At 48.4% G+C, this 143,500-nt stretch overlaps 4 protein-coding genes across 7 annotated transcripts; 2 read left to right on the forward strand and 2 right to left on the reverse strand.

The window, feature by feature from the left end:
* The first annotated feature begins 6,139 nt into the window (after positions 1-6,139).
* xrra1 (X-ray radiation resistance associated 1) lies at positions 6,140-52,252 on the forward strand. The gene is given in 11 exon segments (XM_055631487.1): positions 6,140-6,553; positions 6,555-6,786; positions 10,660-10,721; positions 13,462-13,572; positions 20,295-20,385; positions 23,452-23,573; positions 26,333-26,626; positions 36,953-37,106; positions 44,683-44,798; positions 46,797-46,902; positions 49,602-52,252. Coding segments are annotated over 11 exon segments (1,914 nt in total). The 5' UTR covers positions 6,140-6,154; the 3' UTR covers positions 49,829-52,252.
* Positions 52,253-55,837: 3,585 nt separating this feature from the next.
* rnf169 (ring finger protein 169) lies at positions 55,838-82,985 on the reverse strand. The gene is made up of 6 exons (XM_055631480.1): positions 82,670-82,985; positions 78,205-78,281; positions 72,835-72,990; positions 69,973-70,091; positions 67,024-67,123; positions 55,838-63,285 (listed from the first exon to the last, which is right to left on the reverse strand). The coding sequence occupies exons 1-6, from the start codon at positions 82,983-82,985 to the stop codon at positions 62,323-62,325; spliced, it is 1,731 nt and encodes a 576-aa protein (XP_055487455.1). The 3' UTR covers positions 55,838-62,322.
* Positions 82,986-90,434: 7,449 nt separating this feature from the next.
* Positions 90,435-124,420, reverse strand: pold3 (polymerase (DNA-directed), delta 3, accessory subunit). Of its 2 annotated transcripts, none has more exons than XM_055631489.1 (12): positions 124,266-124,420; positions 122,008-122,063; positions 120,478-120,580; positions 118,799-118,838; positions 115,298-115,430; positions 113,540-113,813; positions 106,679-106,742; positions 103,703-103,961; positions 101,851-101,960; positions 98,799-98,944; positions 94,957-95,032; positions 90,435-91,633 (listed from the first exon to the last, which is right to left on the reverse strand). In XM_055631489.1, the coding sequence occupies exons 1-12, from the start codon at positions 124,335-124,337 to the stop codon at positions 91,428-91,430; spliced, it is 1,539 nt and encodes a 512-aa protein (XP_055487464.1). In that variant the 5' UTR covers positions 124,338-124,420; the 3' UTR covers positions 90,435-91,427. The 2 variants fall into 2 exon arrangements, with proteins under 2 accessions (XP_055487464.1, XP_055487463.1); XM_055631488.1 differs by having other exon boundaries at positions 94,957-95,035.
* A 60-nt stretch (positions 124,421-124,480) lies between these two features.
* lipt2 (lipoyl(octanoyl) transferase 2) lies at positions 124,481-139,382 on the forward strand. Of its 3 annotated transcripts, none has more exons than XM_055631492.1 (4): positions 124,481-124,618; positions 127,065-127,648; positions 134,869-135,405; positions 138,312-139,382. In XM_055631492.1, exons 3-4 carry the CDS (start codon positions 134,943-134,945, stop codon positions 138,524-138,526), a joined length of 678 nt encoding a protein of 225 aa, XP_055487467.1. In that variant the 5' UTR covers positions 124,481-124,618; positions 127,065-127,648; positions 134,869-134,942; the 3' UTR covers positions 138,527-139,382. The 3 variants fall into 3 exon arrangements, with proteins under 3 accessions (XP_055487467.1, XP_055487466.1, XP_055487465.1); XM_055631491.1 differs by having other exon boundaries at positions 127,065-127,340; XM_055631490.1 differs by lacking the exon at positions 127,065-127,648 and having other exon boundaries at positions 124,483-124,618.
* The last annotated feature ends 4,118 nt before the right edge of the window (positions 139,383-143,500 follow it).

The raw sequence follows: 143,500 nt of genomic DNA on the forward strand, positions 1-143,500 counted from the left end.
CTGGAGAGAAAGAATAGGTTACGTTTTGGGTCGAGACCCTTCATCAGACTGTCTGAAGAAGGGTCTCGACTGGAAACGTCACCCATTCATTTTCTCCCGCAATGTTGCCTGACCCGCTGAGTTACTCCAGCATTTTGTGTCTATCTTTATTTGTTATTTCCACACTGTTGTCCTCAATGTTTTATATTCACCAGACTCTCCACGGCTCCACGTCGATGGTTTGTGTGTTCCAGGTACTGAATCTGTCCTACAACAATGTGAACAAGGACGATGTTCTGGCACTGGGCCTCCTCCCTCACCTCAAAGTCCTCCACCTGACAGGGAACGATCTGGACTCCCTTACTCCAAACCTGGCAGCACTCTACAGTCCCCTGGACAGGTAAGCTTCTAGATACAAGGAACCGTTCTAAATGGAATAACTTACCCCTAGGTTGAGGATCCGGGGAGATGCCATAGAGGAGTTCAAAGTCCAGCGGATTCAGAACCACAAAAATGGAAACATCGAATCATGAATTGGTCGCCCAGTCCCATGAGATTGTTACGCCGTTGGTTAAGACTAACCTGATCTCAGCCTTGGCTTCACTTTCCTCCTCCTCCTCCTTGTGACCTTGACTTCCCCCCCTGCAGACTAAACACAGAAACATAGTAAATAGGTGCAGGAATAGGCCATTCGGCCCTTCGAGACCGCACCATGGCTGATCATCTAAAATCAGTACCCCGTTCCTGATTTTTCCCCAAAGCCCTTGATTCCGTTAGCCCTAAGAGCTCTATCTAACTCTCTCTTAAAAACATCCAGTGAATTGGCCTCCACTGCCTTCTCTGGCAGAGAATTCCACAGATTCACAACTCTCTGGGTGAAAATGTTTTTCCTCATCTCAGTCCTAAATGGCCGACCCCTTATTCTTAAACTGTGACCCCTAGTTCTTGACTCCTCCAACATTGGGAACATTTTTCCTGCATCTAGCCTGTCCAATCCTTTAAGAATTGTATATGTTTCTATAAGATCCCCTCACATCCTTTTAAATTCCAGTGAATAAAAGCCCCAGTCGACCCATTCTTTCATGATATGTTAGTCCCATTAGTTGGTCGACATGGATGAGATGAGCTACGAAAAATGTGAATGGTCTACAGAAGCTGCTCGTGATAGATCACGATTTTTAACTTAGGGGTAAGTTATTCCATTTAGAATGGTTCCTTGTATCTATAAAAAAAAAACCCATAAGGTATAACTCCAGGGCCAAAGGGACACAAAGTACTGGAGTCACTCAGCAGGTCAGGCAGCAACTTTGGAGAACATGAGGAAGAATTTCTTTTATCAGAAGGTGGCGAATCTGTGGATTTCGTTGCCACAGACGGCAGTGGAGGCCATCAGTGGATATTTTTAAGACAGAGATAGATAGATTCTTGATTATTACAGAGGCTATGGGGAGAAGGCAGGAGAATGAGGTTAGGAGGGAGAGATAGATCAGCCCTGATTGAATGGCGGAGTAAACGTGATGCGCCGAATGGCTTCATTCTGCTCCTATCACTTATGACCTTTTGAGCATGGACAGGTGGCATCTTGGGTCGGGACCCTTGCACCCCCACCCCCTCTAGAGCCAAGGCCGGTGAGAAAGGGCCTGTTTCTGTGCTGCATCTTTTTATGACACACCCAGTTCACTAAGGATTCCTAAATACCACCGTGTGTATCCACGCAGCCTGGACCCACCGCTTCTGAGGTTTCCAGTCCTCGAGGTCCTGATGTTGGATGAGAACAGATTCTCCGACCCCTGTGTGTTGTCAAGCCTGGCCGGCCTGCACAGGTGAGCTGTTAGATCAGCTATTCCCACTCTGTTTCACTGTGACATGTTCCACACATGCAAATGGATGGGTCGCTCGACTGACCGACCGATTGATTGATTGATTGATTGACTAACTAACTGAATAACTAACTAACTAACTAACTAATCAAAGATTGACACAACCAATGATTGATTGATTGATTGATACCGTAGTGTTTTTTGTTTTGTTTTGACCACATAAAGAGCGCCGACAGAGGGTGGTGGGTGGATGGAACGAGCTGCCAGAGGAGGTAGTTGAGGCTGGGACTATCCCACCGTTTAAGGAACAGTTAGACAGCTACATGGATAGGACAGGTTGGAGGGATATGGACCAAGCGCAGGCAGGTGGGACTAGTGTAGCTGGGACATGTTGGCCGGTGTGGGCGAGTTGGGCCGATGGGCCTGTTTCCACACTGTATCCTATGACTATTCTATGACTATGATAAAAATTACAAAGTAACCCGCGCCAGGTCCTCCATTGTCCTCCCCCCTCTCCTCCCCCTCCCCCCCTCCTCCCCCTGCCCCTCCCCCCTCCCTGGTGATCCCACCACCCCCCCCCCCCATAGATTTCATTCAGTCACGCCACAGGTTCGCAGGCTCACAAGTTATAGAAGTAGAATTAGGCCATTCGGCCCATCGAGTCCACTCCGCCATTCAACCATGGCTGATCTCTGCCTCCTCATCCCATTTTCCTGCCTTCTCCCCATAACCCTTGACACCCGTTCAATGGTTATGCTGCAGGCTGGGCGTTGAGTTTCTCCATCATTCAAGATTTTGTGTCACTGGTTCCATCTACTCATTATGCAGTTGAACAGAGGGATCTAGGAATAACTGTGCACAGTTCCCTGAAGGTGGAATCTCATGTAGATAGGGTGGTAAAGAAAGCTTTTGGTATGCTAGCCTTTATAAATCAGAGCATTGAGTATAGAAGTTGGGATGTAATGTTAAAATTGTACAAGGCATTGGTGAGGCCAATTCTGGAGTATGGGGTACAATTTTGGTCGCCCAATTATAGGAAGGATGTCAACAAAATAGAGAGAGTACAGAGGAGATTTACTAGAATGTTGCCTGGGATTCAGCAACTAAGTTACAGAGAAAGGTTGAATAAGTTAGGTCTTTATTCTCTGGAGCGCAGAAGGTTAAGGGGGGACTCGATAGAGGTCTTTAAAATGATGAGAGGGATAGACAGAGTTGACGTGGACAAGCTTTTCCCATTGAGAATAGGGAAGATTCAAACAAGAGGACATGACTTCAGAATTAAGGGACAGAAGTTTAGGGGTAACATGAGGGGGAACTTCTTTACTCAGAGAGTGGTAGCTGTGTGCAATGAGCTTCCAGTGGAAGTGGTGGAGACAGGTTCGATTTTATCATTTAAAAATAAATTGGATAGGTATATGGATGGAAAATGAATGGAGGGTTATGGTCTGAGTGCAGGTAGATGGGACTAGGGGAAAATAATTGTTCGGTGGACCTGTAGGGCGAGATGGCCTGTTTCCGTGCTGTAATTGTTATATGGTTATATGTTATATGGTTATTATCTGTATGTTCGACTCAGAACCACCTCTCTCATATGCTGTCATATGCTGAGAGAATGGAGTGGCTGGGCTTGTACACTCTGGAGTTTAGAAGGATGAGAGAGGATCTCATTGAAACATATAAGATTGTTAAGGGCTTGGACACGGTAGAGGCAGGAAACATGTTCCTGATGTTGGGGGAGTCCAGGCTCTTAAAGATAGTGGAGTCAGAGGATATGGGGAGAAGGCAGGAATGGGGTACTGATTGGGGATGATCAGCCATGATCACATTGAATGGCGGTGCTGGCTCGAAGGGCCGAATGGCCTACTCCTGCACCTATAGTCTATTGTCTCTCTTTCAAAACGCAACGTGCTGGAGTAACTCAGCGGGTCAGGCAACATCTCTGATGGGAATGGACAGGTGATGTTTTGGGTCGGGACAGAATATCCCTCCAGAGATGCTGCCTGACCCGCTGATACTCCAGCAAGATGTGTTTTAATGGGGATTCCGGCATCCGCAGTTTCTTGTGTCTCCACCTTCTCTCTCTTCCTGTCCCATCACGTTATTCTGCATTACTGCCAAAGATCTCTCTGTCTCTCTCTTCTGTTTTTCATTTACCTGTCTCCACTTATGCTGGAGCCACTGGGCTCGAATCCATGTTATCATCATCGGCGGTCACTCGAAACGAGTATGACTGCCCTCTTTTGGGAGGACGCCTGTGCGTGACTTTGTTTAACGTGGGGAGACTGGTGTACAGACAGACAGCCACCACAGGGCCCTTGACAGATCTGGGTCAGGATCCAGTGGCATGGAGTCCAAGACGACCGGAGACCCTTTACTGCTGCAGCCTTCATCCGCCTTCCCAGCCGTTGTGACGCTCCACTAAGGTCAGCCATCGTCCTCCGCCTGTTCCACCATTGAGGTCTTTGTTGGATCGCTCTTTGTCAGAGACCTCCCCCTCGACCCCACACCCATGGGTGGCCCTACCAGGAGCATAGCTCTAGACAGCATCGCTCTCAGGATCTCAGGTCCACACACATGTTAATCCATGTTAATGCTGACAATGCCACATTCTACCACGGCTCCAAATTACATTGTCTTGGGTGCATTATTTTTTACTTTGCTCTATTATTGTGTGTGTGTGTGTGTGTGTGTGTGTGTGTGTGTGTGTGTGTGTGTGTGTGTGTGTGTGTGTGTGTGTGTGTGTGTGTGTGTGTGTGTGTGTGTGTGTGTGTGTGTGTGTGTGTGTGTGTGTGTGTGTGTGTGTGTGTGTGTACGCAACATATTTACTCAACATTTAAAAGATATTTGGACAGGTAAGCGGATAGGAAATGTGAAGAGAGGTAGACAATAGGTGCAGGAGTAGGTCATTCGGCCCTTCAATGTGATCATGGCTGATCATCAGTACCCTCACTTCTCCCCATATCCCCCTATTTTTATGAGCCCTATCTAGCTCTCTCTTGAAAGCATCCAGAGAACCTGCCTCCACCGCCCTCTGAGGCAGAGAATTCCACAGACTCACCACTCTCTGTGAGAAAAAGTGTTTCCTCGTCTCCGTTCCAAATGGCTTACTCCTTATTCTTAAACTGTGGCCCCTGGTTCTGGACTCCCCCAACATCGGGAACATGTTTCCTGCCTCTAGCGTGTCTAAGCCCTTAACAATCTTATATGTTTCAATAAGATTTCCTCTCATCCTTCTAAACTCCAGAGTGTACAAGCCCAGCTGCTCCATTCTCTCAGCATTCCTTGTAAACCTACACTGCACTCCCTCAATAGCAAGAATGTCCTTCCTCAAATTAGGGGATCAAAACTGTACACAATACTCCAGGTGTGGTCTCATTATGGCCCTGTACAACTGCAGAAGGACCTCTTTGCTCCTATATTTGATTCTTCTTTTTGTGGGGTTGTGGGCCAGAGGCAGACAGATAGATGGCACTGTGGGCTGAAGGGCCTGTCGCCATGCTCTATTGGTCTATCTACCTACTCACCTGCCTTGGCCTCTGGAACTGCCCCACAATGAGGATTCTCAACATTGATTTTTGGTCCAATTCTAGCCCCTGCACTCTGTTATTCGCTCGAAGACAAAATATTTGTACCTTACCACTACTTGTTTTGCTTATTTGTGAACTAGGCTAAAGTACTTAAACCTGGATCACAATTACCTGACGGGCGTTCCCTACCTGCAGCAGATGGAGCTGTTTGAGCTGTCGGAGAAGGGTGGAGGTGCTGACTTGTGTTACAACCTCATCAGCCAGATCAAGGAGCCCATTGTATGTCCCACACTGACAATGCCGGATTCTCTCGGCTTCCGGTCCGACATCCGGATAATCAGGGAACAAAGGGAGCACGGGAAGGACATGGTGCTGGAGCAGAGCGAGAGGCTGGGGGGGGAGGAGGAGAGAATGGAGGAGTGGGGTGGGGGAGGGGGAGAGAGAGGGGAGGGGGAGAGGGGGAGAGAATGGAGGAAGACTGGAGGGTAGGAGAGGGGGAGAGAGTGGGGGAGGGGGAGAGAGGAAATGAGAGAGAGAGAGTGTGTGGGGAGAGATAGAAGGGGAGAGAGAGTGTGGGGAGGAGAGGGAGAAGGGGAGAGAGAGAGAGAAAGGGGAGAGAGAAGGAGGGAGAGAGAGTGGGGGGGGGGGGAGAGAGTGGGGGAGGAGGGGCGGGTTGAGGAGGAGGGGAGAATGGAGGCAGGAGTGGGGATGAAGGAAGGGGAGATGATGGAGGGGGAGGAGGGGAAAGTGGAGCAGGGACTCGGATTGGAGGAGAGAGTAGGGGAGGGGGAGAGGGGAGCGGAAGTGGAAACAGTGGAGCAAGGAGAGATGGTTGGTGTGGGAAAAGAGGGGGAAAGGGAGGTGGTGGAGCAGAGGGAAGAGGATGGCAAGAAGGGGGAGAAGGTGGAAGGGAAAGAAGAAAAGGAGAAGGAGGAGGAAGTTGCCAAGCAGGAAGTGGAGGAAGAGGAAACAGCCAAGCAGAAAGTGGCCAAGCAGGAAGTGGGGAAAGAAGAAACAGCCAAGCAGGAAATGGAGGAAGTGGAAACGGCCAAGCAGGAAATGGAGGAAGTGGAATCGGCCAAGCAGGAAGTGGAGGAAGAGGAAACAGCCAAGCAGGAAGTGGGGAAAGAGGAGACAGTCAAGCAGGAAATGGAGGAAGTGGAAACGGCCAAGCAGGAAGTGGAGCAAGAGGAAATGGCCAAGCAGGAAGTGGCCAAGCAGGAAGTGGCCAAGCAGGAAGTGGGGAAAAGAGGAAACAGTCAAGCAGGAAATGGAGGAAGTGGAAACGGCCAAGCAGGAAGTGGAAACAGCCAAACAGGAAGTGGAGGAAGAGGAAACGGCCGAGCAGGAAATGGAGGAGGTGGAAACGGCCAAGCAGGACAAGGAGGAAAATGAGGAAGAGGAAGTGGACAAGGATATGGATGGAAAGTATTTTGATGATGAGAGTGACGAGAGTTCCGGTGAGTGTAATTTCTGCTTTGCTTTCCCTTCCCTGCAGCCAATGATTTAGGACTGTACAGACCTTATGATACCTTACGATTACTGAATTTTGAATGTGGCTCGAGAGACTTTCAATAGGACACTTGGCCCTGGGAGGCAACAGAGCCAGCCTGCATGGCTCTACTTCTTCCAACCGTAGCCTGTAAATAGAGGGAAGTCGGGATTCTTTCCCAGTTCCGAACTAAACTCCCTGCACGTTCACAAATGTAGGCCCAAATTCGGCTTTGACTCCATCTACAGGTCTGCAGATGACACCATTGTGGAGGTGCTGGATCACCAACAAGAATGAGATGGAGGCGGAGATAAAGAACGTAGCTGATGTCAGGACAATAAACTCTCTCTCAATGTCAGCAAGACGAAGGAGCTCGTTATCGACTTTAGTTTATTTTGTACTTTTGAGATACAGCACAGAAACAGGCGCTTCGGCCTACCGGGTCCGCGCCGACTAGCGATCCTCGCTCATTAACACTTCCCTACACATTCGGCCCTTCGAGCCATGTCATCATGGCAGATCATCCACAATCAGATGCCCTGTAGAAAGCATACTATTGGAATGCATCACAGCTTGATCACAAGTGATAGGAGCAGAATTAGGCCATTCAGCCCATCAAGTCTACTCCGCCATTCAATCATGGCTCCCTCCTAACCCCATTCTCTTGCCTTCTCCCCATAACCCTTCACAACCAGCTTGGTTTGAGAACAGCTCTGTCCAAGACTGCAAGAAATTGCAGACAGTTATGGATGTAGCCCAGTCCATCACACAGACCACACTCCCCACCATTGTAGATGTAGCCCAGTCCATCACACAGACCACACTCCCCACCATTGTAGATGTAGCCCAGTCCATCATACGGACCAGACCTTTTCCACCATTGACTCCACCCACACTTCACGCTGCCTCGGGAAAGCAGCCAACCTAATCAAAGACATCCTCCCCCAGTCATTCCTTCTTCTCCCCGCTCCCGTCTGGCAGAAGGTACAGAAGCTTGAAAGCGCGTACCACCAGACGCAGGAACAGCTTCTTCCCCTCTGCTTGAAAGCGCGTACCACCAGACTCAGGAACAGCTTCTTCCCCTCTGTTATCAGGCTTCTGAACGGTCCTTCCATAAGCTAGGGTACTGTCCGATTCACCTCTACCCCATTGCGGATATTGGGCTTTGTCTGTGGAACTGATGTGCTACAATGCTTAGAACTATATTCTGCATTCTGTACCTTGCCCTTTGCTCCACCTATTGGACTTGAGTTGTATTTATGGACGATGTTATCTGATCAGCTTGGATAGCTTGCAGAACAAAGCTTTACAATGTACTTTGGTGCACGTGACAATGGTAAACCTAAGCCTAAACCTGAGATGGAGAGGATAGAGAGACAAGAGAAGCCATGCTGATACTGTGGGCTAAGGACCACAGTGTTTGCTGGAATCCTGAAATAACGATGGAAGTGACATGCTGATAATGTTAATTCCGTTTATCCAGGATACAGAGGGGAAACTTGCCGACATGTCCATGTGTGCAGGATGGGCTAGTCACATTTACCTACCGTTTAAACTTCCTTAAACCTCCTTGACTTTAGTTTAATTTGGTTTAGAGGTACAGCGCGGAAACAGGCCCTTCGGCCCACAGTGTCCACTCCGACCAGTGATCCACGTACACTAACTCTATCCGGCACACACTAGGGACACTTTACAATTTACAGAACAAAATTCACCTACAAACCTGTACGTCTTTGGAGTGTGGGAGGAAACCGGAGCACCCGCAGAAAATTCACGGGGAGAACGTACCAACTCCGTACCCATAGTCAGGATCGAACCTGGGTCTCTGGCACTGTAAGGTCATAAGTGATAGGAGTAGATTTAGCCCATTTGGCCCATCAAGTCTACTCCACCATTCAAACCTCTGACACCCATACTAATCAAGAATCTATCTACCTCTGCCTTAAAAATACCCACTGACTTGGCCTCCACACTTTGCAACACTATATTCCATCTGCCACTTCTCTGCCCACTCTCCCAACCAGTCCAAGTCATTCTGCAGAGTCCCTGCTTTCTCTACACGACCTGCCCTTCCACCTATTTTCGTATCTTCTGCAAACTAGGCCACGATACCTCCAATCCCCTCGTAATGGCAGCAGCTCTACCGCTAGGCCACCGTACCGCCCTTGAGTGCTTGTCGAGTGACTGCAGAGATTCCTGCGGTTGGCCAGTGAATGGGTAACTGACTCCCGACAATATTCCCATCCCACCGTGGTTGTCCCAGCTCTGATCTCTGCCTCCAATACACCCATTGATCCAACATCCACAACTCCCTGGATAGAGGTCTTCCTAAAATTCAAAACCTCCTGGGTGAAGACATTTAGCGACATCTTGGTTCTGAATGACCATACCACTGTACTGAACATACACCCACCACTGTAAACTCTCCAGTTCTCATTAGCTATTTCTCAATCCCTCTCAGAATCTTATATACTCTGTATATAAGATTGTATTCTCTGGAGTTTAGAAGGATGAGAGGGCATCTTATTAAAACATATAAGATTATCAAGGGTTTGGACACGCTAGAGGCAAGAAACATCGTTCCCGATGTTGGGGGAGTCCAGAACCCGGGACCACAGTTTAAGAATAAGGAGTAAGCCATTTAGAACGGAGACGAGGAAGCACTTTTTCTCACAGATAGTTGTGAGTCTGTGGAATTCTCTGCCTCAGTGGAGGTGGAGGCCGGTTCTCTGAAGACTTTCAAGAGAGAGCTAGATTGGGCTCTTAAGGATAGCGGAGTCAGGGGATATGGGGAGAAGGCAGGAACGGGGTACCGATTGTGGATGATCAGCCATGATCACATTGAAATGTGGTGGAAGGGCCGAGTGGCCTACTCCTGCGTCTAATGTACTGCGGTGAGATCAACACATTGCCATAGACAACAGCTTTAGACTCCAGTGAATAAAGATCCAACCTATGGAGGGATATGGATCAGGTGCAGGCAGGGGAGATTAGTTTAACTTGGCATCATGTTGGGCTGCGTGTAGAGTCGCCAACTGTCACGTATTAGCCGGGACATCCCGTATATTGGGCTAAATTGGTTTGTCCCGTATGGGACCGCCCTTGTCCCGTATTTGACTGCTAATACTCGGGTCGAGGGGACTGTCGGGTCGTCCAGCCCTGTCTCACCGATGTAGTGCAGTCCATGGAGTGCAGCAACAGCAGCGCCTCGCCCGTGGCCCCGTCGGTCTGTCGGCAGCCCCGGCGAGCTGTCCGACCTTCGGACTTTCACGTACCGCCGATACCACCACCACCCCTCTTTCTCACGGCCGACCATCGGTTCATCAGTTGGATGGGGAGCCGGACTTTGGGGCCCCTGGGCCAAAACTCCCCAGCTGGGCTTTGTGTGCAGTCCAGAGGGATAATGGCCAAGTTCACGCCGATGGGATTAGGCCGGGATTGTCCCATTGCCCCACAGCGGTAGAGTTGCTGCCTCACAGCGCCAGAGACCCGGGTTCAATCCTGACTACAGGTGCTGTCTGCACAGAGTTTGCACGTTCTCCCCGTGACCTCGCGGGTTTTTTCCAGGTGCTGCGATTTCCTCCCACGTTCCAAAGACGTGCAGGTCTGTTGTGAGGTTGGGTTGTGCAACGTTGTCCCTAGTGTGTAGGGTCGACCTATTGTTGGTCAGCGTGGCTTGTCTCCACACTGTGTCTCTAACCTCAACTAAACCAGACAAGGTGGGCTCCATACTGTCCAGCTCTATGTCTCTATTTGTCTTCTGGCAATAATATCATCCCGGGTTCCCACAATATGTGGCACATTCTTGCCCAGTCACTAACTTGCCTTCATCCCTTTACAGATATCCTGCATCATCCTGCCCTGTTAAAGGGTAAACTGGACACCACCATTCCTACAATAGAGGTACAGTGTGTGAAACTGTGTAGAGTGGGGGTACAGTGTGTGAAACTGTGTAGAGTGGGGGTACAGTGTGTGTGTAGAGTGGGGGTACAGTGTGTGTGTAGAGTGGGGGTACAGTGTGTGTGTGTAGAGAGTGGGGGTACAGTGTGTGTGTGTAGAGTGGGGGTACAGTGTGTGTGTAAAGTAGAGTGGGGGTACAGTGTGTGTGTGTGTAAAGTGGGGGTACAGTGTGTGTGTAGAGGTGGGGAGTGGGGGGTACAGTGTGTGTGTAGAGTGGGGGTACAGTACAGTGTGTGTAGAGTGGGGGTACAGTGTGTGTGTAGAGTACAGGGGGTAGACAGTGTGTGTGTAGAGTGTAGAGTGTGGGGGTGCAGTGTGGGGGTACAGTGTGTAGAGAGAGTGGGGTACAGTGTGTGTCGGGGGGTCACAGTGTGTGTGTGTGTGTAGAGTGGGGGTACAGCAGTGTGTGTAGAACTGTGTGTAGAGTGGGGGTACAGTGTGGGGGTGTGTGTAGAGTGGGGGTACAGTGTGTGTGTAGAGTGTGGGGTACAGAGTGGTGTGTGTGTGTAGAGTGTGGGGTACAGTGTGTGTGTAGAGTGGGGGTACAGTGTGTGTGTGTAGAGTGGGGGTACAGTATGTGTGTAGAGTGGGGGTACAGTGTGTGTGTGTGTACAGAGTGGGGGTACAGTGTGTGTGTGTGGGGGTACAGTGTGTGTAGAGTGGGGGTACAGTGTGTGTGTAGAGTGGGGGTACAGTGTGTGTGTGTAGAGTGGGGGGTACAGGGTGTGTAGAGTGTGTGTGTAGAGTGGGGGTACAGTGTGTGTAGAGTGGGGGTAGAGTGGGGGTGCAGTGTGTGTGTAGAGTGGGGGTACAGTGGGGGTGGGGCAGTGTGTGTGTGTAGAGTGGGGGTGCAGTGTGTGTGTAGAGTGGGGGTACAGTGTAGAGTGTACAGTGTGTGTAGAGTGGGTAGAGTGGTGCAGTGTGTGTGTAGAGTGGGGGTGCAGTGTGTGTGAAACTGTGTAGAGTGGGGGTACAGTGGGGGTACAGTGTGTGTGTAGAGTGGGGGTACAGTGTGTGTGTAGAGTGGGGGTACAGTGTGTGTGTAGAGTGGGGGTACAGTGTGTGTGTAGAGTAGGGGTACAGTGTGTGTGTAGAGTGGGGGTACAGTGTGTGAAACTGTAGAGTGGGGGTGCAGTGTGTGTGTAGAGTGGGGGTACAGTGTGTGAAACTGTAGAGTGGGGGTACAGTGTGTGTAATTGCTCATGGAGTGGGGGTACAGTGTGTTAAACTGCTCGTAGAATGTGGATACAGTCTGTTAAACTGTTATAAGAGTGGGGGTACAGTCTGTTGACCTGTAATAGAGTAGGGGTACAGTGTGTGAAACTGCTATAGAATGGGGGTACAGTCTGTTAAACTGTTATTAGAGTGGGGCTACAGTCTGTTGACCTGTTATAGAGTAGGGGTACAGTGTGTGAAACTGCTATAGAATGGGGGTACAGTCTGTTAAACTGCTCATAGAGTATGGATAGTCAGTTAAACTGCCTAGTTTAATTTAGTTTAGTTTAGAGATAGTCCAGAAACAGGCCCTTTGGCCCGCATAGTCCGTGCTGACCAACGATCCTTGCCCACTTACACTGTTCTACGCACACTGGGGACAATTTACAATAGTACCAAGCCATTTAAGCTACGATCCTATAGGTTTTTGGAGTGTGGGAGGACACTGGAGATCCCGGAGAAAACCCACGCAGGTCACGGGGAGAACGTACAAACTCCATTCAGACAGCACCCGTAGTCAGGATCGAACCTGGCCCTCTGGCGCTGTGAGGCAGCAACCCTACCCGCTGTACCACCATGCTGCCCTTGAGTGTTTGTAGAGTGACGGCAGTGAATGGAATTTGTTGGTTGCCATTTCCAGAGCTGAGCTCCCTCTCACCGCCAGCCCTGGTCCAGAACCATGTCCACTGGAGTCAGGGGATACGGGGAGAAGGCAGGAATCGGGGTACTGATTGAGGATGATCAGCCATGATCACATTGAATGGCGGTGCCGGCTCGAAGGGCCGAATGGCCTACTCCTGCACCTATTGTCTATTGTCTGTAGAGGGAGGAACATTTTTTTGCTACATGTTCAAGTGGTTTGTTGTATTCAGTTCTGAAGAGTCGCTGTCACGGTGGCGCAGCGCTAGAGTTGCTGCCTCACAGCGCCAGAGACACGGGTTCGATCCTGACTACGGGTGCTGTCCGAACGGAATTTGTACGTTCTCCCTGTGACTGTGTGGGTTTTCTCCGAGATCTTCAGTTTCCTCCCACACAACAAATACAAGAGTCAAGAGAGTTTTATTGTCATGTGTCCCAGATAGGACAATGAAACTCTTGCTTGCGGCAGCACAACAGAATATGTAAACATAATACAAGAACAGGAGTCACAACTTTCAGCATTTTTTTCCGCTCCTGGTGGTCCAAGTCCAACCCAAGCCACAATGCAACCAGTCAGCATGCTCTCTACTGTGCACCTGTAGAAGTTCGAGAGAGTCCTCCTTGACATACCGACTCTCCGTAATCTTCTCAGGAAATAGAGACGTACAGGTTTGTTGGATAATTGCCTTGGAATAAATATAAATTGTCCTCAGTGTGTGCAGGGTAGTGTTCGTGTGTGGGGTCGGCGTGGTCGAGGGGCCTGTTTCCGCGCTGTATCTCTAAATTAAACTAAACTACATCATGCCATTTTTCTCCTATATTTTTCCAGGGAGAAGATACGCTGAAAACCATTGAAGGCAAACGGTCGTGTTTCCCAAAACCATATGATTTCCTTCCTCCATTCTCTCAGTTGACACACCTCAGTCTCGCAAATAATAAGGTACTGGCTGGATTCTGAATCGGGCCCCTCTGCCGTAGGTTTGCAAGGTTAATTCCCGGGATGGCGGGACTGTCATATGCTGAGAGAATGGAGCGGCTGGGCTTGTACACTCTGGAGTTTAGGAGGATGACAGGATATCTCATTGAAACATATAACATGCCTAGTCATGTATCCAGCACTGTTCAATCTGCTTAAAGAAACTTGTACAGCCCTTTGGCTCAACCTGTCTATACCGACCACATATAAGATTATTAAGGGTTTGGACACGCTAGAGGCAGGAAACAAGTTCCCAATGAATAAATTGGAAGCCATTTAAGACTGAGGTGAGAAAATAAGTTTTCACCCAGAGAGTTGTGAATTTGTGTAATTCCCTACCACAGAGGGCAGTGGAGGCCAAGTCACTGGATGGATTTAAGAGAGAGTTAGATAGAGCTCTAGGGGCTAGTGGAGTCAAGGGATATGGGGAGAAGGCAGGCACGGATCGTTGATTGATCACAATGAATGGCAGTGCTGGCTCAAAGGGCCGAATGGCCTTCTCCTGCACCTATTTTCTGTTTCTATGATGTTGGGGCAGTCCAGAACCAGTGGCCACAGTTTAAGAATAAGGGGTAAGCCATTTTGAACGGAGATGAGAAAACACTTCTTCACACAGAGAGTTGTGTCTGTGGAAATCTCTGCCTCAGAGGGCAATGGAGGCCGGTCCTCTGGATACTTTCAAGAGAAAGTTAGATAGGGCTCTTAAAGATTGCGGAGTCAGGGGATATGGGGAGAAGGCAGGAACGGGGTACTGATTGTGGATGATCAGCCATGATCACATTGAATGGCGGTGCTGGCTTGAAGGGCCGAATGGCCTACTCCTGCACCTACTGTCTATTGCCCCCTCTTGCCTTTTATCTTTATGCTAACCCTCGAATAAAGTGTATCCTAAGACACACGCCCAAATCCCTGACCTTTACATAGAAACATAGAAAAGAGGTGCAGGAGTAGGCCATTCCGCCTTTCGAGCCAGCACTGCAATTCAATATGATCATGGCTGATCATCCAAGTTCCACTTTCTCCCCATATCCCTTGATTCCGTTAGCCTTAAGAGCTAAATCTAACTCTCGTGAAAACATCCAGTGATTTGGCCTCCACTGCCTTCTGTGGCAGAGAATTCCACAAATTCACAAGTCTCTGGGTGAAAAGCTTTTTCCTCACCTTAGTCCTAAAGGGCCGAGCCCTTATTATTAAACTGTGACCCCTTACCAACATGAAAGACAAGGCAGCAGGAGCAAGGCAAGATCACCACCACCATCAGGTTCCTCTCATGATGCACACCATCCAAACTTGGAATATGTTGCCCGTGCATCATCTTTATTGAACCCAATCATTGAACTCCCTGCCCAACAGACCTTCAACAGATCAAGAGCGCACACACAAGTGTATCCCAGGATGATGCTAGGAATTATCCCAGGAATGATTGGGTTAATGTACGATGAGCGTTCAACGGCACTGGGCCTGCATTCGCTGGAGTTTAGAAGGATGACGGGGAAACCTCATTGAAATGTACCGAATAGTGAAAGACTTGGATGGATTGGATGTGGAGAGGATGTTTCCACTAGTGGGAGAGTCTAGGACCAGAGGTCACAGCTTCAGAATGAAAATGGTGATGAAAGTGGTGGGGGTTTTTGACTGTGTATATGTGGGGGGCGGGGGGGGGAAGGGGGAAACTTTGTAAAAATCCCTTCCCTGTACGGGAGACCCGACCTTTTCCCTGTCGGGTCTCCGTTGTCGTTGGGGCCTAGCACCGGGGAGCGGCCTCCAGCCTGAACGACCTGGGGGCTCCAGTCACGGGCCTGCGGAGCTGCGGACCAACTTACCATCGTGAGGCTGGCCGGCATCGGAGCGTGGGGAGCGGCGGTGACTCGCTGCTGCGGCCCGACCACGTAGCTCGGAGGCTCCAGCTGCAGCCGCAGGTCCGGTGGACTGGGACATCGGGAGCTCGCGGGTCCGGGTGGAGAGACCGCTTTCCGGAGCTCCCGCAACGCGTCTTCTCTAGCCCGAGTCACGGGGTTTGAACGACCCGGAGCGGGGCCCGGCGCTACATCGCCCCCAACTTCGTGACATTTAGACCGGGAGCGGGGCCGTACAAGCCTAAAAATGGCCGTGGGACTTATCATCGCCCGCCTGGGGCTTGGACATCGGGAGAGAAATGGAAAACAGGGGAGAGAAAAGACTTTGCCTTCCATCACAGTGGGTTCACTGTGATGGATGTTTTTGTAAATTGAATTGTGTGCATGTCTGTATGATATTGTCTTTGTTTGTATGGCTGTGGAAACGCAGTTTCGTTTGAGCCTCAATGAGGTTCAAATGACATGTAATAAATATTGATTGAAAAGACGTTCCTTTAAGAATGAGATGAGGAGGAATTTCTTTAGACAGAGGGTGGTGAATCTTTGGAATGTTTTGCCATAGATGGCTGCGGAGGCCAAGTCAATGGATATATTTTTAAGGCAGAGATAGATAGATTCTTGATTAGTACGGGTGTCAGAGGTTATGGGGTGAAGGCAGGAGAATGGGGTTAGCATGTAGACATAGATCAGCCATGATTGAATGGCGGAATGGACTAGATGGGCCGAATGCTCCAAAGATATACAGATTTGTAGATCAATAGGAGCAAAGAGGTCCTCCTACAGTTGTACAGGGCCCTAGTGAGACCACACCTGGAGTATCGTGTGCAGTTTTGGTCTCCAAACTTGAGGAAGGACGTTCTTGCTATTGAGGGAGTGCAGTGTAGGTTCACGAGTTAATTTCTGGGATGGCGGGACTGTCATATGTTGATATATGGGCTTGTAACTCTGGAATTTAGAAGCATGAGAGGGGATCTTATTGAAACATATAAGATTATTAAGGGTTTGGACACACAAGAGGCAGGAAACATGTTCCCGATGTTGGGGGAGTTCAGAACCAGTGGCCATAGTTTAAGAATAAGTGGTAAGCCATTTAGAATGGAGATGAGGAAAAACCTTTTCACACAGATAGTTGTGAGTGTGTGGAAATCTCTGTCTCAGAGGGCAGTGGAGGCTGGTTCTCTGGATGCTTTCAAGAGAGAGTTATGCCCCTGTCCCACTTAGGAAACCTGAACGGAAACCTCTGGAGACTTTGCGCCCCACCCAAGGTTTTCGTGCGGTTCCCGGAGGTTGCAGGTGGTTGCTGGAGGTTGCAGGTAGTGGAAGCAAGTAGGGAGATTGACAAAAACCTCCAGGAACCTCCAGGAACCTCACGGATACCTTGGGTGGAGCGCAAAGTCTCAAGAGGTTTCCGTTCAGGTTTCCTAAGTGGGACAGGGGCATTAGATAGAGCTCCTAGGGATAGTGGAGTTAAGGGATATGGAGAGAAGGCAGGAACGGGGTACTGATTGTGGATGATCAGCCAAGATCATATTGAATAGCGGTGCTGGCTCGAAGGGCCGAATGGCCTGCTCCTGCACCTATTGCCTATTGTCTATTAATTGGCTTGGTATAAATGTAAAATTGTCCCTAGTGTGTGTAGGATAGTGTTTATGTGTAGGGATCATTAATTCTGCTCCTATTACTTATGACCTTATAACCTGATGACTTTGGGTTGTTTTAGGGCAGATTATAATGAGGGCTAATAACTAGTAGACAGGGTTGTGTAGTGTGACGGAATCGCAGACAAAGCGTAAAAGTAGAGACATGGAATGCAGCTGTGAGGCCACCCAGGTTTCAGACATCATTGTTACAGAAAATAGCATCTACTGTCAACCAATGGACTACTGACTCGTGACCTTTCTGTCCTGGGCCTCCTCCATGGCCAGTCCCACCGCAAACTGGAGGAGCAGCACCTCATATTTCGCTTGGGCAGTTTACACCCCAGCGGCATGAACATTGACTTCTCCAATTTCAGGTAGTCCCTGCTTTCTCCCTCCTTCCCCTCCCCTTCCCAGCTCTCCCACAGCCCACTGTCTCCGCCTCTTCCTTTCTTCTTCCCGCCCCCCCCCCCCACATCAGTCTGAACAAGGGTCTCGACCCAAAACGTCGCCTATTCCTTCGCTCCTTAGATGCTGCCTCACCCGCTGAGTTTCTCCAGCATTTTTGTCTACCACTGACTTGTGGATAATGGTTTTATTCTGTAATCAAGGCCTGATTTTACTGTTAATTAAGTTTCGGTGTAATCTTGTCAACTGAATGTAAAAGTTGTACCAGCCGCTTTGACGGGTCTCCTGGTGCGTACCCGTTTGAATAAATCACCCGTTACTTCGAACACCAACTCCCCGTGGCCTCTCCATTTGCTCCCCCAGGGTCGTACAGCACGGAAAAGGGCCCTTCAGCCCAACCGGTTTAGAGGTTTACGGGCCAAAAAGCAGCAAAATAGGACTTGCGCATATTTGGTATGTTGGTCATCAAGGAAGAGTCATAGAGGCATACAGCAGAGAAACAGGCCCTTCGGCCCAGCATGTCCATGCCCACCAACATGCCCCATCTACGCTGGTCTCACCCGCCCACATTTGGCCCCTATCCCTTTAAACTTTTCCTATCCATGTATTCAAGAGAGTTGGATATTCAGTAGCTCTTAGGGCTAACAAGGGATATGGGGAGAAAGCAGGAACGGGGTACTGATTTTAGATGATTAGCCATGATGATCAGCTGGCTCGAATGGTCGAATGGCCAACTCCTGCCATTTTCTTTTTTTAATGTTTCTATCCATGTAGCCGTCCAAATGTCTTTTTTAATGTTGTTATTGAATTGGGTTGAAGGTCCTGCCTGAATTAATTTCACTGCACTTTATTGTCTATGTGATGAATAAATTGATTGATTGATTGAGAGTTGTCCTGTCTGTTAAATGTTGTTATAGAGTTGGCTGAAGGTCATTGGTCTTGGTTCTGTGACACTCTGTGAGAGCATGACGGGTGAGCGGGTGTTGTAAAAACACTCTAGGAGACTGCACGGGCACATTGGCCCAAATGCCCTCCTCCTGTGGACCAGGGTTAGTTCCCCATTCCACCCGGCCCTCGTGTGAGCCAGTCAGGGGCTGCCCGGCGAGATGGTGATGCCTCACAGCCCGCAGCTCATGGTGAAAAACATTGCAAGCCAAGTCCCATCAATGTTTTCCTGAAGGCGATAGACAATAGACAATAGGTGCAGGAGTAGGCCATTCGGCCCTTTGAGCCAGGTCCGCCATTCAATGTGATTATGGCTGATCATCCACAATCAGTACCCCGTTCCTGCCTTCTCCCCATATCCCCTGACTCTGCTATCTTTAAGAGCGCTATCTAGCTCTCTCTTGAAAGCATCCAGAGAACCGGCCTCCACCGCCCTCTGAGGCAGAGAATTCCACAGACTCACCACTCTCTGTGAGAAAAAGTGTTTCCTCGTCTCCGTTCTAAATGGTTTACTCTTTATTCTTAAACTGTGGCCCCTGGTTCTGGACTCCCCCAACATCGGGAACATGTTTCCTGCCTCTAGTGTGACCAAGCCCTTAACAATCTTATATGTTTCAATGAGAGAGCCTCTCATCCTTCTAAACTCCAGAGTGTATAAGCCCAGCCGCTCCATTCTCTCAGCATATGACAGTCCCGCTATCCCGGGAATTAACCTTGTAAACCTACGCTGCACTCCCTCAATAGCAAGAATGTCCTTCCTCAAATTAGGCCCTTCAACCTAGCGTTTAGAGGTTTGCGGGCCAAAAAACAGCAAAATAACATAACAGCAAAACAGCGATGAGGGGGGGACCTGATTGAAATGTAATGAATCCAGAATAGGCCTGGATAGAATGGATGTGGAGAGGATGTTTCCACTAGTGGGAGAGTCTAGGACCAGAGGGCACAGTCTCAGAATAAAAGGATGTTCCTTTAGAAATTAGATGAGGGATGAGTGGGTGGTGAATCTGTGGGATTCATTGCCACAGACGGTGGTGGAGGCCAAGTCATTAGGTATTTTTAAAGCATAGTTTGGTTAATAAGGGTGTCAAAGGATGCGGAGAGAAGGCAGGTGAACGGGGTTGAGAGGGAAAGATAGACCAGGCATAATCGAATGGCAGAGCAGACTCAATGGATCAAATGACCTAATTCTGCTCCGATGTCATGCGTTCTAGGAGCAGAATTAGGCCAGTCGGCCCATCAAGTCCACCTCACCATTCAATCATGGCTGATCTATCTTGTCCACTCAACCCCATTCTCCTGCCTTTGCCCCGTAACCCCTGACACCCGTACTGATCAAGAGTTCAGTTTAGTTTATTGTCACGTGTTTCCAGGTGATGCAGAGGTTCACTTGCACCTCCTCCACAGTGAAATGCGTTGGTTGCATGCTACCTAGTCAGCAAAAAGACAATACATGATAACAATCAATGCATTTACAGTGTACAGATCCAAAAGGGAATAACGTTTGGTGCAAGGTAAAGCCAGCAAAGTCCAATCAAGGATAGTCCGGGGGTCACCAAGGAGGTAGATAGTAGTTCAGCACTGCTCTCGGGTTGTGGTAGGATGATTCAGTTGCCTGATCACAGCCGGGAAGAAACTGTCCCTGAATCTGGAAGAATCTGTCAATCTTGCCTTAAAAATATCCATTGACATGGCCTCCACAGCCGTCTGGGGGAATGAGGCCCATAGATATCATGGTCTTATGGAAGGTGTTAGCTGATAAAATGTTGCTTGCACTCTCCACAAATGAAGTGATTACAAATGCCCCCCTTGTCCTAACGTTCCCTTTCCCTGTGTGTTTCAGATATGTGACGACGAGGAGTTGTTGGCTGTCTGTCTCTTCCCGGCGTTGACCAAGCTGACCATCTACAATAACCCAATCACCCTCAATGCCGGTAGATTATATCTGGTGTCCAACGGGATCTCTCCACTACCCATCTTCCCATCTCCACCCCTTCCCGCTTTCCGCAGAGACCGTTCCTCCGCAACTCCTTGGTCAATAGACAATAGATAATAGACAATAGACAACAGGTGCAGGAGTAGGCCATTCGGCCCTTCGAGCCAGCACTGCCATTCGATGTGATCATGGCAGATCATCCCCAATCAGTACCCCGTTCCTGCCTTCTTCCCATATCCCCTGACTCCCTATCTGACTCTCTCTTGAAAGTATCCAGAGAACCGGCCTCCACCGCCTTTCTCTTGAGGCAGAGAATTCCACAGACTCACAACTCTGTGTGAAAAAATGTTTCCTCGTCTCTGTTCTAAATGGCTTACCCCTTATTCTTAAACTGTGGCCCCTGGTTCTGGACTTCCCCAACATCGGGAACATATTTCCTGCCTCTAGCGTGTCCATACCCTTAATAATCTTATATGTTTCAATAAGAAGCCCTCTCATCCTTCTAAACTCCAGAGTATACAAACTCGTCCCTTCCTACCCAAACCATCCCCTCCCCAGGTAATTTCCCCTGCAATTGCAGGAGATGCAACACCTGTCCCTTTATCTCCCCCCTTGACTCCATCCAAGGACCCAAACAGTTTTTTCAGGCGAGGCAGTGGTTCAGTTGCATATCCTCCTACCTCATCTACTGTATCCACTGTTCCAGGTGTGGACTCCTGAATATCAGCGAGACCAAGCGCAGGGCTCGGCGATTGTTTCGCTGAACACCTCCGCTCAGTCCGTCTTAACCTACCTGATCTCCTGGTTGCTCAACACTTTAACTCCCCCTCCCATTCACACACTGACCTTTCTGTCCTGGGCCTCTTCCATTGTCAGAGTGAGGCCCAGCGTAAATTGGAGGAGCAGCACCTCATATTTCGCTTGGGTAGTTTACACCCCAGCGGTATGAACATTGACTTCTAACTTCAGATAACCCTTGCTTTCCCTCTCTCTCCATCCCCTCCCCCTTCCCAGTTCTCCCACCAGTCTTAATGTCTCCGACTACATCCTATCTCTGTCCCGCCTCCTCCCGTGACATCAGTCTGAAGAAGGGTCTCGACCCGAAACGTCACCCATTCCTTCTCTCCAGAGACACTGCCTGTCCTGCTGAGTTACTCCAACACTTTGTGTCTATCTTCGATTGAAACCAATATCCGCAGTTCCTTCCTACACATCTCGTTGCTGCCGACGTTTACCCTCATAAACTAACGGGTGCCCTGCACGGGTGAACGGCGTGCCCTCACATGGAAACATAGAAAATAGGTGAAGGAGGAGGCCATTCGTCCCTTCGAGACAGCACCGCCATTCATTGTGATCATGGCTGATTGTCCCCTATCAATAACCCGTGCCTGCCTTCTCCCCATATCTCTTGACTCCACTAGCCCCTAGAGCTCTATCTAACTCTCTTAAATCCATCCAGTGATTTGGCCTCCACTGCCCTCTGTGGCAGGGAATTCCATAAATTCACAACTCTCTGAGTGAAAAAGTTTGTTCTCACCTCAGTCTTAAGTTACCTCCCCTTTATTCTAAGACTGTGGCCCCTGGTTCTGGACTCGCCCAACATTGGGAACATTTTTCCTGCATCTAGCTTGTCCAGTCCATTTATAATGTTATATGTGTCTACAAGATCCCCGCTCAACCTTCTAAACTCCAGTGAATACAAGCCTAGTGTTTTCAATCTTTCCTCATATGACAGTCCCGCCATCTCTGGGATCAATCTCGTGAACCTACGCTGCACTGCCTCAATCACAAGGATGTCCTTCCTCAAATTAGGAGACCAAAACTGTACACAATACTCCAGATATGGTCTCACCAGAGCCCTATACAACTGCAGAAGAACCTATACTGAAATCATCTTGTTATGAAGGCCAACATTCCATTCGCTTTTTTCACTGCCTCACATTGCACTCCCTCGCTCTGCTGGCAGCAAGGGTGGCTGTTCATGCAACCACCCCCTCCCCACTCTCCCCGCACCAAATCCATTAGCCATCGTTTTTCCCAACCCAATCAGCACATCAACAACGTTATACTGAACCTTTTCACCCAGAGAGTTGTGAATCTGTGGAATTGTCTGCCACAGAAGGCAGTGGAGGCCAATTCATTGGATGTTTTCAAGAGAGTTAGATTTAGCTCTTCGGGCTAATGGAATCAAGGGATATGGGGAGAAAGCAGGAACGGGGTACTGATCTTGGATGATCAGCCATGATCATATTGAATGGCGGTGCTGACTCAAAGGGCCGATTTGGTCTATTCCTGCACCTATTGTCCATGTTTCAATGCAACCTAAAATCTCCTCCCTTATCATCAATCACAAGGCTAACTCTGGGATAACTTACATAGAACAGTTCAGTTTAGTTCAGTACAAATGAGTTCCGTTTAAAGTTATTGTCACGTCTACCGAGGTACAGTGGAAAGCTTCTGTTGCGTGCTAACTAGTCAGCGGGAAAACGATATGATTACAATCGAGCCATTTACATGATAAGGGAATAACGTTTCATGCAAGGTAAAGCCAGTAAAATCCGATCAAAAATAGTCTGAGGGTCACCAATGAGGTAGATAGTAGTTCAGGACCGCTCTCTGGTTGTGGTAAGATGGTTCACTTGGCTGTTAACAGCTGGGAAGAAACTGTCCCTAAATCTGGAGGTGTGTGTAGCAGGAACATGACCCGGCTCATTGCTCCACTATGTCCGTGCTGAACATGATGCCAGGTTAAACTAATCTCCTGTGCCTGCACGTGATCCATATCCCTCCATTCCCTGCATATCCACGAGCCTATCTAAAAGCTTCTTAAACACCACTATCGTATCTGCCTCCACCCCCACCCCTGGCACCCACCACCCTCTGTGTAAAGAAAACTCCTTGAAACATACCGGCCAACCTCACCCCTCTGCACTTGTCCCACCTGCTTGCATTTGGCCTATATCCATCTAAATCTGTCCTTTCCATGTACCTGTCTAAACGTTCCTTGAAGATTAAACGTATTGTGAACTGTTCTCAGCCCAGTGCTGTCTGATTTGACCCACAGGGAAGAAACCACAGCTGGTGATTGCAATGCTGAAGGAGAGGCTGGGGATGGAGGTGGTGACCACCAAGCCACAGCCGGCAGCTCGCCCACCGCCCCTCAACGTCTTCAATCCCAAACGCAAGGTGACTGACTGCCGTCTAGATCAGTGCGGGTATCAGGGGTTATGGCCAGAAGGCAGGAGAATGGGGTTAGGATGGAGAGATAGATTAGCCATGATTGAATGGCAGAGTAGACTTGATGGGCCGAATGGCCTCATTCGGCTCCTAATGACCTTACACAACCCACTTTCGCTGGGATGGAACCCGGGTCTCCCGCAATCTGACACAGCATCTCGACCAGCTGCACCACTGTCCCACACATATCGCATTGAATGCGACTCTGATCTGTGCATCACACGGTGCTGCGTCACTGCTGACCCAGCAAAGCAGCCAACACAATCAAAGCCTTGTCCCACCCCGGCCATTCCTTCTTCATCCCGCTCCCGTCTGACAGAAGAAGCTTGAAAGCGCGCACCACCAGACTCAGGAACAGCTTCTTCCCCGCTGTGATCAGGCCTCTGAACGGTCCTTGATCTGCATGGCTGATCTATCTCTCCCTTCTAACCTCATTCTCTTGCCTTCTCCCCATAACCCTTAACAACCAGCTTGGTTTGAGAACAGCTCTGTCCAAGACTGCAAGAAGTTGCAGAGAATTATGGATGTAGCCCTGTCCATCACCCAGACCACACTCCCCACCATTGTAGATGTAGCCCAGTCCATCACACACACACCACACTCCCCACCATTGTAGATGTAGCCCAGTCCATCACCAAGACCACACTCCCCACCATTGTAGATGTAGCCCAGTCCATCACACAGACCACACTCCCCACCATTGTAGATGTAGCCCAGTCCATCACACAGACCTACACTCCCCACCATTGTAGATGTAGCCCAGTCCATCACATAGACCACACTCCCCACCATTGTAGATGTAGCCCAGTCCGTCACATAGACCACACTCCCCACCATTGTAGATGTAGCCCAGTCCATCACACAGACACCACACTCCCCACCATTGTAGATGTAGCCCAGTCCATCACACACACCACACTCCCCACCATTGTAGATGTAGCCCAGTCCATCACACACAGACCACACTCCCCACCATTGTAGATGTAGCCCAGTCCATCACACAGACCACACTCCCCACCATTGTAGATATAGCCCAGTCCATCACACGGACCAGACCTTGTCCACCATTGACTCCATCCACACTTCACGCTGCCTCGGAAAAGCAACCAACAAAATCAAAGACATCCTCCCCCAGTCATTCCTTCTTCTCCCCGCTACCGTCCGGCAGAAGGTACAGAAGCTTGAAAGCGCGTACCACCAGACGCAGGAACAGCTTCTTCCCCTCTGCTATCAGGCTTCTGAACGGTCCTTCCATAACCTCTACCCCATTGCGGACATTGGACTTGAACAGATGCGCTACAATGCTGAGAACTATATTCTGCACTCTGTATCTACCCCTTTGCTCTGTGTAGGAAGGAGGGCCTTGACCTGAAACGTCACCCATTCCTTCTCTCCAGAGATGTTGCCTGTCCCACTGAGCTACTCCAGCAGATAGACATAGAGTGCTGGAGTAACTCAGCGGGTCACGCAGCATCTCTGGAGAAAAAGGATGGGTGACATTTTGGGTCAGTATCCTTCTTCACTCCACAACAGCATCTAACCCTAACATGAACAGAGAACAGGACAGAACAAGAAGAGGCCCTTCAGCGCACAATGTCCGTGCCGACCATGATGCCAAGACCATCCACCACCTATCTGCCTGCACATCACCCATATCGCTCCAGATGCTTATCCATGTGCCTGTCTAAAGGTATTTTCATTGCCACTAACATTTAGTTTAGTTTAGTTTAGAGATACAGCGTGGAAACAGGCCCACCGACCCCCGCACATCAACGCTATCCACGTACACTAGGGACAATTTACGTTTACACCATGCCAATTCACCTACAAACCTGCATGTCTTTTGAGTGTGGGAGTAAACCGAAGATCTCGGAGAAAACCCACGCGGTCACGGGGAGAACGTACAAACTCCGTACAGACAGCAGCCGTAATCGAGGTCAAACCTGGGTCTCTGGCGCTGTGAGGCCGCAACTCTACCGCTGTAACACCGTGACCGCCCCTCTCTCTATATGTTTCTCTCTATATGTCTCTACAGTTTCTCTCTATATCTATGTTTCTATCTATATGTTTCTCTATATGTTCAAGTTCAAGTTCAAGTGAGTTTATTGTCATGTGTCCCTGTATAGGACAATGACATTCTTGCTTTGCTTAAGCACACAGAAAATAGTAGGCATTTACTACAAAACAGATAAATGTGTCCATATACCATGATATAAATATATACACACATGAATAAATAAACTGGTAAAGTGCAAATAACAGAATGTGGTTATTAATAATCAGAGTTTTGTCCGAGCCAGGTTTAATAGCCTGATGGCTGTGGGGAAGTAGCTATTCCTGAACCTGGTTGTTGCAGTCTTCAGGCTCCTGTACCTTCTACGTGATGTATCTATGTTTCTCTCTATATGCCTATAGTTTCTCTCTATATCTATGTTTCTCTGTTTCTCTTTATATATCTGTCTCTATGGGTTTCTCTAAATCTTCTTCTCCATGTTTCTCTCTATATGTTTCTATATGTTTATCTGTATATGTTTCTCTCTATGTGCCTCTATAGTTTATCTCTATATCTATATGTTTCTCCATACGTTTCTCTATATGCCTGTTTCTATATGTTTCTCTGTATGTTTCGCTCTATACGCCTCTATATGTACGTCTGTGCTGTGCGTCTGCAGTGTAATGAGTTTGACGTGTGTGTCTTGTTGTTCCAGATCGACACTCACATTCCAAAGATCCCCAAAAAGCCGCTGATGCTGGAAACAGCCAGGCGGCTCCTGGGCCTGGAATGTGCCGAGTCTGGGTGTGGAGGGGCCCAGCGTGGACAAGCCGGGGCCAGGGCTGGAGCTGCGGGCCTGGCAGGCCATGCCGTCACAGAACCAGTGTCAGCCCCACAGGCCAGCGGCAAGACAGAGGGCAGCGTTCCTGACCCCACCATCACCCCAGAGAAGCATCAGGGAGAGGCCACGGCGGAGGAAGGGCCTGTGGAAGGATTCTTCATGACCCAGGTTAGCTCTTCCAAGAGAAAACTGATCAACATAGAACACAGCACAGCGCACGTTTACTTTTTGTTTTAGACCGAAGATAGACACAAAATGCTGGAGTAACTCAGCGGGACAGGCAGCTTCTGTGGAGAGAAGGAATGGATGACGTTTCGTGTCGAGACCCTTGATTTTGTTTTAGTTTAGTTTAGAGATACAGACCGACCAACGATCCCCGCACATCAACACTATCATAAACACACTAGGGACAATTTTTTGTACATTTATTCCAAGCCAATGACCCTACAAGCCTGCACGTCTTTGGAGTGTGGGAGGAAACTGAAGATGCCGGAGAAAGCCCACGCAGGGGAGAACGTGCAAACTCCTGTATAGACAGCACCCGTAGTCAGGATGGAACCCGGGTCTCTGGCGCTGTGAGGCAGTGACTCTACCGCTGCGCCACCGTGCCATGGGTGTCGGGCTAAGGGGAGAAGGCAGCTGGCCACCGGCACTAATCCAGTTAATGGGCCCCATATCTGAGGTAGGATGTACTGGCGTTGGAGAGGATTCAGAGGAGGATTGCTAGAATGATCGCGGCGATGAGTGGGTTAATGGATGGGGAGCGTTTGTCGGCGCTGGGCCTGTACTCGCTGGAGTTTAGAAGGATGAGGGGGGGGGGAAACCTATAGACTAGTGAAAGGCCTGGATAGAGTGGATGTGGAGAGGATGTTTCCACTAGTGGGAGAGTCTAGGACCAGAGAGGACACAGCCTCAGAATAAAAGGACGTTCCTTTAGAATGGAGATGAGGAGGAATTTCTTTAGTCAGAGGGTGGCGAATCTGCGGAATTCATTGCCACAGATGGCTGCGGAGGCCGTCATTGGGTATTTTTAAGGTGGAGATTGACTGATTCTTGATTATAGACAATAGGTGCAGGAGTAGGCCATTTGGCCCTTCAAGCCAGCACTGCCATTCAATGTGATCATTCATGGCTGATTATCACCAATCAGCACCCCGTTCCTGCCTTCTCCCCATATTTAGTATGGGTGTCTAGGGTTATGGAGAGAAGGCAGGAAAATGGGGTTGAGAGGGAAAGATAGCTGAGACATGACTGAATGGTGGAGTAGACTTGAGGGGCCGAGTGGCCTAATGCTGCTGCTATCATTTATTAACCTATGAAGGAACAGGCCCTTTGGCCCACAGTGTCTGCTGCAAATATGATGGCAAGTTAAACTAATCTCCTCTGCCTGCACATGATCCATATCCCTCCATTCCCCGCATATCCACGTGCCCGTCTAAAAGCCTCTTAAACACCACTATCGTATCTGTCTCCACCACCACCCCTGGCAGCGCGTTCCAGGCACCCACCACCCTCTGTGTAAAACACTTGCCCCACACATCTCCTTTAAACTTTGCCCCTCTCACCTTATAGCTGTGCCTTCTGGTATTTGATTTTACCATCCTGGGAAAAAAGGTTCTGACTGTCTACCCCAGTGGTTCCCAACGTGGGGCTATGCCCCACAGGGGGGCAATTTGATTTTTAAGGGGGGCAATTGAACGCGACTGAGGAGGTCTGGGTCCAAATTTTCGATTTTTATTTTTTTGGATTTTCCATCAGGTAAACATATGTAGTTTATGTTTCAGATGTTATTTTGAGTAAATAATTTTTTTGGGGTAAAAAAGGTCTTTATTGTGTAATTAAAATGATCGAAGTATTACAGAAAAAGCTTCCATTCAAATTAGTTTGTGCTGTATAACATTTCAGTTCTCTATTATATGTTTCGAAACATATATTTCATTTTTCTTTTTCATGGATGCCATGTTCTTTTGAAGCTTGTTTAAACCAAGGTATTGGCGTTTTAAGCTTCTTCAGCTGAAACGGAGTTCACTTTTTAAATGATAGAAACATAGAAACATAGAAATTAGGTGCAGGAGTAGGCCATTCGGCCCTTCGAGCCTGCACCGCCATTCAATATGATCATGGCTGATCATCCAGTATCCCGTACTCAGTATCCCGTACCTGCCTTCTCTCCATACCCTCTGATCCCCTTGGCCACAAGGGCCACATCCAACTCCCTCTTAAATATAGCCAATGAACTGGCCTCAACTACCCTCTGTGGCAGAGAGTTCCAGAGATTCACCACTCTCTGTGTGAAAAAAGTTCTCCTCATCTCGGTTTTAAAGGATTTCCCCCTTATCCTTAAGCTGTGACCCCTTGTCCTGGACTTCCCCAACATCGGGAACAATCTTCCTGCATCTAGCCTGTCCAACCCCTTAAGAATTTTGTAAGTTTCTATAAGATCCCCTCTCAATCTCCTAAATTCTAGAGAGTATAAACCAAGTCTATCCAGTCTTTCTTCATAAGACAGTCCTGACATCCCAGGAATCAGTCTGGTGAACCTTCTCTGCACTCCCTCTATGGCAATAATGTCCTTCCTCAGATTTGGAGACCAAAACTGCACGCAATACTCCAGGTGTGGTCTCACCAAGACCCTGTACAACTGCAGTAGAACCTCCCTGCTCCTATACTCAAATCCTCTTGCTATGAAAGCCAACATACCATTCGCTTTCTTTACTGCCTGCTGCACCTGCATGCCTACCTTCAATGACTGGTGTACCATGACACCCAGGTCTCGCTGCATCTCCCCCTTTCCCAATCGGCCACCATAATAAGAATTATACGTGATAAGAATTATATATCACCACATGGGGGGGGGGCATCAGGATTTTAGAGGTGATTAGGTGGGGCATGGCCAAAAAAAGGTTGGGAACCACTGGTCTACCCTCTCTCTGCCTTGCATAATTTTATATATTTCTACTATCAGGTCTCCCCTCAACCTCCGGCATTCCCAAGATAACAATCCAAGATTGTCCAATTCTATTTATAGCTAATCCAACCTCTCCTTATTATAGCTACATGTTTAAAAAAAAAACATTCTAACAGTGATAAATAGTATGGTGCCAAAGGCAGGCGAGTGCTCGTGTTCTGGTCCCAGAGAGGGATGTGCTATCACTCATTACAATCGCTCCACACTTTTACATGTGAAGGAACTGCAGATGCACAGATGCACTAGAGTAAATCAGGGGCTCAGGCAGTATCTCTGGAGAGATGCCTGAAGAAAGGTCTCGACCCAAAACGTCACCCATTCCTTCTCTCCAGAGATGCTGCCTGACCCGCTGAGTTACTCCAGCATTTTGTGTCTATCAACTCTTTTAAATCTTTATTTCACAAGTTATAGGAGTAGAATTAGGCCATTCGGCCCATCGAGTCTACTCCACTATTCAATCGTGGCTGGTCCCATTTTCCAGCCTTCTCCCCATTAGCCCTTGACACCCATTCTAATTAGGAATTTGTCTATCTCTGCTTTAAAAAGACAGACAAATTTTGTTTTAACAGCAATTTGTAAGAGATTTCAACAGCAGCAATTCTTACTCTAACTAATCTATTCATTTTATCCAGTATCTGTACGATGTGGCTGGATTGTAATCATGTATAGTCTTTCCGCTGACTGGTTAGCACGCAATTAAATAAATATTTTCACTGTACCTCGGTACAAATGACAAAAACTAAACTATCAATCTACGCAGCATAGCAACATGACGACCACTAACACCCATTCACACTAACCCCACATCACTGCCTTTATTAAAGTCTCCCCCATTCTCACATTCCCCCCCCAAGAGTTAGATATAGCTCTTAGGGCTAATAGTATCATGGGATATGGGGAGAAGGCAGGAACAGGGTACTGATTGTGGATGATCAACCATGATCACATTGAATGGCGGTGCTGGCTCGAAGGGCCGAATGGCCTACTCCTGCACCTACTGTTTATGTTTCTATTCCACACACAGACAGGGTCAGAGTTTGGACACAATACGTCTTTGGTACTGCTGATTCCACACGCCGTGCACTGCTGCAGCCACCAATAGTTTCAACGCCGGCTTTTCCTGAATTTGGCAATGGTGTCATATTCATAAATGATAGGAGCAGAATTAGTCCATTTGGCTCCTCAAGTCTACTCCACCATTCAATCATGGCTCATCTATCTCTCCCTCCTAACCCCATTCTCCTGCCTTCTCCCTATAACCTCTGACACCCGTACTAATCAAGAATCTATCTTGCCTTAAAAATATCCACTGACTTGGCGTCCACAGCTGTCTGTGACAATGAATTCCACAGATTCACCACCCTCTGACTAAAGAAATTCCTCATCATCTTCCGAAAGGAGCGTCCTTTAATTCTGAGGCTGCCAACTCTAGTCCTATTGAAGGAGTGCAACGTAGGTTTACAAGGTTAATTCCCGGGGAAACTGAACCGTCATATGCTGAGAGAATGGAACGGCTGGGCTTGTCCACTCTGGAGTTTAGAAGGATGAGAGGATATCTCATTGAAACATATAAGATTGGTAAGGACTTGGACATGCTAGAGGCAGAAAACATGTTACTGATGTTGGGGGAGTCCAGAACCAGCAGCCACAGTTTAAGAATAAGGGGTAAGCCATTTAGAACGGAGACGAGGAAACACTTTTTCTCAAAGAGAGTTGTGAGTCTGTGCAATTCTCTGCCTCAGAGGGCGGTGGAGGCCTGTTCTCTGGATACATTCAAGAGAGAGCAAGATAGGGCTCTTATAGATAGCGGAGTCAGGGGATATGGGGAGAAGGCAGGAACGGGGTACTGATTGGGGATGATCAGCCATGATCACATTGAATGGCGGTGCTGGCTCGAAAGGCCGAATGGCTTACTCCTGCACCTATTGTGTATTGTCCATTGTCTGAGACTGTGGACTCAGGACTGTAAGTGCTGTGTGTTCGGACCTCAGAATACTCACTGCTCTAGGCCCTTAAAGCCGTGGTCTCCGGGGAATGAGCAGCTGCTCCAGACATTGCAAGCCGCTGAGGATTGTTCACCCGACGCCATAGTTCCATCTTCCCGGCAAGAGGGCCTGAAAACATCGGACTGGCTGCAGAGGCCACAAATAGGCCCCGACCTCGGGTGATCACAGAGGAAGGGGACTGAACTTTATAGGGGGGGGGGGGGGACCACGTTCATGTTAAATTCTATAATGTGTTGTGTCATTTTTCTTTTATTTCTTTTTCTTTCGATGTACGGAAACGTAATTAATTCTTCTATGTAAAGCACTTTGGTTTCAACACGTTGATTGAGCGAGCGAGTGAGTGAGCGGCCTAGTGAGGGAAGTGCCCTGTGAGAAAAGTGTGAGTCTTTGGCTCAAGTGCCCTGTGAGAAAAGTGTGAGTCTTTGGCTCGAGAGTATTCGGAGAGGAGGCTGAGGAGAGGAGACCACGCAATACGCTTGAGAGGGAGACGAAAGGAGATGTCAGGCAAGCTGATTCAGTGCGATGCTTGCAGTATGTGGGAGGTCAAGGACACCGCTGGTGCCTCTGGCTGCTACAAATGCAAAAAATGCATCCAGGTAGAGCTCCTGAAGGGCCGTGTTGGGGAACTGGAGAAGCAAGTGGATGACCTCCGGTTCGTACGAGAAACGGAGTCGTTCCTCGACAAGTCCTACAGTACGATTGTTACACCTAAGGTACTGGAAGAGAGAAGGTGGGAGACAGTGAGAAAGGGAGGGAAGCATGGAATGCCAACGTCCCCGGGTGATGTACCTCTTGTAAACAGGTTCATCCGCTTAGAAGTTGTTGGGACAGAAGACGTGAGCGGCGGACTGGCCTGTGATGCGAATAGGGCTGTTGAGCCAAAACCAAAAAGGCCTAAGGCAGGCAAGGCCATTGTAGTGGGAGACTCCATCGTGAGAGGTACAGACAGGGGTTTCTGCGGTAACAGACGGGATGCGAGGATGGTGTGCTGCCTTCCCGGTGCCAGGATCCAGGATGTCACGGACAGAGTGCAGAAAATCCTCAAGGGCGAAGGTGAACATCCGGAAGTGGTAGTGCATGTCGGCACAAACGATGTCGGAAAGAAGGGGATGAATATTCTGCAGCGTGACTTTAGTGAGCTCGGAAAAATGTTGAAAAGCAGGACCTCCAGGGTTGTTATATCCGGTTTGCTTCCAGTTCCCCGTGCTGGCGAGAGCAGGAACAGGGAGATACGGGACCTGAACGTGTGGCTGAGGAACTGGTGCACGGGGCAGGGATTTAGATTCTTAGATCACTGGGATCTGTTTTGGGGTAAGGGGGAACTGTACAAAAGGGACGGATTGCATCTTAACAGGTGTGGGACCAGCATTCTGGCAGGCAGGTTTGCCACTGCTACACGGGTGGCTTTAAACTGAATAAGGGGGGTGGGGTGTCGAATGGGATAGTGGAGGATGGAGTTAAAGGGAAAGGGTTTCTTAAATGTGTGAGCGTAGAGACCGAGGGGTGTAAAATGAGGGTAGAAGAAATAGGTAGCAAGGTGAAAAGTAAAAGTGGCAGGCAGACAAAACCAGGGCAAAAATCAAAAAGGGCCACTTTTCAACATAATTGTGTAAGGGGTAAGAGTGTTGTAAAAACAAGCCTGAAGGCTTTGTGTCTCAATGCAAGGAGCATTCGTAATAAGGTGGATGAGTTGAATGTGCAGATAGCTATTAATGACTATGATATAGTTGGGATCACGGAGACATGGCTCCAGGGTGACCAAGGCTGGGAGCTGAACATCCAGGGATATTCGATATTCAGGAGGGATAGACAGAAAGGAAAAGGAGGTGGGGTAGCGTTACTGATTAGAGAGGGGATTAATGCAATGGAAAGGAAGGACATTACTTTGGAGGATGTGGAATCGGTATGGGTAGAGCTGCAAAACACTAAGGGGCAGAAAACGCTGGTGGGTGTTGTGTACAGGCCACCTAACAGTAGTAGTGAAGTTGGAGATGGTATCAAACAGGAAATTAGAAATGCGTGCGACAAAGGCAAAACGGTTATAATGGGTGACTTCAATCTACATATAGATTGGGTGAATCAAATTGGCAGGGGTGCTGAGGAAGAGGATTTCTTGGAATGTATGCGGGATAGTTATCTAAATCAACATGTAGAGGAACCAACGAGAGAGCTGGCTATTTTAGACTGGGTATTGAGTAATGAGGAAGGGTTAGTTAGTAATCTTGTTGTGCGTGCCCCCTTGGGCAAGAGTGACCATAATATGGTTGAGTTCTTCATTAGGATGGAGAGTGACATTGTTAATTCAGAAACAATGGTTCTGAACTTAAAGAAAGGTAACTTTGAGGGTATGAGACGTGAATTGGCAAAGATTGACTGGCAATTAATTCTAAAAGGGTTGACGGTGGATATGCAATGGAAGACATTTAAAGACTGCATGGATGAACTACAAAAATTGCTCATCCCAGTTTGGCAAAAGAATAAATCAGGGAAGGTAGTACATCCATGGATAACAAGGGAAATCAGGGATAGTATCAAAGCGAAGGATGATGCGTACAAATTAGCCAGAAAAAGCAGCATACCGGAGGACTGGGAGAAATTCAAAGACCAGCAGAGGAGGACAAAGGGCTTAATTAGGAAAGGAAAAATAGATTATGAAAGAAAACTGGCAGGGAACATAAAAACTGACTGCAAAAGTTTTTATAGATATGTGAAAAGAAAGAGATTAGTTAAAACAAATGTAGGTCCCTTGCAGTCAGAAACAGGGGAGTTGATCATGGGGAACAAGGATATGGCGGACCAATTGAATAACTACTTTGGTTCCGTCTTCACTAAGGAAGACATAAATAATTTGCCGGAAATAGCAGGGGACCGCGGGTCAAAGGAGTTGGAGGAATTGAGTGAAATCCAGGTTAGCCGGGAAGTGGTGTTGGGTAAATTGAATGGATTAAAGGCCGATAAATCCCCAGGGCCAGATAGGCTGCATCCCAGAGTACTTAAGAAAGTAGCTCCAGAAATAGTGGATGCATTAGTAATAATCTTTCAAAACTCTTTAGATTCTGGAGTAGTTCCTGAAGATTGGCGGGTAGCAAACGTAACCCCACTTTTTAAGAAGGGAGGGAGAGAGAAAATGGGGAATTACAGACCAGTTAGTCTAACATCGGTAGTGGGGAAACTGCTAGAGTCAGTTATTAAAGATGGGATAGCAGCACATTTGGAAAGTGGTGTAATCATTGGACAAAGTCAGCATGGATTTACGAAAGGTAAATCATGTCTGACGAATCTTATAGAATTTTTCGAGGATGTAACTAGTAGCGTGGATAGGGGAGAACCAGTGGATGTGGTGTATCTGGACTTCCAGAAGGCTTTCGACAAGGTCCCACATAAGAAATTAGTATACAAACTTAAAGCACAAGGCATTGGGGGTTCAGTATTGATGTGGATAGAGAACTGGCTGGCAAACAGGAAGCAAAGAGTAGGAGTAAACGGGTCCTTTTCACAATGGCAGGCAGTGACTAGTGGGGTACCCCAAGGCTCAGTACTGGGACCCCAGCTATTTACAATATATATTAATGATCTGGATGAGGGAATTGAAGGCAATATCTCCAAGTTTGCGGATGACACTAAGCTGGGGGGCAGTGTTAGCTGTGAGGAGGATGCTAGGAGACTGCAGGGTGACTTGGATAGGCTGGGTGAGTGGGCAAATGTTTGGCAGATGCAGTATAATGTGGATAAATGTGAGGTTATCCATTTTGGTGGCAAAAACAGGAAAGCAGACTATTATCTAAATGGTGGCCGATTGGGAAAGGGGGAGATGCAGCGAGACCTGGGTGTCATGGTACACCAGTCATTGAAGGTAGGCATGCAGGTGCAGCAGGCAGTAAAGAAAGCGAATGGTATGTTAGCTTTCATTGCAAAAGGATTTGAGTATAGGAGCAGAGAGGTTCTACTGCAGTTGTACAGAGTCTTGGTGAGACCACACCTGGAGTATTGCGTACAGTTTTGGTCTCCAAATCTGAGGAAGGACATTATTGCCATAGAGGGAGTGCAGAGACGGTTCACCAGACTGATTCCTGGGATGTCAGGACTGTCTTATGAAGAAAGACTGGATAGACTTGGTTTATACTCTCTAGAATTTAGAAGATTGAGAGGGGATCTTATAGAAACTTACAAAATTCTTAAGGGGTTGGACAGGCTAGATGCAGGAGATTGTTCCCGATGTTAGGGAAGTCCAGGACAAGGGGTCACAGCTTAAGGATAAAGGGGAAATCCTTTAAAACCGAGATGAGAAGAACTTTTTTCACGCAGAGAGTGGTGAATCTCTGGAACTCTCTGCCACAGAGGGTAGTCGAGGCCAGTTCATTGGCTATATTTAAGAGGGAGTTAGATGTGGCCCTTGTGGCTAAGGGGATCAGGGGGTATGGAGATAAGGCAGGTACGGGATACTGAGTTGGATGATCAGCCATGATCATATTGAATGGCGGTGCAGGCTCGAAGGGCCGAATGGCCTACTCCTGCACCTAATTTCTATGTTTCTATGATTGATTTAAACGTGCTATATAAATAAAATGTACTTACTTACTTACTTAAAAGTCAAGAGAAGTTTTATTGTCATATCCCAGATAGGACAATGAAATTCCTACTTGTTGCAGCACAACAGAATATGTAAACATAGCACATAACGGGAGAAAAAAAGTTCAGTGTGTGTATATATGTATATATGTATGTATAGAAACATAGAAACATAGAAAATAGGTGCAGGAGTAGGCCATTCGGCCCTTCGAGCCTGCACCGCCATTCAATATGATCATGGCTGATCATCCAACTCAGTATCCCGTACCTGCCTTCTCTCCATACCCCCTGATCCCTTTTGCCACATCTAACTCCCTCTTAAATATAGCCAATGAACTGTGGCCTCAACTACCCTCTGTGGCAGAGAGTTCCAGAGATTCATCACTCTCTGTGTGAAAAAAGTTCTTCTCATCTCGGTTTTAAAGGATTTCCCCCTTATCCTTAAGCTGTGACCCCTTGTCCTGGACTTCCCCAACATCGGGAACAATCTTCCTGCATCTAGCCTGTCCAACCCCTTAAGAATTTTGTAAGTTTCTATAAGATCCCCTCTCAATCTCCTAAATATTAGAGAGTATAAACCAAGTCTATCCAGTCTTTCTTCATAAGACAGTCCTGACATCCCAGGAATCAGTCTGGTGAACCTTCTCTGCACTCCCTCTATGGCAATAATGTCCTTCCTCAGATTTGGAGACCAAAACTGTACGCAATACTCCGGGTGTGGTCTCACCAAGAGTATGTATATATATATGTATATATATATATATGTATATATATATATATACATACACTTTTAATTCTGTCTGTTGTTTGGTACCATTGTTATCTACCCTGCACCATGTCCGCACCCTGTACAAAGCCCATGGTCCCAGCCTGCACCGACCATGCTGACTGTCACACCTACGCACCATCATGTAATATTTCAATATTCGATCTTCCCATCTCTTCCCAAAGGTTGAAGATGCAGCAATGACCACAGAAGACATGGCGGTCTTGGAGGAGACGCAAACCGAGGTTCCCTCGGTGGCAACAGATGTCCCCGAGAAGTACAGAGGCTATGAGGAACTCTTGGATGCGACAACGGACCCCTACTTTGTGGATCCAGTCGGTAAGAGGCTCTTTCACCAGGTGTCAGGGGTTACGGGGTGAAGGCAGGAGAATGGGGTTCGGTGGGAGAGATAGATCAGCCATGATTGAATGGAGGAGTAGACTTATAACCATATAACCATATAACAATTACAGCACAGAAACAGGCCATCTCGGCCCTTCTAGTCCGTGCCGAACACTTACTCTCACCTAGTCCCATCTACCTGCACTCAGACCATAACCCTCCATTCCTTTCCCGTCCATATATCTATCCAATTTATTTTTAAATGATAAAAACAAACCTGCCTCCACCACCTTCACTGGAAGCTCATTCCACACAGTTACCACTCTCTGAATAAAGAAGTTCCCCCTCATGTTGCCCCTAAACCTTTGTCCCTTAATTCTCAAATCATGTCCTCTTGTTTGAATCTTCCCCACTCTCAATGGAAAAAGCTTATCCACGTCAACTCTGTCTATCCCTCTCATAATTTAAAAGACCTCTATCAAGTCCCCCCCTTAACCTTCTGCGCTCCAAAGAATAAAGACCTATTTTGTTCAACCTTTCACTGTAACTTAGTTGCTGAAACCCAGGCAACATTCTAGTAAATCTCCTCTGTACTCTCTCTATTTTGTTGACATCTTTTCTATAATTTGGCAACCAAAATTGTACACCATACTCCAGAATTGGTCTCACCAATGCCTTGTACAATTTTAACATTACATCCCAACTTCTATACTAAATGCTCTGATTTATAAAGGCCAGCACACCAAAAGCTTTCTTTACCACCCTATCTACATGAGATTCCACCTTCAGGGAACTGTGCACAGTTATTCCTAGATCCCTCTGTTCAACTGCATTCCTCAATTCGCTACCATTTACCATGTACGTCCTATTTTGATTTGTCCTGCCAAGATGTAGCGCCTCACACTTATCAGCATTAAACTCCATCTGCCATCTTTCAGCCCACTCTTCCAAATGGCCTAAATCTCTCTGTAGACTTTGAAAATCTACTTCATTATCCACAACACCACCTATCTTAGAATCATCTGCATACTTACTAATCCAATTTACCACACCATCATCCAGATCATTGATGTGTATGACAAACCACAGCGGCCCCAACACAGATCCCTGTAGCACCCCACTAGTCACCGGCCTCCAACCTGGCAAACAGTTATCCACCATTACTCTCTGGTAGCTCCCATTCAGCCACTGTTGAATCCATCTTGCTACTCCACTATTAATACCCAACAATTGAACCTTCTTAACCAACCTTCCAGGTGGAACCTTGTCAAAGGCCATATAGACAACATCCACTGCTTTACCCTCATCAATTTCCCTAGTAACCTCTACTAACCTAAGAAGATTAGTCAAACATGACCTTCCAGGCACAAATCCATGTTGACTGTTCCTAATCAGACCCTGTTTATCAAGATGATTATATATATTATCTCTAAGTATTCTTTCCATTAATTTGCCCACCACTGACGTCAAACTAACAGGTCTATAATTGCTAGGTTTACTCTTAGACCCCTTTTTAAACAATAGAACAACATGCGCAGTACGCCAATCCTCCGGCACTATTCCCGTTTCTAATGACATTTGAAATATTTCTGTCATAGCCCCTGCTATTTCTACACTAACTTCCCTCAATGTCCTTGGGAATATCCTGTCAGGACCTGGAGACTTATGTACTTTTATATTTTTTCAAAAGTGTCAGTACTTCCTCTTCTTTGATCCTCATAGTTTCCATAGCTACTCTACTTGTTCCCCTTACCTCACATAATTCAATATCCTTCTCCTTGGTGAATACTTAAGAAAATAAATTGTTCAATATCTCCCCCATCTCTTTTGGCTCTGCAGATAGCTGTCCACTCTGACTCTCTAATGGACCAATTATATCCCTTGTTATCCTTTTGCTATTAATATAGCTGTAGAAACCCTTTGGATTTATTTTCACCTTACTTGCCAAAGCAACCTCATATCTTCTTTTAGCTTTTCTAATTTAGTTCTTAAGATTCTTTTTACATTCTTTACACTCCTCAAGCACCTCATTTACTCCATGCTGCCTATAATTATTGTAGATAGAAACATAGAAAATAGGTGCAGGAGTAGGCCATTCGGCCCTTCGAGCCTGCCCCGCAATATGATCGTGGCTGATCATCCAACTCAGTATCCTGTACGTGCTTTCTCTCCGTACTCCCTGATCCCTTTAGCCACAAGGGCCACATCTAACTCCCTCTTAAATATAGCCAATGAACTGTGGCCTCAACTACATTCTGTGGCAGAGAATTCCAGATATTCATCACTCTCTGTGTAAAAAATGTTTTTCTCATCTCAGTCCTAAAGGATTTCCCCTTTATCCTTAAACTGTGACCCCTTGTTCTGGACTTCCCCAACATCGGGAACAATCTTCCTGCATGTAGCCTGTCCAACCCCTTAAGAATTTTGTAAGTTTCTATAAGATCCCCCTCAATCTTCTAAATTCTAGCGAGTACAAGCCGAGTCTATCCAGTCTTTCTTCATATGAAAGTCCTGACATCCCAGGAATCAGATCTCCCTCTTTTTCCGAAACAAGTGTCCAATTTCCCTTGAAAACTATGGCTCTTTCCAATTATTACTCTTTCCTTTCAACCGAACAGGGACATAAAGATTCTGTACTGTTAAAATTTCCCCTTTAAATGTCCTCCATTTCTCTTCTGCATCCTTCCCATAAAACAAAATGTCCCAGTTCACTCCTTTTAAATCCTTTCGCATCTCCTCAAAGCTAGCCTTTCTCCAATCAAAAATCTCACCCCTAGGTCCAGTTCTGACCCTCTCTATAATTATATTGAAACTAATGGTATTGTGATCACTGGACCCGAACTGTTCCCCAACGCATACCTCAGCCACCTGACCGGTCTCATTTCCTAACAGGAGGTCCAGCACTGCCCCTCCTCTAGTAGGTACCTCTATGTATTGCTGCAAAAAACTATCCTGCACACATTTTACAAACTCCAAACCATCCAGCCCATTTACAGAATGTGTTTCCCAGTCTATGTGTGGAAAATTGAAATCTCCCACAATCACTACCTTGTGCTTACTACTAATATCTGCAATCTCCTCACATATTTGCTCTTCCAATTCTCGATCCCCATTTGGCGGTCTATAATACACCCTTATAAGTGTTGCTACACCTTTCCCATTTCTCAGTTCCACCCAAATAGCCTCCCTAGATGAGCCCTCTAATCTATCTGAATGGGCCCGCCCCGCCTTACCTCTCTGAGCTGCTCCACCCATACGCTCCTGCCCGGTCCCTCAGGTCAGCTGGTCAGCTGCTCCTGGAGGTACCGAGGTCTAGTCGGAGGCTCAGAGGGGATAGAGCCTTCTCTGTTGCTGCTCCGGCACTCTGGAACACCCTGCCGTTGCACATCAGACAGGCACTCACTGTCCATCTTCAAATCCAGTGTTAAAACGCATTTGTACTCCCTGGCTTTTGACCATGCCTGAGGCTTTGCTTCTGTTTGTGGTGTTTTTGATGTTTCTTTATTTTACATGTCTTTTCCTACTATTTCTTTTGATTGTTATTTTTGGTGTGTATTAACTTTTTTGTCAATGATTAGTGATGTACAGCACTTTGTTGCAGCTATGTTTGTTTTTAAAGTGCTCTATAAATAATTATTATTATTATTATTATTATTATTATTATTATTATCCTGCCAAAGCACTGCTGTAATATCTTCCCTGACTAGCAATGCAACACCTCCACCTCTTGCCCCTCCAATTCTATCACACCTGAAGCAACGAAATCCTGGAATATTTAGTTTCCAATCACAGCCCTCCTGCAACCATGTTTCACTGATCGCCACAACATCATACCTCCAGGTGTCAATCCAGACTCTAAGCTCATCCACCTTTCTTACAATGCTCCTAGCATTAAAATATACACATTAAAGAAACCCACTACCTCTGATTTTCTGTTTATTATCTTTTTCTTCTTTCTCCCCTACGTTGGGACCGAGTGCTTCCCTTCTCTGCCTCCTGCCTCACACTCTGTCTTTCTCTATTTGAGTCCTAGCTTTCTCTATTTGAGTCCCTCCCCCCAACCGTTCTAGTTTAAAGTCTCTCCAGTAACCTTTGCAAATCTCCCCACCAGGATATTGGTCCCCCTCGGGTTCAAGTGCAACCCGTCCTTTTTATACAGGTCACACCTTCCCCAAAAGAGGTCCCAGTGTTCCATGGGCCGAATGGCCTAATTCTGCTCCTATCCCGTATGTTACTTGTTCACTACTTGATCATGTAGTGCAAATGAGAAAATAAACACCAGTCTGAAGAAGGGTCTCGACCCGAAACGTCACCCATTCCTTCTCTCCAGAGATGCTGCTTGTCCCGCTGAGTTACTCCAGCTCTTTGTGTCTATCTTCGGTTTAAACCAGCATCTGCAGTTCCTTTGTACACACTCACGTTTATACCGCTGGGGTGTAAATTACCCAATTACTCCTCCAATTTGCGCTGGGCCTCACTGTGGCAATGGAGGAGGAGGTCGTGGACAGAGAGGTCAGTGTGGGACTGGGAGGGAGAGTTATAACAGTTGGCAACCAGTTAGAGACCCAGCAGGCCCTGCTAGTGTTCAATGCTGCCTGATCCGCTGAGTTTCTCCAGCACGCTTCTCACTGCTACCGTCGGCCAGGAGGTACAGAAGTCCTGCACCAGCAGGTTCAGGAACAGATACTTACCTGCAACCACCAGGTTCTTGAACCGACCCCCACAAGAGTTAGATAGAGCTCTAGGGGCTAGTGGAATCAAGGGATATGGGGAGAAGGCAGGCACGGGTTATTGATTGGGGACGATCAGCCATGATCACAATGAATGGCGGTGCTGGCTCGAAGGGCCAAATGGCCTCCTCCTGCATCTATTTTCTATGTTTCTATGTTTCTAACACTAAGCTATGCGGGGATCCTGCATGGGGGAAGTGCCGTGAAGCAGGGATACTTTGTAAACACCCTTTGTGGGCGACTATTGGCATACATTGGGAACGCAAGCAAAGAATTGCACTGTGCCTTGTCACATGCGACAATAAAGCATTCTTTCATTCATTCAACCTCAGCATCAGAACACTAGGGACCTCTTGCAATAAGTACTGTGTGCAGTTTTGGTTCACTAATTTGAGGAAGGACATTCTTGCTATTGAGGGAGTGCAGCGTAGGTTCACCAGGTTAATACCCGGGATGGCGGGACTGTCATATGCTGAGAGAATGGAGCGGCTGGGATTGTATATTCTGGAGTTTAGAAGGATGAGAGGGGATCTTATTGAAACATATAAGATTATGTAGGGTTAAGGATTTTGTGCAGTTTTGGTCCCCGAATTTGAGGAAGGACATTCTTGCTATTGAGGGAGTGCAGCGTAGGTTTACAAGGTTAATTCCCGGGATGGCGGGACTGTCGTATGCTGAGAGAATGGAGCAGCCGGGCTTGTACACTCTGGAATTTAGAAGGATGAGAGGAGATCTCATTGAAACATATAGGAATGTTAAGGGCTTGGACACGCTAGAGGCAGAAAACATGTTCCGGTTCTCTGCATACTTTCAAGAGAGAGCAAGATAGGGCTCTTAAAAATAGCGGAGTCAGGGGATATGGGGAGAGATGGCAGGAACGGGGTACTGATTGTGGATGATCAGCCATGATCACATTGAATGGCGGTGCTGGCTCGAAGGGCCAAATGACCTACTCCTGCACCTATTGTCTATTGTCTATTGACACGCTACAGGCAGGTAAAATGTTCCCGATGTTGGGGGAGTCCAGAACCAGGGGCCACACAGATTAAGAATAAAGGGTAAGCCATTTAGAATGGAGATGAGGAAACACTTTTTCTCACAGAGAGTTGTGAGTCTGTGGAATTCTCTGCTTCCGAGGGCGGTGGAGGCCGGTTCTCTGGATGCTTTCAAGAGAGAGCAAGATAGGGCTCTTGAAAATAGCGGAGTCAGGGGATATGGGGAGAAGGCAGGAACGGGGTACTGATTGTGGATGATCAGCCATAATCACATTGAATGGCGGTGCTGGCTCAAAGGGCCGAATGTCCTAGTCCTGCACCTATTGTCTATTGCTTATAGTGTATTGATTTTCACAGGGTCTTCTTTCTTTTAAAAGTTGTGTGTGTGTAATTTGTGTGTAATTTAGAAATAATTATTCATGTGTTGTCTGAACCCGTGCGTGTGAGATGTTGCTGCAAGCAAGGTTCTCATTGTACCTGTTCCTCATGTGTGTAGATGACACTAAACTTGACAATGACCATCCCACGCTGGGATGCCCAGCAGGTCAGGCAGCTTCTGTGGAGACACAAGTGCAGTTAATATCTTGAGTTTATGATGCTTCAGGTCTGAAACAACCTGATGTGATTTTTACATCATCACAGTGCGTGCAGCTGGTCGAACCGCTGCCTCACAGCGCCACGGACCGGGTTCGATCCTGACCTCAGGCGCTGTCTGTGTGGAGTTTGTACGTTCTCTCTGTGATCACTGGAGTTTAGAAGGATGAGAGGGAATCTTATAGAAACATGTAAAATTCTTAAAGAATTGGACATGCTAGATGCAGGAAACATGTTCCCGATGTTGGGGGAGTCCAGAACCAGGGGCCACACAGTTTAAGAATAAGGGGTCGGCCATTTAGAACGGAGATGAGGAAACACTTTTTCTCATAGAGAGTTGTGAATCTGTGGAATTCTCTGACACGGAAGGCAGTGGAGGCCAATTCACTGGATGTTTTAAAGAGAGAGTTTGATTTAGCTTTTAAGACTAATGGTATCAAGGGATATGGGGAGAAAGCAGGAAGGGGGTACTGATTGGGGATGATCAGCCACGATCATATTGATTGGTGGTGCTGGCTCGAAGGGCTGAATGGCCTACTCCTGCACCTATTTCCTGTTTCTATGTCCAACAGGTTTGCGTTTCAGTTGTGAATTTGAAGTTAAAAGTTGTCTGGTTGTTTGAGGGGTGGTTGGACAAAGCACAGCAGTGAGTGGGGAAGGAGAGATGTGGGACTGTGCAGGACATGGGTGCGGCAGGGTGGCGCAGCGGGTAGAGCTGCTGCTCACAGCACCAGAGACCCAGCCGGGTTCCATCCCGACCACGGGTGCTGTCTGTACGGAGTTTGCATGTTCTTCCCGCAACCCGCATGGGTTTTCCCAGTGTGCTCCGCTTTCCTCCCACACTCTAAAGACGTGCAGGTTTGTGGTCACTGACGTTAAGGTGTTAGTTACACAATAATGTCACACAAAAAAGCACTGGCTATAATAATGGCGTGGGCACTCCAAAAGGCACACAGGTTTGTAGGTTCATTGGCCTCAGTAAAATTGTAAATTGTCTCTAGTGTGTGGGATATTGCTAGTGTACGGGAGGGGATCGCTGGTCGGCACTGACTGGGAAGGGCCTGTTTCCGCGCTGTATCTCTAAAGTCAGATAGAACCAGGTATGATTCACAGACTCTTTTTTAACCTCGATTGTCTTCACCAGTTCTAGATTTGACCCTGCTTCAATAGACAACGGGTGCAGGAGTAGGCCATTCGGCCCGTCGAGTCGTTGCTTCTTCCGTGCTTTTCTTGATGGGATGTTTTTCCCTTCAGGAATTCAGCAGAACGTTCAGCAGCTGGAGTGGCGGCTTCGCAAGTTGCAACTCTACCCTGACCCCTGCGCCAGAGTCAACCTCTCGCAGCAACACTTCCAGCCCAAGCACAGGAAGGTATCTCTATGCACCCGCAACCATGCATCACTGTATCCGCAGCACACTGTGTGGAGGCCAAGTCAGTGGATATATTTAAGGTGGAGAGAGATAGATTCTTGATTAGTACGGGTGTCAGAGGTTATGGGGACAAGGCAGGAGAATAGGGTTAGGAAGGAGAGATAGATCAGCCGTGATTGAATGGCAGAGTAGACTGGATGGGCCGAAAGGCCAAATTTTACTCCTATTCCTTATGACCTTATGCCTTCAGCTTAGAGAGTTACACTTCAAGTGACCCTTGCATTCCCTCTCTCTCCATCCCTCTCCCACCCAAGTCATTATACCCAAAGATCCTATAGCGAGCAAGATAGTCCACTCGATGGAAAAGATGTAGTACAGTCATGGGCAGATTCATGGGAAGTTTTGGCCCCATTTCCATAACCAGCTTCAGTCTCCGCACCAAAGATCAAAGATCCTATAGCTTCAGTTGTCCTGTTGAGTCTCATTGTCTGTAACTGGTTTTCACCTAGCCGCTAGCTAACAATGGCCTGTTTCCTTTATCATCGTTACCTTTTTGCATACCTTTCATTCATTTGTTCTATATCTCTCCCTATCACCGTCTATATCTCTCGTCTCCCTTTCCCCTGACTCACAGTTTGAACAACTGAAGACCCGAAACATCGCCTATTCCTTTTCTCCACAGATGCTGTCTGACCCGCTACGTTGCTCCAGCTTTTTGTGTCTCTTCGAGCGTTTAGTTTAGTTTAGTTTAGTTTATTGCCACATGTACAGAGGTAAAGTGAAAAGATATTTATTGTGTGCTAACCAGTCAGCGGAAAGACTGTACATGATTACAATCAAACCATCCACTGTGTACAGATACAGGATAAAGGGAATACCGTTTAGTGCAAGGTAAAGTCCAGTAAAGTCCGATTAAAGATAGTCCAAGGGTCCCCAATGAGGTCGATGGGAGGTCAAGACTGCTCTCTAGTTGGTGATAGAATGGTTTGATTGCCAGATAATAGCTTGTCCCTGAATCTGGAGGTGTGCATTTTCACTCTTGCCTGATGGGAGAGGGGAGAAGAGGGGTTAGACTCGCCCTTGATTATGCTGCTGGCCTTGCCGAGGCAGCGTGAGGTGTAGATGGAGTTAAACACCACAAATATCCTTGGGTAAATGTTGTTAACTACTTGCCTTAACTACTTCCTCTGGCAGACAGACACAAAATGCTGGAGTAACTCAGCGGAACAGGCAGCATCTTTGGAGAGAAGGAATGGGTGACGTTTCAGGTCGAGACCCTACTTCAGTCTGAAGAAGGGTCTCGACCCGAAACATCACCCATTGCTTCTATTCAGAGATACTGCCTGTCCCGCTAAGTTAACTCCAGCTTTTTGAGTCTATCTTCAGTTTAAACCAAAGATCCTATAGCGAGCAAGATAGTGCACTCGATGAAAAAGACATAGTACGGTCATGGGCAGATTCATGGGTAATTTTCGGCCCCATTTCCGTAACCGGCTTCCGTCTCCGCACCAAAGATCCCATAGGATACTAATGCGGAGACGGAAGCCGGTTACAGAACATCCTCGTAAAAATAAGTTATTTGGTAAAGATCTTCTCCTCATTTTCAGAATTTTAATTTATTAACACAAACTGTTCCCCCGCAACGTTGATTACACTGCGAGTCGGGTCGGGTTACTGAAATGGATGAAAAAAAGGCCCACGTTCCGTACCGTTGCGTACTACACATTAGCCCATTGCATTTAGCAGGAGTGGTCTATCTTGCTCCGCTATAGGATCGTTGGTTTAAACCAGCGTATGCAGTTCCTTCTGACATACGTCCTCTGGTAGCTCATTCCATCCGGTCACGCCCTCTGCGTGAATTAGTTATGAGGGGGATATACACTCTCTTCATGTGCCCGTTCGCTGGGTTCCCCCCTGGGCTTCCCCATCTTACCGAGGGTCTTGGGGTGAGGGGAGGCGGTATTTGTGGAGGATGTTGACTGTTTTCCTTCTGTGCAGCCTCAGAAACCTCCAGAACGTACGTGCCACAGAAGCAAAGCTGAGCAAATGGAGGAGATACTGAGAACGATGAGGGAGCAGAGAGCACTGACCGTCATCCCACTAGGTACTCCATCAGAGTATTGTTTCCCACCGCCATTCGGCCCCTCGCCCCTTCAGGCTATCCCACTGCAGCGCGGAACTGCCTCTTGATTCGTCTCCTCCCTATACCTCCTTACTCTTCAAAGAGTCCTGGGTGGTCATGCACTCTCCTCCCCCCCCCCCTTCACCACCCCCAACCATCGAGGGGTCCTGACCCAAAACATTACCCATCCGTGTTCCCCACAGATGCTGCCTGACCCGCTGAGTTACTCCAGCACTCTGTGAAACGTTACCTATCCATGTTCCCCACAGATGCTGCCTGACCCGCTGAGTTACTCAAGAGCCCTATATAGCTCTCTCTTGACCCGCTGAGTTACTCAAGAGCCTTATATAGCTCTCTCTTGAAAGTATCCAGGGAACCGGCCTCCTCCGCCCTCTATGGCAGAGAATTCCACAAACTCACCACTCTCTGTGTGAAAAAGTATTTCCTCATCTCCGTTCTAAATGGCTTACTCCTTATTCTTAAACTGTAGCCCCTGGTTCTGGACTCCCCCAACATCGGGAACATGTTCCCTGCCTCTAGCGTGTCCAAACCCTTAACAATCTTATATGTTTCAATAAGATCCCCTTAAGTTTACTAGAATGATCCTGGGGATGATAGGGTTAACTTTTGAGTGTTTGACGGCACTGGGCCTGTACTCGCTGGAGTTTAGAAGAATGAGGAGGGACCTCATTGAAACATACATAGTGAAAGGCTTGGATACAGTGGATGTGGAGAAGATGTTTCCACTAGTGGGAGAGTCTAGGACCTGAGGGCACAGCCTCAGAGTTAAAGGATGTACCTTCAGAAAGGAGATGAGGAGTAATTTCCTTAACCAGAGGGTGGTGAGTCTGTGGAATTTACTGCCACAGCGGTGGTGGAGGCCAAGTCATTATTAAAGCGGAGATTGATAGAGTTTTGATTAGTAAGGGCTGGGGTTATGGGGAGAAGGCAGGAGAATAGGGTAATACACATCAGCCATGATTGAATGTGTAGAAAAGAACTGCAGATGCTGGTTTAAACTGAAGACAGACACAAAATGCTGGAGTAACTCAGCGGAACAGGCAGAATCAGTCAGAAGTAATCAGTCTGAAGAAGGCTCTCGACCCGAAAAGTCACCCATTCCTTCTCTCCAGAGATGCTGCCTGTCCCGCTGAGTTACTCCAGCAATTTTGTGTCTCGCCATGATTGAATGGTGGAGTAGACTCGATGAGCCAAATGACCCAATTCTGCTGCAGTGTCTGATGAGATCTCTGGGCACCGAGCTGGTGACTTGCCATTCTAGCGGCCCGGTGATGAGAGGACTGCAGCCAGTCCTCCTAATCTGGTCTTTGGTCACCTAATCTGAGGAAAGACATTCTTGCCATAGAGGGAGTACAGAGAAGGTTCACCAGACTGAATCCTGGGATGGCAGGACTTTCATATGAAGAGAGACTGGATAGACTTGGTTTGTACTCGCTAGAATTTAGAAGATTGAGGGGGGATCTTACAGAAACTTACAAAATTCTTAAGGGGTTGGACAGGCTAGATGCAGGAAGATTGGTCCCGATGTTGGGGAAGTCCAGAACAAGGGGTCACAGTTTAAGGATAAGGATAAGGGGGAAGGTGAGGTGCTACATCTTGGCAGGACAAATCAAAATAGGACGTACATGGTAAATTGAAGAATGTAGTTGAACAGAGGGATCTGGGAATAACTGTGCACAGTTCCCTGAAAGTGGAATCTCATGTAGATAGGGTGGTAAAGAAAGCTTTTGGTGTTCTGGCCTTTATAAATCAGAGCATTGAGTATAGAAGTTGGGATTTAATGTTAAAATTGTACAAGGCATTGGTGAGGCCAATTCTGGAGTACGGTGTACAATTTTGGTCGCCTAATTATAGGAAGGATGTCAACAAAATAGAGAGAGTACAGAGGAGATTTACTAGAATGTTGCCTGGGTTTCAGCAACTTAGTTACAGAGATAGGTTAAACAAGTTAGGGCTTTATTCTTTGGAGCGCAGAAGGTTAAGGGGGGACTTGATAGAGGTTTTTAAAATGATGAGAGGGATAGACAGAGTTGACGTGGATAAGCTTTTCCCACTGAGAGGAGGGAAGATGCAAACAAGGGGACATGACTTGAGAATTAAGGGACAGAAGTTTAGGGGTAACATGAGGGGGAACTTCTTTACTCAGAGAGTGGTGGCTGTGTGGAATGAGCTTCCAGTGAAGGTGGTGGAGGCAGGTTCGTTTATATCATTTAAAAATAAATTGGATAGTTATATGGACGAGAAAGGAATGGAGGGTTATGGTCTGAGCGCAGGTATATGGGACTAGAGGAGAATACGTGTTCGGCACGGACTAGAAGGGTCGAGATGGCCTGTTTCCGTGCTGTAATTGTTATATAGTTATATGGTTTTAGGACATAGATGAGAATTTTTTTTTCCTCAGAGTGGTGAATCTGTGGAACTCTCTGCCACAGAAAGTAGTTGAGGCCACAGTTCACTGGCTATATTTAAGAGGGAGTTAGATGTGGCCCTTGTGGCTAAAGGGATCAGGGGGTATGGAGAGAAGGCAGGTACAGGATACTGAGTTGGATGATCAGCCATGATGATATTGAATGGCGGTGCAGGCTCGAAAGGCCGAATGGCCTACTCCTGCACCTATTGTCTATGTTTCTAACCCGGGGGACGTTGCCCTTTGCTCACAGCTCGGGTCCTGCGGGTGAAGGATGCCAGCAGCCAGGAGTACCGGGAGGCAGCAGCTCTACTGCGGGTCATGCAACAGAAGTACAGCCAGATGCGGCGTAGGCTGACGGCCAACTTCACCAAGCTCCACGACGAGTGCGTGCAGCTGAAGGGGAAGATGCCAGAGGCCGAGCGGCCTCCCCACAGCTTCACCAGCCTGGAGGAACCCAGCTGCAGCAGCCTGGACTAGGGCCACCTTGCTGGGACCCATTCCTACGAACCTTGCCCACTGCACCGGCAAGCACCTAGTCTGAAAACCAACCCAATTGAAGGAAAGTTTTGACGATAAATGTTACCGTAACTTTGCCTCGCTGTTCCAGCTTCCTTCTTCACCATTCTGCAGATTGGTCAACTGTTTGCTGACGCTGGTTCAAACCAAAGATGGACACAAAAAGATGGGAGTAACTCAGCGGGACAAGCAGCATCTCTGGAGAGAAGGAGTGGGTGATGTTTCCGGTCGACAAAAGACAATAAGTGCAGGAGTAGGCCATTCGAGTCAGCTCCGCCATTCAATGTGAACATGGCTGATCATCCCCAATCCTGCCTTCTCCCCATATCCCCTGACTCCGCTATCTTTAAGAGCCCTATCTAGCTCTCTCTTGAAAGCATCCACCGCCCTCTGAGGCAGAAAATTCCACAGACTCACAACTCAAAAAAGAAGGGTCTCGACCCGAAACGTCACCCATTCCGTCTCTCCAGAGATGTTGCCTGTCCCGCTGAGTTACTCCAGATTTGTGGGCATTGTCCCCACAGTTGGGTGGTCAGAGTTGGGAAGGAATGGTTTCCCGGAAGTCACTGTGTAGAAGCAGGTCTTGGCTGGCCATGGACACTCGCTGCTGAATCTCACCTTCCCAATGGCTACGTCTGATCAGTTTCACCCCCAAGTAGAAACAAGGATCTCTGGTTGCAGGTTTACACAAAAAAAAGTGCTGGAGTACCTCAGTGGGTCAGGCAGCATCTCTGGAGGAGGTGGATAGGTGACATTTCAGGTTGTGTCCATTCAGACTAACCATTTTATCCACAGAATTCTGAAGGGTCCCGACCCAAAATGTCACCTAGCCATAGTCATACAGCATGGAAACAGGCCCTTTGGCCTAACTTGTCCCAGCTACACTAGTCCCACCTGCCAGCGTTTGGCCCACATCCCTCCAAACCTGTCCTATCCATGTACCTGTCTAAACGTTGTGATAGTACCTGCCTCAACTACCTCCTCCGGCATCTTGTTCCATACACCCACCATTCTCTGTGTGAAAAAGTTACCCCTCAGGTGCCCATTAAATCCCCCCCCCCCACACCCACCTTAAACCTATGGGCTCTGGTTCTCCGTTCTGAATTCTCCATGTTCTCCAGAGATGCTGCCTGACCCGCCGAGTTACTCCAACACTTGGACTCTCTGTTGAATCAGGATCTCGGCGTATTGAGATTGGAGCAGCGACTATTCAGAAGGTGCTGGTGGGATAAAAGCTCACAGTCTCACCCTGACTGGCAAACTCCAGCAACCAGAAACAATAGACAATAGTCAACAGACAATAGGTGCAGGAGTAGGCCATTCGGCCCTTTGAGCCAGCACCGCCATTCAATGTGATTATGGTTGATCATCCCCAATCAGTACCCCATTCCTGCCTTCTCCCCATAGCCCCTGACTCCGCTATTTTTAAGAGCCCTATCCAGCTCTCTCTTGAAAGCATCCAGAGAACCGGCCTCCACCGCCCTCTGAGGCAGAGAATTCCATAGACACACAATTCTCTGTGAGAAAAAGTGTTTCCTTGTCTCCGTTCTAAATGGCTTACTCCTTATTCTTAAACTGTGGCTCCTGGTTCTGGACTCCCCCAACATTGGGAACATGTTTCCTGCCTCTAGCGTGTCCAAATCCTTAACAATCTTATATGTTTCAATGAGATGCCCTCTCATCCTTCTAAACTCGAGTGTACAAGCCCAGCCGCTCCAGTCTCTCTGCATATGACAGTCCCGCCATCCCGGGAATTAACCTTGTAAACCTACGCTGCACTCCCTCAATAGCAAGAATGCCCTTCCTCAAATTAGGTGACCAAAACTGCACACAATACTCCAGGTGTGGTCTCACTAGGGCTCTGTACAACTGCAGAAGGACCTATTTGCTTCTATATTCCATTCCTCTTGTAGAAACAAGCAACTGCAGATACTGGCTTATACCAAAGACAGACACAAAAGTGCTGGAGTAACTCAGCAGGTCAGGTAGCATTGCTGGCGAAAAAAGAATGTGTAAGTTTGTACGTTTTGACCTGAAACGTCACCCATCCTTTTTCTCCAGAGATGCGGCCTGTCCCGCTGAGTTACTCCAGCATTTTGTGTCTATCATCATCATAGTTCTGGCACCTTCAACACCTGCGGTTGCCTTGCCCTTAGCAGCTTTGCATTTCTTAAGCACCTGTCACATCCTCGGGAATTAATAAAAAATAAACTTGCGAGACTTTTAAAGTGCAGTTAGTTTATGTAGGCAATGTAGCAATCCTTCACAGCAGAATATTAAATTTGATTTAATCTGTATTGGGGAGGCAGTCAAAAGGAACCCATGAAAGGAACTCCTTGGTCCTTTGAAGAACAGAACCTGTGAAATAGGTTGAAAAGTAGAAACTGCAGATGCTGGTTTATACCAAAGATAGACATAAAGTGCTGGAGTAACTCAGAGGGTCAGGCAGCACCTCTGGATGACGTTTCAGGTCTGAAATATCCCAACCTGAAACGTCATGCTTCCTTTTTCTCCAGAGATGCTGCTGAGTTACTCCAGCACTTGGTGTTTATTTTAGATAGGTTAAAAATTCCATTTAAATGAGCCCGATACCAAGGAATGCGAGACAAATCACAAACTGATTTGGGCAGAGTGTGTACACTCACTGGCGTACTCGGTTCCGTCTGAACGCTTCCCAATTTGAAGAGGAGCCCCCTTCCCACGGCAAACTTTTGGTCCACATTTTTGCCATTTGTGTGATTCAAACAGCAGAGATAATCCACTGATGTTAAAATAACCGGTTAAAGCACATGATGCCGTAGCCAGGACGGAAACACCGTGATCTGGGATCACGGTCGGGGGCTGTGTTCCAAGCAAGTCTCCCTCATCACTCATCTCATTCCTGTGCACTAATACATCAACTTAATGCATTGGAAATAAATTCAACTACAGTGGGATTGTTATTGTTGCCTCTGACAACTAGTCACCCCGGAGACAAAAAAAAGATAAAAGTGCTGGAGTAATTCAGCGGGTCAGGCAGCATCTGTGGAGAACATGGATAGGCGACGTTTCACAGAGTGCTGGAGTAACTCAGCGGGTCAGGCAGCATCTGTGGAGAACATGGATAGGTGACGTTTCACAGAGTGCTGGAGTAACTCAGCGGGTCAGGCAGCATCTGTGGAGAACATGCATAGGTGACGTTTCACAGAGTGCTGGAGTAACTCAGCAGGTCAGGCAGCATCTGTGGAGAACATGGATAGGTGACGTTTCACAGAGTGCTGGAGTAACTCAGCGGGTCAGGCAGCATCTGTGGAGAACATGGATAGGTGACGTTTCACAGAGTGCTGGAGTAACTCAGCGGGTCAGGCAGCATCTGTGGAGAAACATGGATAGGTGACGTTTCACAGAGTGCTGGAGTAACTCAGCGGGTCAGGCAGCATCTGTGGAGAACATGGATAGGTGACGTTTCACAGAGTGCTGGAGTAACTCAGCGGGTCAGGCAGCATCTGTGGAGAACATGGATAGGTGACATTTCACAGAGTGCTGGAGTAACTCAGCGGGTCAGGCAGGCAGCATCTCTGAAGAACAGATAGGTGACGTTTTGGGACCCATCTTCAGAATGGTGGTGGGGAAAAGCTGCAAGAAAGAAGGGGCAGGACATAGCCTGACAAGTGATAGGTGGATATAGATGAGAGGAGGCTTGACAGGCAGATGGTTAGACAAAACCCAGAGATGAAAAGACAAAAGGTATGAGAAAATTGGCTCCATGAATTACTAATTGTGAAGCTAGAGGAAGGAATGTAGGTGGAAGGAGGGAAATAGGTGTGAGTCCAGGTGTGGCACAGGGAGGGGGGTGAAGGCAGAAAGGAGGGTTTTGAGGGTACCCAAATTCGGAGAATTCAATGTTCATTCCATTGGGTTATAAGCCACCGAAGCGGAATACGAGGTGCTGTTCCTCCAATATGCACGTGACCGTACTCCAGCAACAAGTATTGCATACAGTTTTGGTCTCGAAATTTGAGGAAGGACATTATTGCCATAGAGGGAGTGCAGAGAAGGTTCACCAGACTGATTCCTGGGATGTCAGGACTGTCTTATGAAGAAAGACTGGATAGACTTGGTTTATACTCTCTAGAATTTAGGAGATTGAGAGGGGATCTTATAGAAACTTACAAAATTCTTAAGGGGTTGGACAGGCTAGTTGCAGGAAGATTGTTCCCGATGTTGGGGAAGTCCATGCCAAGGGGTCACAGCTTAAGGATAAGGGGGAAATCCTTTAAAACCGAGACGAGAAGAACTTTTTTTTCACACAGAGAGTGGTGAATCTCTGGAACTCTCTGCCACAGAGGGTAGTTGAGGCCAGTTCATTGGCTATATTTAAGAGGGAGTTAGATGTGGCCCTTGTGGCTAAGGGGATCAGGGGGTATGGAGAGAAGGCAGGTACGGGATACTGAGTTGGATGATCAGCCATGATCATATTGATTGGTGGTGCAGGGTTGAAGGGCCGAATGGCCTACTCCTGCACCTAATTTCTATGTTCTAACAAGGTCAGAAATGGGATGGGCAATGGTTAGCAACCAGGAGATCCAGCAGGCCTTGACGGTCCAAGCGCAAGTGTTTGGCGAAATGGTCGCCGAGTCTCCGCTTGGTCTCACCGATGTACAGGAGGCCACATTGGGAAACATAAGATGCAGTAGATGAGGTTGGAGGAGATGCACATGAACCTCTACCTCACCTGGAAGGAACGATGGGGTCCCTGGATGGAGGAGGTAGACGGACAGGTGCTGCGTCTTCTGCGATTGCAGGGCAAGGTACCTGGGGTGGGGGTGGTTTGGGTGGGAAGGGATGAGTTAACCAAAGAGTCGCGGAGGGGAACGTTCTCGGAGTAAAGGGGTGGAAGGTGAGGACCAGGGGAATTCTATCCAAACAGTTAACTCCCCTTCCCATTCCCACACTGATCCTCGCTGGGCCTCCTGCAATGTCAAAGTGATGCCAAACGCAAATTGAAGGAACAGCACCTCATAGTTCGCTTGGGCAGCTTACACCCCAGCAGTATGAAATTGATTTCTCCAAGTAACCCTTGCGTCCTCTCTGTACCTCCCCCAGCCAAGTTATACTAGCTTCAAAGTTGTCTTGTTGAGTCTCATTGTCTGAAACTCATTTTCACCTAGCCCCTAGCTAACAATGGCCTGTTTCCTTTATCATTGTTACTTTTTTGCATATCTTTCATTCATTTGTTCTATATCTCTCATTTTCCTTCCTCCTCTGTCTGAAGGGTCTTGACCTGAAACATCACATACATAGAAAATAGGTGCAGGAGTAGGCCATTCGGCCCTTTGAACCAGCACAGCCATTCGATGTGATCATGGCTGATCATCCACAATCAGTACCCCGTTCCTGCCTCCTCCCCATATCCCCTGATTCCGTTAGCCCTAAGAGCTAAATCTAACTCTCTTTTGAAAGCATCTAGTGAATTGGCCCCCACTGCCTTCTGAGGCAGAGAATTCCACAAATTCACAACTCTCTGGGTGTCACCTATTCCTTTTCTCCACAGATGCAAGGGTTACTTGAAGTTAGAGTTGGTGGACACTTTAAGGCAGAGATAGATAGATTCTTGATTAGTACAGGTGTCAAGGGTTATGGGGAGAAGGCAGAATGGGGTTAGGAGAGAGGTAGATGAGCCACGATTGAATGGTGGAATAGACTTGATGGGCTGAATGGCCTAATTCTACATTTATGACAATATGCTGAGTTAGTCCAGCATTTTGTGTTGATCTTCGAACTCTATCCTCGTTCCTTCTGGGGAGAGGGCATATCCCCGGGGTCTTTACATTGATCTCTGACCTACATACAGGTGGGAAATCGAGTTGTTTGTCCAGAACAGTTGAGGCACACACCAGAAAGTCCAGATCAAGTCTCTCTTTATATACAATCCCTCAAACCAGCTCTCATTTGCCATTACTTCATATCAAATATCAGCATAAAATTCCATTCTGTGCAAATATCACTTTTATGACAGGTTTCAAATTCTTCCACACTCTCTTCCTTAATCTTTTTTTTTAACATAAATCTTTGGCAAATCTTTCTCCTTTAAAGAATTTAAATGAGTCCAAGTGCTTTACTAGGTTTAGTATAAAGTGAACTAATAAAATATTCTCTGGGTTCATTAGTTCCGTACTGTTTTCATACACAAAAGTCTTAATATTTTCTGCGATGTTAGAAAAAAGCAGTAGCCCATGTCTGCCATTTCCAATCCAGTGTGGAATCCAACACAGGAAACAAACAGCTCAAATGGACAGAATCACAGTGCCCTCCATAATGTTTGGGACAAAGTCCCATCATTGCCTCTGTACTCCACAATTTGAGATTTGTAATTGAAAACAAAAATCACATGTGGTTAAAGTGCACATTGTCAGATTTTAATAAAGGCCATTTTTATGCATTTTGGTTTCACCGTGTAGAAATTACAGCAGTGTTTATACATAGTCCCCCCATTCCTCCCATAAAATCATGGGAGACCCCTTCCACCCCTGCAACGGACTGTTCCAGCTGCTACTGTCAGGCAAATGCCTCCGTTGCCATGCTGTGAGCACGGAGAGGTTGAGAAGGAGTTTCTTCCCAGAGGCCATTCGGACTGTAAACTCCTGTCTCATCAGGGACTAACTTTACTGAGCCTTTTTCCTTCCGCCCACAATATTTAATATGTAAAATATGTGATTCTGTTTGTAGTTTATTTGGTTGTTTGTTTGTTTGTCTTTTTGCACAAAGTCCGCGAGCATTGCCACTTTTCATTTCACTGCACATCTCGTATGTGTATGTGACGAATAAACTTGACTTGACTTTCACGGCACCATAATGTTTGGGACACATGGCTTCACAGGCGTTTGTAATTGCTCAGGTGTGTTTAATTGCCTCCTTAATGCAGGTATAAGAGAGCTCTCAGCACCTAGTCTTTCCTCCAGTCTTTCCATCACATTTGAAAACTTTTATTGCTGTTTATCAACACGAGGACCAAAGTCGTGCCAATGAAAGTCAAAGAAGCCATTATGAGACTGAGAAACAAGAATAAAACTGTTAACTGAGACATCAGCCAAACCTTAGGCTTACCAAAATCAACTGTTTGGAACATCATTAAGAAGAGAGCACTGGTGAGCTTACTGATCACAAAGGGACTGGCAGACCAAGGAAGACCTCCACAGCTGATAACAGAAGAATTCCCCCCATAATAAAGAAAAATCCCCAAACACCTGTCCGACAGATCAGAAACACACTTTGGGAGTTAGGTGTGGATTTGTCCACAGAAGACTTCATGAACAGAAATACAGAGGCTACACTGCAAGGTGCAAACCACTGATTAGCCACAAAAAAAGGATGGCCAGGTTAGTTTGCCAAGAAGTACTTAAAAGAGCAACCACAATTCTAGAAAAAGGTCTTGTGGACAGATGAGACGAAGATTAACTTATATCAGAGTGATGGCAAGAGTAAAGTATGGAGGAGAGAAGGAACTGCCCAGATCCAAAGCATACCACCTCATCTGTGAAACACGGTGGTGGGGGTGTTATGGCCTGGGCATGTATGGCTGCTGAAGGTACTGGCTCACTTATCTTCATTGATGATACAACTGCTGATGGTAGTAGCATAATGAATTCTGAAGTGTATAGACACATTCTATCTGCTCAAGTTCAAACAAATGCCTCACAACTCATTGGCCGCCGGTTCATTCTACAACAAGACAATGATCCCAAACATACTGCTAAAGCAACAAAGGAGTTTTTCAAAGCTAAAAAATGGTCAATTCTTGAGTGGCCAAGTCAATCACCCGATCTGAACCCAATTGAGCTTGCCTTTTATATGCTTAAGAGAAAACTGATTGGGGCGAGCCCCCAAAACAAGCATGAGCTAAAGATGGCTGCAATACAGGCCTTGCAACGCATCACCAGAGAAGACACCCAGCAACTGGTGATGTCCATGAATCACAGACTTCAAGCAGTCATTGCATGCAAAGGATATGCAACAAAATACTAAACATGACAACTTTCATTTACTTGACATTGCTGTGTCCCAAACATTATGGTGCCCTGAAATGGGGGAAACTGTGTATAAACACTGCTGTAATTTCTACATGGTGCAACCAAAATGTATAAAAATGGCCTTTATTAAAACCCGACAATGTGCGCTTTAACCACATGTGATTTTTTCTATTACAAATCTCAAAATTGTGGAGTACAGAGGCAAATAAATAAATGACGGGTCTTTGTCCCAAACATTATGGAGGGCGCTGTATGGACCCTACAATACTGTCAATGCCTGCTGTAAACAAGCCACGTATGAAAGATGTATAGCAAAGAACTGCAGATGCTGGTTTAAATCAAAGATGGACACAAAATGCTGGAGGTACTCAGTGGGACATGCAACTTTGGGTCTCGACCCGAAACGTCACCCATTCCTTCCCTCCATAAATGCTACCCGTCCTGCTGAGTTACTCCAGCATTTTGTGTCTACGCATATGCAAGAGGCAGATAAGTGCACAAACAGGGACACAAGGGCAGTAGCTTTCGCATTGTAAATGGCAAATAAAATCTCATTGAAATAATGAACAACTTGCTCCCAATCTGTAGCTGATCAACAGGGCTCCAAGCTGCCCCTGCACACAGCATGGTGCAAGCAGGGCGGTGCGAAGATCTCTGGGGATATGATACGAGTCTAGTTCCTGATTCTCGACACACTCAACTCCACGCCGGATCGAGGATCACACGCTGACAGAAGCTGCCAGCAAGCCCCTCATGTTGAGCTTCCATTCAGCTGCTCCGCTGGTGAGTGCTGGCATTCCAGGGTCCACAATAAATGAGTTGAAGAGAGTTCACACCGCGCAGGTTAGAGGGGGAAAATCAGAATGAAGACAGTGCGATGCTCCGTCCATGACATCCTGTGATCCCCGCCCCAGGACGCAGACCCTTCCACGCTCCAACCCGGAACTGGGGACGGTGGAGAGAGCAGGGGGCCGGACAAGGATCAAGTGCTGGTGAAACCTCAGCAATAAATAAGGTGGCAGTGGTGCAGCGGGTAGAGCTGCTGCCTCGCAGCGGCAGAGACCCGGGTTCCACCCTGACCTCGGGTTCTGTCCGTGTGGAGTTTGCACGTTCCCCCTGTGACCATTTGGGGTTCCCCCGGATTCCCCCCGCCCCCGCCCCCACATCCCAAAGACACTTGGTTGGTGAATTAGAGTCGCAAGGAACGGAAAAAAGGCTCTTCGGCCCAACTGACCAAGATGCCGCATCTGATCTAGTCCCATTTGTCCCATAACGCGCTGAACTCTTCCTATCCATGTACCTTTCCAGCGTGTTTTAAAGGAGGTTATAGTACCTGCCTCAACTACCTCCTCTGGCAGCTCGATCCATACACCCACCACTGTCTGAATGGAAAAAGCTACGTCACAAGTTCCTATAGCATCTCTCCCATCTTGAGTTTAGGAGGATGAGAGGTTTTCTTATTGAAACATATAAGATTGTTAAGGGTTTGGACACGCTAGAGGCAGGAAACATGTTCCCGATGTTGGGGGAGTCCAGAACCAGGGGTCACAGTTTAAGAATAAGGGGTAGGCCATTTAGAACGGAGACGAGGAAACGACTTTTTCCACACAGAGTGTTGTGAGTCTGTGGAATTCTCTGCCTCAGAGGGCGGTGGAGGCCGGTTCTCTGGATACTTTCAAGAGAGAGCTAGATAGGGCTCTTAAAGATGGCGGAGTCAGGGGATATGGGGAGAAGGCAGGAACGGGGTACTGATTGGGGATGATCAGCCATGATTACATTGAATGGTGGTGCTGGCTTGAAGGGCCAAGTGGCCTACTCCCACACCTGTTGTCGATCTGATCTTAAACCTATCACTTGACCTCTGTAAATGACCCTGAGTGTGTAGGTGAGTGGTAAAACCTGGAGGTGCTGAGGGAAATGTGGGGATCAGTGTAGGGGGGTAACGGACTGGATGGGCCAAGGCAGTACACCTAGAACAAGTACAGGAACAGGCCCTTCAGCCCATCAGGTCTTTGCCCAACACAGTACCAATCCCTCCATGCCCGGCATGTACATGTATCAGTCTAAATGCCTCTCAAAATAGTTCAGAAGAAGGGACCCTGCTGAACTAACGTGATAACTATGTAAACATATCTCAGCAGGAAAACTATTACACAGGGCAGATGAAGTGGTCCTTGATCAAGCCAAATCTGGTCAAGAGGTCCCAAGGAATTTACGGCACGTGAATAATTTGAAACAACTTTGAAAATAATTGTAGTTATGAGTTTTCAGTGGATTTCAAAGGAGGGATATGTCAAGTGACTAATTTCACCGACCATTTATTGCTCTCTGGGGGAGGGGTGGATTTCTGTTAAGCTGCCCAGAGTAGGGGAATCGAGTACCAGAGGACATAGGTTTAAGGTGAAGGGGAAAATATTTAATAGGAATCTCACGGTAACTTTTTCCACACAAAGGGTGGTGGGTGTATGGAACAAGCTGCCAGAGGAGGTAGTTGAGGCTGGGACTATCGCAACATTTAAGAAACAGTTAGACAGGTGCATGGATAGGACAGGTTTGGAGGGATATGGACAAAACGCAGGCAGGTGGGACTAGTGTAGATGGGACATGTTGGCCGGTGTGAGCGTGTTGGGCCGAAGGGCCTATTTCCACGCTGTATCACTCTATGACTAACTCTTTGAATGCTTGCAGTTTCTCAGCAGAACAGGTGCAGTGGCGGATGTATCGTGACCCCTTTATGTGTGTGTAGGTGTTGGTGGGAGGGACAGGGTGCTGTGTATTGCAGAAAGAATAAAAGGACAAAACTTTAGAAAGGAAATGAGGAGGAATTTCTTTAGTCAGAGGGTGGTGAATCTGTGGAATTCATTGCCACAGACGGCTGTGGAGGCCAAGTCAGTGGGTATTTTTAAGGCGGAAATTATCAGATTCTTGATTAGTATGGGTGTCAGGGGTTATGGGGAGAAGGCAGGAGAATGGGGTTAGGAGGGAGAGATAGATCAACCATGATTGAATGGCGGAGTAGACTTGATGGGCCGAATGGCCCAATTCTGTTCTTAGAATGTATGAAAGGGCAGGTCGTCCCGACATCCACAGGATGGTTCTGGTTGACCACCACCTTTAGGGGAATCTCCCACCACTCAAGAACAGGCGTAGGATTTGAATCCTGGCATAGTGGGAATACAAGAGGTGTCACCTTGCCTCTCAGCGGCCACAGCCCGCCATTAACCCGCCCTCTCACTCATCAACAAACTCAGACAACGCGTGAAGCTTCCTAGACAATCTTCACCAACCAAGGAGTAGGGTGGTCACTGTTTCCACTTTGAAGGAAATTACCTGAAATTCTGGTTGTCTACTGGCAATTTTAGGGAAATTAACTAATTTCGGGAAATTTCCCGCCCCGGTGAGCCGTCCTCAACTGCGCATGTGCGACGTGCCGCCCCAACCACCAACGCCAAGGGTCCAAACAGGCCCGTGGGATGATTTGCAGGAAAAAAGTATGTGCCTGTATATTTACGGCCCTGCTCAGTTGGGGGACGCCCATCAGCGTCACAATTGCAAATGGCGGCGGTGACGCGGTGGGGACGCCGACTCCCCGCACGGGCGCTATGAGCCCGGTATCCGCGCGTGCGTAGTTGAGGCAGCAGTCGCACATGCGCAGTTGGAGAAGGCTCACCTGGCTGGGAAATACCATCAAATTCCAGGTAATGTGGAATTCTATTCCAGGTAATTTTTTTTGAGGAGTGGAAGCACTGAGGGTGGTATCAATAGACCAGCTGGATAGACCCACTGGCAACTGCAGATGCCGGAACCTTGTGAAAAAGACAAAGTGCTGGAGGAACTCGCCGGGTCAGGCGGCATCTGTGGAGGTTTCGGGACTGGACCCTCTGTCTCGATCCGAAACGTCGCCTGTCCGTTCCCACCGCAGATGCCGCCAAACCCGCCGAGTTCCTCCAGCACTTGGTGTGTTCCTTCCTCTGGACTTCTCCCGCCATCGTCCTGGAGACTCGAGGTGCCCGAAAATAAACAACGATTAAAAATAAAACTCTTATAAACAAAAAAAAAAGTACAGGTTGTGGCGGGGACCATTCGCCGGGGGGGGGGAGATTTGTGAGGAAGTTAAAACCCTCGACATTTGCCGGCACCTGTAACCGGGGTCCGGGGTTCAGACCTGCTCCTGTTGACAGGGAGAAGGTGGTTGGATCACCCATGATGGAATTGACAAGAGTAGACTGGATGGGCCGAATGGCCTAATTATGCTCCTGGAACTTGTTGAAGGACAGGTGGCCACTCGCCACATCCACAGGGGAGTTCTGGTTGACCTTGGGGGAAGGGAGCAGCGGAGTGGATTAGAGGCAGCAATGGAGACAAGGAAGCGAGGTGGTGCATGGTGAAGGGCTGTATTTTCCTGCGGTGGCTACAGGGTGGAGCGAGGGGCGGACGGCGGCCCCACTACTCGGCGTTGGAGATGACCTTTGTCCGCAGCGGGTAGCTGTCCTTACTGCCCTTCCTGCGGTTGACCGAGCTGCGTTCCTGGTCGAACTTCCGCTGCAGCCGGTGCGCCATCTTGCGGTCTTCCTCCTCCTGCTGCTGCGACTGGGCCACGTTGTTGAGCGAGGCGGGGCTGAGGCGGATGCGTTTGTCGGGCCCGGTCGCCGTGGCGGTGGTGGTGGGGACGGCTGCGGCATGCTTGGTCTTGCGGTGCCTCTTGCGGCTGTTTCGCGACTGGGGCGAGGGGCATGCGTTCTTGCGGCCCCTCCTCTTGCCGCCGCGGCCCAGCGACTGCCGCTCGCTGTCCGGGCACGTGCCGCTCCCGTTCTCCTTCGGCGGGCTGGCCCCGGCGCTGCACTCTGCCGCTTCGCACTCCTCCTCTGCCGCCGAGTCCGGGACCTCGGCAAAGTCCGAGCAGTCCATGGGGCCGGCGGAGGCGCGCGAGAGGGGCCGGGAACGGCAGGCGCCGGTGGTCGGATCGCACTCGGGCACCGGACGCCCCGAACATTCCTCCCCCTCCAATGTGACGGTGCCCTTGGTCTCCATGTGCCGATCCACCAGGATCTGCCCCCATTTCTCCAGCAGCTGCGGGCTGACTTCGTAGGTGGTGGCCGCCTTGTGCAGGGGGCTGAGCAAGTTCCTGGGTGTGGACCTGATGATGCGTGGTGACAGCAGCTTGCCGTCTGCCAGCTTCTTGGGGGGCGTGCAGGGCGAGCACATGATGGGCTTGAAGTGGTTCAGCTCCTCCGAGATGCTGTCGTTGCTGTCGGGGCTGGTCGACCGCTCAATCTTGCTCCGGTCCAACGGTACCCCGTCCGGCAGCACCCGCTTGTCCACTGTCAGGTCCGGAGCTGAGTTGGGCCGGCTGTTCTCAGAGGACGACAGGATGTTGGGGGTGTTGGTGCCGAGGGTGGTCACAGGGACCTGGGGGGGGGGGGGGGGGGGGGGCTGGGGGGGGGGGGGGGGAGGGGGGAGAGAGAGGGAGGAAGGGGAGAGAGAGAGAGAGGAGAGAGAGAGAGAGGGAGAGAGGGAGAGAGAGATAAAGTGAGGTCTGGCCACAACTAGCTTCAGATATAACTTGTTTGTGAAGGAACTGCAGATGTTGGCTTATAGGCACAAAATGCTGAAGTAACTCAGCGGGTCAGGCAGCATCTCTGGAAAGACAGAATGGTGACGTTTTGGGTTGAGATCGTGTGGAGTGTGTGCGTGGCTAGCGTGTGTGTGGTGATCATGTATGTGTGGTGAGCGTTAGTATGGTGAGCGTGTGTGTGGCGAGTGTGTGCGTACAGTGAGCGTGTGCAGGGCGAGCATGTGCGTACAGTGAGCATGTGTGTGTGTGGCGAGTGTGAGTGTGGTGAGCGTGGCGAGTGTGTGCGTACAGTGAGCGTGTGTGTGGCGAGTGTGTGTGTGGCGTGGCGAGCGTGTGTGGCGTACAGTGAGCGTGTGTGTACAGTGAGCGTGTGTGCGTACAGTGAGCGTGTGTGTGGCGAGCGTGAGTGTGGTGAGCGTGGCGAGTGTGTGCGTACAGTGAGCGTGTGCGTACAGTGAGCGAGTGTGTGTGTGTGTGGCGAGCGTGAGTGTGTGGTGAGCGTGTGCGCGAGTGTGTGCGTACAGTGAGCGTGGTGTGTGTGGCGAGTGTGTGTGGAGGAGCGTGAGCGTGTGTGTGTGTGTGGCAGTGAGCGTGTGCGTACAGTGAGTGTGTGTGCGTACAGTGAGCGTGTGTGTGGCGAGTGTGTGTGTGGCGAGCGTGTGTGTGGCGAGTGTGTGCGTAGGTGTGTGTGGCGAGCGTGTGTGTGGCGAGTGTGTGTGTGGCGAGTGTGTGTGCGTACAGTGAGCAGTGTGTGTGTGGCGAGCGTGTGTGTGTGTGGCGAGCGTGTGTGTACAGTGAGCGTGTGCGTACAGTGAGCGTGTGCGTGTGCGTACAGTGAGCGTGTGTGTGGCGAGTGTGTGTGGCGAGCGTGTGTGTGGCGAGCGTGTGCGTACAGTGAGCGTGTGTGTGGCGCGAGTGTGTGTGTGGCGAGCGTGTGTGTGTGGCGAGCGTGTGTGTACAGTGAGCTGTGTGTGTGTGGCGAGTGTGTGCGTGGCGAGCGTGTGTGTACAGTGAGCGTGTGCGTGGCGAGTGTGTGCGTACAGTGTGAGTGTGTGCATGTGCGTGGCGAGCGTGTGCGTACAGTGAGCGCGTGTGTGTGTGTGCGAGAGTGTGTGTGTGGCGAGTGTGCGTACGTGAGCGTACAGTGTGTGTGTGTGTGCGGCGAGCGTGTGAGTGTGTGTGTGAGTGTGTGTGTGGGAGTGTGCGTGCGCGAGTGTGTGTGCGTGCGAGTGTGTGCAGGTGTGTGTGCGCGAGTGTGTGCGTGACAGTGCGCGTGTGTGTGGGAGTGAGCGTGTGTGTGGCGAGTGTGTGCGTACAGTGAGTGAGTGTGTGTGTGAGCGTGTGTGCGTGTGTGTGTGGCGAGTGTGTGCGTACAGTGAGCGTGTGCGTACAGTGAGCGTGTGTGTGTGAGCGTGTGTGTGTGTGCGTACAGTGAGTGTGTGTACAGTGAGCGTGTGTGTGTGTGCGTACAGTGAGCGTGTGTGTGTGCGAGTGTGTGCGTGTGTGTGTCAGTGTGAGAGAGTGTGTGAGAGTGTGTGTGTGTGAGTGTGTGTGACAGAGTGTGTATGATAGTGTGCGTGAGCGTGTGTGTGTGGCGAGTGGGTGGCGTGTGCGTGTGTGGTGAGCGCGTGTGTGTAGCGAGTGTGTGTGCGTACAGTGCGTGGCGTGTGTGTGTGGCGAGTGTGTGCGTACAGTGAGCGTGTGCGTGGCGAGCGAGTGGTGTGTGTGTGGCGAGTGTGTGCGTACAGTGAGCGTGTGTGTGTGGCGTGTGTGTGTGCGTACAGTGTGTGCGTGTGTGTGTGGCGAGTGTGTGCGTGGCGAGTGTGTGCGTACAGTGAGCGTGTGTGTGGCGAGTGTGTGCGTACAGTGAGCGTGTGTGTGGCGAGTGTGTGTGTGCGTACAGTGAGCGTGTGTGTGGCGAGGGTGTGTGTGTGTGGTGGGAGTGTGTGCGTACAGTGAGCGTGTGTGGCGAGTGTGTGCGTACAGTGAGAGTGCGTGTGTGTAGCGACAGTGTGTGCGTACAGTGCGAGTGAGCGTGTGTGTGTGTGGCGCGAGCGTGGTGTGTGTGGCGAGTGTGTGTGCGTACAGTGAGCGTGTGTGTGTGTGCGTGCGAGGTGTGTGCGTGGTGAGTGTGTGCGTGCGTACAGTGAGCGTGTGCGTGGCGAGTGTGTGCGTACAGTGAGTGAGCGTGTGTGTGTGGCGAGTGTGTGCGTACAGTGAGAGTGAGCGTGTGTGTGGCGAGTGTGTGTGCGTACAGTGAGCGTGTGTGTGTGTGGCGAGTGTGTGTGCGTGGCGAGTGTGTGCGTGGCGAGTGTGTGTGTACAGTGAGCGTGAGTGTGTGTGGGCGAGTGTGTGCATACAGTGAGCTTGTGTGTAGCGAGTGTGTGCGTGCGTACAGTGAGCGTGTGTGTGGCGAGTGTGTGGCGTACAGTGAGCGTGTGTGTGTGTGGCGAGTGTGTGTGTACAGTGAGCGTGTGTGTGGCGAGTGTGTGCGTACAGTGAGCTTGTGTGTGGCGAGTGTGTGCGTACAGTGAGCGTGTGTGTGGCGAGTGTGTGCGTGGCGAGTGTGTGCGTACAGTGAGCGTGTGTGCGTGGTGTGTGAGTGTGTGCGTACAGTGAGCGTGTGTGTGGCGCGTGTGTGCGTGGCGAGTGTGTGCGTACAGTGAGTACAGTGAGTGTGTGTGGCGAGTGTGTGTGCGTGTGCGTATAGTGAGCGTGTGTGGCGAGTGTGTGCGTGCGTACAGTGAGCGTGTGTGTGTACAGTGTGCGTGTGTGCGTGAGCGTGTGTGTGTGGCGTGAGCGTGTGTGCGAGCGGGGTGTGTGAGCATGTGTGTACAGTGAGAGCGTGTGTGTGGCGTGCGCGTGTGCGTACAGTGAGCGTGTGTGTGTGGCGTGTGTGTGCGTACAGTGAGAGTGTGTGTGTGTGGCGAGTGTGTGCGTACAGTGAGCGTGTGTGTGGCGAGTGTGTGTGTGCGTACAGTGAGCGAGTGTGTGTGGCGAGTGTGTGCGTACAGTGAGCGTGTGCGTGGCGAGTGTGTGTGCGTACAGTGAGCGTGTGCGTGGCGAGTGTGTGCGTACAGTGAGCGTTGTGTGTGGCGAGTGTGTGCGGGCGTGGGGCGTGTGTGTGGAGTGTGTGTGTGTGTGGGGAGTGTGTGGGTGGGGGGAGTGTGTGCGTATAGTGAGTGTGTGCGTAGAGTGAGTGTGTGTGTGGCGAGCGTGTGCGTGGCGAGTGTGTGCGTACAGTGAGCGTGTGTGTGGCGAGTGTGTGTGTGTGTGTGTGTGTGAGTGTGTGTGTGTGCGCAGTGAGAGTGTGTGCGTACAGTGCGTGTGCGTGTGCGTGGCGTGTGTGGCAAGAGTGTGTGCGTACAGTGAGCGTGTGCGTGGCGAGTGTGTGCGTACAGTGAGCGTGTGTGTGGCGAGTGTGTGCGTACAGTGAGCGTGTGTGTAGCGAGCGTGTGCGTGGCGAGTGTGTGCGTACAGTGAGCGTGTGCGTGGCGAGTGTGTGAGTACAGTGAGCATGTGTGTGGCGAGTGTGTGCGTACAGTGAGCGTGTGTGTGGCGAGCGGGGTTACCTTGGTGGCGCTGTCACTGCAGCCCGCTGCCCTGCGGCTCTGGCTGTTTTCCATGGGGGTGCTTGTGCTGCGGGTCTCCTCCGAGCTGCCACCCAGCGCCCTGCAACACAAGGACGGCAGAGTGGGGGTGAGGACAGAAGCTGGGTCACCTTGACCCCCTGTGATCATGCCCTGTAACACAGCAGCTGCACCCCCACTTCCTTCAGTGACAGCCCATCATCTCTCTTAGAACAGTGAGGATATTTGGTAAAAGAGATACAGAGTGCTGGAGTAACTTAGCGGGTCAGGCAGCATCTGTGTAGAACATGGATAGGTGACGTTTCACAGAGTGCTGGAGTAACTCAGCGGGTCAGGCAACATCTGTGTAGAACATGGATAGGTGACGTTTCAGGTCAGGGCCCGTCTTTAGACTGAGTGTGGGGGTAGTGAGAGGAAGAAGACCGTTCGCCAGACAGTTGGAACAGAGGCCAGGAATAAGAACAGTAGGCGTGAGACAGGTTTGAACAGTTGGAGATTGTGGAGTCAGAAATGTCGCCAGTTCCTTCTCTCCATAGATGCTGCCTCACCCGCCGAGTTTCTCCAGCATTTCGCGTCTACCTTCGGTGGACTGAAGGGCCTGTCTCCATGCTGCATCTCTAAACCAAAAAAATAAAACTATACCAGAGACCGGGGAGGATGGAGCTGGCGAAGAAGACGGGCATGAGGGGCGAGGAGCAAGGCCGGAGGGAGAGGGTCTGGCCCACCCCACGGCGCCCTCGAGGTCAGATGCAGGAGGTGCCCCTGGGGAGAGGAGAGTGACTGACGTGAGTGAGGAGAGTTCACTGGTCGATCCACACGTCCAAGGAAGGCGACGGCTGGAGGCCCTGCAGCAGCCTGGGGCTCGCTTGGATCGGGCACCGCTCATGACACCTAGAGTGTGGACTGGACTGTGAAAAATGGTGGCACAACATGGCGCTTGCTGCATGTGAGATCAGTGAACTATTTAGGGCTAGATAGGGCCCTTCAAGATAGCGGAGTCAGGGGATATGGGGAGAAGGCAGGAACGGGGTACTGATTGGGGATGATCAGCCATGATCACATTGAATGATGGTGCTGGCTCGAAGGGCTGAATGGCCTACCTCCTACTCGCAAGGGATCAGGGTGACCCAGCTTCTGTCCACACCCCCATCCTGCCCTTTGCACTCTGTGCACTTTGCTATTCGGGGATGTGTATGGGTGTGACAATACTCTACTGGACTGGATTGGACTGAGTCAGCATGGATTTACGAAGGGGAAATCAAGCTCGACTAATTTACTGGAATGTTTTGAAGATGTAACTAGGAAAACGGACACGGGAGAGCCAGTGGATGTAGTGTAACTGGACTTTCAGAAAGCATTTGATAAGGTCCTACATAGGAGATTAGTGGGGGTGGAGTGCTGACATGGATAGAAAATTGGTTGGCAGACAGGAAACAGAGAGTGGGGATTAACGGGTCCCTTTCAGAATGGCAGGCAGTGACTAGTAGGGTACCGCAAGGCTCGTGGCTGGGACCGCAGCTATTTACAATATATATTAATGATTTTGATGAAGGGATTAAATGTAACATTAGCAAATTTGCAGATGACACAAAGCCGGGTGGCAGTGTGAACTGTGAGGAGAATGCTATGACAGGGTGACTTGGACAGGTTGGGGGAGTGGGCAGATGCATGGCAGATGACATTTAATGTGGAGTAATGTGAGGTTATCCACTTTGGTAGCAAAAACAGGAAGGCAGATTATTATCTAAATGCTGTCAAGCGGGATCTGGGGGTCTATGAAAGTAAGCATGCAGGTACAGCAGGCAGTGAAGAAAGCGAATGGCATGTTGGCCTTCATAACAAGAGGAATCGAGTATAGGAGCAAAGAGGTCCTTCTGCAGTTGGACAGAGCCCTAGTGAGAACACACCTGGAGTATTGTGTGCAGTTTTCGTCCCCTAATTTGAGGAAGGACATTCTTGCTATTGAGGGAGTGCAGCGTAGATTTACAAGGTTAATTCCCGGGATGGCGGGACTGTCATATGCTGAGAGAATGAAGCAACTGAGCTTGTACACTCTGGAGTTTAGATGGATGAGAGGGGATCTTATTGAAACATATAAGATTGTTAAGGGTTTGGACACGCTGGAGGCAGGAAACATATTCCCGATGTTGGGGGAGTCCAGAGCCAGGGGCCAGTTTAAGAATAAGGAGTACGCCATTTAGAACGGAGATGAGGAAACACTTTTTCTCACAAAGAGTTGTGAGTGTGTGGAATTCTCTGCCTCAGAGGTGGAGGCAGGTTCTCTGGATGCTTTCAAGAGAGAGCTGGAGAAGGCTCTTAAAGATAGCGGAGTCAGGGGATATAGGGAAATGGCAGGAACGGGGTACTGATTGGGGATGATCAGCCATGATCACATTGAATGGCGGTGCTGGCTCGAAGGGCCTACTCTTGCACCTATTGTTTATTGTCTATGGTTTGTAAAATAATTTCAATAATTTGCACTTTGCGCACGTTCATCAGTTATAGGAGCAGAATGAGTCCATTAGGCCCATCATGTCTACTTTGCCATTCATTCATGGCTGATCTATCTTTCCCCTCTCATCCCCCATTCTCCTGCCTTCTCCCCATAACCCGACGCCTGTACCAATCAAGAATCTATCTGTCTCTGCCTTAACAATACCCAATGAGGGCCTCCACAGCCATCTGTGGCAATGAATTCCACAGATTCTTGATCAGTACGGGTGTCAGGGTTTACGGGGAGAAGGCAGGAGAATGGGGATGGGAACGAGTGATAGATCAGCCATGATTGAATAGACGATGAGCCGAATGACCTAATTCTGCTCCTTTCACTTATGACCACTCTCTTAATAAAGAAATTCCACCCCATCTCCTTCCTAAATGCACGTGACCATACAAGCACCATCAGTGCACTGGGCCGAGAGCGTTGTGTACCTCGAGAAGCGGCTGGTACCATTGGTGTTCAGTTTGCCGTTGGCCATTATCCCCCGCTGCCTCGACGCCACTCGTTTCACCGGCTCCTCGTTCTCCGAGTCAGACATGTTGTCGGCGTTCTGTAGGAGGAGCACACCTTGAATATTTCTCCACGACCAACAGACAGCTAACAGGCAACTGAACCATCCCCACCACAACCAGAGAGCAGTGCTGAACTACACTCTACTTGAATGACTGAGTGAATCAGTTTATTGGCCAAGTATGTACACATACAAGGAATTTGCCTTGGTGCTCCGCTCGCAAATGACAACATAACATACAGTAAACAATTAAGAATGACACATAAAACATTACACATTAATCATTCATCTTTGGAGACCCTCGGACTATCTTTGATCGGACTTTGTGTGTAGGAAAGAACTGCATATGGTGGTTTAAAATCGAAGGTTTAGTCTGAAGAAGGGTCTCGACCCGAAACGTCGCCTATTTCCTTCGCTCCATAAATGCTGCCTCACCCGCTGAGTTTCTCCAGCATTTTTATCTACCTTCACCAGAGACCACACCGACCAACAATCACCCCGTCTCACTAAATCTATCCTGCACACCAAGGACAATTTACAATTTACAGAAGCCAATTAACCTACAAACCTGCAGAATGTGAGAGAAAACCCACGCAGGTTCACGGGGAGAAAGTACAAATTCCGTACAGAAAGCACCCGTGGTCAGGATCGAACCAGGGAGTGTGATGCGGTGATGCATTAACTCTACCACTGCGCCACCTTGCCTCCCTCTCCTGGGGCCAACAAACAAAGAGTCGCAATGTTCCAGCGTCATCTCAGCAGCGGTTCCTCTCTCTGGTTCAGACCCTTCTAAACCTTCTCTACACTCAGGGGCGGAAATTCTGGGGGGGGGCATGGAGGACAAGTAGCCCCCATGCTTTGAGAGGTGAGGGAAAATCCCCCCCCATGTTTTGTAATCCGGACTTTATCAGACACCCTCTCAGGGCTGAATCAGCCCGTTCGCGGGGCCTTTCAGCGCCCGACGCAGCTTAAAATCAAACTGCCGCATCGAGGCGATCGAGGCTCCCGATGTTGAAGCCCCCGCGGGCCGATTCAAGCCCCACGATTCAGGGCGGACGAAGCTGCTGTTGCTGGTGTTCGGAGTCGGTCACCAACCAGGTCAACTCCCGATGTTACCGTCCACAGGGCCCACGACCGAAGCCTCGCGTGTGTGCGGGCGCATGCGCGCATGCAGCAGCCAAGAAATTGTGTCCCCCACATGTTTTGACAGCGATTTCCGTGCCTGCTCGTTCCAGCATAATGGCATATGTCCTGTAGCAGGGTGACCAGACAACCGGACACAATGCTGCAAGAGCAGCCTCAATAAGTTTATGTTTCCATAAGCTCGTGTACAACTAATGTAACATCCTAACTTCTATTCTCAATCCCCTGACAGATGATGGCCAGTGTGCCAAAAGCCTTCTTCGCCACCCTGTATACCTGTGAACTTTATATCTGTACTCCTCGATCCCTCTGCTCTACAACACTCTCCAGGCCCCTGCCATTTACTGTGATAGTTCTGCCCTAGTTTGATTTCCAATATTGCTACTACTCATACTTATCTGTATTAAAACTACATTTGCCATTCTTTGGCCCAATCCCAGTTGATCGGGATCTTTTGGTAATTCTTGATAGTCATCTTCACTGTCACACGAAGATAAGACATAAAATGCAGGAGTAACTCAGCGGGTCAGGCAGCATTGTAAAGGAATGGGCAACGTTTCGGGTCAGAACCCCAAGTCAGAAGAAGGGATCTGACCCAAAAATTATCTATCCATGTTGTCCAGAGATGCTGCCTGAACCGCTGAGTTACTCCAGCACTCTCTGAAACGTCACCTATCCATGTTCCCCACAGATGCTGCCTGACCCGCTGAGTTACTCCAGCACTCTGTGAAACGTCACCTATCCATGTTCCCCACAGATGCTGCCTGACCCACTGAGTTACTCCAGCACTCTGTGAAACGTCACCCATCCATGTTCTCCACAGATGCTGCCTGACCCGCTGAGTTACTCCAGCACTCTGTGAAACGTCACCTATCCATGTTCTCCACAGATGCTGCCTGACCCGCTGAGTTACTCCAGCACACTGTGAAATGTCACCTATCCATGTTCTCCACAGATGCTGCCTGACCCGCTGAGTTACTCCAGCACTCTGTGAAACGTCACCTATCCATGTTCTCCACAGATGCTGCCTGACCCGCTGAGTTACTCCAGCAATGTGTCTATCTTTGGTATAAACCAGCATCTGCACATCTTCACTGTTCATGATCCCATGTACTTTAGTGTCACCTGCAGACTTGCTGGACATTGACATCTTACCCCTGCACCACCTCATAGTTTGGATCGCATGCAAAACAAAGCTTTTCACTGTACCTCGGTACACGTAACAATAATAAATGTTTTATGTTAAGTTCTATAGTGTTGTGTTTATCTTATTTGTGTGCTGCATGGTAACTCAAATTCCACTGCACTAATTGGTGCATGTGACAATAAGTGAAACTTAAACCCACAAGTTTCCAAAGATGTGCGGGTTTGTAGGTTCATGGATTCTCTGTAAATTGACCCTCGTGTGTCGGGAGTGGATGAGAAAGTGGGATAACATCGAACTAGTGTGAACGGGTGATGTCTGAGAAAGGGTCCCGACCTGAAACATCTCCAGAGATGTTGCCAGACCTAGTGAGTTACTCCAGCATTTTGAGTCTACGATTGATGGTCGGAGTATATTGGTGGGCCGAAGAGCCTGTTTCTGTGCTGTATCTCTAAACGAAGCAGTCATGGAAAGGTGAAGGCGAGCTGGACTCACAAATTCACGACTGCGTTTCCTGGGCAGCTGCTCCGCCATGGCCGGCTTCTTCCTGTCCGTCTGCTGCTTGTCCTGCTCCCCCTCCGCCAGGATGATCTGGATTATCTCCGCCCTGGCCGCCTCCTCATCTTCCTTCAAGCTCTCCTCTGCCTCGTACTGGAGACACAAAACGTGCAAGGCTCAGCCTTTAGAGATACAGCTGGGTAACAGGCCATTCAGCCCACTGGATCCGTGCCGACCAGCGATCACCCCGCACACTAGTGCTCTGTAAACCCAAAGTTCACCTCTGCCTCGTGCTGGAGATTCAAGACGATCGCGCCTCAGCCTTTAGATACAGCGGGGTAACAGGCCTTTCAGCCCACTGGGTCTGTGCCGCCTAGCGATCACTCCATACAATAGCACTTTCCTACACACTAGGGACAATTTACATATTAACACTCATTACTCTATAATCTATGAGATTAGTTAAGAAGAGACCTTGTTCGGCACAAACATTGTAAGCCAAAAGGTCTATTCCTGTGCTGTATCGTTTCATGTTTAGAGCTACATCGTGGAAACAGGCACTTCGGCCCACCGTCCATGCCGACCAGCGATCCCTGTACACTCGCACTATCCTATAAACACTAGGGATAATTTACAATTTTACTGAAGCCAATCAACCTACAAAGACGAGAAAATATACGAGAAAATCCGAGCACCCGGAGAAAACCCATGCGATCACAGGGAGAATGAACAAACTCCATACAGGCAGCACCCGAGGTCAGGATCGATCCCGGTCGCCGGGGCTCTCCCTCCTCTATCCCCGCACTCCCTCCCTTCTCCTTTATCCGTGCTCTCCTGCCTCCTCTTTTCCCAGACAGCTCCGCGTCGCACAATCGTCACCTTGAACCCCTGCACCCTGAGAGTTTCATGTGAAAAGCTCCAAGGACAATGTAGAGATTTTAGATTTAGAGATACAGCAGGTTAACAGGCCCTTCAGCCCACTGGGTCTGTGCTGCCCAGCGATCGCTCCATACACTTACACTTTCCCCACACAGCCCGAGTTAAGGCTGACCATCGCTCACCCGTTCACACTAGTCCAATGTTATCCCACTCTCTCATCCACTCCCTACATCCCAGGGGCAATATACAGAGGGTCAATTAACCTTCAAGCCCGCACGTATTTGGGACGTGCGAGGAAAACGGAGCATCCGGAGGAATCCCATGCGGTCACAGGGAGAAGGTACAAACTCCGAACAGACAGCACCTGATATCAGAATGAAGAGGACATGGCCAGGACTCAAGGACATGAACTGTAGGCAAAGGTTGGGCAGGTTAGGACGTTTTTCCTTAGAGCACAGGAGGCTGAGAGGTGGTGTATACAATCATGAGGGGAATAGCTAGAGTGAATACCCTTTTCCTAGGTGAAGGAATCAAGGAGCAGCGGATACAGGTTTAAGGTGAGAGGGGAAAGATTTAATAGGAACTCAAGGCACAACGTTTCTCACTCAGAGGGTGGTGGGTGTGTGGAACAAGCTGCCAGAGGAGGTTGAGGCAGGGACTAATAACAACATGTAAAGGACACAGACAGGTACATGGATATAAAACGATTAGAGGGATGGGTTTAGAGGGACTGCAGATGCTAGCTTAGAATAAAGATAGACACAAAATGCTGGAGTAACTCAGTGGGACAGGCAGCATCCAGACAGAAGGAATGGGTGACGTTTCGGCATAAAGTCACCCATCCCTTCTCTCTAGAGATGCTGCCTGTCCCGCTGAGTTACTCCAGCATTTTGTGTCTGTCAAGCGTTCAGAGGGATATGGGAAAAATGTGCACAGATGGGACTAGCATAGATGTGGCAGCTTGTTCGGCAGGACAGGATGGGCTGAAGGGCCCGTTTGTGTGCTGTGTGACTCTACGGTTTATATAATGAATCATGGCTCCTCAGGATATTTCAGTTCTCACGATAACGGGCAACATTTCGCCATCTCTCTGATGGTTTCCTTGCACCTGCGATTAATGATTGACCCGTAGTATCAGTAGTTGAGGTTAATCTACAATGTACATTCCAGACAAATCCGTGATAGCTCACGAACCCGTGACTACACCATCAGGAAGGACAAGTGTTGATAGGTTCTACACGCAGAATTAGGCCATTCAGTCCATCAAGTTTACTCCGCCATTCAATCATGGCTGATCTATCTCACCCCTTTTCTCCTGCTTTCTCCCCATAACCCGACACCCGTAGTAATCAAGAATCCATCAATCTCCGTCTTAAAAATAGTTTTGGCATCTCCAACAATTTAACTTCTACCTCACATAATTTCCTGACTTGGAAAGTATTGTGGATCCTTCATCGTCACTGGGGCTAAAATCTAAAACTCCATCCCGAGAAGAATCGGTTAGGTAAACGCAGAGTAGGGGAATCAATAGACAATAGGTGCAGGAGTAGGCCATTCAGCCCTTCGAGCCAGCACCGCCATTCACTGTGATCATGACTGATCATCCACAATCAGTACCCTGTTACTGCTTTCCCCCCACATCCCTTGATTCCCAAGAACCAGAGGACATGGGTTTAAGGTGAAATATTGAATAGGAACCTGAGGAGTAACATTGTTTTTTACACAGAATGGAACGAGCTGCCAGAGGAGGTAGTTGAGGCAGGAACTACTGCAATGTCTAAGAAACATTTAAACAGGTACATGGAGAGGATAAGTTTTGAGGGATACAGGCCACAGGCAGGAAGCTGGTACTAGTATAGATGGGGCATGTTTGTGGGCATGGGCAAGTTAAGCCTAAAGGCCTGTTTCCATGCTGTATAACAATTTTCAATGTTACCAAAGCCAATTAACCTACAAATCTGCACGCCTTTGGAGTGTGGGAGGAAACCGGAGCACCCGGAGAAAACCCACGTGGTCACAGGAAAAACGTGCAAACTCAGTCCAGACAGCATCCGTGGTCAGGGCCAAACCTGGGTCTCTGGCTCTGTGACGCAGCAACTCTACCGCTGCGCCACTGTTCCGCAGCTGAAGATATGTCCCGACCCAAATCCTCATCTGTCCATTCCTCATAGGAAAGAGAATGCTCACAGGGTAGAGGATTAAAGACAGGAGGGCCCAAGCTTAAGGCAAGAAGGGAGATATTTAAGAGGGACCTTCACTCAGTGAATGTCTGGAATGAGCTGCCAGAGGAAGCTATATAATTTCGACATTCAGAAGACAGGCAGATAAGGATAGGAAGGGTTTAGAGGGATATGGGCCAAATGCTGGCAAATGGGACTAAAGTGGTCGGTATGGACAACAGACAATAGGTGCAGGAGTAGGGCTTCGAGCCAGCACTGCCATTCAATGTGACCATGGCTGATCATCCCCAATCAGTGCCCCGTTCCTGCTTTCTCCCCATATCCCCTGACTCCGCTATTTTTAAGAGCCCCATCTAGCTCTCTCGTGAAAATATCCAGAGAACTGGCCTCCGCCACCCTCTTAGGCAGAGAATTCCACACACTCACAACTCTCTGTGTGAAAAATTGTTTCCACATCTCCGTTCTAAATGGCTTACCCCTTATTCTTAAACAGTGGCTCCTGGTTCTGGACTCCCCCAACATTGGGAACATGTTTCCTGCCTCTAGCGTGTCCAAACCCTTAATAATCTTATATGTTTCAATGAGATGCCCTCTCATCCTTCTAAACTCCAGAGTGTACAAGCCCAGCCGCTCCATTCTCTCAGCATATGACAGTCCCGCCATCCTGGGAATTAACCTTGTGAACCTACGCTGCAACCCCTCAATAGCAAGAATGTCCTTCCTCAAATTAGGGGACCAAAACTGCACACTATACTCCAGGTGTGGTCTCACTAGGGCCCTATAAGGGAATAACATTTACTGCAAGGTAAAGCCAGTAAAGTACCCTACACAACTGCAGAAGGACCTCTTTGCTCCTATACTCAACAAGATGGGATGAAGGGCCTGTTTCTATGCTTATACAGCATTATAATTGAGTGGCTTCATTCAGTGTTTCCTCTCCGGGATTTGAATGTGTCCCTGAACCATTGAGTAGACTATTGGGTAAACACTCTAACCATATAACTGCTACACTGCTGCGTTCTACAGTCAGAACAAGAGGGGAGAAAGTGCATTTGGAGGCGGAATTTAATCTGAGTTTTCTCTGCTCCTCACTTCAATAACAGGAACACAGAATGCTGGAGTAACTCAGCGGGACAGGCATAATCTCTGGAGAGAAGGAATGGGTAGCGTTTCGGGTCGAGACCCATCTCCAGACCAACCCCAAAACGTCACCCATTCCTTCTCTCCACAGATGCTGCCTGTCCCGCTGAGTTACTCCAGCATTTTGTGTCTATCTTCGGTGTAAACCAGCATCTGCAGTTCCTTCTACATAAATAACAGGGACTGTTTGTTCCCACCAAGGTGGTGTCAGCACAGCTCGTAACAGTGCAACTGATTCAGGGTCACCAGCCCTGGGGACGACTGGCTCCCACTCAACTGTTCTCTAAACAGACAACGTAACCAAGACTGCTGTTCCCTGAACAGGCAGCCTAACGGGGAGTGTTGTTCACAAGCTCATGCCATAGGAGCAGAATTAGGCCATTCAGCCCATCAAGTCTACTCCGCCATTCAATCATGGCTGTTCTATCTCTCCCTCTCAACCCCATTCTCCTACCTTCTCACCACAACCCCGACACCCATACTAATCACAAATCTATCAATCTCACCCTTAAAAATATACATGGACTTGGCCTCCACAGCCATTTGTGGCAATGAATTCCACAGATTAGACAACAGACAATAGGTGCAGGATTAGGCCATTCGGCCCTTCGAGCCAGCACCGCCATTCAATATGATCATCCCCAATCAGTACCCCGTTCCTGCCTTCTCCCCATATCCCCGGACTCCGCTATTTTTAAGAGCCCTATCTAGCTCTCTCTTGAAAGTATCCTAAGAACCGGCCTCCACCGCCCTCTCAGGCAGAGAATTCCAGACTCACAACTCTGTGAGGAAAAAGTCTTTCCTCGTCTCCGTTCTAAATGGCTTACCCCTTATTCTTAAACTGTGGCCCCTGGTTCTGGACTCCCCCAACATCGGGAACATGTTTCCTGCCTCTAGAGTGTCCAATCCCTAAATAAACTTATATGTTTCAATAAGATCCCCTCTCATTATTCTAAACTCCAGAGTCTACAAGCCCAGCCGCTCCATTCTCTCAGCATATTACAGATTCTCCACCGTCTGGCTTAAGAAACCCCTCCTTAACTCCTTCCTAAAGGTACGTCCTTTTATTCTGAGGTTGTGGCCACTGGTTCTCTATTGTTCCCTAAACAGAGGCAGTAACGGGGTGCATCATTCCCAGTGGCGTTAGTGGTAACCGGGAACATCATACCTGCCGGAGTTGGTTCTCAAACTCCTCACGGACGTCTCCTGCTTTGCTCAACACCAGGGGAGCACGGAACACGAGCTCTGCAAGGAGGCGAGAAGGCAAACTTACAACCACGCTCGTTAGCAACAGGCTCAGGAAACGAGCCACGATGATCACAGGATAATGTGTAGGAAGGAATTTCAGATGCTACTTTTAAACTGAAGACAGACACAAAAACTTGGAGCAAGTCAGCGGGTCAGGCAGCATCTCTGGATAGAAAAAATGGGTAACGTCACCCACTCCTTCTCTCCAGAGGTACTGCCTGTCCCGCTGAGTTACTCCAGCATTTTGCGTCTATCTTCGGTGCAAACCAGCATCTGCAGTTCCTTCCTGCACGAAAAGGAATAGGTGACGTTACAGGACCCGCTGAATGATTCCAGCTTTTTGCGTATATCTTTGATCACAGAATAATGCTGCACAAGAGATGTCGCCACATTTCAGCACCATCGGAATAGCAGGCTCTGTCGGAAGGCCGAACGTGCCCAGGGGCTTCGACCATCTGCTAGGTCCGGCAGAGAGGCTTCGCCGGACAGCCAAAATTTGGTGACTCCTCACAAGTTATAGGAGTAAAATTAGGCCCTTTGGCCCATGGTGTCTACTCCGACATACAATCATGGCATCATAGGAATCTTTGCTTCCTAATCTAATTTGTTTAGGAATCCCATTTTCTTGCCTTCTCCACAGATCCCACAACACCCGTTCTAATCAAGAATTTGTCTCTCTCTGCCTTAAAAATATCCACTCTTGGCCTCCACAGCCCTCTGTGACAACGAGTTCCACAGATTAACTACCCTCTGACTAAAGAAGTTCCTCCTCACCTCCTTTCTAAAAGAGCTTCCTTTAATTTCGAGACTGTGACCTCTCCCACCAGCGGAAACATCCTCTCCACATTCACTCTATCTATGCCTTTCATTATTCTGTAAGTTTCAATGAGGTCCCCCCCTCAACCTTCTAAACTGCAGTGAGTACAGGCCCAGTGCAGTCAAACGCTCATCATATGTTAAGCCATTCATTCCTGGAATCATTCTTGTAAACCTCCTCTGGACCCTCTCCAGAGCCAGCACATGCTTCCTCAGATATGGGGCCCAAATTTCCTCAGACGCAGAACTGCCTGAAAGCTCGTCGTGCGTGGAATACCGGGATGGAGTCACTGGAGACTGGGTGTGGAGAGCAAGGGCCGGTTGCAGTAGGCGCCCCCGGAATTGACATCAGTCTGAAGAAGGTAGACAAAAATGCTGGAGAAACTCAGCGGGTGAGGCAGCATTTATGGGGCGAAGGAATAGGCGGCATTTCGGTTCGAGACCCTTCTTCAGACTGATGTGGGAGTGGGGGGGGGGGGGTGCGGGAAGAAGAAAGGAAGAGGCGGAGACAGTGGGCTGTGGGAGAGCTGGGAAGGGGAGGGAGAAAGCAGGGACTATCTGAAATCGGAGAAGTCAATGTTCATACCGCTGGGGTGTAAACTACCAAAGCAAAGTATGAGGTGCTGCTCCTCCAATTTGCGGTGGGACTCACTCTGGCCATGGAGGAGGCCCAGGACAGAAAGGCCGGTTTCGGAATGGGAGAGGGAGTTGAAGTGCTGAGCCACCGGGAGATCAGGTTGGTTAATGCGAACTGTGTGGTGTTGGGCGAAGCGATCGCCAAGCCTGCGCTTGGTCTCACCGATGTAGAGCAGCTGACACCTAGAGCAGCGGATGCAATAGATGAGATTGGAGGAGGTGCAGGTGAACCACTGCCTCACCTGGGTCCTTGGATGGAGTCAAGGGGGGAGGTAAAGCGACAAGTGTAGCATTTCCTGCGGTTGCAAGGGAAAGTACCAGGGAAGGGGGTGGTTTGGGTGGGAAGGGACAAATTGACCAGGGAGTTACGGAAGGAGCGGTCTCAGCGGAAAGCCGAAAGGGGAGGAGATGGGAAGGTTTGGACAGTGGTGGGATCCCATTGGATGTGGCAAAAATGTCGGAGGATTATCTGTTGTATGTGACGGTTGGTGGGGTGGAAGGTGAGGACAAGGGGGACTCTGTCCTTGTTACGAGTGGGGGGGGGATGGGGAGTTCTACGCGATATAGAGGAGATCCTGGTGAGAACCTCATCTATAGTCGAAGAGGGGGACCCGTTCTCAAAGAATGAGGACATCTCCGATGCCCTGGTTTGGAACACCTCATCCTGGGTGCAGACGGAGGAATTGGGAGGAGGGGATAGAGTCCTTACAGGAAGCAGGGTGGGAAGAAGTGTAGTCCAGATAGCCATGGGAGTCAGTGGGTTTATAGTGGATGCCGGTCAGTGGTCTGTTACCTACAATGGAGACAGTGATGTCTAGAAACGGTAGGGAGATGTCGGAAATGGTCCAGGTGAATTTGAGTGCCGGATGGAAGTTAGTGGTGAAATGGATGAAGTCAGTGAGTTCTACATGGGTGCAGGAGGTAGCACCACTTTCTCACAGAGAATTGTGAGTCTGTGGAATTCTCTGCCTCAGTGGGTGGTGGAGGCCGGTTCGCTGGATACTCAAAGGCCTGAACTACAGGGAGAGGTTGGGCAGGCTAGGACTTTATTCCTTGGAGTGCAGGAGTCTGAGGGGTGATCTTATAGAGTTGTATAAAATACAGAGGTTGAAGGCGAGAGGGAAAAGATTTAAAGGGAAATTGAGGGGCAACCTTTTCAAACAGAGGGTGGTGGGAATATGGAATATTTGGACAGGTGTGAGGGTTTGTAAGTTAACTGGTCTCTGGATATAGAGGTGTGTGTAGGGAGTGGATGAGAAAGGGGGATGACATAGGACAAGTGTAAAGGGGGGAACGGATGGTGGGTGTGGGCTCAGTGGGCTGAAGGATCTGTTTCTATGCGTTATCTGTAAGCTAAACTAAATGCAACAAGGCATCTTGGTCAATAGACAATAGGTGCAGGAGTAGGCCATTCAGCCCTTCGAGCCAGCACCGCCATTGAATGTGATCATGGCAGATCATCTACAATCAGTACCCCGTTCCTGCCTTCTCCCCATAACCTTTATCTTTAAGAGCGCTATCCAGCTCTCTTGAAAGTATCCAGAGAACTGGCCTCCACCGCCCTCGGAGGCAGAGAATTCCACAGACTCACAACTCTCTGTGAGAAGTGTTTCCTCGTCTCCATTCTAAATGGCTTACCCCTTAAACAGTGGCCCCTGGTTCTGGACTCCCCCAACATCAGGAACATGTTTCCTGCCTCTAGTGTGTCCAAGCCCTTAATAATCTTATATGTGGTTGGTATAGACAGGTTGAGCCAAAGGGCTGTACAAGTCTCTTTAAGCAGACTAAACAGTGCTGGATACATGCCTAGGCATGTTCTGTTTGCGAAAACTCACAAACTCAGACCAGGAACAAGTATTTTCCACTTGGGATACTTTTACTCTAATCATTGACAATTACTGCACTAGATTTAAACTGGCTAATTTCTATTTTAGAAAATCAATTGAATCCCTGGGCATCGGTTAAGTGTTCGAATCACGACCCTGCACGCTGTGAGGAGTTTGCACGTTCTCCTTGTGACTCTCTGGGATTCCTCCTAGCCTCCTGGTCATTAGGTTAATTGGCCGCGTCAATGCTCGCTGATGCATTTTCGTGGTGGGTGAAAAGTAAGTCTTAATGGTCTTGCACAGCACAGGAACAGGCCCTTCAGCACACAATATCTGTGCTGAACATGATGCCAAGATCTCTTCTCATCTAATCTCTATAGATTACAGCGTAATACGTGGGTGGGTGATGGGGAAAGAATGCTAATGGGGCAGCTGTGATACTGGCTTTTTGGGGCTAAATGATCTACGTGGAAAGCAAATATGAAATAAGAATTGCAAAACCGTCAACTAGTTCCGTATTCACCTTCCACCCCGCGCACGTTAAACTTGCCGTTCACACCATATCACCGGGACTTCCGCCACGCTTTGTGGGGGTGAGGGGGGAAGGGAGAATGAAGAGAGGGGGAGGGAGAGTGGGGGAAATGAGTAAAGGTGAGGGGGGGGGGGGATGGGGAGGGGTGGTTGGGGGAATGTAGTTGGGGTTGGTTGTGAGAGGGGATGGAGAATGGTGGGGACAGAGAGGGGCAGATGACTGCGGAGGTGGGGGGTGAGGGAGAAATGGAGTGGAGGGGGAATCTAGAGAGGGGAGTGCGGAGGGAATTGAGGGGGAGGGGAGTGAGGAAGGAATGGAGAGGAGGAAGTATGGGTGAGGGGAGAGTTAGTAAGGGTTAGGAGAGGGGGGAGAGGGAGTGTGGAAGAAATGTAGAGGGGGTGAGGGAATGGAGAGGGAAGGAGGGAGATGAAGTGAGTGGGGGGAGGTAATGAGTGAGTGAGGGGGGGGGGGGGAGTGAGTGATGGGGGAGTGAGTGAGGGGGGGAGGAAGTGAGTGAGGGGGGAGTGAGTGAGGGGAGACCCGGCCTCTGCCCCCGCCCGCCCCGCCCCGCTCACCGGGCTCGGCCTCCTGCTGCCGCCGCGGGTCCCGCTGCTTCCTCCGGCGGCCCGGCTGCCAGAGGGTCGCGACGGCGGAGCGGCGGCAGAGCGGGCAGGCGAGGCCGAGGCCTAAGCCCAGGCCGGCGTCGGGCGCGGCGCGGCTCAGGCTGAGGGGCCGGCAGCGGCCGCAGAGCGGGGACCCGGGGGGCCCGCAGTCCCCGGCCTGGGTCTGGGCCTGAGCCTGGGCCTCGGGTCGCGCTGTCGCCGCCGCCGCTGCCGCCCGCGCCTGCGCGCCCGCGCCGGGCCCGCGCCCGCTCCCGCTCCACGCCGCCATCTTGTGACACCTCGGGAGTCGGGAGCGCGCGCAGGCGGCGGGCGGGGGGCGCGCACGGGGGGGGGGGGGGGGGGGGGGGGGGGGGGCAGCATGAGACCGTTCAGCCCATCAAGTCTAACCCCCCGCCATTCAATCAAGGCTGATCTGGGGTGGGGTGAATCTGTGGAGAATGGGGTGTGGAGAGGGAGTGAGAGGGGGTGAGAGTGAAGGAGGGGAGAGGGAGGGTGAGAGGGAGGAGGGTAGAGGAGTGAGGGGAGGAGGAGTGAGGGGAGGGAGGGGTGAGGGGGGGAGGAGATGAGATGAGGGGGAGGCTGTGAGGGGAGAGGGAGTGAGGGGTGAGGGGGGGGAGGGAGTGAGGGGGAGAGGAGTGAGGGGAGAGGGAGAGTGAGGGGAGAGGGAGTGAGGGGGGAGAGGGAGGGAGTGAGGGTAGAATGAGTGAGGGGGAGGAGGGAGGAGAGAGGGGAGAGGGAGGAGTGAGGGGGGAGTGAGGGGGGACCACCACTGGAGTGGGGGAGAGGGAGGGAGTGAGGGAGAGGGAGGGAGTGGGGGAGGGAGGGGAGTGAGGGGGAGAGGGGGGAGGCGAGGGGAGTGAGCGGGGAGGGAGGGAATGGGGGAGTGAGGTGGAGGAAGTGGTGGAGAGGGATTGATGGAGAGAGGAGGTGAAGAGGAGTGAGGGGGCGAGATGGGAGGTGGGAGTGAGGGGAGAGAAGTGAGTGAGGGGGAGTGATGGTGGGAGGAGAGGAGCTGAGAGGCGAGGGAGTGAAGGGAGAGGGAGTGCGCAGGTGTTGGGGGCACACCTGTTCCAGGAGCAGAATGAGTCCAAGTCTAACCCTCCATTCAATCATGACTGATCTTGGTTGGTGAATCTGTGGAATTCAATGCCACAAATAGACACAAAAAGCAGGAGTAACTCAGTGGGACAGGGAGCATTTCTGGAGAGATTAGGTGACATTTTGGGTCAAGACACTTCTTCAGACTAGTTTGGGATAAGGGAAACAAAAGGTATAGGCAATAATGTAGGGAGATAATGATCAATGAATGAAAGGTACATTATCTACATCATCATCTATATCTCTCAGTTCCCTTTTCCCTAACTAGTCTGAAGAAGGGTCTCAACCCAAAATGTCACCTAATCTCTCCAGAGATGCTGCCTACCCCGCTGAGGTACTCCAACATTTTGTCTCTATCTTGGGTTTATACCAGCATCCGCAGTTCCTTCCTACAGAATTCATTGCCACAGATGGCTGTGGAGGTCAAGTCAATGGATATATTTCAAGGCAGAGATTGCAAAATTCTTGATTAGTACTGGTGTCAGGGGTTATGGAGAGAAGGCAGGAGAATGGGGTTAGGATGGAGAGATTAATCAGCCATGATTGAAAGTGTAGACTTGATGGGCCAAATGGCCTAATTCTGCCCCCAGAACTTATGATCTACTTTTTAAATCCATGTAAGAATGTGTGGGAATAAACTACAGATGCTGGTTTAAGCCAAAGATAGACACAAAATGCTGGATTAACTTCACGGGACAGGCAGCATCTCTGGAGAGAAGGAATTGGTGACGTTTCGGGTCGAGACCCTTCAGACTGATGTCAGGAGAGACGGAGATACATAGATAAGGAAGTGTAAGGTGTGAAAACAGGACAAAGGGAATGAGGTTCAAGGAAAATGTAGAATAGATCATTGTTAGCTGGGAGAAGGTAACAACAAAGTAAACAGAGATAAAATGTAGACGGAGACAGTAAGACTGGTCGGAGAACTGGGAAGGGGAGGGATGCCGAAGGAAAGCAAGGGTTACTTAATGTTAGAGAAGTCAATGCTCATACCACTGGGGTGTAAGCTACCCAAGCGAAATATGAGGTGCTGGTCCTCCAATTTGCATTAGGCCTCACTCTGACAATGGAGGAGTCCCAGGAAAGAAAGGTCTGCGTGAGAATGTGAGGGGGAGTTAAAGTGTTTGGCAACTGGGAGATCAGGTAGGTTTAGGTGGACTGAGCGGAGGGAAACGATGGCAGAGCCTGCGCTTGGTTAAAAACTTTTAACTCTTTAAACGTCGCCTATTTCTTCTCTGCATAGATGTAGCATCACCCGCTGAGTTCCTCCAGAAGAGGCTCGACCAGAAACGTTGCCTATTCCTTCTCTCCATAGATCCTGCTTCACCCGCTGAGTTGCTCCAGCATTTTTGGCCACCAGCTAATTGCTGTAAATTAGAATAAACTCCGAAATCATAAATCTTTGGTCGCTTCTTCTTTTAGGACTTTGAATTTCCCCTATGTCTTCTGCTGTTTATGTTTATTGCTGTCACTTGCAGAGGTACAGGGAAAAGCTTTGTTTTGCATGCTATCCGAAAAGATCAGATAATATTATACATGAATACAATCAAGTCAAACTCGTCCAATAGGTGGAGCAAAGGGCAAGATACAGAATGCAGAATATAGTTCTCAGCATTGCAGCGCATCAGTTCCAGAGACAAAGTCCAATGTCCGCAATGGGGTAGAGATGAATCAGACAGTACCCTAGCTTATGGAAGGACCGTTCAGAAGCCTGATAACAAAGGGGAAGAAGCTGTTCCTGAGTCTGGTGGTGCGCGCTTTCAAGCTCCTGCTAGGCAGGAGGAATGACCGATTTGGGACGTCTTTGATTATGTTCATAAGATCATAAGTGATAGGAGTAGAATTAGGCCATTCAGCCCACCAGGTCCACTCCGCCATTCAATCATGGCTGATCCATCTCTCCCTCCTAACCCCACTCTCCCGTCTTCTCCCCATAACCCCTGACATCCGTACTAATCAAGAACTATCTCTGCCTTAAAAATATCCACTGACTTTGCCTCCACTGCCTTCAGTGTAAAGAATTCCAGATTCATCGCCCTCTGACTAAAGAAATTCCTCATCATTTTCCAAAAGGAACATTAATTCTGAGGTTATGACCACTGGTCCTGGACTCTCCCACTAGTGGAAACATCCTCGCCACATCCAAGCCTTTCCCTATTCTGTACGATTCAATGATTCTTCTAAACTCCAGCGAGTACAGGCCCAGTGCCGACAAACGCTCATCATATGTTAATCTACTCATTCCTGGGATCATTCTTGTAGCCATAATGTAGGCTGCTTTCTCTAGGCAGTGTGAAGTGTAGATTGAGTCTATGGTGGGGAGTCTGGTCTGTGAGATGGATTTGGGCTACATCTAGAAAAGATAATTGTCAAGCTTGAAAGGGTTCTGAAAAGATTTACGAGGATGTTGCCAGGACTAGAGGGTGTGAGCTACAGGGAGAGGTTGAGTAGGCTGGGTCTCTATTCCATGGGGCATAAGAGGATGAGAGGAGATCTTATAAAGGTGAACAAAATCATGAGAGGAATAGATCGGGTAGATGCACAGAGTCTTTTACAAAGAGTAGGGGAATTGAGGGCCAGAGGACATAGGTTCAAGGTGAAGGGGAAAATATTTAATAGGAATACAAGGGGTAGCTTTTTCCACAGAGAGGATGGTGGGTGTATGGAACAAACTGCCAGAGGAGGTAGTTGAGGCTGGGACTATCCCATCGTTTAAGAAACAGTTGGACAGGTACACGGATAGGACAGTAGGATTTTGGAGGGATATGGAGCAAGCGCAGGCAGGTGAGACTAGGGTAGCTGGGACATTGTTGGCCGGTGTGGGCGAGTTGAGTCGAAGGGCTTGTTTCCATGCTGTATCACTCTATGACACTCCCTGCATTGTCCCGCCACCATGGCCAGACCTTGTTGACACATGAAGATATTTCTCCACATTAAAGACATTCTGTCAATTCAAAGATCTCAAAGACCAATAGCTAATAGATGCAGGAGTAGGCCATTCGGTCCTTCAAGCCAGCAGCCATTCAATGTGTTCATGGCCGATCATCCCCAATCAGTACCCCGTTTCTGCCTTCTCCCCATATCCCGACTCCACTATCTTTAAGAGCCTTATCTAGCTCTCTTGAAAGTATCCAGAGAACCGGCCTCAGAGAATACCACAGACTCACAACTCTGTGAGAGAAAGTGTTTCCTTGTCTCCGTTCTAAATGGCTTACCCCTTATTCTTAAACTGTGGCCCCTGGTTCTGAACTGCCCCAACATTGGGAACATGTTGTCAGGTCGATTCTGTGCTTTATACAGTTAGCTGAGCACTTTCTGAACTCACTCACCTCCTTGTTTCCACCCTGAGAGGCAGTCTGGTGGGCAGATGCCCAGGAAAGAGCTGTTTACGGCATTTTATCCCCGTTCACATTGAAGGGTGCGTAGCTCCCCAGCCCCTAAACCAACCCAGCCCTCTCCCCACCCCCTAAACCAACCCCCTAAACCAACCCCCCCCCCCCCCCCCCCCCCCCCCCCCCCCCCCCCCAACCCCCCTCCCCAATGATCCTATTCATGATGTCACTGGGATGGAACATTGTACCGTCAGAGCACGGGGGACATGTGTCGGAAGGAACTGCAGGTGCTAGTTTAATTCAAAGATAGACACAAAATGCTGGAGTAACTCAGCGGGACAGGCAGCATCTCCAGAGAGAAGGAATGGGCGACGTTTCGGGTTGGATCAGTCTGAATAAGGGTCTTGACCCAAAACGTCACCCATTCCTTCTCTCCAGAGATGTTGCCTGTCCCGCTGAGTTACTCCAGCATTTTGTTTTAGCTGTTTACGTGTTTTTTGTTAGCTGTTTAACTGGGTCACAGTTTAAGAATAAGGGATAAGCCATTTAGAACGGAGATGAGGAATCACTTTTTCTCACAGAGAGTTGTGAGTGTGGAATTCTCTGCCTCTGTGGAGGTCGGTTCTCTGGATACTTTCAGGAGAGAGCTAGATAGGGCTCTTAAAGATAGCGGAGTCAGGGGATATGGGGAGAAGGCAGGAACGGGGTACTGATTGGGGATGATCAGCCATGATCACAGTGAATGGTGGTGTTGGCTCGAAGGGCTGAATGGCCTACTCCCGCACCTATTGTCTATTGTGTCTACAGAGCACAGGGGAGTTTTGTTAAATTGACAAAAAGCCAATGAAATACCCTGAAACTACAACACATTGACATAGAGGGAAAGATGGGGTGATGATTGAGAGCAAGGATTAAGTGGAGGCCCAGCATATACCCCTCTCTCTCTCTTTCTCGACAGATGTGTACCTTGAAACTAGCAAAGTACGGAACAAAACTACACAAGGTCTTTAAGACACACACACAAGCTTCCGTGCCATATCCTCAGATATCTTCTCCTAAGCCTCTTTTTGGGAGACACGAGAAATTGCAGAAGCTGGAATCTCAAGAAAAAAAAACAAAGTGCTGGAGACACTCAGCAGGTCAGGCAGCATCTGTGGAGGCAATCTGCGGACAGATGATACTGCAGGTTGGGATGCTTCTTTAATGTTCCTGCATGGTAGGCAAGATTGTGTGTTGGTCCAGGGAGAACGGACTTCATGAAAGGGAGGGCGATGGTGAAAGGGTGTTTTTCAGACTTGAGGCCTGTGACTAATGTGCCTCATGGTTTGGTACTGGGCTCATTCCTGTTTGTGGTAAAAAGCAATGAGTTAGGGAAGAATATACAACATGATTAGCAAATGGAAACATAAAAACATAGAAAATAGGTGCAGGAGGAGGCCATTCGAGCCAGCATCATCATTCAATATGATCATGGCTGATCATCCAAAATCAGTTCCCCGTTCCTGCCTTCTCACCATATCCCCTGACTCCACTATTTTTAAGAGCCCTATCTAACTCTCTCTTGAAAGCATCCAGTGAACCGGCCTCCAGCGCCCTCTGAGACAGAGAATTAGACTCGCAACTCTCTGTGAGAAAAAGTGTTTCCTCGTCACCGTTCTAAATTACTTACCGAGTGGGGGTGCCGTTGAGTATGGCTGCCCAGCCTGCAGCTGTCCGTCCTTTCACCCTTTAAAAAAAAATGTTAGTATGTTAAAAATTGTTGTTTTGGAGGTTTTCTAGTCTTTTTATGAGGGGAGGGGGAATTTTTTTTTCTCAGTCCCTACCTGGTCGGAGATGCGGTTTTCCTCCGAGCTTCAGCTTCGGCAGTGGCGCAGCGCTGAAGTACCAGCGCAGAGCGGGCGATGCCTTAACGAGGGTCGCCGTGTGGTAAGCTCCGGAGTGCTGTGGCCGCCGACTCCAACGTCGCGGAGCTGTGGTCGCGGAGCGTCCAGCTGCGGGGCGGCGCTGAGTTTAAACACCGCGGAGCCTGGGATCTCTCGCCGAGATCGCCAGTGTCGGAGCTCCGACCAGCGCGGCTTGTGGACTTCGGGAGCCGCGGTCTCGGGTAGGAAGCGGCCGTTCCAGACACTCCAGGCCACTGAGAGTGTTCTCCCGACGCTGGAGCTCCATCATCCGGCAAGAGGGCCTGTAACATCGGGTCGCCGTGGCGGCGACTGCGGAGACCTCAATAGACCCGACCATGGGTGAACAAGGGGAAGAGGACTGGACTTTGCTGCCTTCCCTCACAGTGGGAACCATCGTGAGGGGATGTTTTTATGTTTGGTGTTGAATTCTTCTTTAATGTTGTGTCTTATTTTTATTGGTGTACTGCAAATGGCAACTCAAATTTCACTTCACCAATTGGTGCACGTGACAATAAATGTCCTCTGTCCTAACTCCTTATTCTTAAACTGTGGCCCCTGGTTCTGGACTCCCCAACATCGGGAACATGTTTCCTGCCTCTAGCATGTCATGACCAGTGGGGCAAATAAGTGCAAGGTGTTGCATTTTGGGAAGTGAAACTAGGGCAGGACGTTCACAGTGAATGGCAGGGCCCTGGGTAGTGTCGTGGAGCAGAGGGATCTAGCACAGGAGCATGGTTCCATGAAAGTGGTGTCACAGGACGATGGGGTGCCAGAGAAGGTTATAAGTACATTGGCCTTCATCAGTCAAAGTATTCAGTATAAAAGTCGGGACATTATGTTACAGTTGTACAAGACGTTGGCGAGGCCGCATTTGGAGTATTGTGTCCACTTTTGGTCACTCTGCTGTAGGAAGGATGTTATTAAGCTGGAATGGATGCAGTGAAGATTTATGAGGATGCTGCCAAGACTCCAAGGCCTGAGGTATAGGAAGAGGTTGGCGGTTTAAGTTTAGTTTAGTTTAGAGATACAGTACGGAAACAGGGCCTTCAGCCCACACCAACCTGCGATCCACGCATATTAACACTATCCTTAGTGTTAACACACTAGGAACAATTTACACTTATACCAATCCAATTAACCTACTAACCTGCACGTCTTTGGAGTGTGGATGGAAACCGAAGATCTCAGAAAAAACGTACAGTCACGGGGAGAACGTAGAAACTCCGTACCAACAAGCACGCGTAGTCAGGATCGAACCCGCGTCTCCGGCGCTGCAAGGCAGCAAATCTACCGCTGGGCAACCCCTATTCTTCTCTAGATCTGTCTATCGGTGAATGAATCTTCAGAAAGAGATGCGTTATTAAAACCACACTCACGAGATCATTTATTTATTTTCCTAAAAAAAACTTTATTCACAGCATTCAGCAAAAGGCTGATGGAAGTATGAGGACTTTTCATCAGCAGAATATCCCACACCACCACCCTGCACAGGTGTCAGAGGTCTGCACAAGGTCCATAGTTGGCGTCACTCATAGATGATCAGAACACCACAAAACCGTAATCACCCACAGACAACCTTCCCTCCAAAGTGCGCAAATAATGAGACACAGAACTGCAGGTGCTGCATTAAGCATCATTGAATGAATTACATTGATTTACAACAACAAAAAGACAAAGTGCTGGAGTAACTCAGCTGGCCAGGCAGCATCTGTGGAGAACATGGAGAGGTGATGATTTCAAGTCACTACCCATCACCAGAGGTGGGTTCAATCTTAAAACGTCACCTATCCATGCTGAGTTAATCCAGCACTCTGTGACTTTTTTTGTAAACCAGCATCTGCCGTTTCTTGTTTCGAAGCTTATCCATTCGACTGACATGCACTTTCCTTGTCAAAAAAGATTCCCTTCGAATCTACAAAGTAAACATAGAAATTGACCTAGCCAGCGAGATGGCTGAAGTTTGCCATCTGCTGGCTATCACTTGTATACAGACAGGCATGTGTTGAAAACATGTGTTGCCAACAACTGCCGCAATGAAGTTTGAAGATAGTCTCATGGATAGGTTTACCAAAAGTTCACTGAAAACCAGAGAGGAAGTAAGTACTGACAGAAATGCGAGGCAGCACGATGAACAATGTTTAAACATGCACAAGAGAACCTACTCCGACTGTGGGCCACGTTACAGTCAAGGTTTTTTGAAGTGCCCCTCTTGTCCAAGTTGCCCTTTCTCAACACACAATGCTCCCAGATTCACATCTCCTAGAGTAGAGCTTCTGCTGTTATGTTTGGAAGCATGACGATGGCTCGGTTAGCTTTCCGAGCTCCGGTTCGTGGTGCCACCGTTTACCATGAAGCCGGCTGCCAGGAGTGTTGGCGCTAGGTTGCCTTCTTGAAGAATCCCATGATGGATGCCTGCTTGCCAGCTCGGCCGGAGCCCGGTGACTTCTTCTCCTTCTGCCCCTTCCGTTCCTCTTTCACCCCCCCAGTGCTCTTGGCCTGGGCTGGCTTCTGCACTTGTGGTTTGGCGGCCAACTCGCCCTCGCTGTCGGTGCACGACTCGTTCTGGAAAACCTTCTCCGTCACTGTAGAGGGCAAGAAGAGATGCGTAATCTTTACTTTAGACTGTACTTCAGAGAAACAGTGCGGAAACAGGCCCTTCGGCCCACCGAATCCACGCCAACCAGTGATAACCCCGTACACTGGCACTATCCTACACAATTTACACGTAACAATGAACAATGAAACATTTGGAAAGTGGGAGGAAACTGGGGAACCCAGAGAAAACCCACACGGTCACAGGGAGAACGTATAAACTACATACAGACAGCACCCATAGACAATAGACAATAGGTGCAGGAGTAGGCCATTCGGCCCTTCGAGCCAGCACCGCCATCCAATGTGATCGTGGCTGATCATCCCCAATCAGTACCCCGTTCCTGCCTTCTCCCCATATCCCCTGACTCCGTTAACTTTAAGAGCCCTATCTAGCTCTCTCTTGAAAGTATTCAGAGAACCGGCCCCCACCGCCTTCTGAGGCGGAGAATTCCACAGACTCACAACTCTCTGTGAGAAAAAGTGTTTCCTCCTTTCCGTTCTAAATGGCTTACCCCTTATTCTTAAACTGTGGCCCCTGGTTCTAGCCTCCCCCAACATCGGGAACATTTTTCCTGCCTCTAGCGTGTCCAAACCCTTGATAATCATGTGTTTCTATAAGATCCCCTCTCACCCTTCTAAACTCCAGAGTGTACAAGCCCAGGCGCTCCATTCTCTCAGCATATGACAGTCCCGCCATCCCGGGAAATAACCTTGTAAACCTACGCTGCACTCCCTCAATAGCAAGAATGTCCTTCCTCAAATTAGGGGACCAAAACTGCACACAATACTCCAGGTGTGGTCTCACTAGGATCCTATACACATGCATAAGGACCTCTTTGTTTCTATACTCAACTACCCTTGTTATAAAGGCCAACATGCCCTTCGGCCCATCGAATCCGTGCCAACCAGCGATAACCCCGTACACTAGCACTATCCTACACAATTTACAGGTAACAATTAACTTACAAACTTGTACATCTTTGGAAAGTGGGAGGAAACCGGAGAACCCGGAGAAAACCCAGTCACGGGGAGAATGTACAAACTACATGTACAATGTACAAACTACATATAGTAGGTATGTTACAAAACCTACCTGAATCGTCATTGGGAATCTGCCCACAGCCATGTGCGCGATTTTGGCGCTGTTTGGAGGGGGCGGGTTTAAAACGCGATTTTTATTAGGCTGTTCTAATCGCAGATGTTCAGCCTAGTAAATCATTAACGAAAAATCGCTGCAAGACCCGGTCGCAAAAGGTATTATTAGTTTTATAGGCCTCGATAATATAGTTATAATAGTTTTTAAATTACTCTCTGATTCCGCAACCTCTCGCAGCTCCAGGGTTTTATAAAGCAAACAATTAAAGGTATGTACCTTATTTTTACATTAAATGGGGCATATATATAACCCTGTATATCAAGTTATCTATAGCGAGTAGTTCATTTTGGGCTTTTTATATCCCGCAGTATTTTTCTCAGCATTTGAGAGCACTAATCCAGCGCGATGCGAACGTTCTAAACCAGCGCGTTCACATGAACCCACTAGAAAGCCGATTTAAATGGGCATTTATTTACAGCAATTGAACACTAAATTCCTTCCATTTGGCCTATAAATTAATGTAAATTAGATATAAAAATCATGTTATATTGTGAATTATTTGTGAATAATCTTTGGACACTTAGGCTATTTAAAAATGTTAATCTTTCCTTAAGAAATGGGCTTTTGACTATCCAAGATCACAGCTTTTTTGTAATGTCCATTGAAAATCAATAGGGAACAAGATGCTAATTTCCGAGTATGAAAATGGCCATAACTTTTTTAATACTTGAGATATGAAAGTGAATTTGGTGTCAAATTAAACTTATTGTTATGCTTTATCTGATGGGATAAATTGCAGACTTGATTTTTAAAATCTCAAAATTTTGTAACATTGCTACATACAGACAGCACCCACAGTTGGGATCGAACCCCGGTCTCTGGCACTGTAAAGCAGCAACTCTACCGCTGCACTACTGTACCACCCCAACATAAGATCAGTCTGAACAAGGATCTCGACCTGAAACGGCACACATTTCTCCGCTCCAAAGATGCTGCCTCACCCGCTGAGTTTCTCCAGCTTTTTGTCTACCCCAACATAAGAAACATTCTTATTATTGGGTTCACATTATGCATTGCAGTGTGACTGGCTGATCTTATAGAGATGCATTAAATGATGAGGGCAAATTAAGGGTTTGGACACGCTAGAAATGAGAAACATGTTCCCGATGTTGGGGGAGTCCAGAACCAGGAGCCCGTTTAAGAATAAGGGGTAAGCCATTTAGAACGGAGATGAGGAAACATTTTTTCACAGAGAGTTGTCAGTCTGTGGAATTCTCTGCCTCAGAGAGCGGTGGAGGCCGGTTCTCTGGATACTTTCAAGAGAGAGCTAGACAGAGCTCTTAAAGATAGCAGAGTCAGGGGATATGGGGAGACGGCAGGAATGGGGTACTGATTGTGGATTGTCAGCCATGATCACATTGAGTGGCGGTGATGGCTCGAGGGGCCGAATAGCCTAGTCCTGCACCTATTGTCTATTGAATAGATAGGGTAAATGCATAGACTTTTACCCATAGTAGGGGAATCAAGAACCAGAGGGCATGGGTTGAAGGTGTGAGGGGCAAGATTTAATAGCAATCCGAGGGGCAACATTTTCCACACAGAGGGTGGTGGGTGTATGGAACGAGCTGCCGGAGGAGGTAGTTGGGGCAGGGACTATAACAACATTTAAAAGTCATTTGGATAGATCCATGCATAAGGAAAGTTAAGTGGGACAAGGGCCAAATGCGGGAAAGTGGGACTATCTTTTACAGAGGCCAATTAACCTTCAAACCTGCACATCTTTGGGATGTGGGAAGAAATCGGAGCACTCGGAGGAAACCCACGCACAGAGGGAGAACGTGCAATCTCCACACACAGGATCGAACCCGTGAGTCTGTGGAATTCTCTGCCTCAGAGGGCGGTGGAGGCCGGTTCTCTGAATACTTTAGAGAGAGAGCTAGATAGGGCTCTTAAAGATAGCGGAGTCCGAGGATATGGGGGAAGACAGGAACGGGGTACAGATTGGGGATGATCAGCCATGATCACATTGAATGGCGGCCTACTTCAGCACCTATTGTCTATGGAACCCGAGCCTCTGGCGCTGTGAGGCAGCAGCTCCAACAGCTGTGCCACCAAGTGCCTGACCCGCTAAGTTCCTCCAGCACTTTGCACTTTGGTGAAGATTCCAATCTCGGCCGTTCCTCGTGTCTCCGCGCGCTGCGAGTTGAATCTTACCAAATTCACCCTCCTCATTCAGAAAGGTCTTGTTTTTGAGAACCCGGCGCTGCTTTCTGCTCTTCACTCCTCCTGCCTTCTAGGAGAGGTCAAAGAAAGGTGAGAAAGCGAATCAGTGAACACTCCTAGCTCAAGCTCCCATCAGGTGAAGAACAGGAAGGTAGGCAAAAATGCTGGAGAAACTAAGCAGGTGAGGCAGCATCTATGGAGTGAAGGAATAGGGTCGAGACCTGAAACGTCACCTATTCCTTCGCTCCATAGATGCTCCCTCACTCGCTGTGTTTCTGCAGCATTTATGTCTACCTTCGATTTTTCCAGCATCTGCAGTTCCTTCTTAAACAGTTGAAGAACAGCTACAGTTTAAAACATCGAAAAATAGGTGCAGGAGAGGCCTTTGGGCCCCCCGAGTCAGCACCGCCATTCAATACGATCATGGCTGATCATCCAAAATCAGTAACGGGGGTTCCTGCTTTTCACAGACAGCCATAAGTTGACTTTGGCCAGGAAGGAACTGCAGATGCTAGTTTAAACCCAAGATAGACACACAATGCTGGAGTAACTCAGCGGGTCAGGCTGCACCTCTGGAGAAACGAATAGGTGACGTTTCAGTTCTAGACCCTTCTTCAGTGTCTGACGAGGGGTCTCGACCATTAACGTTGCCTTTTCTTCAGAGATGCAACCTGACCTGCTGAGTTACATCAGCTTTTTGTGTCTACATACAATTTTGTCCGCAAGCTGTAAACTACGCACACAATAAAAAAAACTTGATATGGTAACCATACCTCCAGTAATGTCATGAATTTAGAACCATTTAGATAGGAACATGGATAGGATAGTTTTCATTGACTCTATGAATGGCATCAAAAGCATGAGGGATATGGGCCAAATGCAAGCAGGTGGGACTAATGTAGATGGGGCATGTTGACCAGTGTGGGCAAGTTGGGCTGAAGGGCCTTTTTTCACGCTGTATGACTCTATGAATGGCATCAAAAGCATACCCCGGATACACAACACCCCAACAAAAAATAACAAAAACTACATTAAAACACAGACAGAAAATAATAAAACGCGGACAGACTGCAGAGGCCGCTGCTGACCAGAGCCGCGCCGCATCGAGTGGGCGGCGCGGCTCTGGTCAGCAGCGGCCTCTGCAGTCTGTCCGCGTTTTATTATTTTCTGTCTGTGTTTTAATGTAGTTTTTGTTATTTTTTGTTGGGGTGTGTGTCATTGTGGGGGGTGGGGTGGGAGGGGGGGGGAAACTTTTTAAATCTCTCCCTGCACTGGAGACCCGACCTTTTCTCGTCGGGTTTCCGTTGTCGTTGGGGCCGCAACGAGGAGCGGCCTACAACAGGAAGAAGCCGGGGACTCTGGTGCCGACAACTCACCGTCGCCGTCGCGGGGCTGGCCGAGTCCGGAGCGGGTGGAGCGGTGGAGGAGCGCTGCTGCTGCTGCTGCTGCTGCTACCGGAGAGTCGGAGGCTCCAACGACAGGTCTGTGGACGGCGGCACCGGGAGCCCGCGGCTCCCTGGAGTGAGACCGCTTTTCAGGGCTCTCGCAACAGCGACTTCCCCCGCCCGAGTTGCGGGGTTGAAGAGCTCCTGGAGCGGGGCCTAACATCACCGCCCCGCGCGGCTGGGAATGGCCGCGGGACTTTGCGAGCGCACGCCGGGGTCTCTAACACCAAGACCCGGTGTGCGACCTCGCACCACCCGGCGTGGCTTTAATGGCCGCGGGACAATCGCCATTGCCAGCCGGGGGCTTTGACTTTGACTCTGACATCGGGGGGGGGGAAAGTGCAGTGGAGAAATAAGTTTATTTGGCCTTCCATCACAGCAATGTGATGGATGTTTATGTAAATTATGTTGTGTCTTGGGTCTATGTGTCTGTATGTATGGCTGCAGAAACGGCATTTCGTTTGGACCTCAAGGGGTCCAAATGACAATAAATGTATCTTATCTTATCTTATCTTATACGACGGATAAAAGAGAGAACAATTAGAAAAAGTGGACTAGGGAAACTAGTTAGAGTTGTACAACACGTAAGTAGGCCCTTCGGCCCACCTGGTCCATGCCAACCAAGTTGGCTTACTGGGCTAGTCCCATTTGGTTTAGGTTTATCATTGTCACCTGTACAGAGGTTCAGTGAAACGTTTTATTCTGCATGCGACCAAAACAGATCAGATCATTTTATACAGAAATACAACCAAGTCAATCTCAAGTACAACAGGCAGAGCAAAGGGGAAGGTACAGAGCGCAGAATATGGTTCTCAGCATTGTAGCGCATCAGTTCCAGAGACAAAGTCCAATGTCCGCAATGGGGTAGAGGTGAATCGGACAGGACCCTGGCTTATGGAAGGACCGTTCAGCAGCCTGATAACAGAGGGGGAGAAGCTTCCACTTGGCCCATATCCCTGTAAACAGGGGTGGGCAACCTTGTTCTGCATAGGGGCCAGGACACACATCTGTGAGGGGATGGCGGGCCACATCTATCACTTGTACACATGGACCCCGCCCCCATCCCGTGTTCACAGAAGGTGCGCAGCCGTGCCGGCGGCTCTGCGCAGGATGCAGTACAGCCAGAGCTCAGCGCTCGGCCGCGCTTGGCGCGCCGTATTATTATGGGGAAAGAAAATCTGCCTGCGGGCTGGATGATTTCAGGTTACGGGCCGCATCCGGCCCGGGGTCCCTAGGTTGCCGACCCCTGCTGTAAACCATCCCCCCATCTACATATATATCTGTTCAAATGTCTTATGAAAGTCGTAGTTGTATCCACTTCTACAACTTCCTCTGGCAGCTCATTTCAGATCGGACTACCCTCTGAGTGAATAAGTTGCCCCCCAGCTCCCTCTTAACTCTCTCCCCTATCACCTTAAGCCAGCACCCTCTAGTTTTAGAATCCTCCACAATGGGAAAAATATTGTGAGCGTTCACTTTATGCATGTCCTTCATGATTGATCATAAGTTCATGTCATAAGTGCTGAATTGGAACATTTGGCCCATCGAATCAACTCATGGCTGATCTATCTTCCCCTCTAAAACCCCATGCCCCTGCCTTCTCCCCATAACCCTCGATACCCTTACTGATCAAAAATTGTCAATTATCTGTCAGAGACTTTGCAACTAACCGGAGAGATGCTGTCTGACCCGCTGAGTTACTCCAGCACTCTGTGAAACGTCACCTATCCATGTTCCCCACAGATGCTGCCTGACCCGCTGAGTTACTCCAGCACTCTGTGAAACGTCACCTATCCATGTTCCCCACAGATGCTGCCTGACCCGCTGAGTTACTCCAGCACTCTGTGAAACGTCACCTATCCATGTTCCCCATAGATGCTGCCTGACCCGCTGAGTTACTCCAGCACTTTGTGTCGATCTTCAGAATCTGTCAATCTCCGCTTAAAAATACTCAATGACTTGGACTTCTAGTTAACTAAATTATTTCTCTCTCTCTCCTCCAAGGTTAGTTCTGTTTGCGTTTATTTGCTTCAGTTTTGACCAAGCAGTTTAATTTAAGTTTTTTTTTGCATTGTCAATAAACTTGCGGGAAAAAAAAGTTATTTTTTGATTAAACCAGTTATCAGAAAAATATATTATGTTTGCCTTATGAACTTTCATTTTATGAAAGAGAAGGAAAGAGATTAATAAATATATATAATAATTTTTATGTTGGGGTTCCCCAGGACATGAAAATTATTTCAAGGGTTCCGCAAGGGTCAAAAGGTTAAGAAACGCTGTCTAAATCTCTCCCGCTACTGGAAACTTCTTCTCTGCAGGCCTGATCAAGCTGAATAATAGAGATGAAGTCTGCAAGGGGAAGGTAGAGGGGGAGAAGAAGCCCATTACCTCAGTGTCCTCTGCACTCTGCCAACGGGCTGGCTTAGCCGCCACCTCGGAGAAGCTTGGTGGTGATGCTTCCTCCTCGCCGACTGGGGCTTCACCCTTTGGTGACGGCGTTTTCACATCAAAGGCTCCAGGAGAGTCCGCCACCACTACAGCACAAGCACAACACACCGAGTGACTTGATGGGTAATCATTTACTACTTAACACAAGTATTTAACGTTGAGACAAACGTTAATCCAAGTGGAGGCGTGGGTTCGAATCCCACTTCTGACACCATGTTGGTTTGCAGTCCTTGTAATAATAAAGACCTCACACCGTGTCAGGTTATACACTGTTTATTTAGAATAAACAACTACAAGCTCTCACTTGAGAGTTCACTTCAGACTGCGGAGTGCAGTAGACCGCGACGCTAATAAGCTAGTAGGCGTAACTACAAAAGCATGACATAACATGAGCCACTAATCTACACGTTACGCTACCAGACTCAAAGGACATCAATGGTTGCTGGGAAAAGGTAGGCGAATGGAGCTGAGAGGTGCAGATAGATCTGCCATGACTGAATGGCAGAGTAGGGTTGACAGTATCGAATGGCCTAATAATATGTCTCATTCCTATGTCTTATGAACCCATAGGAGTCAAGGAAAGAGCGTTCATGTCGCGGCCCTGTTTCCACCAATCTTTCACCACCATGTACAAGAAGCACAAGACAGACATCATTGTATGCAGATGCCGAGAAGTGTGTTCAGCTCTGGCTGAACAACTTCTAATCTTATGTGTGGACTAGACAAAAAGAAGGTGAACTCATAGAGTCATAGAGTGATGGTAGACACAAAAAGCTGGAGTAACTCAGCGGGACAGGCAACATCTCTGGAGTGAAGGAATGGGTGTCGTTTCAGGTCGAGACCCTTCTTCAGTCTGATGTCAGGGGAGTGGACGGGACAGGGATAGAATGTAGTCGGAGACAGTAAGACCAGTGGGAGAACTGGGAAGAGGGAGGGGATGGAGAGAGAGGGAAAGCAAGGGCTATTTGAAGTCAATGTTCATACCGCTGGGGTGTAAGCTGCCCGAGCGAAATATGAGATGGTGTTCCTCCAATTTGCGCTGGGCCTCACTCTGACAATGGAGGAGGCCCAGGACAGAAAGGTCAGTGTGGGAATGGGAGGGAGAGTTAAAGTGCTAAGTTAGAGAAGTTCTAAGCTCCAAGTTAGAATGACAGCGGAAACAGGCCCTTAAGCTGAACTTGCCCACACCGACCAACATGTCCCAGCTACACTAGTCCCACCTGCCCGAGTTTGGTCCCTATCCCTCCAAACCTGATCTATCCATGTACCTGTCTAACTGTTTCCTAAATGTTGGGATAGTCCCTGCCTCAACTACCTCCTCTGGCAGCTTGTTCCATACACCCACCAACGTTTGTGTGATAAAAGTTGCCCCTCAGATTCCTATTCAATCTTTTTCCCTTCACCTTAAACCCTCGACCAGATAAGGTCCTGGACTGATAAAGTCCAGATAAGGTCTACCTGGTCCTATCAATAAGATAGATAGGAGTCTCACCCTGGTCATTCCTCCTTCCCCATGCTCATGTCGGGCAGAAGGTACAGATGCTTGAACGTGTGCACCACCAGACTCAGGAACAGCCTCTTACCCTCTCTTATATTAGGCTTCTGAACTGGTAAGCTCAGCAACATTGAAATACAGCTTGGAAACAGGCCTTTCGGCCCACCAAGTCCACGGTGACCACTGATCACCCGTTCACACTGGTTCTATGTTATCCCACTTTCACATCCACTCCCTACACACAAGGGGGCAATTTACAGAGGGCCAAGTCACCTACGAACCTACACGTTTTTGGATGTGGGAGGAAACCGGAGCGCCTGGAGGAAACCCACGCACTCACCGGGAGAATGCACAAACTCTATGTCGACAGTACCCAAGATCAGGATCGTACCAAGAACTCGCCCAGTATGCTAACTTGGTCAGCACCGACAGGGTAGGCCAAAGGGCATGTTTCTGGATTCCTCACATTTATCCACATTAAACTGCATCTGCCATGCATCTGCCCACTCACCCAACCTGTCCAAGTCACCCAACATCCTCATAGCATCCTCCTCACAGATCACACTGCCACCCAGCTTTATGTCATCTGCAAATTTGCTAATATTACTTTTAATCCCTTCATCTAAATTTTAGATTCTAAATCATTGATGTACATTGTAAATAGCTGCGGTCCCAGCACCGAGCCTTGCGGTAAACCACTATTCACTGCCTGCCATTCTGAAAGGGACCCGTTAATCCCAACTCTTAGTTTCCTGTCTGCCAACCAGTTCTTTATCCTTGGTAGTATCCTACCCCTAATATCATGTGCTCTAATTTTGCCCACTAATCTTCCATGTGGGTCCTTATCAAAGGCTTTCTGAAAGTACAGGTACACTCCATCCACTGGCTCTCAAGATTCAAGAGTGTCCATTTTCCTAGTTACAGCCTAAAAAAAAATCCAGAAGATTAGTCAAGCATGATTTCCCCTTTGTAAATCCATGCTGACTCGGACCAATCCTGTTACTGCTATCCAAATGTGCCGCTATTTAATCTTTTATAATTGACTCCATCATTTTCCCCACCACTGATGTCAGGCTAACTGGTCTATAATTCCCTGTTCTCTCTCTCTCCTTTCTTAAAAGTGGGATAACATTAGCTACCCTTCAATCCACAGGAACTGATCCAGAATCTATAGAATCATGCGTCCATGATTTCTAGAGCTACTTCCTTCAGTACCCTGGGATGCAGACCATCAGGCCCTGCGGATTTATCAGCCTTCAGTCCCATCAGTCTACCCAACACCATTTCCTTCCCAATTATTAATTTCCTTCAGTTCCTCCATCACCCTAGGTCCTCTGTCCTCTAGTACATCTGGGAGATTGTTTTTGTGTCCTCCTTAGTGAAGAAGGATCCAAAGTACCTGTTCAACTCGTCTGCCGTTTCCTTGGTGCCCATAATAAATTCACCTGTTTCTGTCTTCAAAGGACCCACATTTGTCACAGCAGGGTCTGATCCTACCGTCCTCGTCGCTGCTGTCCGACTGAGCCTGTCTGATCCGCCGTCGCCGCTTGGTGCAAGGTCCCTCCCCGTCGCTCGGCTGCGCTACGCCACGCTTCGTCTTCTTGTTGCTGTCGGCATGAAACGCACATTTTGGACGAGGGCTTGGAAATAAATTCCAAAACATTTCGGAGTTGTACGATTCTATCGGGGGGGGGGGGGGGGGGGGGGGGGGGGGGGGGGGGGGGGGGTGAGAACGCTGGAGAGGGTCCAGAGGAGGTTTACGAGAATGATCCCAAGAATGAGTGGGTTAACATATGATGAGCGTTAGTCAGCACCGGGCCTGTACTCGTTTAGAAGAATGAGGGGGAGCCCTCATTAAAACGTACAGAATAGTGAAAGACCTGGATAGAGTGGATGTGGAGAGGATGTTGCCACTAGTGGGAGAGTATAGAATCAGAGGCCACACAGTCAGAATTAAAGGACGTTCCTTTAGAAAGGAGATGATATTTCTTCAGAGGGTGGTGAATCTGTGAAATTCATTGGCACAGACAGCTGTGAAGGCCAAGTCAATGGATAGTATTGATAGCAGAGATTGATTAGTATGGGTGCCAGGGGTGATGGGGAGAAGGCAGGAGAATGGGTTTGAGGGAAAGATTGAAACATGGAAAATAGGTGCAGGAGTAGGCCATTCGACCCTTCAAGCCAGCACCGCCATTCAATATGATCATGGCTGATCATCCAAAATCAGTACCCTGTTTTTGCTTTGATCAGTCTGAAGAAGGGTCTCGACCCGAAACGTCACATATTCCTTCTCTCCAGAGATGCTGCCTCACCCGCTGAGTTACTCCAGCATTTTGTGTCTCCACCCGTTCCTGCTTTCTCCCCATATCACTTGATTCCTTTAGCCCCAAGAGCTATATCTAACTCTCTTGAATACATCAAGCTCAGCTATGATTGAATGGCGGAACAGGCTTAATGGGCCGAATAGCCTAATTCTGCTCCTATCACTGATGAACTGACGGGGGGGGGGGGGGGGTCTGCTGCCAAGGGCTGCGGCAGGCAATAGATACCCTTATACCTTTGTCGGCACCAAAACGTGGCGACATTTGTGTACTGTCCAAGTTGTACGCAAAACCAAGCACCTCACTGTACCCATGGTACGTGACAATCAGTCATTCATCTCTCATCCCACTGATCATAGCTCTCTTTCAATTTAGTTGTTTTAATTTTGGTTATTCCTTACTCCTCTCCAGGCATATGAGAGTTGGCCTTGACATCATTATCTAAACCAGTGGTTCTTAACCTGGGGCTCGGGACCCCCATTGGGGGGGGGGGGGTTGTTTGGGGCTTTACTGGGGGACATGAAGGGGCCATAAATAACATATCCATTTGTTGAGCCCATGTTTAAGAATCTAACAAAGGTACATACCACATACAGTATTTTGTTCGCGTATGTATGCCAAAAAAGGATGAACCACTGATCTAAAGTTCATGATAGTGACCACTCTAACCCAACTTTGGATCTGAAGAAGGGTCTCGACCCAAAACATTGCCTTTTCCCTTTGCTCCATAGATGCTATCTCACCCGCTGAATTTCTCCAGCATTTTTGTCTACCTCCGATTTTCCAGCATTTCCTTCTTAAATAACTCGAACCCAACTGTTCCCTCACTTACATTTGCCTCCGTTCAATTCCCTGATTTCTGAAGATAAGACACAAAATGCTGGAGTAACTCAGCGGGACAGGCAGCATCTCTGGAGAGAAGGGATGGGTGACGTTTCATGTCGAGACCCTTCCTTCCTTTGAGATTGGGCCTTTAACCCATGAATGGGCTGGGGGAAAGTTGACTCTCACATTGGACTGACACCAACCTCTGTTCGTCGCCTTGCTGCCGATTATCCCGTGTTTTCTTTGCCTTCTTTGCCGTGTTCTTCTCCTTCGGAGGCTTGGCTGGCACTTTCTGTGCTGCGGCGTCACTGGTCAGGGCCATTTCTTCGTCGCTCCCTCCCTGCGCAGCTGCAACGTGGCTCTCTCCACCCTCAGGGGCATCTGCTTTCTCTGCAAACTCCGGGGCTGGTTTTCCGGGAGGAACCTGTTCCTTTGCGGCCTTAGACGGTGGCGATTCTTTCTCTGTGGGGTTTGAGGTACATATTAGACAATAGGTGCAGGAGTAGGCCATTTGGCCCATCGAGCCAGCACCGCCATTCAATGTGACCATGGCTGATCATCCCCAATCAGTTCGCCATTCCTGCCTTCTCCCCATATCCCCCGACTCCGCTATTTTTCTATATAACCACAATATTAACTACAGTGCTAGTAAATATCACACTGTTTATAGGACATTGAACAGTACAGCACAGGAACATGTTGAAAATTTTCGGCCATCTGCTGCGACTGTGACGGGCGCCGACAAGTTGCCGAAAAAAATCACGCAAGTGGGACAGCCCTTGAATGGGACATTTGCTTATCTGTACTGGTGTGACATTTGGCTGTGTTTACTGTTCTGTGGTTTCCAGAGATGAATGGTCTGTGAGTGTTGTAAAACAATTTGGGAAGAAGGGAAATTCTGAAGGTGCTTGCTATGGTTAACAGAACATCAAAAGGAAAATCTGTATAGAAGGAGTAGATGAATCTTTGGTCATTGAACAATCTCCCAGAATACTCCCAGAGGTCACTGTATTTGGCGGTCTTCAATAAAGTCTTGATCGTCTTATCCGAACTTTGTGTTGTGTTTTAAAGTTTTCTTTCTAGACCACATGCAAAATGGAGTAACAATAGATGTAGGAGTAAGCCATTCGACCCTTCGAACCAGCACCGCCATTCAATGTGATCATGGCTGATTATCCCCAATCAGTAACCCGTTCTTGCCATCTCCTCATATCCCCTGACTCTGCTATCTTTAAGAGCCCTATCTAGCTCTCTCTTGAAAGTATCCGGAAAACCGTCCTCCACCACCCTCTGAGGCAGAGAATTCCACAGACTCACAATTCTCAGTGAGAAAAAGTGTTTCCTCGTCTCCGTTCTAAATGGCTTATTCCTTATTCTTCAACTGTGGCCCCTGGTTCTGGACTCCCACAACATCGGGAACATGTTTCCTGCCTCTAGCGTGTGTCTAAACCCTTAATAATCTTATATGTTTCAATAAGATCCCCTCTCATCCTTCTAAATGCCAGAGTATAAAAGCCCAGCCGCTCCATTCTGTCAGCATATGACAGTCCCGCCCTCCCGGGAATTAACCTTGTAAACCTACACAGCACTCCCTCAATAGCAAGAATGTCTTTCCTCAAATTAGGGGACCAAAACAGCACACAATACTCCAGGTGTGGCCTCACTAGGGCCCTGTACAACTGCAGAAGGACCTCTTTGCTGCTATACTCAACTCCTCTTGTTATGAAGGCCAACATGCCGTCCGCTTTCTTCACTGCCTGCTGTACCTGCATGCTTACTTTCATTGGCTGATGAACAAGGACCCCCAGATCTCATTGCACTTCCCCTTTTCCCAACCTGACACCATTCAGATAATAATCTGCCTTCCTGTTTTTGCCACCAAAGTGGATAACCTCACATTTATCCACATTAAACTGCTTCTGCCACGCATCTGCCCGCTCACCCAACCTGTCCAAGTCACCCTGCATTCTCTTAGCATCCTCCTCACAGTTCACACTGCCACCCAGCTATGTGACATGAACAGCACCTCACATTCTGCCTAGGATGCTTACAACCAACAGTATGAACGTTGAATTCTCCAAATTCAGGTAAGTACAACCCAGCAAAAACTGACACCCTTCCCTCCCCCTTGTCGACCCGCTCTTCCCTGTGCCTGACCTAGATGTGCAACCATATCTCCCTTGCCCCATCGTCATTTATCCATCATCTATACTGGTCTTACACTTTGTCTTTACATCTCTGGCCTTTGTCCAAACCTCTGGCTATCAACCCCCCTCCCCCGCCCCGCCCCCCCCTCACCTGTATCCACCTATCATTTTAGACACAAGCTGCTGGAGTAACTCAGCGGGACAGGCAGCATCTGTGGAGAGGACTGGGCGACGTTTCAGACCTTCTTCAAACCTCGACCTGAAACATCACCCATACGTCCCCTCCAGAGATGCTGCCTGTGGTGAAGTTTTGGATCAGGACCCATCTTCAGATTGATAAGTTATCATTCTCTCTGCAGATGCTGCCTGACTCACTGAGTTCTTCCGGCACTTTGTGCTTTGCACAAGAGTTCAGCATCTGCACTTCATTGTGTCTCCATTCTCAAGAGTGTCAGCAACCAGTCAGAAATACACTGGGTTGATGGGCCAAATGCCTACTTGTGTTCCTATCACTTAGAATGGAGATGAGGAAACACTTTGTCACACAGAGAGTTGTGAGTCTGCGGAATTCTGTGCCTCCGAGGGCGGTGGAAGCCGGTTCTCTGGATAATCTCTAGTTAGATAGAGCTCTTAAAGATAGCGGAGTCCGGGGATATGGGGAGAAGGCAGGAATGGGGTACTGATTGTGGATGATCAGCCATGATCACATTGAATGGCGGCGCTGGCTCAAAGAGTTGAATGGCCTACTGCTGCACCCATTGTCTATAGTCAATTAACTTAAAAACCTGTACGTCTTTGGTGTGAGGGAGGAAACCAAAGATCTCGGAGAAAACCCAGGCAGGTCACTGGGAGAAGGTACAAACTCCGCACAGACAGCACCTGTAGTCAGGATTGAACCCAGCAAGTGCTGTAAGCAGCAACTCTACCACTGCGCCACTGTGCCGCTTGTTGGAAGAGGCCAAGATGTTTAGGGAGGAGTTTCCAGCGCTGAGGACGAGACAGCAGCAGAAACAGCTGCCAACAATTACTTACTGGCACTGACTTTCTGGAAAAAGTTGCTGAGCCCTTTGCTTGCCGCCTTGCTTCCCGAAGGAGCCTGGAAAAGAAAGACAGGACGGACGCACCCTGCAATGAGATACTCGTTTTCCTCAAACAAAATAGCATTTTCTTTATCAGAAAAACAACACTCTGCAAGTTTAGTTTAGAGATACAGTGCGGAAACAGGCCCTTCAGGCCGCCGACCAGCGATCCCCGCATATTAACGCTATCCTACACACACGAGGGACAATTTTTACATTTACCAAGCCAATTAACATACATACCTGCATGTTTTTGGAGTGTGGCAGGAAACCGAAGATCTTGGAGAAAACCCACGCAGGTCACGGGGAGAACGCACATACTCTGTACAGATAGCGCCCGTAGTCGGGATCGAACCCGGGTCTCCGGCGCTGTATTCGCCGTAAGGCAACAATTCTACCGCTGCGCCACCGTGCCGCCCTTTCTCTTGACTAGATGTTTAATTTAGTATAGTTTAGTTATACAGAGCGGAAACAGATCCTTCAGCCCACTGATTCCGGACAGATCAGTGATCATCGCACACTAACACAAGCCTACACACACTAGGGACAATTTACACTTATACCAAGTATACAAACCCAAGCCAATCAACCTATAAACCGGTTTATGCAACCTGCTGGACAAGATGGTAAAATCTGGGACACTAGATGCTCCTCAGCCAATACTGTCTGAGAAACGGCAACTCCAACATAAGAGGCTACAGAGAGCGGTGGACTCAGCCCAGTCCATCGTGGGCACTGCTTGGTTTGCAATAACCAACCTTATCTCCCTGTGGCTCAGCACTTCAACACCCCCTCCCATTCCGAATCCGACCTTTCTGTCCTGGGCCTCCTCAATGGCCACAGTGAGGACCACTGTAAATTTGAGGAGCAGCACCTCAAATTTTGCTTGGGCAGTTTGCACCCCAGCAGTATGAACATTGACTTCTCTAATTTCAGGTAGTTCTTGCATTCTCCTCCACGTCTCAGCTCTCCCTCAGCCCACTGGCTCTACCTCTTCCTTTCTTCTTCCCGCCCCCTCCACCCTCACATCTGTCTGAAGAAGGGTTTCGACCTGAAACGTTGCCTATTTCCTTCGCTCCATAGATGCTGCCTCATCTGCTGAGTTTCTCCAGCATTTTTGTCTACCTTCTTCGATTTTCCTTCTGAAACATTTACCCATGCATTCTTTCTGCATTGGCCGAGTCTTCCTGCCTGTGATGCTGCTGCAATACCATACTTGTGTAGATGACAATAAACTTGACCCAGTCAGCCATCAGCCACATACAAAAAACGGACCACTACAATTCTTTGTTCTGGACCACAATTTCAGTTCAATAATAAAATTGAAACCATAGAAAAATTTGGCTGTAGGGGCATGGTCTCCTTTCATCATTGAATTTCTTCAACACCTTTACCTAGGGCCAGGCTTTGGTCCTGCCCCTCCTCACCTTTTTGTATTTTCTTCTTCCTTTCCTTTCTTTCCCTCCGATTCACTTACTTATTAGTTTAATCAGTCTGACGAAAATTGACAATTGGGTCCCCTGACCCAAAACGTCGGCCCACCTATCCATGTTCTCCACAGATGCTCCCCATATCCCTTGATTGACCCATTGAGAATTCCACTCACAACACTCTGTGAAAAAGTCACCTATATCCATGTTCTTCCACAGATGCTGCCTCTGGGAGAGGCGCGCTGAGTTACTCCATGCACTCTGTGAAACGGCACCTATCCATGTTTCTCCACAGATGCTGCCTGACGTCGCGTGAGTTGTCTCCAGAAATCTGTGTCAACGGGGAATTTGAGCTGCTTTGTTCCTTACTAAATCTTCTCCCAAAGACTCACTGCAAGACCTCTTACAAGACTCTGTGTTAAAGAGCTGCGAAAAATTCTGCAAACAACATCAGCAAGCTCTGAAGAAGAAACTGAAGCTCAAAGATCAGCTGCTGAAATGGCTACAAATGGAACAATCTATAAGAGCTTTGGTAATGAAAGACTTTGTTGAGATGCTACATGAGGAGACTTCTGCACTGGATACAAGTCTGACTAAAAATATGCAGCTCGGGAATCGTGAAGTATTGATGAAGTAGAGACCGACTTAAAAGCAGAAATCGGACGGGTTGAAAATGAGTGCAATGAAAAGTTGGACCCTGGTCTTTTTACCTCTTAAGCATACAGCACTGCTATGAAAGAAATGGAAACTGCGATGAAGGAAATATCTGAAGAGATGAAGAGAATGAGGAAAGACCAAGACCGTGTCTCAGGTCAACTGGCTAAAATGACCGACAAATGCCTTGATTTGGAAGCCCGGTCAAGACGGCAGAACTTAAGGATAGTTGGAGTGAGAGAGGGAAAGGAGACTGGAATGGATCCCCGGGAGTTCACTACCAACTTACTTAAACAAGTATTCAAGCTGCCTGACAAACCAAAAATAGATGTTGCACATCGGGTTCAAAGAGCTCACTCGAGGCCAGAAGCCCCCCCCCAGACAGATCATAGTGAAATTTCATGACATCGCTGCTCTGGAAGATATTATGAAAAAAAATCCATTCGCAACAAATTTGATGTTTGAAGATGAAATTGTTTGATTTTTTAGAGATTACCCAGCTGAAGTGGCTAAAAATCGGGACCCGTTTACAAAGACAAGACTGATTCTGCAAGGAATTCCAAACCTAAGATATGGGATAATTTACCCAGCAAAAATGAGGGTCACTTACAAGAATTTGGAACGTGTTTTTACTGATCCAGAAGAAGCATATAGATACGCACAAGAGCTAACAAAGGATATTAACGGATAAGTAAAACAGCACGGCTATCTGGAGATTGTTCTGTTATATATATATATATCATTAGAGGGGAAGCTGAGAAAATATGACTTTTTAAATTAATGTAACTATGAATGCTCTCGTTAAGATGGCGGAATACTGCACGTGGTGAAATCTAGACATTTTATCAACTGTGGAATGTTAACCCAAGGACAAACTTTTTTTCGAATGAAAGACTTAAAAACAAAGGGGAGTCGTGGAACATGGAAAAATTAAATTAAATGGAGTTGAAAGAAATAATTTACTAATAAAAAGATATTCATAATCATACACCAACACATAAATAACTGAACTAACCTAGCTACACGAATCTAAAATGAATTAGTATAACCGAATAATGATTCACTTCTCCGGGTTGTGCACTATCACCTATTTACTCTTGCGATAGAGCCCTTAGCAGAAAGTATAAGAATGCATCCGAATTTTCATGGTTATAATACTAAACACTTTAATAATAAAATAATAATTATATGCAGCTGACGTACTATTATACATTACAAAATCGCAAATTAGCATACCAAACATATTAAATTTAATAGAGAAATTTGGTTCCTTCTCAGGATATAGAATAAACTGGAACAAAAGCGAAATCATGACGATAAAACCTCAAGAGCCGACACACCTTTTAAAATTCCCCTTTAGAATTGCTACAGAAAAATTTAAATATTTGGGTATCCAAATTACCAGAAAATACAACTCTTTATTTAATGCAAACTACATGCCTTTACTTACTAAACTGCAAGCCTTGACTCAATTTTGGAAAACACTTCCGATGTCTTTAATAGGCAGAATAAATGTCATAAAAATGATTTTTCTCCCACAAATTCAGTACTTAATTCAATCAATACCAATATCTATATTACTAAAATTCTGATCTTGACTGCTTTTGGCCCACTGTGCTGCGATTTCCGACAAAACGGCGCCACCTACGGCCGTCATTTTTGGCCACCTCGCTCAGAGCCCCCCTCCGCCTTACAGGTGCGGAGGATTTTTCCCGTCCATGACAAATCAGAGAGATATTAACGTTTTAAAAAAATTCTCCATTCTCTCTGCTGCCCCTGCTGGAGGGAGGTGAAGGGCTATAAAACCAGGAAGTGGTGTGCCTCACTCAGTCTCTGCAAGATGGATAAAGCCAAGGGTAACATCTCTCTGAGCTCTGAATAACACTGAACAAATGTCTACACAACTGTGAGTCCCCTTAATGTGGTTTGAAAATAAAAATATGGTTTGTTTGAAGTAAAAAGGCACTGCCTGCAAATGGTTGTTTGGGTGCTCTGGCTTGAAGTTGAAAGACACTACTTACTGCAAATGGTGGCTTGGGTGATTTGGCTTGAAGTTGAAAGGCACGTCTTACTGCAAATGGTGGCTTGGGTGCTTTGGCTTGGAAGTTGAAAGGCACTACTTACTGCAAATGGCGGCTTGGGTGCTTTGGCTTGAAGTTAAAAGGCACTACTGCAAATGCACTTACTTCCTGTTTGCACTGTATATTGATTTTGGATAAAACGCTACCACTTACGGTTGTGATTTTTGGCCATCTTACTCAGTCCCCCTTCCGCTGAGGAGGTGCAGATAATTCTTCCCATCAATAAAAAATAAAAGTGTTATTAGTGTTTAAAAAATGTTGAGAATCTCTCTCCTGTCAATCACGCCATGAAAGCCACACCTTTTCCAGTGGGAGGGGAGGGGTTATAAAACCCAGAAGTGTGGGTGTGGCTCAGTCTGGGGGAGGGAGAGATGACTACTCTGTCTGAGCTGTGAATCAACTGAACACACTAAATGTCTACTGAACTGTGAGTTTGGTGTTTTGTGTGGTTTTATGGTGGTTTCACCCTGCATGAAATGGTATGAAGCTGCATTTGAATTTGGTGGCCTTGCACCCTGCTTGAAATGGAATGAAACTGCACTTGAATTTGGCGGCCTTGCATCCTGCTTGAAGTGGTATGAAACTGCACTTGAATTTGGTGGCCTTGGATCCAGCTTGAAGTGGTATGAAACTGCACTTGAATTTGGTGGCCTTGGATCCAGCTTGAAGTGGTATGAAACTGCACTTGAATTCAGTGGCCTTGCACCCTGCTCATAGTGGTAAGAAACTGTACTTGAATTTGGTGTCCTTGCACCCTGCTTGAAATGGAATTTCAAGGAATAGTCATGAGTCAACTGCCAGCCCACCAACCGTGAGTGAGCTGCCAGCAGATCAGATCCGTGAGGAACTGAGCTGCCACCCCATACCAGCACTCCAGAAAGCCACCCCACTGGCGACCAATATTGGAATTGGTGGAGAGGTGGAATATTGCGTCGGGGGACCAGCCCTCCCGTGTGAACATGGGACCCAACGGGTTCCACTTAGTCTAGTACCTACCTAAAAACCTTTTCAAAAAACTCGACTCCCACATCAGAAATTTTATTTTGGACTATAAATCCCATAGAATCCATAGACAACACTTATGTAAATCCAAAGAATTTGGTGGACTGACACTCCCCAATTTCTTGTATTATTACTGGGCAGTGAATATTAAAAATGTAATTTACTGGTTGGACAATTCAGCCCAACAGGTAGACTGGATAGTAATGGAGAGAGAGGATTGTTCACCTTTTAACATAGGAGCAATCCTTCTCTCCCCAATAAAATTGAAGAATACAATATACGAGAAAAACCCGACTATCCATAGTACAATACGAATTTGGCGACAAGTAAAATTTACTCTTAAATTAAAAAACCTATCTCTTCTCTCTCCTATAGCTAATAATCCGTCATTTAAAAAATCTATTATCGATAAAACGTTTACTCACTGGGAAAGACTAGGAATTAAAACGTTTGGAGATATGTATGAAATGGGAAACCTTTTATCATTTCAAAAATTACAACTCAAATATAATTTGAAAGGTAATCAATATTTTAGATACCTTCAAATTCGAGATTATTTGAAAAAACAGACACAAGAATACCAAACTCTGACGTCAGATATATTAGATGAAGGCATGAACAGAAAGGCTGAATTAAATAACTTAATATCATTTTAAATATAGAGACACCATCGTCAGATGCAATTAGAAGAGAGTGGGAACAGGAACTAACTATAAAAATCCCTAATCTGTTCAATCCGTTGAGAATATTATGTTTCCATAAGATCCTCTCTCATCCTATGAATTCCAGTGAATATCAGCCTATTCGATCCATTCTTCCACCTCTGGGGCTCTGCCTCGATATTGGGGCTGCTATCTACCTCATTGGTGACCCGCGGACTTTATTGGCTTTACCTTGCAGTAATTGTTATTCCCTTATAGGGCCCTAGTCAGACCACACCTGGAGTATTGTGTGCAGTTTTGGTCCCCTAATTTGAGGAAGGACATTCTTGTTATTGAGGTAGTGCAGCATAGGTTCACAAGGTTAATTCCCGGGATGGCGAGACTGTCATGTGCTGAGAGAATGGAGTGGCTGGGCTTGTATACTCTGGAGTTTAGAAGGATGAGAGGCCATCTTATTGAAACGTATAAGATTATTAAGGGTTTGGACACGATAGAGGCAGAAAACATGTTCCCGATGTTGGGGGAGTCTAGAACCAGGGGCCACAGTTTAAGAACCCCTTGGTAAGCCATTGAGAACGGAGACGAGGAAACACTTTTTCCACACAGAGTTGTGAGTCTGTGGAATTCTCTGCCTCAGAGGGCGGTGGTGGCCGGTTCTCTGGATACTTTCATGAGAGAACGGGATAGGGCTCTTAAAGATAGCGGAGTCGGGATATGGGGAGAAGGCAGGAACGGGGTACTGATTGGAGATGATCAGCCATGATCACATTGAATGCCCTTGCTGGCTCGAAGGGCCGAATGGCCTACTCCTGCACGTATTGTCTATTATCATGTATCCAAACACTGTAAATGGCTCGATTGTAATCATGTATTGTCTTTCCGCTGATTGGACACCATGCAACAAAAGCTTTTCACTGTACCACGGCACACGTGACAATAAACTGAGCTGAGCGGAGTGTGGAGCTTGACGTTCTGCAATACTCACAGGGCTCTCCCTATCTTTCACGACCACGGGCTCAGCTCTCTCTTCTTTGGTGCTGGCTTTGGCGGAAGGTCTGGCCGCGAACATGCCCATGATTCCCTTGAGCTGCGGGGCGGCGGGTTTAGCTGGGGCTGCCGGTGCGCTGCGGTTCGCCACGGGTTTGCCGGCGCCCGGTGGCTCATCGGGATCCGGAGGGGTCGGCTGCACCGACTTGTGCGCACGGGCCATCTCCTCCGCTGACCGGGGAACCGCATCCGCACACCGGATGGCACTGTACCTGTGGCCAGAATGAAGCAGAGTCTCATGACAATCTGTGTGTACACGGACACGGACACACACACACGATAATAATTTGAGGAAGGACATTCTTGCTATTGAGGGAGTGCAGCGTAGGTTCACCAGGTTAATTCCTGGGATGGCGGGACTGTCATACGCTGCGAGAATGGAGCAGCTGGGCTTGTACACTCTGGAGTTTAAAAGGATGAGAGGTGATCTCATTTACACATATAAGATTGTGGAGGCCAAGTCAGTGGATATTTTTAAGGCAGAGATAGACAAATCCTTGATTAGAACGGGTGTCAAGGGTTATGGGGAGAAGTCTCTGGAGGCTTTCAAGAGGGAGCTAGATAGGGCTGATAAAGATAGCGGAGTCAGGGGATTTGGGGAGAAGGCAGGAACGGGTATTAGGAGGCAGAGAGGCGATTGAATGGCGGAGTAGACTCGGTGTGCTGAATGGCCTAATTCTACGATAACTTGTGAACGCGCACGCACACACACATATACACACACGCCTTACACGCACATGCGCTCGCATACATACACACACACAAATATAGGCACAGAACTGGATTAGATCATGAGAGGAATAGACCGGGTAGACGCACAGTGTCTCCTGCCCACAGTAGGGGAATCGAGAACCGGAGGACATAGGTTTAAGGTGAAGGGTAAAGATTTAATAAGAATCCTGAGGGGTAACTGTTTTACACAAAGGGTGGCGGGTGGATGGAACAAGCTGTCAGAGGAGGTAGTTGAGGCAGGGATTATCGCAATGTTTAAGAAACAATTAGACAGGTACATGGATAGGATAGGTTTAGAGGGATATGGACCAAAAGCAGGCTAGTGGGACTAGTGTAGATGGGGTATGTTAGTCGGTGTGGGCAAGTTGTGCCGCAGAGCCTGTTTCCACACTGACTCCATGGTCAGTGGTGACAGTTTGCTGTAGTACCAAGCACAACCAATTTTTATGTAGAAATAAGATGCTGGTTTACGAGATAAAGACATAATTTACTGGAGTAACTCAGAGGGTCAGACAGCATCTCAGGACATCATGGATAGGTGACGTTTCCATATTCCTCCTAACCTTCACTATCACTGTGCCTGTCCAAATGCCGTTTAATGTTCTTCTAATACCTGCCTCAACTACTTCCTCTGGCAGCTCATTCCATATGCCTACCTTCAGGGAAAACAAAGCTAATGGCAGTAGTGAGATTCGATCCAGTTGAGGCTGGGACTATTGCAACGTTTAAGAAACATTTAGACAGGTACATGGATGGGACAGGTTTGGAGGGATATGGACCAAATGCAGGCAGGTGGGACTAGTGTAGATGGGAGATGGTTGGCGAGTTGGGCTGAAGGGCTTGTTTCCATGCTGTATCATTCTATAACTGGGAGAAGGTCACAGCTGGTCTGAGGGCGAAACAAGTACTCCAGGCATCTCGAGAGCTTCCACATGCACCATCATAGCCGCACACAAGCACTTACTTGCTGCTGTTCTGCAGGTTCTCCTTGACTGCTTCGTAATCAGTGTTGAAAAGCGGACTGCTGTCTTTCAGCATTGCTTTCTGAATACTGTACACGTGCACACTGGCGGTCACCAGCAGCTTCAGCTTCACTGCTGTGAACACACAAATATTCAGAGGCACAACTCTCCAACTGTTAAGTGTGTAGAAAGGAACCGCAGAAACTGATTTACACCATAGACAGACACAAAGTGCTGGATTAACTCAGCGGGTCAGGCATCATGTTTAAGAAGGAACTGCAGATGCCGGAGAATCGAAGGTACACAAAAAAGCTGGAGAAACTCAGCGGGTGCAGCAGCATCTATGGAGCGAAGGAAATAGGCAACGTTTCGGGCCAAAACCCTTCTTCAGACATCAGACAGGGTCAGGCATCATCTTAGTTAGCATCATCACAGCTCAGAAACAGGCCCTTCGGCCCACTGAGTCCGCACCGGCCAGCGATCCCTGCACACAAACACTATTCTAAACTTGCTAGGGACAATTTACATTTATACCAACCCAATTAACCTACAAATCTGTACATGTTGATTAGTACAGGAATCAGAGGTTATGGGGAGAAGGCAGAGGAAATGGGGTTAGGAAGGAGAGATAGATCAGCCATGATTGAATGGCGGAGTAGACTTGATGGGCCGAATGGCCTAATTCTACTCCTATTCCTTATGACCTTATGTTTGGAGTGTGGGAGGAAACGGAAGATCTCACAGAAAACCCACACAGGTCACAGGGAGAACGTATAAACGCCATGTTCAAGAAGGAATTGCAGATGCTGGAAAATCGAAGGTAGACAAAAATGCTGGAGAAACTCAGCGAGTGCGGCAGCATTTATGGAGCGAAGGAAATAGGCAATGTTTCGGGTCGGGAAGAAGGGTTTCAGCCCTAAATGTTGCCTATTTCCTTCGCTCCATAGATGAATTTCTCCAGCATTTTTGTCTACGTTTCAACACCATACAGACAACACCCGTGGTCAGGATCGATCCTGGGTCTCTGCACCTGTAAGGCAGCAACTATACCGCTGCACCACCCGATTTGAGTCTGAAGCACGGTCCCGACCCGAAACGTCACCCATTATTTTTCTCCAGAGATGCAGCCTGATCAATTGAGTTACTCCAGCACTCTGTGTCTATTGTCTCCAGCTCCAGTATCTTGTCAGATTTATCTTGCACTAAATGTTTTTCTTCACTAAATGTTATTCCCTTTATCCTGTATATGTACATTGTGGACGACTCTATTGTTTAGTTTAGAGATGCAGCACAGAACGCCACAGGAGATCCTTCTTCCCTGCGACTATCAAATTGTACAACTCTTTCCCCTTCTGTCGTGGGGTAGACTGACTTACCCCCCTCAGAAAAATCTTTGCACATCCCCAATCCTTTCCACTCGTCACTTTAATTTCATGTTTTCATGTATTTTGTGTTTTATGACTGTTGGCAGATCGTAGCATATTGTATCGTAATCATTTATTGTCTTTCCACTGACTGGATAGCAAGCACCAAAAAGCTTATCACTGTATCTCGAGTCACCTGATGATAAACAAAACTAAGTAGTGAAATAAACTAAACTAAGATTAAACAGTTGGGATCCACAAGAGATCATAACAGTAGTGCAGCAGATAGAGCCACTGCCTCACAGCGCCAGAGACCCAGGTTTGAATCTGACCTCAAGTGCTGTCTGTGCAGAGTTTGCACGTTTCTCCGGTTTCTTCCCACATCACAAGGACGTGCAGGTTGGTAGGTTAATCGGCCTTTGTAAAAACTGCCAAGTAGCGAAATAAACGTAGTGAAAATAGTGTGTTGGGTGAATTATGAGATAGTGGAATAACATTGAACTCGTTTAAATCAGTGATTGATGGTAGGCGTGAACTTGGTGGGCTGAAGGGCCTGTTTCCACGCTGTATTGCTAAACTAAATCTAAACGGGAATATGGAAATTTACAGAGTTCCTTCCTACACAATTCTCAGAGCAGCGTGGTTGGATGGGATGGGCTATATAAGGCCATGGACGGAGTTGTAAACAAATGAGAATTTTAAAACCATCTATTGTGTAGGCATGTTATAAGTGCTAGGAGTAGAATTAGGCCATTCGGCCCATCTAGTCTACTCCGCCATTCAATCTTGGTTGATCTAACTCTCCCTCTCAACCCCATTCTCCTTCCTTCTCCCCATAACCCCTGACACCCGCACTAATCAAGAATCTATCTATCTCTGCCTTAAAAATACCCACGGACAGCCTCCACAGCCTTCTGTGGCAATGAATTCCACAGATTCACCACCTGCTGACGAAATACATTTCTCCTCATCTCCTTCCTAAAAGAACGTCCTTTAATTCTGAGGCTGTGACCTCTAGTCCTAGACTCTCCCACTAGTGGAAACATCCTCTCCACATCCACTCTATCCAAGTCTTTCACTTTTCTATATGTTTAATTGAGGTCCCCCCTCATTCTTCTAAACTCCAGTGAGTACAGGCCCAGTGCCGACAAACGCTCATCATAGGTTAACCAACTAATTCCTGGGATCATTCTTGTAAACCTCCTCTGGACCCTATCCAGAGCAAGCACATCCTTCCTCAGATATGGGGCCCAAAATTGCTTACTTGTTCACTCACCGACTTCACAGAACAACCCAGTTTCTCCAGTCAGTGTACAGAGCTGGAATTAGACCAGAGGTGCAGGTGTAGGCCATTCGGCCCTTCGAGGCAGCACCTCCATTCAATGTGATCTTGGCTGATCATCCCCAATCAGTACCCCGTTCCTGCCTCTCCCCATATCCCCTGACTCTGTTATCTTTAAGAGCCCTATCTAGCTCTCTCTTGAATTGTTCATTGCAATACAAGAGTTTCCAGTTGTGCAGAAAACAAAACTTCTTCCTGACCACGGGTGCGGTCTGTATGGAGTTGTTGTACATTCTCCCCATGGGTTTTCTCCGGGTGCTTCAGTTCCCTCCCACACTCCAAAGACGTATGGGTTTGTAGGTTACATAAAATGCTGGAGTAACCCAGCGGGTGAGGCAGCATCTATGGAGAGAAGGAATGGGTGATGTTTCGGGTCGAGACCCTTTTTTAGACCCTTCGAGACCCTCCTTCCTCTGAAGAAGGTTTTCGACCGGATACGTCGCCCATTCCTTCTCTCCATAGATGCTGCCTCACCCGCCGAGTTACTCCAGCATTTTGGGTCTACCTTCGATTTTACCAGCATTTGCAGTTCTTTCCTACACCGGCTTGTAGGTTAATTGATAAAATTGTAAATTGTCCCTAGTGCGTGTAGGATAATGTTAGTGGATGGGGATCACTGGTTGGCACCCGGAGGGCCTGTTTCAGCGGTATATCTCTAAACTAAACTAAAATAACGGCACTGTGTGCAGGCAGATGCCACACTCTTTCCTCCCCTCCCATTCTGGGATACACGCAGACAGACATGGGGGATATATAGACAGACAGGACTATCGACCCACTACACTGCGTGTTCTTACCTTCCAATTGATCTTCCCTCACCACTGCTACCTTGTGACACTGAAACAAAATAATGCTGATTTAGTACAAAGTCACTCATTCACTTTCATTTCCTCTCCCCGTCACCCTCTCACAGACAGCAGCCGCCCCACCATTGGCGATGATGCAGGTCATTTATTTCTTTGGAGACAGAAAGAACTACTGGTTTGCAACAAAAAAAAGACAAAGTGCTGGCGTAACTCAGCGAGTCAGGCAGCATCTGTGAAGAACATGGATAGGTAATGTTTCACAGAGTGCTGGAGTAACTCAGCGGGTCAGGCAGCATCTGTGGAGAACATGGATAGGTGACGTTTCAGAGTGCTGGAGTAACTCAGCGGGTCAGGCAGCATCTGAAGAACATGGATAGGTAATGTTTCACAGAGTGCTGGAGTAACTCAGCAGGTCAGGCAGCATCTGTGGAGAACATGGATAGGTGACGTTTCACAGAGTGCTTGAGTAACTCAGCGGGTCACAGGCAGCATCTCTGGAGGATATGTCGAGGTGATGTTTTGAGTCGGGATCCTTCTTCAGATTAATTGTGATGGTGGAGAACGGGGTGGGGGAGTGGAATGAGAGGTGGGGACAGGATAGAGCCTAACAAGTGATAGGTGGATCCAGATGAGAGACAATAGACAATAGATGCAGGAGTAGGCTATTCGGCCCTTCGAGCCAGCACGGAGGATACAGGCTCGTCCCCCACAACACTCCGCCTCTTCTCCCTCCTCTGACTTCACAATTCACACCTCTTCTATCATAATTTCAATACTTGATTAAATGGGAGACATAGTACAACTTGACTGGATAAACCTTGACAAAGGTTTTTCCCCACACTATCACAGCACACGTGATAAGAATGAACACGAGGGGGGACCTAATTGAAACTTACCGAATAATGAAAGGCCTGGATAGAGTGGATGCGGAGAGGATGTTTCCACTAGTGGGAGAGTCTAGGACCAGAGGCCATAGTCTCAGCATAAAAGGATGTACCTTTAGAAAGATGAGGGGTAATTCCATTAGTCAGAGGGTGGTGAATCTGTGGAATTTATTGCCACAGACGGCTGTGGAGGCCAGTCAATGGCGGAGATTGACAGATTCTTAATTAGTATGGGGTTATGGGGAGAAGGCAGGAGAACGGGATTGAGAGGAAGAGATAGCTCAGCCATGATTGAATGGTGGAATAGACTTGATGGGCCAAATGGTTAGTTTAGTTTATAGTCACGTGTACCGAGGTACAGTGAAAAGGTTTTGTTGCGTGCTATCCAGTCAGCAGAAAGACAACACATGATTACAATCGAACCATATACAGTGCAAAGTGTACATGGACAGTGATAAGGGAATAACATTTAGTGCAAGGAAAAGCCAGCAAAGTCCGATCAAGGATAGTCCGAGGGTCACCAAAGAAGTAGATAGTAGTTCAGCACTGGTCTGGATGTGGTAGGATGGTTCAGTTGCCTGATAACAGCAGGGAAGATACCGTCCCTGAATCTGGAGGTGTGCGTTTTCACACATGTATCTCTTGCCTGATGGGAGAGGGGAGAAGAGGAAATGGCCAGGGTGCAACTTGTATTGATTATGCTGCTGGCCTTGCCGAGGCAGGGCAAGGTATAATTGGGAGTCGGCTAATTCTGCTCCATGAACTTATGAATAAACCAATACACACCGAGTTTCCATCTTCTTGCGATTTCCCAGAGACGAGATAGGTCACATGGAGCTGAGCCCCAGAATTTTCTTTCCTCTTTCGCTCCACATAGTGATAGAGCAACCTGGCAGAGATATACAAGAAGGAACAGCTCAGTTAGTGGCTTCAGGTAGAGTCAGAGTCACACAACACAGGAACAGGACTATCGGCCCAACTCGCCCACACCGACATAGATGTCCCTTCTATACTAGTTTAGTTTACTTTAGATATAGCGTGGAAAAAGGCCCTTAAGCCCACCGATTCCGCACCGACCAGTGATCCCCGCACATTAACACTAGTCTGAGGTCAAGGAAAGAGCAGTTATGTCAGGGCCCTGTTTCCACAAATCTTTCCACCACCACACACAAGCACAAGACAGACACCATTGTATGAAGATGCCGAGAAGTGTGTTCAGCTCTGGCTGAACAACTTCTAATCTTGTGTGTGGACTCGATAAGAAAAAGAACATTATCCTAAACACACTAGGGACAATTTTACATTTATACCATTAACCTACAAATCTGTACGTCTTTGGAGTGTGTGGGGGGGAAACTGAAGATCTCGGAGAAAAACCAGGGGGTCACAGGGAGAACGTACAAACTCCATACAGACAGCACCCTTAGTCGGGATCGAACCGAGGTCTCTGGCGCAACAAGCGCTTCAAGGCAGAACTCTACAGCTCAGTCCCATCAGCCTCTATCTCTAAACTTTCCTCTCCACGTACTTGTCCAAATTTCTTTAAATATTGTTATAGATCGAAAATAAGACAAGTTTCTCCATGAGAGATGCATAACATCACGAGCAACTGCTGGGCGCGTTACAATTAGCCTAATAGGTCCCAGCAAAATAGAACTGCAGATGCTGGAATGCACAGACTTCAGTCTCCATCCTCAAAACAAAAGATTAACTGAGTAGAACACAATATGCTGGAGAAACTCAGCGGGTCAGGCAGCGTCTGTGGAGGACATAGATACAAAATGTTTTGGTTCGGAACCCTTCTTCGGACTGCTAGAAAGGTCCCGACGCTAAACCTCGCCTGTCCATAAACTTCACAAATGTCAGACACAAAATGCTGGAGTAACTCAGCAGGACAGGCAGCATCTCTGGGGAGAAAGAATGGATGACATTTCTAGTCGAGACCCTTCTTCAGACGGAAGACTTCTCTAGTCTGAAAAAGGCTCTTGACCTGAAACGATAGACATTTTATGTCTATCTTCGGTGTAAACCAACATCTGTAGTTTACAGGCAGCATCTGTGGAGGTAGATCCTTCCTCCACAGATGCTGCCTGGCCCGTTAAATTCCTCCAGAACTTATAATGTTCTACGCAAAATTCCAGCATCTACAGATCCTTGCGTCTCCATCAAATGAGTGCATGCTGTGTGAGCGATTCTCGTTTGACAACAGTTGTCTCCTCACTCTCGGGTATTCTAGATGACCGCCCGGTAGCTGGCATCAATTTAAAATGGGGAATGTTGTAACAAGGTAGTGCAGATTGCAGCTTGGACACTTACTGTTTCGCCTGGTTGACGTGAATGCCAAAGGAATGGCTCAGCATCTTGTAGGTGACCTGTAGAACAAAACCCAAATATCTCAGGGTGCTGATTCTGTCAAAAATGGGGAAGGAAGCGGGGGAATTTACAGCCCCTTGCGTGTTTTCACCTAATCCTCATCAGGTTAGTTTAGTTTAGAGGTTGCACGCCCACCGAGTCCACGCTGACCAGCGATCCCCGCACATTAACACCATCCTACACACACCGGGGACAATGCACCTTTTTACCAAGCCAATTAACCTACAAACCTGCACGACTTCGGAGTGAGGGAGGAAACCGGAGATCGCGGAGTCATGGGGGGAACTTACAAACTCCATACAGACAGCGCCCGTAGTCAGGGTCGCACCCGGGTTTCTGGCACTGGGAGGCAGTAGCTCTACCCGCTGTGGCACCGTGCAGCCCAAAGTTCAGTTTAATTCCCACCCTCCCCACAGTTTAAGTCCCAGTAAGGTTTGTCTGCTACTCTCTCCCCCCTCTTCTCCATCCCCAGGCCTATCCACTTGCTCTCTCCTCTCTCTGCCCCCTCCCACACACACTCCACCCCTTCTGCACAAGATCTATCCTCCCTCCCAGACCCAGATTTCACCCCTTCCCGTTATAATCCTCCCACTCTCTACCCCCACATTACCTAATCCAAACCTAATCCTCCCACTGCCCCTGATTTAATCCCCAACTACCCCAGATTGAATCACCCGCTCAGATTTATTACCACCACTCTCCTCCCAAATGTATTCCCTCCATAACCCTCTCTGCCCCAGATCTATCACCCTCCTCCCAGCCCAGATCTACCCCATCCTCCAAATTTACCCCTTCTACCCCAGATTCCTCCCCTCCCCAAGATGTACCCTCAAAATCCACTCGCACCTTCTTTACTCCGGAGTTAATTCCTTCTACCCGAGATTAATCTCTGCCCCCTCCTCCCTGCTCTGGATCCATCCGTCCCCTCCTCTCTGTCCCACTCTCCTTCACCCCTCTCCCCCACTCCCTGCTTTGTCCCCTTTTCCCACCCCTAATTCAGTTCTCGCCCATCACCAGCTCCTCTCCCCATTGCCCCCACTTCTCCCATTCCTCTCCCCCCCCCCATTACCTCTCTTTCTGTCTCTCTCTCCCATGTTGTCCCCGCTCACAATGTGGTTCTCACCCAGCTCCTCTCCCGATTGTCCCCTCTCCTCACACCACTCCTCCCTCCCCTTCTCCCAATGGAGTTCTCCCCGTTGTCCCCTCTCCTGCTCTGCCCCGCTTCTCCTCTTACCCCTCTCCTCCATCCCCTCTCCACTCTCCCCGCACACCCCCCCCCCCCCAATGAGGTTGTCGTCCTCCACAAACTGCTCCACATTCTCCACCAGCAGCTCCAGCTCCCCCCTCTCCTCCTCCTCTCCATATAATAACCATATAACAATTACAGCACGGAAACAGACCATCTCGACCCTTCTAGTCTGTGCCGAACACATAATCTCCCCTAGTCCCATATACCTGCGCTCAGACCATAACCCTCCATTCCCTTCCCATCCATATAACTATCCAATTTATTTTTAAATGATAAAAACGAACCTGCCTCCACCACCTTCACTGGAAGCTCCACACATACCACTCTCTGACAAGAGCTACCACTCTCTGAGTAAAGAGCTACCACTCTCTGAGTAAAGAGCTACCACTCTCTGAGTAAAGAGCTACCACTCTGAGTAAAGATACTCTCCCGGTGTTCCCGTCCACCATCAGCTCCTTTACTCACATCTCTTGTCCCCTCTCCCCATTTCCCCTCTCTTCCACCACCTCTTTCCCCTCACTCCAACCCTCCATCTCCTCCCCTCCATCTCCTCTCCTCTCCTCCTCACTCACTCCCCGCCATCCTCACTCCCCCTCCTCACTCCCCCTCCCTCACCTCATCCTCCCTCTACTCTCACTCTCCTGATCCTTCACCCCCTTTCCCTCCCCCTCCTCCTCCCCCCTCACTCTCCTGATCCTTCCACCAGCTCCCCCTTTCCCTCCTCCCCTCCTCCCTCCCTCCCAACCTCCTCCCTTTCCTCCCCCACAACCCCCCTCCCTCCCTCCCCTCCTCCCCCACCCTTTCCTCCTCCCCGACCCTCACCCCCTCTTCCCTCATTCCCTCCCTCTCCCCCCCCGACTCCCTCCCTCCCCCTCCTCCTGCCCCCCCACTCCTCAGCGCGTTTTAAACCCCCTAAAGATCACCCTCCCCGAGGCCCTCAGCCCCCGCTCACAATGCGGTTCTCGTCCTCCACCAGCTCCTCCACATTCTCCACCAGCAGCTCCAGCTCCTCCATGGCGACCATGGCGCCAACCCGGGGTCACAGGTCACGGAGCTGCCTGTTACCCCCCAGCAACGCGGCCTAGCCGGGCCCGCTCCCCGTCCGCCCACATTCCTCACCGCCATCCACCCCGACTTTACTCCACCCCGACTTACTCCACCCCGACTTTACTCCACCCCGACTTTACTGCCGCGCCCAACGGTGGAAATGTTTTAAAAAAATCAGCGCGTTTTAAACCGTAAAGGCGAGGGTGAGGTTAAAGATCACCAAGATGGCGGCGCCCAGGCTCTGATGTCTTGTTGAAGGTGAGGAGTCGACAATTATTACAATTTTACTACACTTTGGGGGGGGCTAGTTTATTATATTGTATCGAAATATAGTCGCTTAAACTAATGTTGTGCAAACTATTGAGACTGTGCCATGCCATCCTTCGGGTATTAAATAACGAGAGGAAAAGAAAAATAACATTGACACCCTTGACAAGGTGCAGCCAGATTTGTTAACAACGACTACTCGACAGTCAAGTGTTTCCGATATGTTAAATCACCCTGACTGTGAGTCGCTGGAGTCAAGACACACCAAAGCCCGCTTATGTAGAGAGCACACTGACTGGTTGCATCGTGGCTTGGTTCGGCAACTTGAACGTCCAGGAGCGGAAAAGAATGCAGAAAGTTGTGACCACTGCCCAGTCCATCATCGGCTCTGACCTCCCCACCATCGATGGGATCTATCGCAGTCGCTGCCTTAAAGAGGTTGCCAACATCATCAAAGACCCACACCATCCTGACCACACACTCATCTCTCCATTGCCATCGGGAAGAAGGTTCAGGAACAGCCACTTCCCCACAGCCATCAGGCTATTAAACACAACATCACATAAACTCTGAACAATAACAGTATTATTACGATTGCATTTTATCTGTTTATTTATTGTGTATCTATGGTCTATAGACACACTGGACTTTATCTCCCGTTCTGTATAATGTTTACATATTCTGTTGTGCTGCAGCAAGTAAGAATGTTATTGTTCTATCTGGGACACATGACAACAAAACTCCCTTGACTCTTATGTACTGTCTAGACAAGGAGACTCTTGGCATCATCCCCAATTACGTATCTCATCTCATTCAATCCAATACCCAGAAATCTACAGGACAGTCCTCAGGTCACTTTATTTATACTAGCATTAGAGCAAACAAAAATAGCTATCTTCAGTCACTATATCCATGGACTATCCCAGAGTGGAACATCCTTCCCAACACCACCAGATGTGCACCAACCATGTCACTCTTCAAGTCACAGCTCGACAACTTGGATATGGATCAATAGACAATAGGTGCAGGAATAGGCCATTCGGCCCTTCGAGCCAGCACCCCCATTCAATGTGATCATGGGTGATCATCTCCAATCAGTACCCCGTACTTGCCTTCTCCCCATGACTCTGTTATCCCCTGACTCACCAAACTTGCCCACATAAGAATCTAAAGAACCCTTTTGTAACCAGTGCCCATTGAGCGTAACCTGCACAAGATAGCCCAGCTGTTGGCGGTTGTGCAGTAGCAAGCAGCAGCAATAGATGCACAGAGTCTCTTGCCCAGAGTAGGGGAAATCGAGATCCAGAGGACAGGGGTTTAAGGTGAGGGGGGAGATTTAATGGGAACCCTGAGGGGTGACTTTTGCACACAGAGGGTGGTGGGTGTATGGAACGAACTGCCAGAGGAGGCAGATGAGGCTGGGACTATCGCAACGTTTAAGAAACATTTAGACATGTACATGGATAGGACAAGTTTAGAGGGATGTGGGTCAAACGCAGGCCAGTTGGACTAATGTAGATGGGGTATGTTGGTCGGTGTGGGCAAGTTGGGCCGAAGGGTCTGTTTCCACACTGACTCTATGCTCAGTGGTGACAGTTTGCTGTAGTACCAACAACAACAAATTTTTATGTAGAAATAAGATGCTGGTTTACAAGATAAAGACATAATTTGCTGGAGTAACGCAGAGGGTCGGACAGCATCTCAGGACATCATGACTATGTGACGTTTCCATATTCCTCTTAACCTTCACTATCACTGTGCCTGTCCAAATGCCGTTTAATGTTCTTCTAGTACCTGCCTCAACTACTTCCTCTGGCAGCTCATTCCATATGCCTACCTTCAGGGAAACCAAAGCTAATGGCAGTAGTGAGATTCGATCCCATGCCCCAAAAATGCCTGGAAGCTTCATCGAGTGCCTTGAACTGCTCAACCATACAACCAAGTGAATGCAGAGAGTTGTGGACGTAACCTAGTCCATCGCACACAGACTCCATCTACACTTCACGATGGCTTGGAAAAACAGCTAGCAAAATCAAAGACCTGTCGTGCCTCAACCAGTCCTTCTTCTCCCTACTTCTATCGGTTAGAAGCTTTAAACCACTGTACTCAGGAACAGCTTCTTCTCCTCTGTTACCAGGTCCTTCCATAAACTAGGGTACTGATTCACCTCTAATCTATTGCAGACGTTTGGCTTTGTCTCTGGAGCTGATGCCACAATACTGAGAATTATATTCTGCACTCTGTATCTTCCCCTTTGCACTACCTATTGGACTTGAGTTTGACTTGACTGCATATTTGATCTGACTGGATAGCATGCAAAACAAAGCTTTTCACTGTACCTCGGTACATGTGACAAACATGAACCTAAATCTAGATGCACCTAAACCTAGAAAGGATTTGACCAAATCTCATTTGATTCTTCACCTCTTTTTCCCAGACTCTTGGAATGATTGAACTCCTTCACTTTGTAAACCTCCTTGGTGTGATGATCTTTCTGCTCACCGTTCTCTATCACTGGGTCGACATTACACACTCAAGATCTACAACCCTTACTCAGAATTTCTATGATGCCAGGCCAAAGAGAAGCTTTCGCAGTCAGTGCCGAAGGAAGGTGTACACACGAAAGTCCAAATCAGAGTGTGAACAAGAGTCTTGATCAGTGATTTGTGAATTTTGCTTGAAATGTCCACTTGCACCTTAAAATCCAGAGCCCGTAAGTAAAAAAGGAATCTGCAGCAAAACAACTCATCTTCATCTTCCCATCTTCTCCCCTTTCGGCTTTCTGCAGAGACCGTTCCTTCCGTAACTCCCTGGTTAATTCGTCCCTTCCTACCCAAACTACCCCCTGGCCTGGTACTTTCCCTTGCAACCGCAGGAAATGCTACACTTGTCGCATTACTTCTCACCTCGACGCCATCCAAGGACCCAAGCAGTCTTTCCAGGTGACGCAGAGGTTCACCTGCACCTCCTCCAACCTCATCTATTGCATCCACTGTTCCAGGTGTCAACTGCTCTACATCGGTGAGACCAAGTGCAGGCTCGGCAATCGCTTCGCCTAACACCTCCGCTCAGTTCGCAATAACCAACCTGATCTCCCGGTGGCTCAGCACTTCAACTCCCCCTCCCATTCCAAATCCGACCTTTTTGTCCTGGGTCTCCTCCATGGCCAGAATGAGTCCCACCGCAAATTGGAGGAGCAGCACCTCATATTTCGCTTGAGCACTTACACCCCAGCGGTATGAACATTGACTTCTCCAATTTCAGATAGTCCCTCCTTCCCCTCCCCTTCCCAGCTCTCCCACAGCCCACTGTCTCCGCCTCTCCAGCCCCCCCCCACCTACATCAGTCTGAAGAAGGGTCTAGGCACGAAACATTGCCTATTCCTTCGCTCCATAGATGCTGCCTCACCCGCTGAGTTTCCCGAGCATTTTTGTCTAACATCGACTTTTCCAGCATCTGCAGTTCTTTCTTAAACAGGGTGAAAGGGGCAAAGTTTAAAGGAGGTGTGCAGGACAAGTTATTTTTACAAGGGTGATGCAGATACTATAGGGATGTTTAAATGGCTTTTAAATATGCAGGAAATATAGAGATATGGATTATGTAAAGGCAGATAAGAGTATTGGCATCATGTTGGGCATAGACATTGTGGGCCAAACGACCTGTTCCTGTGCTGTACTGTTCGATGTTTATGTTAAACAGGAGATGTGTAGGAGAGCTGTGCTTTGAAGCACCAATGTAGAAAGTTTTGCATGGTGACGAGGGGGTTCTGTACTTTCACAGCAGCCATCCTTGCAAAGATCCTGTTTCTTCAGCCTGTCGCAGTTGCTAGCATTGCTCCTTGGCCCCCCCAAAAAAGTAAAACTGCCATCATTCATACATTAGCTTTGAAGAAGGGTCTCAACCCTGAAACTTCACCTATTCCTTCGCTCCATAGATGCTGCCTCACCCTCTGAGTTTCTCCAGCATTTTTGTCTACCTTCGATTTTTCCAGCATCTGCAGTTCTTTCTTAAACATATAGAATATGGTGTCTCAGTCTGGCCTCCCTATCTAAAATAAAACACAGATGAGGCATCCTGGTTGGCATGGATGAATTGGGCCGAGGGTTGTTTCTGTGCTGTCTGACTCTACACATATCAAAGCAAGATGAGAAGGAGCTCAGAGTTTCCTTCACCTTGCATCTCTTGGCAGAGGCAGTGGTGTCATTTATAATTGACACATGTACCAAGATACAGTGAAAAGCTTGTCCGCATGCTATCCAGTCACATCATAGCACACATGGCACAATCAAGCCATCCACACAAGTACAACATACAGTGCATTGAGAAAAAAACCAGAGTGCAAATTAGAGTGCTACTGTTACAGAGAAACTGCAGATCAAAAAATACCCAGGGGCTGACGTGAGGTAGGTTGGAAGATCGGGATTACACCCCTAGCATCCGAGAGGACTGTTCTGTAGTTTGATAACAGTGGGGACGAAGTTGTTCCGGAGTGCGGCCTTGTATCATCCGGCGCGGCGTTAATGGCCGCGGGACAATTGTCATCGTCCGCCGGGGGCTCTGACTTTGACTCTGACATCGGGAGGGGAATGGGAAGTGCAGGGGAGAGATAAGTGTTTTTTGCCTTCCATCATAGCGAGGAGGAGATGCGCTGTGATGGATGTCTGTGTAAATTGTGTTGTGTCTTGGGTCTTTTTTTCTTGTATGTATGACTGCAGAAACAACATTTCATTTTAATTGTCATTGTCAGTGTACAGTACAGAGACAACGAAATGCATTTAGCATCTCCCTTGAAGAGCGACATAGCAACAATTTGAATAAATAATAATAAGTGTCCGGGGGTGGGGGGTGGTGATTGGCAGTCACCGAGGTACGTTGTTGAGTAGAGTGACAGCCGCCGGAAAGAAGCTGTTCCTCGACCTGCTGGTTCGGCAACGGAGAGACCTGTAGCGCCTCCCGGATGGTAGGAGGGTAAACAGTCCATGGTTGGGGTGAGAGCAGTCCTTGGCGATGCTGAGCGCCCTCCGCAGACAGCGCTTGCTTTGGACAGACTCAATGGAGGGGAGCGAGGAACCGGTGATGCGTTGGGCAATTTTCACCACCCTCTGCAATGCCTTCCGGTCGGAGACAGAGCAGTTGCCATACCATACTGTGATGCAGTTGGTAAGGATGCTCTCGATGGTGCAGCGGTAGAAGTTCACCAGGATCTGAGGAGACAGATGGACCTTCTTCAGTCTCCTCAGGAAGAAGAGACGCTGATGAGCCTTCTTGATCAGAGTAGAGGTATTGTGGGTCCAAGAGAGGTCATCGGAGATGTTGACTCCCAGGAACCTGAAGCTAGAAACACGTTCCACCTCCGTCCCGTTAATGTGGATGGGGGTGTGCGTGCCGCCTCTGGACTTCCTGAAGTCTACAATGAGCTCCTTGGTCTTCTTGGAGTTAAGGGCCAGGTTGTTGTCAGCACACCATGCTGCTAAGTGCTGGACCTCCTCCCTGTAGGCCAGCTCATCGTTGTTGCTGATGAGGCCAATCACCGTTGTATCATCTGCATACTTGATGATGGTGTTAGTACCATGTACAGGTGTGCAGTCATAGGTGAAGAGGGAGTAGAGGAGGGGGCTCAGCACACAGCCCTGTGGAACGCCGGTGTTCAGGGTGAGGGTTGAAGAGGTGTGCTTGTCTAACCTCACAGACTGGGGTCTGTTGGTTAGAAAGTCCAGTATCCAGTTGCAGAGGGAGGGGTCGATGCCCAGGTTACCGAGTTTGGTGATCAGTTTTGATGGTATAATGGTGTTGAATGCTGAGCTGTAATCGATGAACAGCATTCTTACGTAAGTGTCTCTGTTGTCGAGGTGGGAGAGTTCAAGTGACAAATAAATTGTATTGTGTATTGTGTATTGTGTTCCTGAATCTGGTGGTAAATGTCAAGCTTTTGTATCTTCTGCTCGATGGGAGAGGGGAGAAGAGGGAATGACCAGGGAAAAAATGATCAAAGTAACATTTGCAAATTTGCGGATGACACAAGGCTGGGTGTGAACTGTGAGGAGGATGCTATGAGAATGCAGGGTGATTTGGGCAGGCTGGGTGAGTGGCAGATGCATGGCAGATGCAGTTTAATGTGGATAAGTGTAAGGTTATTCACTTTGGTAGCAAAATCAGGAAAGCAGATTATTATCTGAATGGTGTCAAGTTGGGAAAAGGGGAAGTACAATGGGATCTGCTAGCCCTTGTGCATCAGTCAATGAAAGTAAGCATGCAGGTACAGCAGGCAGTGAAGGAAGAGAATTACATGTTGGCCTTCATAACAATGAGTGTAGGAGTTGAGTATAGGAGCAAAGAGGTCCTTCTGCAGTTGGACCACACCTGGAGTACTGTGTGCAGTTTTGGTCACCTAATTTGAGGAAGGACATTCTTGCTATTGAGGCAGTGCAGCGTAGGTTTACAAGGTTAATTCCCGGGACGGCAGGACTGTCATATGCTGTGAGAATGGAGCGGCTGGGCTTGTATATTCTGCAGTTTAGAAGGATGAGAGGATATCTCATTGAAACATGTAAGATTATTAAGATTTGGACATGCTAGAGGCAGGGAAAATGTTCCCGATGTTGGGGGGGAGTCCAGAACCAGGGGCCAGAGTTTAAGAATAAGGGGTAAGCCATTTAGAACGGAGACGAGGAAACACTTTTTCACACAGAGTTGTGAATCTGTGGAATTCTCTGCCTCAGAGGCCGGTGGAGGCCAGTTCTCTGGATACTTTCAGGAGAGAGCTAGATAGGGCTGTTAAAGATAGCGGAGTCAGGGTGTATGGGGAGAAGGCAGGAACAGGGTACTGATTGGGGATGATCAGCCATGGTCACATTGAATGGCGGTGCTGGCTCGAAGGGCCGAATGGCCTACTCCTGCACCTATTGTTTATATATTTTTGGCTGCTTTCCCAAGGCAGCATTAAAAATGTAGGTGGAGTCATTCGCGGGGAAGCTGGTGTGCCTGATGGACTGGGCTACGTCCACTGCTCTCCATTTTCTTGTAGTCTTGTGCAGAAATATTACCTGACTAAACTGTGACGCAACTGTTAGGATGCTTTTGATGGTGACTGCGAAATTTGTAACAATTGTTGGCGAAATGACAAACATACTTAATCTCCTGAGGAGGTAAGATGATTGTTAGTCCCATTAGTAAATGTTAAGTAGAGTGGACTGGCACTTTTGAGCTTAGAAGATGAGAGATGATCTCATTGGAACAAACAACATTTTTGTGGGAAGATGCAAGGACAATGTTTCCCAGAGACCAGATATCAGCTACTCAGAGTCACAGTCATACGGTGTGGAAACAGGCCCTTTGGCCCAACTTGCCCACACCGGCCAATATGTCCCAGCTAAACACCTCTGCTCAATCCACCTAAATCTACCTGATCTCCCGGTTGCTAAACACTTTAACTTCCCCTCCCATTCCCACACTGACGTTTCTGTCCTGGACCTCCTTCATTGTCAGAGTGAGGCCCAGCAAAATTTGGAGGGACAACACTTCATATTTTGCTTAGCGGGCTTACACCCCAGTGCTATGAGCATTGACTTCTCTAACTTCAAGTGACCCTTGTTTTCTCTCTCTCTCTCTATCCTTCTCGCTTCCCAGGTCTCCAACCAGTCTTACTGTCTCCGTCTACATTTTATCTCTGTTTACCTTTGCCCAGCCAACAATGATCAATTCTAAATGTTCCTTGATCTCCATTCCCTTTATCCTGTTTTCACTCCTTGCACTTCCTTATCTATGTATCTCCCTCTCCCCTGACCAGTCTGAAGATGGGTCTTGACCCGAAACGTCACCCATTCCTTCTCTCCAGAGTTGCTGCCAGTCTCGCTGAGTTACTCTATCATTTTGTATCAATCTTTGGTTTAAACCAGCATCTACAGTTGCTTCATACACATGTCCCAGCTACACTAGTCCCAACAGTCCACATCCCTCCAAACCTGTCCTATCCATGTACCTGTGGAACTGTTTAAATGTTGGGATAATCCTTACCTCAACTACCTCTTCCGGCAGCTTGCTCTATAGACCCTTGGTGTGGAAAAAGTTACCCCACAGATTCCTATTAAATTTTTTTCACTTCACCATAAACCTATGTCCTCTGGTCCTCAATTCACCTAGTCTGGGCAAGAGACTCTGTGCATCCACCTCTCCTCTCATGATTTTATACACCTCTATAAGATCACCCCTCATCCTCGTGTGCTCCAAGGAATACTTCACTACTTAACTTCTCCATATAGCTCAGATCCTCTAGTCCTGGCAACATCATCCACAATGTTAGGTCCGCAGGCTCCCGCGCACGGTTGGAGCTCCCGAAGTCGATCCCCAGCAAAGGGACGGCCAACTCCTCAATGTTAGTGTTTCAGAGGGAACTGCAGATGCTGGAGAATCGAAGGTTACACAAAAAAGCTGGAGAAACTCAGCGGGTGCAGCAGCATCTATGGAGCGAAGGAAATAGGCAACGTTTCGGGCCGAAACCCTTCTTCAGACTGATCGGGGGCGGGGGTGGGTGGGGACAAGAAAGGGAAAAGGAGGAGGAGCCAGAAGGCTGGGGGATGGGAGGGGACAGCAGGGGGGCTGAGGAAGGGGAGGAGACAGCAAGGACTAACAAAATTGGGAGAATTCGATGTTCATGCCCCCGGGGTGCAGACTCCCCAAACGGAATATGAGGTGCTGTTCCTCCAATTTCCGGTGCTGCTCGCTGTGGCCATGGAGGAGACCCAGGACAGAGAGGTCGGAGGCGGAGTGGGAGGGGGATTTGAAGTGCTGAGCCACCGGGAGGTCAGCTTGGTTATTGCGGACCGAGCGGAGGTGTTCGGCGAAACGATCGCCCAACCTCCGCTTGGTCTCACCCCACCTCATATTCCGTTTGGGGAGTCTGCACCCCGGGGGCATGAACATCGAATTCTCCCAATTTTGTTAATCCTTGCTGTCTCCTCCCCTTCCTCAGCCCCCCTGCTGTCTCCTCCCATCCCCCAGCCTTCTGGCTACTCCTCCTTTTCCCTTTCTTGTCCCCACCCCACCCCCGCCCCCGATCAGTCTGAAGAAGGGGTTTCGGCCCGAAACGTTGCCTATTTCCTTCGCCTCCATAGATGCTGCTGCACCCGCTGAGTTTCTCCAGCTTTTTTGTGTAACCTCCTCAATGTTAGGCTGCAGCACGGACGGAATACAGAAAAAATTGTATCTCCTTCGACGAAAGACAATAAAAAATTTCCCCCAACCCCCCCCCCCCCCCACCCACATAGTGCAAAACTAAAGATACACTAAAACATACAATTAACAACAGACTATGAACAACAAAGAAAGAAAAGGACGAGATAGACTTTTGTTGAGGCTGCTATTGCATGGAGAGTGGTGAGTCTGTGGAATTCTCTGCCTCAGAGGGTGGTGGAGGCCGGTTCTCTGGATTCTTTCAAGAGAGAGCTAGATAGGGCTCTTTAAAATAGCGGAGTGAGGGGATATGGGGAGATTGCAGGAACGGGGTACTGATTGGGGATGATCAGCCATGATCACATTGAATGGCGGTGCTGGCTCGAAGGGCCGAATGGCCTACTCCTGCACCTATTGTCTATTGTCTATTGTTAAACTGTGGCCCCTGGTTCTGCCCCCCCCCCCCCCCTCCCCCCAACATCGGGAATATATTTCCTGCCTCTAGCGTGTCCAAACCCTTAATAATTTTATATGTTTCAATAAGAGACCCTCTCATCCTTCTAAACTCCAGCGTATACAAGCCCAGACGCTCCATTCTCTCAGCATATGACAGTCACGCCATCCCGGGAATTTACTTTGTAATCCCACGCAGCACTCCCGTGCGCGCGCGCACACACACACACACACACACACACACACACACACACACACACACACACACACACACACACACACACCCACACACTCAAGACACGTGATAATAAACTAAACTACATTTACTAATAAACTAAACTAAGATTACAAATCTGGGATCCACAAAAGACCAGAACAGTGGTGCTGCAGATAGTGCTGCCCGCCGCACAGCACCAGAGGCCTGGGTTTGATCCTGACCTCGGTTGTTGTCTGTGTGGAGAGGTCAGGATCAAACCCAGGCCTTTGGTGCTGTGAGGCAAAGGCTTGGGTTTGAACAACAAAAATAGTGTTTCAGTGTACCTCGTTGCATGTGACAATAAACTAAACTAACTAAATTACTGTAAACTTATTGTTCTTATTTTTCATTCCATCAACGCCAGGCTGGTTGGAAAATACTTGGGAAATCCTGACAAATCCTTCTGAACGTTGAGACGTGGAGCCTGAAGCTGGTGCCATGACCCCTTTGAAGCCGGTGGTTGAAGTGGTGAACCTGGGGAGGATTTCTTACGGGAACGCACTGCAAGCTCAGCGGAGGTACATCCGGCGCCACATCGACTCCCTGTCGCAGCCGCCGGCCGCTGAACCGGCGGTGAACGCACTGCTCCTGTGTGAGCACCCTCCTGTCTACACTGTCGGCATAAGGACGGCGCAGTACCCGGTGGAGGAAGAGGAGAGGCTGAACGGGCTGGGGGCCGAGTTCCACCGGGCGGACCGAGGAGGGCTGATCACCTTCCACGGCCCCGGGCAGCTGGTGTGCTACCCCATCCTCAACCTGGCCCACTTCAGGAAGAGCGTGCGCTGGTACGTGGCGGAGCTGGAGACCACCACCATCCGGCTCTGCCGCAAGTTCGGGATTCAAGCTGACACCTCGCCAGACACTGGCGTCTGGGTGGCAAGCAACAAAATCTGTGCCATCGGTGAGTGCCAATTGAATCATTTCATTTCATTTCATTTCAGTTCATTTCAGTTCAGTCTCGTTTAGTTTATTATCACATGTACCGAGGTACAGTAAAAAACTTTAAGATAGACACAAAATGCTGCAGTAACTCAGTGGGACACGCTAGAGGCAGGAACCATGTTCCCGATGTTGGGGGAGTCCAGAACCAGTGGCCACAGTTTAAGAATAAGGGGTAAGCCATTTAGAATGGAGATGAGGAAACACTTTTTCACACAGAGAGTGAAATTCCCTGCCTCATGCGGTGGAGGCCGGTTCTCTGGATACTTTCAAGAGAGAGCTCGATAGGGCTCTTAAAGATAGCGGAGTCAGGGGATATGGGGAAGAAGGCAGGAACGGGGTACTGATTGAGGATGATCAGCCATGATCACAGTGAATGGCTGTGCTGGATTGAAGGGCCGTATGGCCTACTCTTGCACCCAATGTCTATTGTCTAGTGTTGGGACCCTTCTTCAGACTTTATCGTTATATGTCCTGAAATGGAACAATTAAATTCTTATGCCCCTGTCCCACTTAGGAAACCTGAAAGGAAACCTCTGGTGACCTTGCGCCCCACCCAATGTTTCCGTGAGGTTCCCGGAGGTTTTGGTCACTCTCCCTAATGGTGGAAAGTGGTTTCCGCGTAGTCGAGGCTTCTTCTATGTTCCTGCGATTATTTCAACAAAATCAAAACCTGCCTCGACTAAAAATAGGTGGCCGTTTGGTCGAAGCCCGTGGAGTGGGATTGCTGTTTACTTACAGGCAATCTCCTTCTCTGACCGGCCATTTTGATTGACTCATTGGAGTTTTTAGCAAAGGTACTGTAGGATATTTGGTTTTCACGACCTAGAAGATCCGCAGGAAGGTAAAATGCCCACTAACTTTATTAAACTTCTTAAAACTGTCTCCACTCCTTCTCCGCCCCCCCCCCCCTTCTCTCCCCCATTCTCTCTCCCCCCTTCTCCCCCTTTCTCCCCCCCCTTCTCAAACCCCCCTTCTCACCCCCCTTCTCAACCCCCCCTTCTCCCCCCCCCCTTCTCTCGCTCCCCCCCCTTCTCCCCCCTTCTCTCTCCCCCCCCCCTTCTCTCCCCTGCCCCCTCCCCCCCCTCTCCCCCTCTCCCTCTCCCCTTCTCCCTCTCCATCCCTCCCCCTCCCGCCTTCTATCTCTCTCCCCCCTTCTCTCTCTCCCCCCTTCTCTCCCCCCTTCTCTCCCCCCCTTCTCTCTCCCCCCTTCTCTCTCCCCCCCTTCTCTCTCCCCCCCTTCTCTCCCCCCTTCTCTCTTCTCCCCCCTTCTCTCCCCCCTCTCTTCTCTCCCCCCTTCTCTCTCCCCCCCCCTTCTCTCTCTCCCTCTCCCTTCTCTCTCTCCCTCTCCCTCTCTCTCCCTCCCCCCCCTTCTCTCTCCCTCTCTCTCCTCCCCCTCTCTCCCCCTCTTCTCCTCCCCTCTTCTCTCCCCCCCTTCTCTCCCCCCTTTCTCTCCCCCCCTCTCTCTCCCGCCCCATCCCTGTCTCTCGCCTGCTCTCTATCCCATTCTCATCCTCTGTCCCCCCTCTCTCTCTCCTGTCTCCCTCTCTCCCCCCCCCTTACACCTCTCCCCCCCTCCCTCTCTCTCTCCCCCCCCCCTCTCTCTCCCCCCCCCCTTCTCTCTCCCCCCCCTTCTCTCTCGCCCCCCCTGCTCCTCGCTCTCCCCAATGTGCTTCTGTGTCCCCCCCCCCTTCTCTCTCCCCCCTTTGGTTCAGTCTCTCTCTCCCCCGCTTCTCCCCCCCCTTCTCCTCTCCCCCCCCTTCCTCTCTCCCCCCCCTTCTCTCTCCCCCCCCCTTCTCTCTCCCCCCCCCTTCTCTCTCCCCCCCCTTCAAAATCTATATAAACAACATCTTCCCCCCCCCTTCTCTCTCCCCCCCCTTCTCTCTCCCCCCCCTCCCCCCCCTTCTCTCTCCCCCCCCTTCTTCCTCCCCCCGTCTCTCTCCCCCCCTTCTCTCTCCCCCCCTTCTCTCTCCCCCCCTCTCTCTCTCCCCCCTTCTCTCTCTCTCCCCCTCTCTTTCCCCTTCTCATTTCCTCCCCCCCGCGCTCTCTAAAGGACTTAACGTGCTCTGTGGCAGCCGTTTACCTTCCTCTTCATTGCACAGACAGCGCTCCTCTGCTGTCCCTGGCCCCCAACTTCGCAATGTGTTTGTGTGTGTGTGTACGGTCGGTAGCAAAGATCCTGTAGGATCTTTGGTCAGTAGATGCAGCTCACGCTTCGGTCGAGGCTTTCCAGGCGAGTGACCAAAACCTCTGGCGACTCATGGAAACCTTGGGTGGGGCGCAAGGTCACCAGAGGTTTCCGTTCAGGTTCCCTACGTGGGACAGGGGCACTACTTGCGGCAGTTCGACATATATGTAATTATAGCACTCTGCAAAATCTATAATAAACAACAGCTTATCCATTAAAAAGTTCAGTATATAAAATAAACGGACAAATAACCAAACAATAATAATGCAGTCATCTATAATGTCGAAAGGAAGGTCTATGCAGTTTGGAGCTTATTTGGAGGTCGTTTAATAGCCTATTTTTTGTAGGGAAGAAGCTGTCCCTGAAGATAAACACAACTCAGCGACATACAGTAGCAGCATCTCTGGAGAGAAGGAATGGGTGACGTTTCTAATGTTTCTAACGTCACCCATTCCTTCTCCTCCGAGATTGCTGCCTGTCCCACTGAGTTATTTCAGCATTTCCATTTAAACCAGCATCTGCAGTTCTTTCCTACACATTTAAGCTGCTCCGCAACCTGGATGTTACAGTGTTCAGGCTCTTATACCTTCAGTGAACATTGTTCCAGCTGTTTTAATTGCTACATTGCCCACTCCACTGCCATTCCACCCCTTATTGTGTCTGTCTGTCTGTGTCTACAGGAATCCACTGTGGCAGATACATCACCTCTCACGGGTTAGCGCTGAACTGCAACACTGATCTGCACTGGTTCTCTCACATCACACCCTGTGGCCTCAAGGGCAAAGGGGTGACGTCCCTGACTCAAGTACTGGGCAGAGAAGTGACCGTCTCCGAGGCCGTGGAACCCTTCCTTGAAACATTCGCCGCACAGTTCAACTGTACGCTGAGGTGTTAGGAACTCTCCATCCCCACAGATCACCCAGCCAACTGAAGAGGTTTTCAGATGTCGGATGATTGCAAGGCAATCATGTGAGCAATTTTGGGCCCCATATCTGAGGAAGGATGTGATGGCGCTGGAGAGGGTCCAGAGGAGGTTGACAAGAATGGTCCCAGGAATGATCGGGTTAACATATGATGAGCGTTTAACGGCGCTGTAGTTTATTAAGGGTTTGGACACGATAGAGGCAGGAAACATGTTCCCGATGTTGGGGGAGTCCAGAATCAGGGGCCACCGTTTAAGAATAAGGAGTAAGCCATTTGGAACCGAGATGAGGAAAAACTTTTTCTCACAGTTTTGAGAGTCTGTGGAATTCTCTGCCTCAGAGGGCGGTGGAGGCCGGTTCTCTGGATACTTTCAAGAGAGAGCTAGATAGGGCTCTTAAAGATATTGGATTCAGGGGATATGGGGAGAAGGCAGGAACGAGGTACTGATTGGGGATGATCAGCCATGATCACATTGAATGGCGGTGCTGGCTCAAAGGGCCAAATGGCCTACTCCTGCACCTATTGTCTATATAGAAGAATAGGGGGGGGGGGGTCTACGCCGTGTTGCAGAGACAAAGCGACACTACCGTAAGGAGAGAGAGAAGGGGGCTCAGCAACCACCAACCATCGCCAGTCTCCACAACCCACGTTGCACCAAGGTGTGTGGATCACGGATCAGCCTCTACAGACATCTGCAGACCCACAAGTGGACGACCCTATGGAGAGAACAGTCATACTCATTTCGAGTGACTGCCAATGATCACACAAGAGAGACAATTTAAACTATTATGCCAAGCCAATGAATGTATATAATGTCAATAAATGAGCTGGACGTCAATGTTGATTGGTTAAGATTAGTTTTGAGATACAGTGCGGAGACAGGCCCTCCCGACCACCAAATCCGCACCAAGGAAGATACGGCAGAGGCTGGTTTACACTGAAGATAGACACAAAAGCTGGAGTAACTCAGCAGGGCAGGCAGCATGTCTGGAGAAAAGGAAAAGGTGACAATTTGGGTCTAGACCCTTCATTAGAGTGGGAGTCAGGGAAAGGGAAACAAGACGTATGGGAAGGTACAGAACAAATCAGAGCCGGAAACGATGGGGCCAGGAAAGGTGGAGCCCACAATGGTCTAATGCTGGTCATGGATGAGATACGAACAGGGAAACTAGCAGAACAACAACATGGGGGAGGAACAGAGAAAGGGAAAGCAAGGGTTACTTGAGGTTATTGGTCAATGTTCATACTGCTGGGTAAGCTGCCCAAGCAAAATATGAGGTGCTGTTCTTCCAATTCAGTTGTTTGTAATTATAAAACACCAGTATGTACCTAGTTATCCAGTTGGTAGCTCAGTCTAGCTAGCTACCTAGCTGTCCAGTATGTAGATCACTCTAGCTAGCTACCTAGCTATCCATTATGTAGATCACTCTAGCTAGCTACTTAGCTACCCAGTATGTAGCTCAGACTTGCTATCTACCTAGTTATACAGTATGCAGCCATCTAGCTGGCTCAATTGTGATCATGTTTTGTCTCTCTGCTAACTGGTTAGCACGCAACTAAACCTTTTCACTGTACCTCGGTGAGAACAAATTAATGGGGTAAAGAATCATATGAGATGATTTGTGGTGTAACAACACACCAGTTGTTATTGTAAAACTTCAGTTGTTGTTGCCCATATTGTATTGCTCCTTAACAGGTGCTCTCCCCTGTCTACATTTACAGCCTTCCCTACTGCACCATTTAAAGGTGCCCTCCCCTAATTCACCATTTAAAGATGGTGCCCTCCCCTAATTCACCATTTAAAGGTGTCCTCCCCTAATTCGCCTTTTAAAGGTGCCCTCCCCTAATTCATCATTTAAAGGTGCCCTCCCCTAATTCGCCATTTAAATGTGCCCTCCCCTAATTCACCATTTAAAGGTGCCCTCTCCTAATTCACCATTTAAAGGTGCCATCCCATAAATCCCATATACATGCCTTCCCCTATATCCAGATTTACAGGTGCTCTGCCCTAAATCCCCCCTATTTCTAGGCACCCCTCTTTGTAGCCATCTAGCTAGCTATCCAGTATGAAGCTCAGTCTAGCTAGCTACCTAGCTATCCAGTATGAAGCTCAGTCAGCTACCTAGTTATCTAGTATGTAGCCTCAGTCTAGCTAGCTACCTAGCTATCCAGTATGTTGCTAAGTCCAGCTATTTATCTAGCTATCTATCTAGAAGAAGGTGCTGTAAGGCAGCAACTTTATCGCAGCACCATTATGCTGCTGAAAAAGGTTGAGACTCTTTTCCAGACCTTTTCAGATCTGAAGGGCCCGGACCTGAAATGTGATGAGTCTAAAGAAGGATCACAACCCAAAACATGACCTTATCCACATTGTCCAGGAATGTTGCCTGATCCGCTAAGTTACTCCAGCAATTTTTGTGTTTCTCCTAAGCAACATCTGCGCTATGTGCACTGGAAACAATCTTGCAGGTAGTGGCTTTGTTTACCAACTCCATTCTATGGCCATGGTTGAATGTTGTACTTTGGAGGCTAGTTACATGGCACAGGGAACATCTGAAGCCTCCCAGACACGATAATGGACATGGAGCTGATCACTTCACAACACCAGCATCGCATCCTCTAATGTGTAGGAAGGAACTGCAAATGCTGGTTTACACCAAAGAAAGACACAAAATATTGGAGTAACTCAGTGAGACAGGCAGCATCTCTGGAGAGAAGGAATGGGAGACTTTGGGTCAATACCTTCAGGCTGAGAGTCAGAGGAGAGGGAAGCTGGAGATATGGGAGCATAAGGTGTGAACATTTATTTTTAATATTTATTTCAAGAGGGCTTGTATACAAAAACAGGAAATGTAATTCTGAGGCTCTTTCAGGCACTGGCCTGGCTGCATTTGGAATATTGTGAGCAAATTTGGGCCCCATATCTGAGGAAGGATGTGATGGCTCTGGAGAGGGCCCAGAGGAGGTTTACAAGAATGATCCAAGGAATGAGTGGGTTAACCCGTGATGAACGTTTGTAAGTTCATAAGTTTTTTTTGGCCTTCCATCACAGCAATGTGATGGATGTTTATGTAAAATGTAAATTATGTTGTGTCTGGGGTCTATTTGTTTGTTATGTATGGCTGCAGAAACGGCATTTCGTTTGGACCTCAAGGGGTCCAAATGACAATTAAATTGACTATTGACTATTGTTGGCACTGGGCCTGTACTTGCTGGAGTTTAGAAGAATGAGGGAGGACCTCATTGAAACATATAGAATAATGAAAGGCTTGGATAGAGTAGATGCGGAGAGGATGTTTCCACTAGTGGAAGAGTCTTGGACGCTCTTAGCCTCAGAATTAAAGGATGCTTTTTTTAGGAAGGAGACGTGGAGAAATTTCTTTAGTCAAAGGGTGGTGAATCTGTGGAATTATTTGCCACAGAAGGCTGTGGAGGCCTAGTCAGTGGATATTTTTAAGACAGAGATAGAGAGATTCTTGATTAGTACGGGTGTTAGTGATTATGGGAAGAAGGCAGGAGAATGGGGTTATGAAGGAGAGATAGATCAGCCATGATTGAATGGTGGAGTAGACTTGATGGGTCGAATGGCCTAATTCTGCTCCTATTATTTATGACATTCTGAAAACGACAGATCAATGTCGATGATGATCAAGAGAATGTGGAATGGTTCACTGTAGGCTGGGGGGAAGTTAACAACAAAGCATACAATCAGTAAAATTAATCAGCACAGTGACACTAGTCGGAAAACGGGGGTGGGAGAGAGATGGAGAGAGAGGAAAAGCAAGGGTTACGCGAAGTTAGATAGATCAAAACTCATACCGCTGGGGTTGGAAGAGGTGCAAGTGAACCTCTGCCTCACCTGAAAGGACTGTAGGGTGTATGAAGTAGTGAAGATGACAAGGGATATGGGGAGAAGGCAGGCACGGGTTATTGAATGGGGCCGATCAGCCATGATCACAATGAATGGCGGTGCTGGCTTGAAGGGCCGAATGGCCTCCTGCATCTATTTTCTATGTTTCTATCCATGTGTGTAACTCAATCTAGCTAGCTACCAAGCTATCCAGTATATAGACACCCAGCTAGCTATCTAGCTATCTATCTAGCCATTTATATAGCCATCTAGCTATCCAGTATGCAGCCATCTAGCTAGCTACCTAGCTATCCAGTATGTAGTTCATACAAGCTAGCTTTGCAGTTTGTAGCAGTCTAGCTAGCTATCTAACTATCCAATATGTAGCTCAGTCTTGATAACTATCTAGCTATCCTGTATGTAGCCATCTAGCTATCTACCTAGATTCTAGCTTTGCAGTATGTAGCTGTTGAGCTAGCTGCATAGCTATCCAGTACGTAGCTCAGTCTAGCTACATCCAGTATGCAAGTCAGTCAAGATAGCTACGTAGTTATCCAGTATGTCATCATCTAGCAGCCTATCTAGCTATCTGATAGGTAGCTCAGTCTAGCTAGCTACCGATCTGTCCAGTATTTAGCTCAATCTAGCTAGCTACCTTGTTATCCAGAGATGTAGCTCAATCTAGCTAGCTAGCTATCTAGTGTACCCATCTAGCTATCTTCCTAGTTATCCATTATGTTGCCATCTAACTAGCTACATAACTATCTAGTATGTAGCGATCGCGCTAGCAACCTATCCAATATGTAGCTCAGTCGAGCTAGCTAAGTACCTCTCCAGAATGCAGCCATACAGCTAGCTATCCAGGTATATAGCTCAGTCTAGCTAGCTATGTAGCTATCCAGCATGTAACCATGTAGCTAGCTATCTAGCTATCAAGTTTGTAGCTCAGTCTAGATCGCTAGCCATCTATCCAGTATGTAGCTCAGTCTATCTAGCTATCCAGTACATAGCTCAGTGTCTTTTCATCTTGAATTTTCATTGCTTTTTGAGTCCTGAATTTTCGTCTTTTCGTGTCTTGAATTTTTGTTGCTTTTC

This window comes from Leucoraja erinacea, unplaced genomic scaffold, assembly GCF_028641065.1.
Source record: "Leucoraja erinacea ecotype New England unplaced genomic scaffold, Leri_hhj_1 Leri_77S, whole genome shotgun sequence".
NCBI classification, from domain to species: Eukaryota; Metazoa; Chordata; class Chondrichthyes; order Rajiformes; family Rajidae; genus Leucoraja; species Leucoraja erinaceus.

Excerpts from the sequence above, each read along its gene's own strand:
- rnf169 (XM_055631480.1), bottom strand. The coding sequence starts at position 82,985 with ATGGCGGCGTGGAGCGGGAGCGGGCGCGGGCCCGGCGCGGGCGCGCAG. Across the intron at positions 72,991-78,204 it reads TTGAGAACCAACTCCGGCAG|TACGAGGCAGAGGAGAGCTT; the intron begins GTATGATGTTCC and ends TTGTGTCTCCAG. Across the intron at positions 70,092-72,834 it reads GGAAACGCAGTCGTGAATTT|AACGCCGACAACATGTCTGA; the intron begins GTGAGTCCAGCT and ends CTCCTCCTACAG.
- pold3 (XM_055631488.1), bottom strand. The coding sequence starts at position 124,337 with ATGGTCGCCATGGAGGAGCTGGAGCTGCTGGTGGAGAATGTGGAGGAG. Across the intron at positions 120,581-122,007 it reads CACGTCAACCAGGCGAAACA|GTTGCTCTATCACTATGTGG; the intron begins GTAAGTGTCCAA and ends TATCTCTGCCAG. Across the intron at positions 113,814-115,297 it reads AACCTGCAGAACAGCAGCAA|GTACAGTGCCATCCGGTGTG; the intron begins GTAAGTGCTTGT and ends TTCTGGCCACAG.
- lipt2 (XM_055631492.1), top strand. The coding sequence starts at position 134,943 with ATGACCCCTTTGAAGCCGGTGGTTGAAGTGGTGAACCTGGGGAGGATT. Across the intron at positions 135,406-138,311 it reads CAACAAAATCTGTGCCATCG|GAATCCACTGTGGCAGATAC; the intron begins GTGAGTGCCAAT and ends CTGTGTCTACAG.